The sequence below is a fragment of the Barbus barbus genome (genome assembly GCF_936440315.1).
Source record: "Barbus barbus genome assembly, chromosome: 3".
Lineage (NCBI taxonomy): Eukaryota > Metazoa > Chordata > Actinopteri > Cypriniformes > Cyprinidae > Barbus > Barbus barbus.
In genome coordinates this window covers 28,192,661-28,336,839 of record NC_136731.1, presented here as the reverse complement: position 1 = coordinate 28,336,839, position 144,179 = coordinate 28,192,661, and the positions used below count along the sequence as shown (strand labels likewise).

Below are 144,179 nucleotides of genomic sequence, written 5' to 3'. Positions count from 1 at the left end.
AACGGATATATTCTAAGTTCTTATGATCCGTCCAGACCAAGAAGGGTTGCGCCGACCCCTCCAACCAGTGACGCCACTCACCCAAGGCCAACCTAACCGCCAGCAGCTCCCGGTTGCCAATGTCGTAATTACGCTCAACCGGGCTGAGACGATGGGAGAAATATGCACAGGGGTGCACCTTCCCATCACTAGGAGAACGCTGGGACAAGACTGCGCCTACCCCGACATCAGAGGCGTCCACCTCAACGATAAATTGCCGTTCGGGATCTGGAATGGAGAGAACAGGAGCAGAGATAAACCGGGACTTTAAATTATCAAAGGCCTCCTGAGCCTGAGCACTCCAGGTGAACGGTACCTTAATGGAGGTGAGTGCCGTTAAGGGTGCAGCTACCTGGCCAAAGTTCCTGATGAATCGCCGGTAGAAGTTGGCAAACCCCAAGAACCGCTGCAGAGCCTTCCTAGTGTCGGGAACAGGCCACTTGGCGACAGCCTCGACCTTGGCCGGATCCGGCTTTATCTCCCCAGCTGATACAATAAAGCCCAGGAAAGAAACTGACTTGGCATGGAACTCGCACTTCTCCGCCTTGACAAACAGCTGGTTCTCCAGCAACCGTTGGAGGACTTGGCGCACGTGCTGAGTGTGTACCTGAAGGGAAGGGGAAAAGATGAGAATATCATCGAGGTACACAAAGACAAACCGGTTAATCATGTCTCCCAGCACGCTATTGACCATGTCCTGGAAGACAGCAGGGGCATTAGTGAGCCCGAACGGAAGGACCAGGTATTCATAGTGTCCCGTGGGGGTATTGAAGGCTGTCTTCCACTCATCGCCCTCGCGAATGCGGACAAGATGATAGGCGTTGCGGAGGTCTAACTTAGTGAAGACCTTGGCTCCCTGCAAGAGTTCAAAGGCTGACGACATTAAAGGCAAGGGGTACCTGTTCTTTACGGTAATGTCATTCAGCCCCCGGTAATCAATGCAAGGACGCAGAGAGCCGTCCTTCTTCTTAACGAAGAAGAACCCAGCGCCCGCAGGGGAAGACGAGTGGCGAATGAGTCCGGCTTTTACAGATTCCTGAATGTATTTGTCCATAGCCTCTCGTTCAGGACCCGACAGGGAAAAGAGACGACCCCGGGGCGGAGAAGTGCCAGGAAGGAGATCGATGGCACAGTCGAATGGCCGGTGGGGAGGAAGCGAGGTGGCTCGGGACCTGCTGAAAACCAGCCGCAGATCAAGGTACTCCTCCGGAACCCCGGTGAGGTCAGCCGCTTCAACCTGCAACACAGGACACACAGACACAGGAGGAGAGGCAACACCTAGACAGCAAGCATGACAAGACTGACTCCAAGACAAAATCTGACTACGGGACCAATCCACCTGAGGGCTGTGCTGAACCAACCAAGGATGCCCCGGAACCAGACTAGCATTAGGGGACTCCATGAGGAACAGCACAACCGACTCGTGGTGATTGCCCGACACAACAAGACTTACACGGGGGGTGGTGTGGGTGATCGTGGCTACAGGCTGGCCAGAGAGGCCCCAGACAGTGACAGGTGAGGAAAGGGGAATGGCAGGAATGCCCCAGCTCTTAGCCGTGCTACAGTCCAGAAAGCTGGCTTCAGCGCCCGAATCAATAAGAGCCTTGCAGGAGTGGATGGAGTTCTGATAGGTGATGGTGGCAGAGAGCTGGGTGCGAGATTGAGGGAGGATTAGAGGAGAAACGCCCACCAGGACTCCCCGGTTAACTAGTGGGCCTTGGCTTTTAAAGGGCAAGATATAGCAAAGTGACCCGGCTTCCCGCAGTAGAGGCAAAGACCCTGAACCAGCCTTTGTTGTCTCTCTCGGGCAGACAGTCGAAGACCCCCCAACTGCATGGGCTCAGGATCAGGCTGGGGTGACTGAGGTGGTGGGTGGCCCTTGAAAGGCTGGGTCTCCTCCAGCCCCCAGGACAAGCGGGGAGCCAAGCGACGCTGTCGCAGGTGCAGATGACCTTCGACCCGAATGGCCAAATTGATAAAGCCCTCTAAGTCCTGTGGTTGCTCGTGGGTGGCTATTTCATGCTGGATCTCGTAGTTAAGCCCCTCCCGAAACGTAGCTCGCAGCGCCCCCTCATTCCAATCGCAGGAAGCAGCTAGCGTTTTAAATTGGATGGCATACTCAGTAACGGAACGGCCTCCTTGACGGAGCCGTACTAGTTTGGATGCAGCCTCATCTCCTCTTACAGAACGGTCAAAAAGCCTTGTCATCTCACCGCGAAAATCCTCAAAATCATTGCAGAAAAAAGCTCCTGCGTCCCATACGGAAGTCCCCCACTCGCGAGCCCTACCCGTCAACAGAGTAATGACGTAAGCAACTTTTAACCGTTCTGTAGCATATCGCCGGGGTTGCAGCGCAAAAACCAGTGAACATTGAGATAAAAACGCCCGACATGAATTCGGATCTCCGTCATATAAGGGCGGGTTGTTGGCGTGTGGCTCGGGCTCGCGGTGAGAAAGAGTTAAAGGGGCCGATGAAGCGGAGGACGACTGAACGTTTTGTTGGAGTTCACGGAGGCGGCCGCTTAATTCCGCCACCTGGACTGTGAGGGTTTCGACCTCCTGAGCTGTGGACGAGAGTTGGCTGGCTTGGTGGCCGAGGAGAGCTCCTTGATGAGCAATGGCTGATCGAACAAACTCCTCACCCGCTGGATCCATATTGGTCAGTCCGTACTGTCAGGAACGAGAACGGGATCCAACAGCAGGTGAATAAACTCAAATATTTATTTGCAAAAAAAGAAAACAGAAAGAGCTCAGTCCAAAAAGTCAGCCGGACGGCGTTCTCCGCCAGCAAACAGTCCGTTAGCACAACGTGAAGATCAATCCAGCTTCAGCCGAGGCAGCGGGGCAAAGTGGCGGCGAGACTGCAACAACCAGCCGCCGCTGAAATCCAGAGTAAGCGCCGGGCGCGAACCGAGATGAATCGGGAGGAATTACTGTGACGAGGCGGGCATTCGGGCAGAAAATATCCAAGGCAGAGAGCAAACCAGAGTCCTAGAGATTCAGGCGAGTACAAAAAGTGAAGGATGCAAAAAACAGGAGCGCCAGACCGACAGGACTAGAAAAATAAACAAAAACGATATAGGGTCAGCATACATAATCAGCAGCGAGAAAAGCATTCGTTCAGAATCACACATACGGACTGACACAGAACGACAGACACGAGGGCAAGATAAAGGGGAGATAATGAGGACAAGATAGAGTGCATGTGAGTAGAGAGAATTAGCAAACAGGATAACAAGAGGGGCGGAGTCGACACAACGTGACAGCGGAGCACATGGCAAGCTGTCAAAACAAAGACCACGTGCTCCAGGACAACAAAACAAGGCAGCCCCCACCGAGATCCTGACAGAACGGTGTAGTTTTTACCGAGCAAACAGCAAAAACAGCGAGAAAAACCATGGCACGTCTGGCACCTGCCACGAGAAATCTGGCAGCTGCCGGTGGCATTTGGCGATGCCACCGGAAGTGGCGCTACGACCTGCCACTGCCAGCATTTGCGCTTGCTCTCTCTCTTTGTCTGTCTGTCGGTCGTGTTTTTGATTGAATGTACAGAATGCGTTAGATCGACGCACAGACTAGGCTATATGCGTGATGGTTATTTATGTGTTTTGAACATATTTTCAAGCTCGGCATAAGCATGTTTCTCTTTGAGAACTTGTTGGTAATTTACACGGTGGGAACTTGCAGAAACGTTCTGTTTGACGGTATTCGATTTTAACAGTTTTCATAAGAGGAATGTATTGAAGCTGTTGTTTAACAAGTTTGAAATGTTGTAATGTTTCTGTTTAACTGTATTACATTCAGCATGCTGTAAATAAAGCTCGTAGTAGGTTATTATTTCGATTAATTCCGTGTTAACAAACAGTGCGTACTTCAGTGGTTCTTTGTGCGATTTCATAATAAAAGCGTCTTTGTTAACAGACTATTACCTTTTATATTAAAACTTATTAAAAACGTTAAGTAACGCGCAGTTGTGTAAGACACGTACCAAAACATCGCGTTAATATGTTATCCCACCTTTCACACGCATTTTGATTACAGCGAGATAACTTAATAGGTGCGTTCGACTTGAAGCACGTACGGCTACAGACGGTGGTCAATGAGAGTAGCCGCTTGCAGTCAGGGGCGGAGTTGAAAACGGAGTCGTCAAATCGGACACTTCGGGACTCTCGTAGTTTGCTGCATCTACCTCAGTCATGGCAGATCACGTGGCGTTTGCTTGCTTTATTGCAGACGAACTGGATGCTATAGAAATGCCGTTATTGTTGTATGAAATTGAGCACAATGAGCAACGAAAGTGAGTAAAGGTTCAATGTAATAAGTATTGTTTTTATATATCCATAGGGACATGGGACCATACCCAACACCAGTGTGACTCGTTATTTCTAATACTAACCAATCAATGCAATTACACTTAACAATTTTCATTAGAAGTGATTCTTTTTTTATTACTATGTTGGTTTATGTTTTAATAAACCTTTAAGATGTATGTAATATTTTGAAAGGGTGTCATCACGACAGAAACAAGTTTTAAGTAAATAAACAGAACATATTGAAAATTTGACTTGTGCAGTATGATTCATTATGTGTGTTTTTGCTACTGCAACTTAATAAAAATAATCTATGAAGATAATAATTGTATGTACTAAATGTCGTTTTCATTACAGATAAAAGAATTAGGATGTTACATATTTGTTTACTTATTTTACTATTTCTCCAGTTAGGTAAGCACATTTTAGTAAGACAAAACACCATGAACATTCATACGTGAACACCATGCACAGGCCTACGGATAAGCCCAATTTATTTGCCTTTCTATTATGATTTATACCAGCTTATGAAAGTGATCTGAATGTTGTATTAAGTTGACATCCAGCCAGAGTTGTTGGCAGTAATCACATGCAAGTGAAGATGGATGAACCCAGCAAATAGACAATTAGTATCAATCAGAATCCATGATGACCACATTATATTAAAAGTCTGTAAGATTGACATTTGATTTATTCCATAAAAAAATCTAAATAGGTTATGCAGCTTAATACTGTAAAGGGTCTGTATGAAAAAGGTCCAAAATAAACCTATGCACAAAACCTATATAAACGAATTAACAAAAAAGTGATTGCAGTAAAAATAATTGTAATCTTTTAATAAACATGATTTACGAGATGAAGATGACATGAAAAGTTAATTTATTTTTATTTTTATTTTTTTGAAAGTCCGTATATGAGCATTAGTGGGACTGAAGTTGTCAGAATAAACCCGAAATACACGTCGTCGTTGTTGTCATGTGGTGAATTTGGCCAATCGTGAAACAGCTGTGTCGTCATCAGCGCTCCCGCTGTAGTTCTGGAGAAATTGCGCCGGCTGAGTCAGCCGGCTGCTCTCGAAACGCTATCGCGGTACTTTGATGCCACACGTGACAGTGACGTGTGGTCGGCGCCGGTTCAAGTCGGACTAAATTTCTAACCGGCATGCACTGCTTCAAGTCAGCCGCCGATCGGTCTGCTAAGTGCTGCATGAAGTCGAACGCACCTATTGAGACAACGAATCGGTTCTTGAACCGAATCACTGAACCGAACTGTGGGAAAGAATCGTTTCGCAGAAATGAATCGGACTTCGCGTCACTAACAGAAACCGCAAAAAGGGTTTACATCGTCACAACACGGAAAGGTGCGTGTACTTCACAAAAAGTGTGGAAATGCGTGTCTTTTTATATAGGCCATCTCAGCGCCCGTATAATCAGAAGTCCTGCGGTTTAGAGCGCTGTCACGCACAAGCATTTTGGGATATGGATCCCCGACGGCCATGTTTGTAGTCTGAGGTGTATGCTGGGTATAGTAGTTCGCTGACCTGAAAGGCCGCAACGTTTGAAGGAGGCATTAGTTACACGCGTTCAATTTAACATCTTTGTAAAAACAAAAACAAAAAGAATTGTTAAAACGTATTTAGCCTAAACAAATATATATATATAAGAAGAATACAATATACTTAGGGTAAAACAGATTTGACATGTATATGTTGAAATGGAGCACCCATTGTTGCGTTATTTCGTGAAATAGTGTTAGGATTTGGTTGTGTTCTTATATTTTTCTAGTTTCATCATAAACTCTCTCAAGATGGCGCCGCTGTGTTCGGACGCCGTTCGGGTCGCTCCACTGAGATTTTGCTTCAACTTTCTTTTTTACTTAGTTTTACTTTCTCTTTTTACACATCTCACGTCGGCACTGATCACCTACAACATAGAAACACTTTTGGACATTGGAAACCGCTACACCAACCTGTTTCAGGACACTTTATCCACGAATTCTGCGTGGCCTCTGGAGATTCTTCGGAACGCGGAGATAAACAACACCCCCCCGAGGCGACGGATCAAGAAACACCGCGGGAAGCGCGCTGGAATTCGAGTCAGACTCAGGAAAAGGGCTCACAGTCCTCCTCTCCCAAGCATTCTCCTCGCTAATGTCCAATCCTTGGAGAATAAGATGGACGATCTTAGAGCCAGGATTAGTTTCCAACGGGACATAAGGGACTGTAACATCCTTTGTTTGTCAGAAACGTGGCTTTCGTCCTCGGTCCCGGACACTGCTGTAATGCCAAGTGATAACTTCTCTGTCTTTCGGACTGACAGACCAGCAGAGGCCGGTAAATCCAGGGGTGGAGGAGTATGTTTCATGATCAACAAGAAATGGTGTGATCCCAGGAATATCTCCATTCTGTCACGTTCCTGCTCGCCTCATCTGGAACATCTTTCCATTATTTGCCGCCCATTTTATCTGCCCCGGGAGTTTTCATCGATCATTGTTACTGCTGTTTACATTCCACCACAGGCGGACACCGGCTTGGCCTTGTCTAAGCTTCACGATGTGCTCAGCGGCTACATTAACAAACATCCTGACGCTGCCTTCATCATCGCGGGGGACTTTAACAAAGCCCACCTCAAGCAGGTCATGCCGAACTTTTATCAACATGTATCCTGTCCAACTAGAGGACCAAACACACTGGATCATTGCTACACTCAGTTCAAGGATGCCTACAAAGCCCGCTCACTACCGGCTTTTGGCAAATCGGACCATGCCGCCATTTGTCTAACACCGAGATACAAACAAAGGCTCGTTCAGGAACCTCCGGTGCAGAGAGTAGTGACGCGCTGGTCCTCCCACTCAGAGACTATGCTGCAGGCGGCGCTTGATGACGTCGACTGGGACATGTTCCGGGCGAGTTCTTCTGACGTCAGCGAGTTCACGGATGTAGCATTAAGCTTCGTAAACACGCTAACCGAGCAAGCTACAGAAACAATAACGATAAGGACATTCTCCAATCAGAAACCATGGGTGGACAGAACAATCCGTGCCGCGGTTAACACACGCACTGCCGCTTACAATGAGGCTCTTCTGTCTGGGAATACGAGCGAGTACAAAGCATCGTGCTATGCTCTCCGACGCGCAGTAAGAGCCGCCAAACACAGATACAGAGAGAGAATTGAGTCTCATTTCCAGCTCAACGACTCTCGACGGATGTGGCAGGGACTGAGGACCATCTGTGACTTCGGAAACAAATCCTCCGCGGAGGTGAGAGCAGATCCGTTGCTGGCCGATGAGTTAAACATCTTCTACGGCCGCTTCGATGGCAACGGCGGTGGCGCGTTTCTGCTGACCAGCGCGTCAGGAAGCAGCGGGCAGAGCAGCGATGATCCTGTAATCACCGTGTCGGAGGATGAGGTTCGGAGGGCGCTACAGAAAGTGAACGTCAGGAAAGCAGCCGGACCTGATGGGATAACCGGCCGTGTTCTGAGGTCCTGCACCGATCAGCTCGCTGGTTTGTTCACTTCCATCTTTAATGAGTCCCTTGCTACCTCCGTGGTTCCCACCTCATTCAAAAAATCCATCATTATCCCTGTGCCAAAGAACAATAAACCCTCTTGCCTGAATGACTATCGCCCAGTTGCCCTCACATCTATAGTCATGAAGGTTTTTGAGAGACTTGTAAAGAGCCACATTTGCTCCTCCATCCCTGATACTCTGGACCCTCTTCAGTTTGCCTATCGCCCAAACAGATCCACGGACGATGCCATTTCTCACGTTCTCCACTCTTCCCTCACACACTTGGATAGCAACAATGGAAATTATGTAAGGCTGCTATTCATTGACTATAGCTCAGCTTTCAACACTATAGCCCCCATCAAGCTGGCATCTAAACTCACAGACCTCGGCCTAAACTCCTCACTCTGTGACTGGATTCAAGACTTCCTCACCGGCAGACCTCAAGTGGTGAAAGTTGGCCAGTTCACCTCAAACTCCATCACTCTGAACATAGGAGCCCCACAGGGCTGTGTCCTGAGTCCCCTGCTCTACTCTCTCTACACGCATGACTGCGTGTCCTCTCACAGCTCCACATCTATTGTCAAATTCGCTGATGATACTGTGGTTCTGGGCCTCATCTCCAACAACGTTGAGACCGCATACTTGGATGAGGTAGAGAGTCTCACATCATGGTGCCAGGACAACTGTCTCTCTCTGAATGTGAGAAAAACTAAAGAGCTGATCATGGACTTTAGGAAGAGACAGCAGCAGCCCTACACTCCTCTTATGATCAATGGGACCCCTGTGGAGAGGGTGAGCAGCTTCAAGTACCTCGGTGTAAACATCTCCGAGAACCTGACTTGGACTACACATAGGGGTGTGCGATATGACGATTTTTGATCGTGGACGATAAAAATGTCTCCACGATCTGCTTTTTAAGAAATATGGTAGTATCGCGCTAACGCGCACATTATGTCAAATACAGTTCTGGCGCCGCCGTCTCTATATACTGTACAACACGACATACAGCAGTAGAGTTACTCTGACAGGACACTGCACTTATTCGCGATCGCAAAAGTACATTATTTGCATACAAGCCTTGCTGGTTAAATGTTTAATTCGCGCGCTGGTCTGACGTGCGCTTGTTCTGAGCGCATACACCTGAAGCACGCGCACTAAAACGCCTGTCTAACAGCGCCTGATTACTCAACTAAGTTATATTTTGCGCTAATACTGTCAAAACACACAAGGTTTACATACAGACTGAGTTGGTTATCTCTAAAATGAAAGTAAATAGTTAAGAGAGAAACGGATGCGTGCCTGTATATTAGATGCGTGCAGCTCTTAAAGGGACAGGACACTAAACATGCTGTCGACTGTCATTAAAGGGATAGTTCACCCTAAAATTTAATTTCTGTCATTATTTATTCAGTGGAAAACCAAACAGTTGCTGGTCCACATTGACTTTGATAGTAGGAAAGAAAAATCCTATGGAAGTCACTGAGGACCAGCAACTGATTGGTTTTCCACCTTCTTCAAAATAGCATTTATAAATGTTCAGCAGAAGAAAGAAACTCATTCCGGTTTAAAACAACTTTTGAGTAAATGATGATATAAAAATACAACATTATGACAGAATTGACAGACAGATGACAGAATATTAATTTGTGGGGGAACTATTCATTTAACGTTAACAAAACAACAAAACACAAAGAGAAAAATCCCTCACTATTCTTGACTGAAAAACTTTAATACAGTTGCTTTAGGAATCAGTCTATCTAGTGTTTTATTTTTATATTTGTTTATTCAATTTCATTGAATGCTCTGCTAAATACACCTATTGTACCTGGAAATAAAGCACTGTTTGTTTTATTTGTATATTATGTGTATTTGTAATGTGTATCTTTGTTCTTATTTTTTAATAAGAAAAATAAAATAATGACAAAGATTTTTTATCTTCGCCCACTTTGGCCTAAATATCTGCCATGCATCTTTGTCTTTCTAGTTTGGCTGTAATGCTCAGACAACTTGTAAAACCAAAATAGTAAAACTAACAAAGAATCGTGATAAAAATCGTGGATCGTGATATTTCTATAAAAAATCGTGATATGATATTTTTCCCATATCGCCCACCCCTAACTACACACATCCAAACACAGGTTAAGAAAGCCAGGCAAAGACTGTACCATCTGCGACAGCTGAGGAAATTCAGGGTCTCACCAGCAATCCTGAAAACTTTCTATTCAGGGACCATAGAAAGTGTATTGACTCAGTGCATCTCAGTGTGGTATGGTAACAGCTCAAATCAGGACTGCAAAGCACTACAGAGAGTTGTGCGCTTAGCTGAGCGCATCTCAGGGTCTGCTCTCCCCTCTATGCAGGACATCTACCTCAAACGCTGCAAAAATAGAGCTGTTAAAATCTTCAAGGACTCTAATCACCCTGGTAACCGTCTATTCACTTTGCTTCCATCTGGTAAGCGCTTCCGTAGCCTGATGGCAAAAACTGAGAGACTTAGGAGGAGCTTCTTCCCCCAGGCCATCAGGCTCCTAAACTCTAACTCTGTGTCATAACATCACTTGACTCCATGTAAATATCACCATATCTATAAGCTATTCATAATTTTTCTCTACCTCATATTGCTGCTATTTATATACCCTGTACAACTTTTTTGCACATTATTTTTGCACATTCCTCTTAGTACTATTTAAGTCAACAACATACTGACCTGCACATTTATATTTATATTTTTTATCTTATCTTATCTTTTATTTTATTTTTATTCTTTTATTTTATTTTTTCTACTTTTCTTCTCTTATTATTTGTATACTTTATAATTGCACTGTCCTTGGAGCGGACCTGACCTACATTTCACTGCTGGTTATACTCTGTATAATTGTGTATGTGACAAATAAAACTCTTGAATCTTGAATCTTGAATTGAATAAGCAAGGCCTTGTAATAATATGTTGAACATCTGATAAGTCGGTCGTTATCACATCCAGAGTTTACTGCAGTGCTATAATACGTTTTCTGCAGCGGTTGAACTTGTTGTTAGAATACTTCAAATCGGTTCCAGACTTGTTTTATGAGCGTACCCTTGTTTGTTAAACTAGTCGTAAGCGACATTGTTCACATTTTTAGAGTTAAACAGGTTAATGAGCTCTTTCAGCATCTATAGTTGCGATAATGCATAAAATAACTCCGTCATAGAGTGGGAGAACAATGATGTCACTCTGTAGGCGGATCGGCTGTTAGCATGAAACTGAATCCCTCGACAAAAACCCAATAGGATTTTCCCATAGGCTTTTGGATAATCGCAAAAAATAAGCTCTGTGTTCAATCATAGTTCATGAAACTTACACGTTTTGACCATCGAGATAATCTTTACAAAGTAATACAAATTTTATGAATTTTGAAGCCTAAATACAAGCGCCAGAACTAAAAAGCTAACATTAGGCTATAAACGAACTACAGCACCACGGTCGCTCTCCTTCAACGTCACCACCACCACCATGTTTCCGACCACTTTTAAACTTATTTTTAGAAACATTTTCCATGATAATTATTTACTCTGGATGAATTTTAATCCAAAAGAGCATGAGACTGTAAAAGCGGGTTAGAATGAGTTCCTGTTCGGCGTGGTGACGTTGAATGTCTCCAACAGCGCCTGTAGTCCCATTTAGCAACTTGTTAGCAACCGTCTTTTTAAAGAAACGTAACAGCTTTAAAAAATCACGAGTGGGGTGTAACTGGTGTGTTTTATGTCGTAGAATAAAACGTGAAATTATCTTGAGCCTGTGTGAACCACGGACCTTATTTAAGAGATTTAACCAAAATCCCATTCAAAAAACCCATTGACTCTGGGATGATGGAACCGGAAGTGCTAAAATGCAAACTCGCTTCTGGGTTTTCGCCTACAAAGTGACATCATAGTTCCACCACTCTATAGGGTTTTAGCTACAGCTGAATGATAAAACAAAGTTAAGAATTTGTTGCCGATTTGCAACTGTCCGGGAAAGCGCTGTGTGTGTGTGTGTGCGCGTAATAGAGTTTGAATAAAAAATGTTTTAGGTAAAGACGTGATTAACTACAAGCATCCTAACTTAGAAACACAACACTATACGGTTTTCCCCCAAAACCGGTTGTTCAACACATTTAAAAAAGTCGTAAGAAAGTTTAATGTGTTTTGAAGAGAAAGTAAAGTAAAGTAAAGTCGTGACGTATTGTCAAGTATGGTGACCCATACTCGAAATTGGTGCTCTGCGTTTAACCCATCCAAGTGCACACACACAGCAGTGAGTAGTGAACAAATGCATGCACACACACACACACACACCGTGAACACACACCCGGAGCAGTGGGCAGCCAGTGCTGCGGCGCCCGGGGAGCAGTTGGGGGTTCGGTGCCTTGCTCAAGGGCACCTCAGTCGTGGTATTGAGGGTGGAGAGAGCGCTGGACATTCACTCCCCCCACCTACAATTCCTGCCGGCCGGGGACTCGAACCCGCAACCTTTCAATTACGAGTCCAATTCTCTAACCATTAGGCCACGACTTCCCGCACAGTCAGATACGGTATATATATTAAATATTTTATTATTGATTAATATGATAGAATCACGCTGAATTTATGAGGTTATGTATTAATACTGCTTTGTGTACTCACCGGTTACTGTATACATGTACGAGAGAAATGCATACACACAATTGTTTTATAAAGTTTTTAGTCTGTCATTACAAATATCTTAAAGAGAAAAGCCTTTCACACATTCTGTTTTCATTTGTCTCAGGATACTGTTACACAAAAACCACTTGAGCGTGGACACAAATCCTACATGAACGCTAAAAAGGATGACTTTTTAAACTATTTTACAGACACTTAACACCTTAACACATCTGTATCAGGAAGATATTTATGTCATCGCAAACCATCAGACACGTCAGTTTCATTATAAACATTTTCTTGTCTTGCTATACTCTCTTTCTTAGTGATTTTGTCTCTTGAATGTACGAAAGGTTATGAATGAAATTTATCGATGCTCTTTACAAGAGTGCGGAAATTTTAACATGTTCAAACTTGAATGAATGTGCAGCTTTCAGTGCAATATTTTGATTTGTTTCAGATGTAATAGTTTTAAGGTTAAAACAGCAAGACTTAAAGAGCTGTCTTTCGCAAAGAGCTGTCTTCACCTAAAAACATACACAATCCAAAAAATGTACAAGTTTTGTGTTCTAGGTGAGAAATTTACACCAATAAAGGTTCCCATGAACATTAGAAAACAACACGTATCCCCTGGCTGTTAAACGCCTCGGGTAAATAATTTGAAACGTAGGTCTGTCAAATGAGTAAAAGTTCAGTCATACGTTTCGAAAACTTTTCTGAAGTAAAAAATGATGCATTTGTCACAAAGACATCCAAAGAGTTATCTACTCATGTGAGAAAACCACTTGGGACACATTATCATCAAGCTATTTTAAAGAAATTGAAGAATAAAACTAAAGTTTAATTTAAAGACAATTGACATCATGACTTGCTTTAGTGACACACAAAGTGTTTAAATCATGTTTAAAACTGTCTGTGTAATTATTTTACTGAAGTTTTAAGTGAAATGTATATTTGTTCTTTTAGTAGCCTACACATACTATCTACAGTCTAGATTAAAATGAAAACATTTCTTAAACAACAACAAAAAGTAAAAACAACATATATGATTTTGCTCGTATTTAAAAAAAAATATTTGTGTGTGTGTGTTTCCTTTATCTACCTAATTCCTACCTTCTTTATCTATCTAATTTAGGTCCAATTCCTAAAGAAAAATCTCTGTAAGTGTCTTGCGTTACTCAGAGGATCGTTTGACTGCTTCTAATCCTTGCTCTAGTCTAAAGGATCATGATTTTAGGTTTGAAAGATCTAAAAACTTATTTGTTAAAACAGAAGTTATATAATTGTTTAATCATGCTACTTTTCATCACCTTGTAAAGATACTCAGTGTGATTCTAAAAGTTTTTTAAAAAAAGGTTTGTATGAGACATCATAAAAGTCTAAATATTTAACTGTATGGTTGTTTATGTGGATGTTTATGTGTAGATGTGTTTGTGTGTGTGTGTGTGTGTGTGTGTGTGTGTGTGTGTGTGTGTTTGTGTTGAGGGTTGAAAAATATATGAGTGAAAAAAAGAAATAACAAAACTAGGTAAAATGAAGTAAATTAAACAAGATTTTCCAACAGCGCAGACCATCTTATTAAAACAATCACCTCTATTAATTTAAGTTTGTGGTTATCGACTTCTTTGTCCATCTCATCACATCCTGAACATCAGTTTAAAGCCACATTCAAATAGATTATATTATAAATACTCAATTCTCAACTTTACCTAACTTCACCAGATATGTGTCATAAAAAGGTTCAATAGGGCACACATCCTTTGACCGGTCAGCGAACTTTTGCCTAAACCTTCGACAGAGTTCACACGCGCAGGTGCACGTCATAAATGGTTAACACGGATGTCCTTTGATCGCTGAACATCTTAGAAAGATGATCTGTTTTGATCAATGAACCACGTTCTAACAAAGTTTAGGACGCCAGAGCCCCTCAAAAACTCATTAGATTGCAAATGAGTCGAACCCCAGAAACTTTAGATATTTTACAAGAGTCTGTCGATCAGATAAGAATGTTTCAGTGGCCATGCGGCCAGACGCGCAGCACACTTTCTCATTTGGTCGCTCTGCGTGAGACAAATATTTACATTTCGTAAGATGTTGTAGAAACTTTAGTCGACTAATTATGTTAATCCAAAACATTTGCTTTCATTTCAGTTTGTTCTCGCACATGTCTATTTTAACTGACATAGCACGCTAGAAGTTTTAAGATGGACAAAATCAATGGGTAAATAAAATAAGACAAAACAAATAATGTTTTCCTGCGGGTTAGAGTTGAATGTTTAGAAGAAAACTTGTGTAACCTAATTTTTAAAACGAAAAAAGTCTGGGTTATATAGTACGACAGAAGTCTTAAGCTTGACAAAAATAAAAGGATAAATAAAGGACTTATGGCACTTAAATAAAATAAGACAAAACAAACAACATTTTTTCTGCAGCGTTTGTTTAGTGAAGTGAACAAAGTGAAGTGACATTCAGCCAAGTATGGTGACCCATACTCGGAATTCATGCTCTGCATTTAACCCATCCATAGTGCACACACACAGCAGTGAACACACACACACCGTGAACACACACCCGGAGCAGTGGGCAGCCATTTATGCTGCGGCGCCCAGGGAGCAGTTGGGGGTTCGGTGCCTTGCTCAAGGGCACCTCAGTCGTGGTATTGAGGGTGGAGAGAGCGCTGGACATTCACTCCCCCCACCTACAATTCCTGCCGGCCGGAGACTCGAACCCGCAACCTTTGGATCACCAACTCTCTAACCATTAGGCCACGACTGCCCCAAAGTTTTAGAAGAAAACTTGTGTAACCTTTAAAGTGAAAAGCTTTAAGATGAATACTGAATGGTTTCATTCATTAAGAAATGTAAAATATTTATTAAAAATTACTTAAAAACGTTACTTAACGTTGTTTAATTCTTTTAACTTTTTAAATCTTCAGGCCGATCTCTCCTCCGGCGTTAGAGGGCGGTTAGTGGGTGTGGTCTGACCGCAGCGGTCGTAAACTCATTCTGAGTCTGACACAGAAGCCAGAGGTTATCTGACGGACGCTGCGTAAAATAGTCTGTTCTTTTAATTTTCTAAGTTGGGACAAAAGTTAGCTTTTAAATTGTAATGTCAGAAGATTTTTACAAGTATCTTGTACTATTGTTTAACGGTCTGATATTTTTTATTTCACACCACGGTAAGATAAAACAATTCTATATTATTTAACTTCTGTTATAAACTCAAAAAAAATTTAAAAGTGCAACCGATTTTGACATGTATCTTATTGTTTTAACTAACATCTCAATGGTTTTTTGTTTTAGTTTCTACGTTTTTCCTGTTTTAACAACACTAGCACGTCTCGACTTGTAGGGAAATAAACAGTCTTTGTACGTTTTACGTACATGTGTGATGTTTTTTCTTGATATATATGTGAAAACACTTTAATAAAAAATATCCCTTTACACCATTTAACACAAATTCATCATTTAAAGTTTAAAGCACATAACATTGGCCCCACACACACACAAAAACACATCGTCATAAATTCCTTAAGTTCACTGGGGTGAATAACCAGATGGTCACTTAGATGGGGGCGGGGGTGTCCAAACAGGTGTCCAGTTATGGGAGGGGGGTGGAATTTTTATGAGGGTAATAAATCAACCATTTTGACACAACGTACACTAGCATCTCTCTCACTGGGATTAGTCAAAGAGAAGAAAAACAATGATGAAGAGAAGAACTGATGGTTGATAAGGAAGAAACAGTTATATACATTTTATAAAGCAGTTATACCAACCTGTGGCAGGCATGCTGTAAGGCAACATGGGCAAAGATCAAATAATTTTTAAAGTTGAATTTACAAACATTTTTATTGATCAGTGATACAACAGATGTAGATGCATGCAACATACAAGTTTCATAAATAATTTACATTTATATTGCACAACAGAGATATTTAAGAATGATTAGATTAGATTCAACTTTATTGTCATTTATGCAGAGTACAAGTACAGAGCTAATGAAATGCAGTTAGCATCTAACCAGAAGTGCAAGAATATAGTGTTTTATATACATATAAGTGCAGAGTAAATGAAGATATGATTTACAGAATGTACAGTGGAATTGCTATATACAGTATTGAGCAGAGTATATACAGAATATAAATAGGAATGCAATGTAGGGATTGTATGTACATTATGAACAGAGCAATGTGGGATTATATAGATTACAGATTATATATACACATTATGAACAGCAGAAACGTGAGAACAGTGGTAATAAATAAATACAGCTGGATGAGTGTGCAAAATATTGAAAGAACAATGTATTCTATGCAAAATAGCAGTAGTGCAATATTTTATAGAAATAGTTTACTGCTTTGTATAGTAACAACTTTATACAGTTTATAGTGTAATAACTTGTGCAGTCTGTGCAAAATATGAGTAGTGCAAATGCATGTGTGTAAAGTACTGTGACCAGTGCAGTAATAAGCAGGTGCAGGTTAGATTGGTGGTGTGGCGTTCAGAAGTGTCACAGCTTCGGGGAAGAAGCTCTTCCTGAGCCTACTAGTGCGAGAGCGTAGGCACCTGTAACGCCTGCCGGATGGAAGGAGGGTGAAAAGTCCATGGTTAGGGTGAGAGGCATCCTTGATGATGTTTCTTGCCCTGCCCAGACAGCGCTTATGATAAATGTTCTCAATGGAAGTTAACTGGGTGCCGGTGATCCGTTGAGCAGTTTTCACCACCCGCTGGAGTGCTTTGCGGTCAGATGCGGAGCAATTGCTGTACCATACTGAGATGCAGTTCGTGAGTATGCTCTCAATGGTACAGCGGTAGAATTCCACAAGGATCCTGGGATTCAGGTGAACTTTCTTAAGGCTCCTTAAGAAGTAAAGGCGCTGCTGTGCCTTTTTGACCAGAGTGGAGGTGTTATGGGACCAGGTGAGGTCATCAGAGATGTGGATGCCAAGGAACTTGAAACTCGACACACGCTCCACTACAGCTCCGTTGATGTAGATGGGTGTGTGTGCATGACTCCTAGTCCGCCTGAAGTCCACAATGATCTCCTTTGTCTTCTGGGTGTTTAGTTCTAGATTGTTGGTGGCACACCACACAGCCAGGTGCTGCACCTCATCCCTGTAGGCTGATTCATCATCATCCTTGATCAGACCTACCACCGTGGTGTCATCTGCAAATTTAATTATGGTGTTGGAGCCATAAACAGGAACACAGTCATGGGTGAAGAGGGAGTACAGGAGAGGGCTCAGCTATCAGATGTCCAACACAGATGAGAAACTTGTGCCCCAAACTCCATGAAATGGCAGAACATATATGCAGAGGCCATAGAAATATGTCTCTTCCAGAGTTGTCTTTACAACAGAGTTTATTTATATGTTGCACTTCAGATCGTAAGAATGACTTCTTCCTTGTGCATGCTCTGTCATCTCCAATTTTTTGAGTGTCTTGCTGTTGGAAATAAACTATTAGCCGACTTGTAGTTGAACAGACACTATATTTTTAAAGGATACTCATCTGTAAAAACATGAAAACTTGTATTATAATCAGAAAAAAATGGAAAGCACTATATACCCATATGACATTTTATGAGTGTTTTATAATAATTTTTATTGTGTAATTCATCATTAGCCATTGGCTGAGTGATACTGTGTACTGTAATATTAGTCTGAAATGAAAGGGGTCTTTGAAAACAAGAACTATATGTGCAGCTTAAATTTTGTAATGTGATATCAGATAGTCTTGACTTTGGGTGAGTGACATAGACTAAAATTTCACTGAGGGAGTCTTCTATCAATCTGAACTGAATGTGGTCTGACCCTGGGGCAGTGGATTATTAATCTGAATTCAAACTGTTCTGTGGAAACAGGGAGTTTCCTTTTTAGAACTATCCAAAATCAAAGACACAATTGGTCATATGTGAATTTTTGGAGGGCTTTTATTTTGTAATTCAACATCAGATCGTCTTGAAACTGGTTGAGTGACACCCTGGGGTGGTGGACTATTAATTTGAATGGAAACTGGTCTCTGGAAACAGGGAGTTTCCTTTTTAGAGCTATGCAAAATCACAGGCAGAACAGGTAGAATATGATATTTGGAGTGTGGAAACAAGGAGTTTTTTTTGTGGAGACAGGGTTTTTTTATTTTTATAACTATGTTTATTTACAGATAAAAAATGGTTAAATGCAAGTTGTAAACGGCTTTTATTTTGTTATTTCTCATCAGACTGTTTTTTCATATTAATTGGTCTATTTATTTATTTATTCATTCATTCATTCATTCATTGACAGAGAAACTGGCTGAATGAATGCCAGAGATCGTTTTTCCTTTGATCTGAGTTTTTACTCGCTATTACAGGAACGCCTAGTATATGCGCGCACCACAAAATAACGTGGCGGCTAGAATGACCGTGTTTTTCGAAGTGGAGGCTGGCCTGACCGCGGTGTTTTACTTGTAGCTTCAGTGAAGCACCTACTGTGAAAAGTGTTACAAACTTCCCCATCGGCTCAAACATGTTATTCTAAAACTGACACAAACAGAAGGAAAAATACAAATTTCATAAAATGTAATTTTGTCATAATTATAGGGATAGTTCACCAAAAAATACTTTGTACTAAATATTTTTACTCACCCTAAAGTCATCCAAGATGTCTCAGCCAAGATATTTAGAATGACATCAGTTCCTTACCAGTGGATCCTCTTCAGTGAATGGGTCCCACCAGAATGAGTCCAAACAGCTGATAAAAACATACAATAATCAATGGAGAAAGCAAAATTATAGAAAAATGGCTTGTATTTAGTTTGAAGCAACAGTTTAAAGTAAAAAAAAATGGCTTGATGTATTTGTCTGCATGTGGGCCTGTTTGTATGTGTTTCTTACAAACACGCAGCTTTTCACTTCACAAGATGGACTTGTGGTGTAGTGCTTAATGCACTTATTATGTAATTACATATTGACTCCACTAGAGGGCCACCTGGGGTTATGGTGTGGGGTTTTTGGTGGGACTAACATGCTTGAGTGAGTTAGCAGCAGGAGCTGCTCGGTTCTGTTCTGTATTAATAAACATGCAGTTTTGATATATTATTCTCCGTGTATGTAGTTTATCGCATACACTGCACGAGAAGAAACACTACATGGTGTCAGAAGACTCGAGCCTGCGTTTGACAGCACCGAGACACGACGAAGCGAGTGAGCGCATCCTGACTGAAGTGAGTCTGCCATAGTGAGAAAAATAAACATGGATCAGTTCAGATTACCAACACCATTAGTCCTGTCGGGGAATACAGGTGAAAATTGGAGAAGATGGATACAGCGCTTCAACATTTATATGACTGCTTCAGGATCAGAATCGAAAAGTGAAAAGGTAAAAATCGCCATTCTCCTTCATGCTTTAGGAGAGGAGGCCTTAGAAGTATACAATTCACTGTCTATTGAGCCAGAAGGGGAGAATGAAACAATGCAAGATATAGTAACTGCATTGGAGAAGTACTGCTTACCGAGAAAGAATGTTGTTTTCGAAAGGCACCAGTTCTGGGCCTACCCCATGACTGATTCAATTACCATCGATAAGTATGTCACAGAACTAAAGCAAAAGGCCAAGGACTGTGAATTTGGCCCAACAGAATCTGACATGATAAGAGATAAGATTGTGTTCAGTATCAGTGATCAGCGTTTAAAGGAGAGGCTCTTAAGAGAAATGAACCTGACCCTTGAAAAAACTGTGGACATTTGTAGAGCGGCAGAGGCAGCAAAAACACAGATCCAAGCAATGGGAGAGCAGAGTAAAACTGTTCACGCCATTAAAACAAAGTCAAACGATGCAAAACAGACCAAGAGATATGAAAAGACATCATCTCAACAGCACAAATCAGATTTCTTCATCTGTGAAAAAGTGTGGAAAATCTCACCTTCCAAGACAGTGTCCAGCCTTTGGTGCAACATGTCATGCCTGTGGAAAACGTAATCACTTTGCCTCAGTGTGCATGTCAGGACAAAAAGACACAAAGCCTAAACAGGATAGAAAAGTCACTGTTGATTCATTATTCATCGGATCAGTCGAACTGAAACAGGCCTGCAGCTCTGTACAGAAAGCATGGTACACCGATGTAGACATTGGAAATATGACAGTGAAGTTCAAACTGGACTCTGGGGCTGAAGCCAATGTAAGGCTCCACCCATCCGGCCCAAGGAAGGTATCCAAATGGTGGATGAAGGTTTCCTGCGTGTTCGGTCTTTCCAGTGTGCAAAGTTCTTCAATTTAAATTAAACTCTAATCTGACTCCATTTTATCATTTAATCTGACTCCATTTTAGCTTGACCTCGTATTTAACTTGAAATACAAATTGATTGCTTGTCCATTTCTAATTTATTATTATATTTGATATTTGATTATTCTAGTTAACTCTTGACTTTATATTTACTCGTTCATTCGGTTGCTCATGTCTTTAACAAGGATGCAACGTAATCTACTAGAGTCAATAATTACAGAGTAAAACAGAATAAGGTCAAATGTAACAATTTATTATCAGTCAGGTAAATACTGTATGTATTATGTCAATTCCACAGCAATTCAAAGAGATCAAATCATAACAATATGCATACCTGACTTTCTAGAAATAGCTACATAGTGTGAAGCATTGAGACACACCACACTACGGGCTTCCTGTTACAGAATCGCCCTGATCCTTTTGCCAAATTTCCTTAAGTACTTCAGACCAGAATAAACATCCCCCAAACTGGAGACAGGAACTAACAATTTGAATTTGCTTTGATCAAGCCAAGTTAGCACCTTTTTGGAACAGAAGGTAATTTGCATGAAAACCACTAGGTGCTGATCCGCCCTCTACAGTATGCAAAATATCTCTGAACTCTTAGGATTTGTATTACCTTTTAGTATACTTCTTATAAGAATGAGACCATTGTACCAGTCGCCCTGAGACAATTCAAATGATACCAAACATGACTGTAAATAACACTTGCATTAATGCAGAACATTACATTTCTGCTATCGACCATTCTGAGTGAGCTGAGTGAGTGAAGGATGGGGGAAGGAAGGGGATGAAAAGGAACTGATGCATATGTGAGAGAGGAATTTTCTTGTATTCTCTCTCAGTGGGATGTGGAGACAGATGTCTGTATGTTAATGCACTGTGTGAGTGTGTTGTCCATCTCAGGAGTTCAAAAGTGTCTTGAGTTTCTGTAATTCTTACACCAATATTATACCTCTCAACATTTATCAATCTCTGGAAAACACAGCGTTGTTACAACCGACTTCGACTATGCTGGTGGCGTATGGTGGAACTAAATTGAAGCCAGAAGGTATGGCCAATCTTCAGTGTGTCACACCTAAAGTACAAGTTTGCTTACCCTTTTACATCACCAGACACTCGTCCATTCCAATACTGGGTAAGGAAGCATGTGAACGAATGCAACTGCTGAAAAGAGTTGAGACTGTTGTAATCAGGCATTCTGCCTCCAAAGAGGAGCTGATAGCACAACATCCAACAGTTTTTGAAGGGCTCAGCCAGCTTCCAGGTGAACATCATATACATAACGATCCGAAAGCAATCCCGGTCATACATGGCTGCAGAAAAATTCCCTTAGCAGTGCTGGGCAAACTGAAAGACACACTGGAGCAGCTGTTGCAAGCAGACGTTATAGCGCCAGTCACCCAGCCCACTCCTTGGGTCAACAGCCTTGTTGTCACTGAAAAAAAGAATGGGTCATTACGAGTGTGTCTGGATCCTCGGGACCTAAATAAAGCTGTCCTTCGTCAACACTTCTCTATTCCGACAACTGAAGATGTCCTGTGTAAGCTTGCTGGAAAGAAAATTTTCTCCATCTTTGATGAAAAGGGTGCCTACTGGCAAGTCAAACTTGACACGGAATCCTCCCTGCTATGCACGTTCAACACGCCATGGGGTAGATACAGATTCAAACGTCTGCCGTTTGGTGTCAAGTCTGCTAGTGAAGTTTTCCAGCAGTACAATAATGTAGTGTTCGGAGACATAGAGGGTGTACACATTGTAGCGGATGACATGATTGTCGCAGCTGCCACAGAACGGGAACATGACGTCATTGTTGCTACAATTATGGAGAGAGCAAAAAAATACAATGTGAAATTCAACCCAGACAAGATCCAGTTTAAGGTGACCAATGTACATTTCATGGGCCACGTGATAACTCCACAGGGTGTGATGGCAGATGACGGCAAGATACAGGCAGTAGTGAGCATGCCAGCACCCATGGACAAACAAGCACTGCAGCGCCTCTTGGGTATGATAAGATACCTTGTGCCATTTATTCCAGGTGAGGCATCACTCACAGCTCCTCTCAGACAGCTGCTGAGAAAGGACATTGCATTCCAGTGGCAACCTGAACATGACAAAGCACTGTCAGCACTCAGAACAGCACTGACCAACTCACCTGTTCTTAGGTACTATGACCCCAACACAGCACTCACCATACAAACAGATGCATCCAAGGATGGCTTAGGATCATGTCTGCTGCAGGAGGGGCAACCAATAGCGTATGCGTCAGGGCTTTATCGGATACAGAAAAGAACTATGCCCAGATTGAAAAGGAGCTACTGGCGATTGTCTTTTCAGCCAAAACGTTCCATCAGTATGTGTACGGACGCAGTGTGAATGTCCAATCGGACCATAAGCCATTGGAGGCTATCTTCAAGAAGCCACTGAGCAAAGCACCAGCGAGACAGCGTTACTTAAAAAAAAAAACTTATAGGCTATTTAACGAACAAAAATGCTCCAAACGTTTTTCTAAATTAACTTAAAAAACAAAACCAAATATAATAATTTTGACATTACACACACAACTGAACTATTTTAATAGCCGAAACAGTAGTATAAACTGTTTTAGGAGAAGGGGTGAAAAAAAGACGGGCTCGGGTCGGACACGGGCCGGTAATTCTGATAAGCTGTCGGACGTGGGACGGGCTAGGGCCTGAGCTTCTCTGGCCAGGGCCAACATTTTAGGCCCGTGCAGGGCTCTAGTTCATTGTTAAAGCTACTACCATCTTTCCCTGAGCTTGTATATTCTGCAGTAATAATAAATACAACATAAGAGCGACAGGCGCACAAACATCTCAAAGCATCAATAAATCCACAACCCTACCTGTATGTTTTCCTCCATGTTTGTAATTTCTGTGTCAATCAGCTGCTCAAAGATCTTACCTTTGGAGAGGATTGTTGATTTTACTCGAAAAATGTAAGTATTACTACTTAGAAATTAAGATTCCTTCAGAATGCATTGGTTGCCCAACACTTATGAACAATAATAATGATAAATGCTGACCAATAATTAATTATATTTTTTAGTGAAACAAGCAAAATGTAATTTGCTTTTTCATATTCCATAGCTATGCATGACTGTACACTAGACAAATCCAGCCAAGGTGAATACATCTCAATTTTCATGAATTAATGCATATGTTAATGAAACAATTATATTTTATTTACTGACAACAGGAAACATGAACAAATGAGTAAAATGTAAATAAAAGTAACCATGACAATAAATAAACAAGTCAACAACACATGAAAAAGCTTTATTCAAACATATTGTTCTAACAATCATGTATTTGCAGGCAGTGAACCACATCTACTGCATCTCAACACAGCTGAGCCAGTTCTGCAGCTTTATTCTGATGAAGACCACCGTGTCCACCTTCACCTGTCTCTGCTGTCCATCACGTCCCTCACTGCAGCAGTCAGACTTTATATTTGTGTTATCCTTTTTTTCCCACAAATACCGCGGTCACCTGCTCCTGCTCACAAAAGATCTGCATCAAATGCACAGAAATCAAGAATCAGAAAAGCGCTGTAACAGCTTCGTTTGAAATTACAATAATTAAAATAAACTAAACCTTAAGATTTAAAATAATGTGTTATTCATTTCAGTAACTGAAAGGTTTTCAGCTCACTGTGAGCCTTTGAATATTCTTGTAGAATATGTTCCTGTCTCTTATTAAATAGACATTTAATGGTCTTTAAGATGTATAAGGTTTATGTAAATGCGCTTTGGAGACGTGCGTGTTTACTGGAGCTCTACAAATATACTGTAACGTCACTGTCTAGCATCTACACCTTCAGCAAATCAACAGTTTACTATACAGTAGCTCAAGAAATGCGATTTTAACAGATGTAACCGTGTTTTTGATTGATAATACTCACATTTGTAAGCACCCGCGTCGCTGACCTCCGTCAGGTTCGATGATGACGTATCCTCTCGCGGGGGCTTCTGGGATCAGGGTTGCCAGGTCCCAGAAATATTTCCAGCCCAATGACAACTCAAAATCCGCCCAAATGGAATGAAAACTAGCCCAATTTTTCTGTGTCCAATCAGATTAGACAACGGCTGGATTCCCACAAAGGGCCTTAAAATAAATTTTTTATAAAAAGTTTAAGTTTAAAGTATTGGCCTTTTGTCTTACCCAAATTCTTAATATCACACACTGTGTTTTTTTTAATACACAATCTCATACAATAAAGGTCAAATAAGAACATGTCCTCTCTGATATTTTCTGACCCTAGTCAGAAGTACTAACTTGTACTTACTTTTTCTCTTCTCAGCACTTCTCTCTGATGCTTTTCTCTCCAGATCTGCGGCTGTTCTGTTTACACACAAGCATCAATATTAAAATTAACACACTGTTAAACTAAATTAACATACACTGGCTTTTATCAATATTATTACAAATATGCTTACTGGGTGAACTTGAACACTTTTCCCTTTGTTTTTGTTGTTGTTTGTCTTCTCTTTTTTCAGAACTTTTCACAACATTTTCTTCTTAGATGGTCTAACTGCGCAGCCTCATTTTGATTACAGATTTGAACAGAACTATATACAATCTCAGGGCTGTTTTATTTTAGACATTGGTGCTCTCTTCCCCACCCTTCTCAGGTGGTGCTGAATAGATTTCAGCAGTAAAGAGAGAAAGCATCCGTGGTGATGGTTTAAATTCATGGCAGCATATGTTTCTTCTTTGCATGTAAGCTCGAATCCTCATTATATTTAGCAAAGAATTCTGCTCTAGCCTGTTTCGTAGCTTGTTCTTTATCAGTAACATTTGGGAAAATGAACGCTCAACTGCTGCATTGCTGAATGGTAGAGCAAGAAGACTCCAAGATCTTCAAAGTTTCTATCACCTGCAGTATCTGTGTATGCAGAAACTTCTACCCAGAAGTCCTCTGTTTTGCCATCTTCTGCATTGTTCCATTCCAGAGTGTGAATTACTCTCCACTGTTGCTCTGCTTTTCCTACATCTCCCTTGAAGAGGTGGAAAAAGGGAAGATCATCAATCCTTGGCTTACTTGACGACAGAGTATGACTCGGTGACAGGAATTTGAGAGCCTCTAACTGTTTAATGTTATCTGGAAGTCTCTTCCTAATTTCCTTAGATAACTCTAGCATGTAGTCCCTGCACCTGCGTTTCATGTCCTGCTCAGCTAGGTCACTTATTCCATTGGCTTCAAACAAAGCAAGACGGAACTGCACCCCAAAGTCTACGGCATCAAGTGGCAAAAGATTCTCATCAGAAAGGTTAAACTCCATGATGTCTTGCCAGCTCTGGAATGTCTTCGGCAAACCTATGCGCTCAAGCAGGGACTGGTAAAATGTTAGAAGTTCCGTAAGAAGTTTTGCAGGATCAGGTTTGTCAAGTTGAAAGATTTTACTAAGTCTGTTTAACTCTGACACAATTGGTTGGAGGAATTTCAGGTATATCAGGTTAATATTGTCACTATACATTTGGTACAGCAGTTCCGCAACATAGCTCCTCTCACTGTCTTTTGTCAAATGAAAATGCAACTTAAGCTCCACATACTGTGAAAGGATCCGGTTGATGCACTCACTAATAGCGAGCCACCTAGTGTCAGACAGTTGCAGAATCTTCAGCGGGCTTTCACCTACATTTATGGTTTTGTACAGTTCAGAATATTTTTGGAGACGCTGGGTGGCATTTGAAAACCAACTGTAGGTCTGAGAAACCATGTACTCAACATTTCTGGGGAGGACACTGACGGCTTTTGATGCACAGAGTTGAAGAGAATGGCACACACACTTTATGTAGACAATATGAGGATTGCGGTCACGGAATTTCTGTAGCACTGAATTATGTTGCCCACACATTGTGTTACAGCCATCAGTTGCAAGACCGATGCAATTCAGTATGGACAATTTGTTTTCATCCAGAAATTTGAATAAAGCATTTGCTATGGTAAGTGAATCACCACCTACTATATTAATCATTCCTGCAAAAGTGCTAATGATTCGTGAGAGCTTTTTGCTGTAATATCTGATGACTATACACAGTTGTTTTTTGGTCGTGACATCAGTGCTCTCATCAACAATGAGAGTGTATGGTCCATTTCCTACATCCTCCAAAAGGTCTTCATGTACTACTGGTCCTATCACTGAATTAATTAGTGCTGTGCATTTCGTTCGATGTAAACTAATGCCTTTTTTCGAAATTTCTTCCACAACACTTCCTGGTCAACAGTGTAAGTGCTTGAGTGACAAGCAACATGGGCAGCCAGCTTCAACTCTGCCTCTTTCACAGGTGCATTATTTCTTTGAAAGGAACTGCCTGTGTCAAATAATGTTCTGGCATTTGAGAAAGGAGCCGCATTTTTTTTAATGTTTTTCAGTCACAGCATGAGCTACCAGATCACCGTGGTGAGCTCTTACTTCACATTTGCAATATTTGCAGAACGCTTTTCTATCATCATTTGGAACACTTCGAATCCACTCCTTTAATCCTTTCTCTGTCTCCCATTCTTTGCGATACTTCTTTCCATACTTTCCCCATTTACCTGACATTTTAGAATGCTGCTTGTTCCTCCACAGACAACCGAACCGACGCTTCTGACTACAACGCTCTCATGGAGTGACGTGATGATGACGCTTGATTTGTGATGTCAAAAGCACATGTGGCGCGCGCGCCTACTCGCGTCTCGCGAGCAGCAGCGTTTGTTGCCAAGTATTCATTCCCGGGGATAAACACCCACTAATAAAAGGTTCCCTTTTATCTTTGTCCACAATTATTTTATTTTATTTATTTTTTTGCGGCCGCGGTACATTATAAATGTAGCCCAAAAAACCGCAACCCGCAACTCCGTATTTTTTCCCGCAACTCCTTTTCTAAAATAGCCCAATTGTGCGGGAAAACCGCTACCCTGGCAACCATGTCTGGGATAGAAAAGTGTCCATCGGATGAACACTTCAGAATCTGGGCAGAAGCAGTAGGACATCCGGGAACTTCTCGACTACTCTTCTATGAATACTGAGGTTTCGGACATACTTATTTGCTCACCTTCTGCTTTCCCCTACTATATAGTAGAGAAGTAGGCATATTCGGACGCACTTTAAGTCAATAGGGTCTAGCTGCAGTCCGAATCTCGCGAGAATTAGTACGTCACCCAGGTACTTCCTGCCTACTCTTTTATGAATCCGAAGGATTCGGACATACTTATTCGCTCGCCTACTGCATTTCCCCTACTATATAGTAGAGAAGTACGCGGTTTCGGATGCAGCCATTGCCTTGAAGATTTATGAATACGAGCTTTCAAATCTTCAGACATCCGCTAGGGGACAATCTGACTCCCGCTGTTAGGCGACAGTGAGAATCGTGTAAAATGATTTACGGTTAGTCATGTCAGAAATCCAACAATTGGCATGTTGTTATCTCAGAAACAGGCTTAGCCATCACACTGAATCAGGTAAGCTGGTTATATGTTTATGTTACTTAATGCTACGCACTGGAAACGCAGCAAACAATATGTAAATGATGTTAGCACACTTTTTTTTGGGGGGTGAAATTAGACAAACTTGGGGGGGCGCATGTCCTAAAAGGTTGAAAACCCCTGCTGTACTGTGAAACTCGTCGTGCGACTTTATATGTTATGACATTTATCTCTTAGTAGGTTCTTAGCAATCAATAAAGCCATCCACAGTGTTTCAGGCGAAATGGAAGTTGGAAGTTACCCTTTTTTTTTCCAGCAACGGCTCACACACACATGTAACTTACGCGTGTGTGGCTCATTCTGTTTTAAAATAAACATCTTGTCTGTCTGCCATACTGAAAATGGGCTTGAGAAATGTACAAATAAATAATATACAATTTTAATTGCCTATATTTTCAGTTTCAAATGGAGGTAGGCTGGCTAATAATGTTTAAATAAATAAAGGAATTGAAACTGCATAAAAAGTCTCTCTGAAACGCAGTCTCACTTTGCGCTTCCTTTTATGGTCCTTGCATAATAACTTCCTTTGGGCTTGGCTGTCTCATACATGAACTTATCGTGCTTGGTGGTCGCTGACGTGAGGTCTGATGTGTTTCCGTGGAATTCTGCTGTGTTCGAGCGCGAGCGCTTCAGTCTGGCGTGAGTCAGTGGAACTGCAGAACTGCTGCGTGTTCCAGGAAAGTTAGATACGCCCTTAAGGGCGACTTCCATGTTGAGAATAGGGAAGCATTTGTTAGATTTAACCTAAGTTACCTCTTATTTTTTGTGACTGAAAGCGTATTTAACCATTTTTAATGTGCCTACTAAGTGGTTAGTAAACTCGGTTTCTTTTATTTTTACTTTGTGGAAGAGGCAACGGACTGTCAAATACAGTCAAAAGGTATGGAAACGTAACATTTAGGCTATATTGTGCTAGGAAGCTATTTATATATGTATATATGTGTGTTAGGTGTTATGATATTTGTGTTTTCATAGGACGTACAGGATGTTTTCCACATTTGTTAAGTGTCAGATCATCCTCGCACTCATCTGCCATGCATTGTGTTACGGTAAGCGTTTGTTTCGCTAACAATGTTGATTTTTCCTCTATGTAGATATAAAATATCCATATTTATATGCTGATGTCACTCTCACAGTTGTGTCAAATGTAGCTCTGTACACTGTTCTTCTTTGTACCTTCAGTAGAAGCACCTACTGTGAAAAGTGGTACAAACTTCCCCATCGGCTCAAACATATTATTTCTAGTTTTATTAATTTATTTGTTTAAACCATGTTGATGAAAAGCTGATGTGTGTGTTTTATAACAAATTAAACAAGAAAGTGCTGACTGGAAGACACCAGTTCTGTCAAATGTTTACTTTTCATACCTCATAATTTAGTCATGTCCAAACTCCTTTTTACACCATGTACTGAACTACTTTTATTTTTACAAAACAACTGTTTACTTTGGTCGTGTGATATTATTTTCACTTTTTATTTGAAATCTTTTAAATCACTGTAGAGCCCACAGAGGAGGACTTGAAGTGTTTCAATGACTATGAGACGGAAATGAAATGCAGTCTCTCCACTGACCGTCTCAAAAGCTGCTCTGGATACAAACTCAACATCACACATACAATATTCAATTTGTGAGTGTTTGTGGAGGCCTGTAGTTCCTTTATAACTAAATGTATTGCTGTTCATTTAGCAATCAGTTGACATGAATATCTCTAAAATTGCAGGTTTCAAAACACATATGCATGTATCTTTGAGAGAAGTCATCACAGTGATAACTGTGAGTGCAAAATTGAAGTGAAAGGGTTTGTTATAACAGAGATCTTCACTACTACACTTCTGGAAGGAACAAAAGTCTTATTAAGAAAAAAATTCATGACTGAAGACTTCAGTGAGTATAAATGTTGTCTATAAATTCTTGTTAATCTATTAGATTTGTAGAATTCACATGATTTTTAGTTCTAAAATTATGATTTTAAGAAGTTAAAATGTTTAATATGACATTATCTCACATTTACATATGTTTTCCATTTTCTGTAGTCAAGCCGAAAACTCCAGTCTTATCAGTGCAAACTACTGCAAATGGAAACTTTAATGTAACTTGGGATGACCAGTATGAAAAAAGTGATTTGGTAGGAAGAAATTTTTTGGAAGGCTTGAGAATAAATCTGACCTATGGCATCAAAGGAGGACTTGAAAATGTAAGGAAGATAATATATGATAAATAGATCACATATAGATTTATGATGAAGAACTAAAAAAAAAAAAAAACATTGTTCGTTTGTTCGTGCAGACATTCAGAACCATGCCGAACACTGTGGAATCCTTTGAAATTGTGGGCAAAAATCTCCAGCCAAATACCAACTACATGCTGACAGCAACAATGAGCACAGACTATAATAATCATATTATATCTAGTGACCAGAGCGCACCAGTTGAGTTCACCACCTGTAAGTATATCTATATTTGTCTCAAAGTCATTATTGCTTCTGTGTTAATAGTCTTATAAACCTGATCAAACTACTGTATATATATTGCTTCTGTTGTCTTCATTGGTAAATTGCTTTGGATAAAGCGTCAGCTAAATGACTAAATGTAAATGTATATGTGATTTACAGCCTCATCCCCAAATGAAATAGGCAAAATGGTGATTCCACCTCTTTGTTTTGGTTTAATCATCATCATTTGTGTTATCTACTTCTGTATTTTGAGGTGAGTTCTGTTTTGTGTTTTTTCATCATTCAATAACAAAACTCTTTATATTTTTAATATTCCTTCACACATCCTTGACAAATTCAGTTCTGACACACTTTACTTCTTCATTACAGAATGAAGACGAATTGGTGGGACAAAATCACCAAGCCAAAAATAGATGCCAATCTTGGAGAGGAGAAGGTGGGAGAAAAATCCTGCAAAAAAACCCCCAAAAAACAATAATGAATAATTAATCATAATGATGATCAATATACATCCCTTGTTTTTTTTCTCTCATGTTTAACAGGGTCATATTTTGCCTCCATCTGTTATGAAGATCTCTCCAATCCATGTAGAGATTCCAACACTAGACCTTCAGGAGGATAAGAAATCGTATGTTCTTTTGTTTCTTTGTTTGTTTGTTTGTTATTTTTCCCCCAAAACTTCAGAAACACATGACAAACTAGTGTGATTCTAATTCTGATTAATAATGCTTCAACATGTTTGTCTCTACAGGATCTCAGGATTATCAGATACAAACAATGAGAAAAGTTCCCACAGTGTTGAGTCAGCACCAGTGGATTATGGCCAGGCTGCCTCTGGTAGCCCTGAAGAGAACATCAGCACCATTAACATCACATCACATGTCCAGGATGCCTTGCATGAGGTGTTCAAATTGCATCCAATCACAAACAACCCATCACAGTTATTCTCCAACAATCAGGTTACTACGAGCAGTTCACACAAGAGTTTTAACGGTATCAGTTCCTCAAGCGAACGCAACCGTGCAAACCGAGATTCGGGCAATTGCTCTAGCTCATCGGTTTTCAGTAATATGTCATATTTGGAATCAGCCATGAGTGATTCTTTATTCCTGGAGCAAATGAGCTGTGATCATTACTTTCAGTCTGGCAAGAAGGAAGTTACAGACTCAGATACAAGAGATAGCCAGTTTAACTCTCCCACTTATGATACTCTGGAAGACGGATATCAGTGCTTCAGCAGTGTTTTGGAGAAGAGAAATGATGCAGATGTTTGTGTGAACCTTTCAGATGATGTTAGTGCTGATGAGAAGTGTATCATGAAAAATCTCATCACCAGCACAAATCCAATCTATCCTTCTCTGATTCTGCATGATGGCAGCGTCAACCCAAGTGATGAAGGATATCAGGCTTTTCAAGGCTTAACAAAGAGCACAGAAGGACAGTGGAGCACGAGCGTCAGTACTGAACAAGCACTTAATGCATATGAAGCTTTGAAATTCCCCCAGAGCACCGGCCAATATCCCACATCTGTGCAGCAAAGTTTTTGGGCCACTTCTTTGCATGTCTCACCTGTTATTGAAATAGACAGTTCATATCAGTGTGTTTAACTGTGCTCTAAAAACAAATGATAAGCACATGCCTGAAACATTGAATTCATTTTTGCATGTAATGTCAACAGTTTCAATGAATCATTTGTTTGAAAGTATGACCAGTAATAAGAACCATGCAAACTTTGTCCATTGTTTGTTCAGACGCAGAGCCAAGGCCTTGAATTTAGGTTGTGCCAGCTAGTTCTACAGTAAGATGTTGAAAAGTGCCTTAAGAGGATACACCACCCTTTGAAATTAGCTCATGCCATCCCAGATGACTTTATTTCCTCTGCGAAACACAAATAAAGCTTTTTAAAGGAATAATCCATCTCAGTGAGTATATAATGCAAGTTTATCTTAGTAAATGATGAGAGAATATTCATTTTTTGGTGGAGAATCACTTTACAAGTCTGTAGGGATCGTGTACAGTAACTATTCTTATTCATACTTCTTTATTACTCTTACTATGTAACAAAATGTCAAATGTTAAACTGAGTCAAATTTGCAAATGCTGATTTTAAAGGCATGAAAACAAGACAGTTCTTATTCTGTTTAAGTATGTTGTAAAAACAAATAATGGCTATGTTTGCATATTTAACTACTGATCTTCTACAGTTGCGATGAATAATTTCTTTGAAAATATTACCAGTAATAAGAAACTGGAGGATTCACTCAACAATAAGGGATTATACAGCGACTAAAATACTCTTGGAAGTCATGTATTATTTTTCTTGGCATTTGCTAATGGTATTATTACATGGTCTATGGCTTCATTACAGTGCCTGTAACTGCTGTCTCAGTCTGTAATTTGAACTTGTATTTTTCAATATGATACAATGTTTCATCAATGATATGATGTTTCAACAAAAAAAAAGATATTTGTATATAGGATGCATTTAAATGTAGATGACACTATGATATTTTGTTGTTGTTGTTTTGTTTTGCCATCATCAACAGGACATTGGCTTGCTCTTTAAAAAGTCCTCACATCTCAGTAAGTTCACAGACAGTTATTGTCAGCCTGTGTACAGTAACTGTTGTCAAACAGATGATTGGTATGTGTATGAAACATTTCACTATTTTTGTATGCAATCTCGAGTTGCACCTACACTATGGCATTCTAACAAAAACTAAAGCACTTCTCAATAAGAGCAATGTAAACACACGCCTTTGTTTCTGCACTTCTAAAATAAAACCTCAGAATGTTGAACTAGATCGAGTCTGCTGCATTTCAGGGGAATTTCAAACAGGTTTTCACAGGGCTTTTGTTTTGTGCTACCTACTATGAACTAGGAAGTAAAATAGTTTTTCCATGGAAGGCACATCATAAACTGAAGAGCATGTTGAGACTTTAAACTTAATTACGCTTTACGCAAGTATCTGAACAAGGGACACCTTTGATCCCTAGAAATTGGAACTAATCCATTGCGATATAGTATATAAACACAGGCTATGAAAGCTAAAGTATGTAATTATTGAAAAGTGTCTTGAGATAAAATATGCTCGTACACATTTGACATAAGTTCTTGTCATGCGACAGAAAAATGTTAGAATAGTTAGTTGAACAGTTATATAGGCCTTGGTGGCATTGATGTGCAGTTCAAAACGACCTAATCTTTTAGGATACATTTAGGTGTTTATGGCACTTTTACTTCTGTATTAGTATTAAATACCAGTCATTTGGATGATTGCAGCGCCATCTTCGGGGTTTTACGTGAAGTTAAAAAACAGGATCTTTCATGGCGTCATGACAATTGAAATGACACATATTTCTACTGGTTTTTAACAATATCACAATTATACACATGCATGATATAATTTTTTCCCTCTCACATCCCACAGACAAGTAGACATGTAACCTGTTAGACTATAAGGAGGTCATTTACATTCAAAAAAAGGTCAAAATGTCTGTTACCCCTTATAGCTAAACTAAACGTGGACGGAAGCACCAAAAAAGGCGTCAGTTCTGCTGAAGAATTGCGACAGTAACATTACTGGATTTCAGTCCTGACATGTGGCCAAATTCGATGATGCATTGCGCTTAAGCAAGTCTATTGTAGACTGTGCTGAGGTTTAAACCGAGCATTAACTGCGCATTTTGTGTTTGTGAGTCAAATCGTATGTTTCATTTGAAAATCTTTCAATTTTAAACTGTTTACTTTGTAACGGAGCAACAAAGTAGGGCTGGGTATTGTGACCAATTCTGCGATTCGATTCTTATTTTTATGGTTTCGATTCGATTCGATTTCGATTCGATATCGATTAGCTATCAATATTTCATTTAAAATGTTAGTTTTGCAGACATGGGATCCATATTTTGATATAAATGCTGGTAACTGAAACTCTCCTACTTAAGTTTATTACTGAAATACACATCTACATTAATAATAGGGTGCACACAGTTGTTTTTTTTACGCAGTCCCCCACTACCATAAATTATGCAGTCGAGATTCCCACATTATGTGGCCCAACCGGAGTGCAATGGCCAAGCCTCGCTCTGGGTGAACCGCCTTCTTGATCATGGTGTCTCCCCTGCCAGGTAAGTATATCTATAGATGGTGACACCTTCAGGACGAGAGGTGAATATTCATATCCTCTTACGTGAAGCACGCGCATTAAGAATCGATTCGGGGATTTCCCGAATCGATATCGTTGCGTTAAACTGAAGATCGATTAAAATCGGAGAATCGAAATTTTTTAGCCAGCCCTACAACAAAGTGTCCGATAGGCGTACAGAGAGTATGACAGCGTATATTTCTTCAAAATAAATTTTATTTTATTTATATATTTTTATTGTTTGTGTGTGTGTTACAGCTCGGTCACAATGTTTTCCACTGTTGTTCTGAGTCAGATCACACTCTTCTGCCAGGCATTTTGTTTTGGTAAGCTTCATACTTGTGTGTGGAACAAATACAAAGGCTAAAACAGTCTCTAAACTCTGAAAACATAGCGTGTGTATGTATGTATGTATGTTACAATTGTGTCAAAACTTTATACACTGTTATTTTATGTGTAGACTCATGTTTGTGGCACCCACTAGTGAAAATGTTGTGAAATATTATATATTTAAATTAAACGAGAAAACCAGATGACTGAGATACAACTAATTATTTAAAATCCATTATACTACGGGGCCGTTGAATGCTTGAATCTGATTGGCTGACGAACGTTCTGAGGTGTGCAATTATTTTCAGGGAAACGCACGGCGAACGTAGTTCCAGGCAGCTTTCTTGACCGCATTACAGTTCCATATCACTTCGCATCGTTGTCAGCGCTGCCCTGACGATTTTATCAGTTAGCCTAGTGTAGCAACTTAAAGGCTACACATGACATTTCTCACTAGCGAGGTAATAACAGCGCTGCATCTTAAAGCAGACTTACAGTTTAGAGATGGTGCTTCAGAACACTGTTGAGGGACACACAGAGGTAGCCTAATTCATACTGTAAGCTCTCTCTCTCTCTCTCTCTCTCTGTTTCTCTCTCTCTGTTTCTCTTTCTCTGTGTCTCTGTCTCTCTCGCTCTCTTTCTAATAACTTCATTATTAACTGCATTAGTCTGCTATCAACGGCTCAAGCCTCCATTGCCAGCTTTAAAATTACGTTTTGGAACTAGCAAAAGAGTCGTTGGATGAGATGCGGAAGAAATAATCCTACTCACAATAGCGATTTAAGTAGAAAAACCGGACGAATCCCTTGAAATATATAATCTGATCGATGTCTTGAGGTGTGGCAACCGTAGTATAAGCAGAATAATTGACTCCGGACCGTTGAATTATTAGAAAAATAATGCACACCCGAGGTGTAACGGCCACGACGCGGTGTGCATTATTTTTCTAATAATTCAACGGCCCGTCGTCAATTATTCCTTACTTAATGTGATCACAAATTATTATTTAGACGCAAATTGTTACTTTCCTTCAAATTAATTTTGGCACATGAATCCTTTATAATTTTTACACGGTGTTTTACTGTTAAACCATTTTTACTTTTGCAAAGCACCTTCTGCTGTGGTCATTTGTGATTGATCTCACCCAGTCTTTTATTTTCCAATCACTGTAGAGCCCACAGAGGAGGACTTGAAGTGTTTCAATGACTATGAGACGGAAATGAAATGCAGTCTCTCCACTGACCGTCTCAAAAGCTGCTCTGGATACAAACTCAACATCACACATACAATATTCAATTTGTGAGTGTTTGTGGAGGCCTGTAGTTCCTTTATAACTAAATGTATTGCTGTTCATTTAGCAATCAGTTGACATGAATTATCTCTAAAATTGCAGGTTAAAAAACTATACATGCATCTTTAATAGAAGTCATCACAGTGATAACTGTGAGTGCAAAATTAAAGTGCAAGATTTTGTTTAAAAAAAAACTTCACTACTACACTTCTGGAAGGAACAAAAGTCTTATTCAGCAAAACATTCAAGACTGAAGACTTCAGTGAGTATAAATGTTGTCTACAAGTTATTGTTAATCATTTTCAATGGCATTTGTAGAATTTACATGCTTTTTAGTTCTAAAATTATAATTTTAATGTGACCAGGGGAAAAAAAGTGTTTGTGATAACACCTCCCTGCCACTTGGGATGCCCTTGCGTGCTTTGTGCAGTGTCGTAGGGAGAGGAGAAAAAGCGGTGTTTTTGTCCTGAGAGTGCGGCCTTGCTGATCCGTGAACGAAAGGCATTGTGGTTTGCCCGTTAGAAAAAAAAGGGAATCCCCGGTGCAGTTTCAGAGCGCCGCTGTTCAACTGTTTGGATTGGTTAGTGATTGGTGGGGGGCGGAATGTCTAGTGTTATACCTGTTTTTTAGGGCCCAAGCCAGTAAGGCGCAGGGCCCTATTGTTCCCCTAAGGATTATTAGGGCCCAAGCCAAGAAGGCGCAGGGCCCTATTGTTCCCCTAAGGATTATTATTTCATTTTTTTTTTTTTAGACTATCCGGGTACTTTTGGGGGCCTTAACGTGCCCAAAAACTCTTGAAAATTGGCACGCACGTTGGAACCTGCGGCCATTAGGACGCCGCTGAGGCTGGGACCCGGGTGTGGCACAGAGGCTCTACGGCGCCCCCTGGAAATTGTCAGAAAGCTTGATGTATAGCTCACATGCTTGCACGTATTCATATGAAACGCGGTACACATATAGAACTCATTGAGCCGAACAACTTCCGTGCAGCATGTCATAGGCTCCGCCCAACAGGAAGTCGGCTATTCAGGGCTGTTTAAAAAGCACATGCTCTGGAATTTGATATACTCCTCTGAGGATTTCCATACGATTGCCACCAAACTCGGTGAACATGATCTCAAGACATTGGGGACGCTAAATTGCAAAGATATTTTTGATATGTCGAACGGTTTGCCCGTGGCGAGGCGATGAAGTTATGGCGAAAAATGAGACACAGGAAATGCCTAATAACGTACACATACATTGTATGATGTTGATCAAGCTTCACTGGTTTCTTCGTTGTATGATGCCGATCGGATAGATGTGACTATTATGACTGAAAGTTATAGCGCCACCAACTGGCTGCAGGAAGTGTGTCGTTTTCAAAATGCTTTGAATTCAGCATCTTATTTGTACTCGATTTGCTTCAAACTTCACCAGAATAATGCCAAAACACGGCCGATGTAAAACTGTGAAGGGAATATTGATATCTAAAATCATGTTGCCATGGCAACGTGTCAAAGTTGAAAATTCGTTTCTGGTGATTTTGAGGCAGATAACATGTTTAGAATGTCATGAAACTCAACACACATATCAGTATTAATGATAGTTAGACACTGGAAAAAGCTCATAAACGGGCGTGGAAGAGGCACTCTATAGCGCCACCTTTTGTCAAAAATGGGGGGGGTTAGTTTTAGCTACAGACACCAAACTTGGTACATAAATTGTTCTTATTAATCCGGACAACTTTCTAATTTACAGTCATTAGCTACGACCAACAGGAAGTCAGCTATATTTTTTTTTAATGTGGGTTTTTTTTAAAGGGGCTGTAAACAAATTCATACTCCTCCAAGCAGAAACCAAAAATTCACACCAAACATTTTTTCTTATGATGCCAAGATACTGAAGATGCTAAATTGCGGACGGATTTAGGATATCTTGAACGGTGTTTTAATAGCAATTTATTAAAGTTACAGTAAAAAAGAGAAAACTTTTTTTTTTTTTATCTTTTAAGAGCAGCTTCCAAACACTTCATAAAAAATTACATACACAGAACAAGACAGTCTGAGGATATGTGATTAATTTCATGAATTTACAATACACTATGCTTAGGAGAAAATTTAAAAACTATCAGAGAGTTGTTACACTGCTTCTGAGTGAGAGCTCCTGTCAGCCTGCTTCTGAGTGTGGGGTGGGGGTGGGGTGGGCTGTGAGTGACTGTGAGTTGAGTGTGGATTGAGGAGCTGGGTGAGAGAGAGAAAGAGAGAGAGGGTCTGTTTTTTTAAATCTTTAAAAAATGCTTATAAAGCATTAAAGGTTTTGATAACACTTTATAATAAGGTCTCATTTCTTAACATTAGGAAATGCATTACCTAACGTGAACTAACAATGAAAAATATATTTTTTACAGGATGTTAATTAGGGCCCAAGCCAGTAAGGCGCAGGGCCCTATTGTTCCCCTAAGGATTATTATTAGGGCCCAAGCCAGTAAGGCGCAGGGCCCTATTGTTCCCCTAAGGATTATTATTATTATTTTTTTATTTAATTTTTTTTTATTTCGACTATCCGGGCACTTTTGAGGGCCTTAACGTGCTCGAAAACTCTTGAAAATTGGCACGCATATTGGAACCTGCGGCCATTAGGACGCCGCTGAGGCTGGGACCCGGGCGTGGCACAGGGGCTCTACGACGCCCCCTGGAAAATTGTCAAAAAGCTTGATGTATAGCTCACACATACTTGCACGTATTCTTATGAAACTCAGTACACATATAGAACTCATTGAGCTGAACAACTTCCGCGCAGCATGTCATAGGCTCCGCTTAGTACACAATGTAACTACAGAAGAGTCAAGTTTTAAATAGGAAAATGATCAAAACCTCTTTGGTCATTTTTGAGCGAGATACTAATGGTCTAATCCGATTCAATGATCTATGCTAAACTAAGATAAAAGTGCTACCACCAGACCCGGAGATCGGCTGAATGGATTCAAAAACAGTAAAACTCAACTGTTTACTCTTGGGGAGTTGAATTTTCAAAAATAGTGGAGTGTTCCTTTAAGAGAGTGCTAGTCACAACTCCTTAACTGTATAAAAGACACCTGGGAGCCAGAAATCTTCCTGATCGATAGGGGATCAAATACTTATTTCACTCATTAAAATCAATGCAAATCAATTTATAACTTTTTTTTATTTGTTGTTACTCTGTCTCTCACTGTTCAAATAAACCTACCATTAAAATTATAGACTGATCATTTCTTTGTCAGTGGGCAAACGTACAAAATCAGCAGGTGATTTAAATTAGTGCTGTCAAATGATTAATCGCATCCAAAATAAAGGTTTTTGTTCGCATAATATATGTGTGTTCTGTGTATATTTATTATGTATATATAAGTATATTTATTATGTATATATAAATACACACACAGTATACATTTAGAAAATATTTACATGTCTATATTTATATTCATATAATTTATATTATAAATATATTTAATATCTAACAAAAACATTACTTCTCTTTTAAAATATAAATCAGATTTTATTTATATAAACCTAAGACATAAACTAATCTAACACATGAACACAAGCATTCACACATTCACACGTTGCAGAAAGAGAGAAAGTGAGGAAAGGATGAGTTTAAGAGAATGAAAATGTGAAATCCCAAGTTCACAGCAATATGTGCTATTGCGTAGACCTGAACAACCATCAATCACTTATTTAACCCTCGCTTTGAGTTTCTCAATGAGGCTAAAATTTATATTAAATACACCAATTAGAACCTGTTAGAATCTGGAGGTGTGTTGCTTGTTTTGCCTGTGTAACGGGGTTTCGTTGCAGACAGGGGGGGTTCCCCGAAGTGTCTGATTGGCTGGAAGTTCAGTAGTCTTTGAAGTGACGTCTTTTGGGCGTTGGCTGAGGATGCGGAGTTCTTTCTGGTTGAAGTTTGAAGAAGTGCAGTCGAAGCTGGACTTTTGTATCAAACTTACATTAACACACGAAACTCCACGGAAAGAAAAGAAACTAACGTAAAATAATAAAATAAAATGATGTAACGAGACTAAGTTGTTTTCCTTCTCATTATGGCACATGAGGCCAGAGCATGCTCAAAGGGCAGCACGCGGTGAGAGGGACGAGAGATAGAGAGCGTAAAAGGTAAGAGAGAGTGTATTTTACGATGTCCTGAGGTTTTAAACTCAGCTTCTGGACCGTCCCATCTGGACGGTCCTGACCAATTAGAAACTGTCCTTGCTTAGCTAGGGTGTGTTCTTCACATCATAAATCAGCTTGTTATCAGTCACATGGTCCAAACTCTACAGGCCTTGGCAAAGCATACCTTTCTGAACATGATTTCATAATAAGACTATGATGCACTTGACAAAGAACTGATTGGAAGAAACATTCACATCATGGATTTTCAAGCTCATACATACTAAATATGCAATACTTATCTTTAAGGCTCGAGCTATTCAATACTTATTAAAAAGACATACATATTATTTGATTAAAACATGATATGTGGGTACAACATAAAAATGTCCTATTAGGATGATTTTATGTGCATATGGAGAAGAAAGTTTTTGTATAGTTCTAAGGAGAACGAATGCATGTTCTTTAGAGAAGGAATGTTGGTTTGGACGGTCTTTTATGTGTGGAGACACGCCCGAAAGAGTCTGTAGCTAATGATTTTCTATCACAGGTTTACGTGTGAACATCAGTCTTGATTACTTGCAACAAATTTGACAGTCTCCTTCTTGAATTGGAATTATCAATAAGTGTTTCTTTTTTCCTCAGTGTTGCAAGTTGTTTGGTGAAAGAGAGCTTGCTAGTTGGGATTGCTTGCTTCAACCTAGATTTATGACGTCCTGTTCCTTAAGGCCTCTCTGCATTCCAGCTCCTCGGGTTTCAGTGTTCTAATGCATCTTAAAAATGGTCTGATTCAGTCTCTGATATCCTACAACAGTATATATTAAACATTTTTGTGGATGACTCTGTGTTATATATTTTTTGTTAGACATGCCTCCAGTCTCACTTAATAGCGATGACTGAAATTTTTATGATAGCTGCAGTGGCCCTGATAAACAATAGTAAATTCAGAGACATCAAAATGTAAGTCAATGAAAGAAAAAAGTACGGGAAATCCCATGATTTTATTGATATTCTGATGATTTTCTTTCCTCATGAAGGGCTTCCTTTTCACACTAAGCCAAGCACTAAAACTAGAATGTGGACAAATAATAATCAAAAGACTTGAACATGTTTAATTTATACAAAGACATGTACACATTGTATAATAATAATAATAATTCTTTATTGAAATGCATTAAAACATCAAATCAAACCCAAAATGTTAGAACATTCCATACAGATTGTCAATTACAAATGCAAAAATCTAATTGTCACAAATCTTTTTTTTGTTAAATCTAAACACAAATATTTACAATATGACACAAATTATTAGATAGCTGCAATCTAATGAAATGTAGCTAGTGTGTAGGTGTATAGTAAAAATGAATTAAGACATGATGCCATTGAAATTACACATTAAAACATGCAAAATGCAGACTGAACTACATCATGTATTATGCATAACAAGGTGTTTGTGTAAAATATCTTATGCAATGTAAAATGTCATGTAAAACTTGCTTCAATTATTATTTTGCTTCCTTATTATAGGCAATTGAATCATAAAAAAAAGTCAGATTTACTAAACTGGTTCCAGAACAATTAATCTCATGTACCTTAATGCCTAGAGAACTGTTGCTTCAGATACACATTGGGTTACAACAAACAGCACTTTTGTTGTAATGTATGAACACGTGTTATATAGCCAAGAAGACCTGTGTCTTCAAGACATTTGTCATGAAGATGACATTTGTGTAAACATTATTTAAACCGGTCTTGTGAGTCCTCATGACATCACTGTCTGGCTATCTAGGAGTCATATTTTCAGTATCTGAACCATCTTAACTGGTATGGTTTTAACAACTTTAAAATGGTTCACAATAAAGAACACAGAATGTATATAAAGTATCCTTTTAGAAAATAAATCTGAAAGTGAATTGGCATGTCATTAGCCTTTGAGAGTTAAAGAGCTACTGAAATGATACAGCTCCACTGTGTGTAGAAAATTCAGGGGGGTTTTCTATATACTGTATATGATTTCTTTCAAAAATATAAAACATCTTAATCTGATTCCGAACTTTTGAGTATAAATTGTATGGTGTATAGTGGTGTACATATATTTCATTTTACATCAGATCATCTGATTGTCACAACATCATTTTACACAAGGTGCACTCAGTATTTGTTTCCTCATTATGTATTTGTTTAGCACATAATACACATAAACAGATGGAAATACTTCATAAAATCTCACATGAGATAAAGGCTCCAGTCATATCAGTAGCATAATAAAAGCTGTTATATTTTACATGGAGCAGGTCCAATCATGGCGGCAGACATGAAATCACATGACCAGCTAAATACTAGTTTTATCTTGCTAACCCAGCTGTTATCTGACACTTACGCTCATGGAATAAATAAATCAAGGGAAATTCCGCATTCATTTATGCATGGTGCTGTAACTATGCCATTAGGTATCAGTATAAGACAACTTCCATGTCAGTCAACACAACATAAGCATAACCAAACCAAGTGCACCTTTAATGTAATATCATTTGATATATCAAATTTAGCGTAATACAATTCCATTAAAGATGGAAAAGTGTAATGCAGCTCCAACTGACAATTTTCTATCATAGCATGTAAATAAAAAAATAGTCATTGTAATCCCATCTGTATATTAAGTTCCCAAAGTCCAACAAAAACAAAGGCACTTTCACACAAGTCACGTGTAGTGTTTTATACGAACAACTTCATCTTACATCAAATAGTGCAAGTAGTACACTTACTGAAATGTGTCCTAATACTCCTGTGTGTCAGCTGACATATTCTGCATCCTCTCCACCATGAAAAAACCCAGTGTTCCCGTGAATCCCATGATGACCATCACGAGGAGCTGCCAGGTCAGCAGAATATAACCACTGTAGAAGAACGCCACAGCTGCAAAAATAGACTGAGAGAGGGAGTGTTTTATTGACACTGAATCAAAATCATATCGAATACACTTCACCTTATTTATTGGCCACTGAAACTTTAAATGCATTTTCTTCATTAAGAAGGTCATGGATATTGATTTTTTTTTTTTTTTTCCAATCTTTTCAAACTTTACTAATCAGATATTCTACTGACGTAAGCCAGCAGCTCTCAAATTCTCAAATTACCATCATCCATGCAAGTAGCCTAAGCTGTACAAATGTCAGCTATGCATTAGTCTACTGATTAGATCCACAAAGATACACACTCAAGTTGTTTTTTTAATGATTTGTTTATTTATATATTTCACTTATTTATTATATAACACTTAAACACACACTTTTCTTATAAGAAGTTTCTTATGCCCACCAAGGCAGCATTGGGTTGATCAAAAACACATAATAACATTATGAAAATAAGTGTTTTCTATTGCAATAGATTTTAAAATGTAATTTATTCCTTGGATGTCAAAGCTGAACTTTTAGCATCATTACTTCAGTCTTCAGTGTCACATGATCCTTCAGAAATCATTCTAATATGATTTGCTGCTCAATTTCTTATTATTATCAATGTTGAAAACAGTTGTGGTGTTTAAAAGTTGTATGAAAACTGATACATTTTTTCAGGGGTTTTTTGAATAGCTTTGATGAATAGAAAGTTTAAAAGAACTTGGTTGGTGATGGTGCAGTGGATAAGACACATGCCTTTGGTGTGAGAGACCCGGGTTCGAATCCACTGTGAGACACCAATGTGTCCCTGAGCAAGACACTTAACCCCTAGTTGCTCCAGAGGCGTGCGACCTCTGACATATATAGCAATTGTAAGTCGCTTTGGATAAAAGCGTCAGCTAAATGAATAAATGTAAATGTAGAACAGCATTTATTTAAAATAAATCTTTTATAACATTAAAGTGTCTTTGCTGTCATTTTTGATCAAGACCTTGATCAAATAAAAATATTAAGTGAAAGTGAAGTGACGTGGCCAAATATGGTGTCCCATACTCGGAATTTGTGCTCTGCTGCATTTAACGCCCGCATTGGCGCCCGGGGAGCAGTTGGGGGTTCGGTGCCTTGCTCAAGGGTCTCACATCAGTCGTGGTATTGAGGGTGGAGAGAGCGCTGGACATTCACTCCCTCATCTACAATTCCTGCTGGACCTGAGACTCGAACCCACAACCTTTGGGTTACAAGTCCGACTCTCTATCCATTAGGCCACAACTGCCCATTATTTTATTTTACAGGCTTGCTGATCTCAAGTAAAATTCAATTTAAGTAAATGTAGACTGTGGTTACCTGAATGAATTTGAATATAGCAAAGGCTGGTGCGCTCTGCCCAGCAAACGCCCGGCCCAGAATGCTGTAGAGTTGCGTGTTGAAACAGCTATCCCCAAGACCCAGCAGGAAGCTGCACAGCAGGGCAATGGACATGCTACACGAGTGAATAAATGAACATAGCAAAGATCAACAGATTATCCAAAACAGATTATACTGGATTCAGTGTATCCATTTTTATCAGGTAATGCATTCCCTGCCAGTTTTTGTGTTTTGTTTTAAATTATTTATTACCTTGGTACCAGATATGGCTTATGTTGTGAGCTTGTTTGGAAAACCACAGGTGCATCATCTGGTATGTTGAGGAATATCAAGTAGAAGGCCACAAAGTGCACAACCATCCCTAAAAAGACAACTGAAGTGCGCCTGAAACCGTTATTCTTCAATACAAGGCCAAACAATCCTCCCCCTGTAAACAAGAGACAACATCTAATCAAAATCCAATCCTATTAAAGTATCTGCCCAGCTTGTCATTAGATGTCCATAATACCAAGAGTAATCAAGGTAGATGCTTCTGCATACTGAAAGCGCACTGACCAACTATTTCTCCGATCCCCACCACAATGCCTGAGATGCCGATTAAGCCTTTTGCTGCATCACCAAAGTGTGTCGTGGCTCCAATGCAGGTTCCATAAACGCCACTGTAAAATGACAGCTCCAAACCTTCAATGAGACATCAGCAATCAAAACATACTCATCATGATCAAATGCTCATGGAATTAATGGCTGTTTCCTTTAGTGATGTCCTTACCACTGTATGCCATGCAGAAACTTAATAACAATATGGTTTTTGTTTTGAAGAATTCCAACATCGTCTCTAAAGGGGGGGGGGGGGGGGGGGGGGGGGGGGGTATAAATAGAAAATAACTCATGAAGCATTAGAATGGATGTCCAATTTGACAATTTGTTAAATAATTATTTTATTAAAAAATTTTCTAAAAAAAGTAGCAATCATGTTACAAATGTGAAAATTAAGCCAAGTGAACTTACTAAACTCTGCTTTAGCTTCCGTCACAGCAGACGTTGCTCTTTGTTTATATCTAAAATAGCATTACACAACAATTTATATCAGCTATCAATGAGAAATCAAACAATAAGGAATCAGTAAGTAGCAATCACCATCGTTTTCCAACAAAAGTTTATGAATTTATAGTTGGGGTTCTCATGGTTATCATTTCCAGTAATTATTGGACATTAAAAACCAATTAAAATTATTTGTTGTATTTTTATTTATTTATGTATGTTTGTTTGTTTGTCTGTTAAAATGAAGAACATAAAATCACACATTAATTTTTTTTCTGTGCTGGTACATTAAAAATATCAGCGGGACAAGTATTAATCTGAATTTCTGGTCAGATTGGGAAGCAGGACAAAACCTTATCTGTGAAAGGAAATGTAAAACTTTTTTGTTTTTGTTGCAAAGTGGAAACTCCCATTCACCATCATGATTCACTAAATGAATGAGTGAATTTACTTCAATCTTGTTGATAAAAGAGAATGACCCTCCTCTTCAGAGAGAACCTCTTCCTGCTGACAGACCTTCCTCAGTGCAAGAAAACTCAGTGTCCCGAGTGCTGAGATAACCAGCAGAGCAATAAACATAATCTTTCTGTCTCTATCTGTGGAGAGAAAAAAAAAGACCGAACAAAAAAATCAATTTATGCTTAAATTTGGAAATATTTGTGTAATTTGAGAGTTAGTATATATTGTGGTTAGCAGAGATTAAATAAGTGCAGATTAATTTAAGTTAAATAAAAGAGTGAACGCAATCAAGCTTTTATCAAAACACAATTTTCAAACCATCATGTTACCTGAAATTTCAGTTTTTCCTTTCCAATCAAAATAAACGTACAGATTTCCAAACAACATACTGGAAAGAAAACACAAATAGAACTTTTCATACAGGAATCATGGACAGTTTTAGGTGCTTAAAACATAGCTCTTGATGGTTTTACTGATTTGGTTAGTAAGTTTGCATAACTCCTCCCATTTAACTTATTTTCTTCAGTAAAACACAAAAGGAGGGCTTAGGTAGAATCTCCAAGCTGCCATTTTCAATACAATGAAGTAACATAAATAATATAAACATTATATTAAACTAAAACCACTTTTTTAAAAAAAACTACATTAAAAAAATATATATTATTTTAAAAACTTAAACTAGCTGCCAAGCCAACATATCTTTGTCATGAAGATTTATATGATGTGCTAAAATAACTAAAACTGAAATAAAATTAATAAAAACTATAGACATATTAAAGCAGTGGTTGATTGCAATTTCACTTTTTTAACATTAGCTAGTGTGTAATGTTGCTGTTTGAGCATAAACAATATCTGGTAAAACGGCTGGTAGGGACTACAACGAGCTACTTCCCGGGTTTGTGAAGTCACAAACCCAGATAAACCCCGCCCCTGGGAACATGCAGCAAAGGGGGCGGGGCCATGCTGCACTGCTTTAGAGAAGAGGAAGAGAAAACTAGGGGTGCACGTGAAAAACTATTCATATACGAATCGCGATTCTGTCTTCACAAGTTTCAAAATCAATGATCAACCACGCTGTACTGTATTAAAGCTTTAATCAGCTTTAATCTAACACAAGCAGTAGCATTTACAAATAACAGCGTATCTAAAAGTATGAGACAATAACAAGCAAACATACCATTAAGAGCCGTGCTTGCACAGGTTCTGCGTGATCCTTTTCACTAATATCCTCGGAGTCTCAATCAGGCTCATATTGATAAGCAATATAGACGACACCATTGTTTACAATGCAACCGGAGCACATGCCACTGAGGTGAGGGGCGTGATGTTTAGACTAGAGGCGCACTAGAGGTGGTTTAGCCAATCACAGCACACTGGACCAGCTAACGCTAACCAATCTGAGCCCATTGCATATTTCTGAGGGAGGGGCTTCATAAAAGCAAGAAATGATCAGTGCGTTTAGAGGAGAAGGGACAGAGCAGAGCGGTGTGGAATAAAGGTAAATTATGTGAAAAATAATGTTGTTTTTTTTTAACTAAGCATTAACACATAAACAACACATACTAACAATTAACAGATAGACTGCACCCCATAAACACAATCAAGCCTAGAAAAAAACAGTTAACCACCCCTTTAAAAAACGATAACAAAAACACACAACAAAACTAAAACTAACTAAAATGAAATGTACAGTACATTGAAATAGAGTAATATGGACAGTATTTATGATGTTCTTGTTTTATTTTTAGAGCTTGGCAGTTTAAATTTATTTTCAATTTATATAGACGAGACTAAATTAGACATTCTAATATCTCATTTTTGTGTTCTTTCACAGAAGAAAGAACATAACATGAGTTTGGAACAACATCTAATATGTTTGGCTGAACTACAGCTTTAAGAGACAAAGTCTGGATGCTGCTGATAAATATCTATTTATTTGACTCCTAACATTCCATATCAGTTTCCTGTTGATGATCACAAATGATTAAGGGTAATATATTAAAGTGAATCTCAGATCATAATTTTGGGTTAATTGTGCATCAAGCTGATTCTCTGCAAGTATTTGCTGCTGTCTCTTCCTGACCTGCACTGCAGTAAAGCCCAAAACAATCCTGTGTTCCTGTTGATGGTGGAAGCATCAGAGTTCTCCACTAGAAAGTGACCTTGAGCTGTCCAAAGCACTGTGGATAGAAAAAAAAACACGTTGCACCAATTAGAATGATGATTAAAAATTAATTTAGAGCTAATATGAGCAATGTTGCACTACTGAATTATAAATATCTCTTAATAACCTTTAACTGTCGTTTAAATTATTGCCTGCAATTCATATTGACTGACTATAATGGATTCAACAGTGTAGCAAAATGCAATTATACTACCTTTTTCTGAGCGGCAACCTCTGAGCGGCAACTACCTGCCTCTACCATATCAAGAAATGTAAGAATGTGAAACACGTACTTCTGGAGAAGTGTGTTCTGTACACAAATGACTAACCACACTGACTGAGAAAATGTTGCAGCACTGCATACAAGCTTTGTACTTAATGAGAAAAACATTTAATTAATTATGTAAACGATCTGATGAACAACTCTTTGATGGCCTGAGGGTGATAACTGACTGAATAGTTTTGGGTGGAATATAAAGTCAATTATTAGCTTGCAGATGATGAAATATATGATGAACTTAAACACACTATGAATCTGACTGTGTGTTTTAAGTATCTACTTACTGGCTGCTCCAATGCCAATTACCACCGATGTGAAATAAAAGGACCATGTGGATGGAATGATGAATACAGCTATATAACCACTGAAAAACACACAGAAGTGAACAACACAGACAATGGTGGCATGATGACTAGAAGATGAACAGTCACAAAGAAATCGGAGATACTTGCCTATAAAGAACTCCACTCAAGAACATAGTAAACTGTGGTCCAATTATTGCAACGATAGTGGGAGCTAACACATTACAGAATGAAAAAACTCCATATATTATTCCAAGGCTGCAAAGAAAAAGGGAAAATTATTGGATATCCGATTTCATCATACACACCTTCAATTTCTGACATTAGAAAATGTGTTATCACTTTTTAGCCTCTACTTCTCTTATTATTCATATTGCAATGTTAAATAATGCACCATTAAACTGCTGCATATGGTCTCTTTTGCATTTATCACAATTACAAACTCACCAGTGTTCAACTGACATTAGTTTAATTGCTAATCAAACTAGTGCCAACTTACTGTGATGAGTTTGATACACTTTTTCAACCACTTTAATTACTAATTACAGTAATCTAATTACCGATGAAGAAAACCAAGTTAAAGCTACGAAGTCTCAATAAATCAAGTAAAATAAACCTACTGATATGTTGAATTAGATTGAAACAAATATGTTGTAACACAATGGCGCAAGCATTTTTTTTTTTACAGTGCAGCATATTATATTTGCATAGCCATCATAAATCTCTAAATTATGAATATGGGATGTAGAAAAGGTGAGGGACTGAGAGCTTACCTGTGATACCCACTCCCAGTGAAGTTAGTGCTATTCAAGCTTTTCACCACTGTTTGCTAAATGGAAATAAATATATAAGCAAACTTTTTGCTGTTGACCTAAATAGCCCTGAAGCATGACAAATAAAGTTTAAAAAATTAAATAAATACTTTAAGTAGTGAATATGAACTCATAAAAAAACTACATGTATTTTTTAAAAAAAGTAAAGAATTATTTAAAAAATGCCATTTCAAAATATTTGAAGTACATGATGCATGCAAAACACTGCTTGATATGTGAACTACTATTATGCCATTGTGAATATATTAAAGATGGTTAATTCTGCACTGAATCTTTCAACACATAAATGAACCTTATTAAATATTTGTTCAGTCTTATCAGATTATTGAGTTTGTGGGTTTTTCTGTGTGGGGTGACTGTGAGGTTAACATGAGTCCACCGTGACTTTCTCCCATTAGTCATGCAGGATAATTCATTGACTGATGGGGAAAATCAAAAACACGAGATGCGCCTGACCCAGATTTACCTCAACAATAGACTGTTTTCAGATAGTCCAACTGATAAACTTTACTGAATGTCATTTTTCACAAAAGAAAAAACACTTCAGCTGAAAAAAGCACTTATTTATCATGGCATATTGGTATTGTTACTGCAATAAAACTGTGTGAATAAAATCACAATAAACAGCCGAAGTTTAGTTTTTGCTGTATTTTTGCAGAAACCATTGCTAATAAAAACTTAAAACTGCTTCAAAATTTAAAGGCTTGCAATTCTTAAGTTTTGGCATAAGCACTGCTAAAATTTCAGTGCAACAAAAATAAACATTTCAGACATATTTTGAAACAGTAGCATAATGAAGCATGCCATCCTATCATACCTCTCAGTCTTATAGCTTATAGCATGCAATAAGAATGAAACACAACTTACTTCGATATTACCGCAGGTGGTGAAGGCTGTAAAAATTAGCAAAAATCCTATTCCCAAAATAACAACATTATACGTCCTAATATCCGCCATCCTCAGCTCATTTAAATCCTCACGTAAGATGCCAGAGTTTCAGCGAGTGTGTCTTTGTCCATGTAAATAAATCAGCATCCAGGAAAGCAAACTGTTTGGAAAACAAGCCAAACAGTTGAGTAATTAGTGATCTAGACTAGAGCATGTATATTACACTATTATTGCATTATATCCATAGCAGTAGCGAATACAAGTTGACGGTCACAGACGTGCACGCGCTTCGTGACCATCAAGAATGAGATCAAAGTTACTGGAATTTAAAATCCATGTGATGTTTTCCGTGGCGGCTCCTTCTTAAGAAGCATGGCGCAAAATTGAATAAATACCAAAATATAAAAAGTATAGATAGATAGATAGATGTAGTTGTATCCTTGAGGTTAGCCACAGGATTGTGCTAGTTAGTTACACATGCTGTCAATAACACTGTATCACTGCAAGAACTTACCCGATTCACAAAGCCTGACTTTAACACGCCGTCGCTGTGGCTGCTGCATCGGTCACGCGCGATCTTTAAAATCAGCAGCGATTAACTTTATGACTTATGAACAATATAATGTGCGCGAAATCATCTGCACTTGTTTACATATTGCTCTCAAAGGTTCTCGATTGTGTAAGCGCTGAAAGATCACCAACCCCTCAAGGTAAGGCAGGGTAAGTTTACGCGTAGATCATCTGTAGATCTATAAGCAATAGCCACAGAGCGCGAGTCAATCGCTATTATGTGGAAATCATGTAAACGTTGAGAGGCTGCGTCACATCTGGGATCCTCTTTATGTTATTTTCTTTTTGAATTTGCAACAAAGAATACAATTTAGAAGCAAAACGACAATAAACAAAACATTCTAGGGTCACAATACATGAAATTCTGAAATTATAGTATTACACCGTATAAGAGTCTATAAATAATAATTTTTTTAAAGAATCAGCATATTTATTGAAATTTACATTTATGAATGTAAAATATTGCAAGGAATAACAATAAAAAAAAACCTAAACTTAAGAAAAATTGTCTATTTTCAAAGAGTCGCTAAAATTTTTTTGCTAATACGGTTATTTGGGGATAAGTTCATTTTTGCAAAATTATAAAAATCAATGTTTTGCAACTTGCAACAAACAATTCTACAACAAATGGGCATTTGTGATGACAAAGGACCAATAGGGTAAAATACTATTATAAACTTTATAGATTATTGTAGTTTATGATGAACTTTACGAATATTTTTTAAAGGAACTTCAACTTTTTTTTTGTCAAATAAGTCAGAATTTTGTCCATTCCATATCACTGAATGTATGGTTCCAAAAAAAGTCCTTGTTACGTTTCATTAACCAGATTTTAAAATCGCATAGTCACTACGGGAAGCCGCGGAGCTCATTCACTGACAGCACACTCTTTCCCAGAAGCCTTTCCTCATATTGTACACAATCATCATGGCGGCGCAGGATGGTAGGTAGCGTGAAAACGTACTTAAATGCCAATTGCACAGTATTTGCGCTTTTATTTTGCGGCATATTACATCGGTTCCAGTTATTTGACACTCGTATTACACTGAATGCACGCTCTTTTAACTTGTCAGGGTGAAATAATAGCTAGATATTCTGTGATTAGCCATGTCGAAAACTTCGGCTGTGTTACAAAATCTAGAGAGCAGTCTACCTAGACAGCATTTTGAGGGATGCTGAAACGTTTGACCATTTCTGGAACTTTCGATTAACGCTTATGGGCATCGCGGAAGGGTTTGGAACGTTTAAACGAAGGTTCCAATCGAACCCACAGTACCCAAAGACGCTGTCTAACGTTACATAGACGGCTCACTGAATTTTGAGGCACAGCCAGCCCGCTGTGCTAATATTCGCACGCTCATATCAAGATTAAGTTACCGATGAGTAAGTTGTGTCCGATTACAACACAGGCTCTGTCGAGTCGCTCATGCTTACAGTTACTGGTCTTAGTTCAACATTTGGGTTCAAATGACGATAAGGGAATTTACTAGATGTTTCTGAGCCTTTGGACAGCAGCTAGTCGGTTAGCTTTTCAAATCTGTAGGGACGGTCTAGTTAGGACTATTTGAGAAGTAAAATGTACAAGTAATGGGTGAGACTGTAGAATAAACACACATTTGGCTTTTATCTGTAAGGTTTAGATAGTTACCTAGTTTTCGCTGAAGTGTTAGCTGTGTATCTTTTTTGTTTATAAAGTATTGTCCTATGAAGATTAGTTTTTTTATTCTAATATAGCAGTTTGACATTGTCATATCAGTGCTCTGAAACAGGTCAATATTTGCACCTTGAAAACTAAATTTCCTTAACATTATGGTTCCTCGTCTGATAATTGTTCCCACAGGAAGTGAGGTAGTAGAAATGGAGGTCACGCAGAAGGTACCAGAAGTGTTGTGCGAAGCTGCTGGAGAAGAAGATGCAGCAGGGACTGAACAAGCATCTCTTACCGATGGTGAAAGCACATCAGCTCAGCCCGCTGCTGTCAGCAATGGAGAGGAAAGTGACGAGGGGAAAGAGATGGTGGAAGTGAAAATCATTTGGAACAAAAACAAATATGACCTTAAAATTCCTTTAGATGGCACTGGTTCTAAACTGAAAGAGAAGATTCACACACTCACTGGTAATCATCATGTCATTCAAACCTGTATGACTTTGTGTTTCACTGAGGTCATTCAAGGAGAGACCATGGAGAACGTTCCTGTTTGTCCTCTTCTGAGGATAATATGAAATTGGTTCCCCAATTATGAAACAAATTCAATTCCAGCTGTAAAGCAGGTTTACAGTTGACAATAGCGTCAATATTTAAATTAATTTTCCAAGTAAAAAACAATCCCATGTAAAGATATATGATCAGATTTTTTAAATCAGTTTCAGAAGAGTTCATAAGCATCCCAGAATGCACATCCTCCAGCAATTACTATCATTTTAAAATGTAGTAAATCGAAATAGTTGGTGTGTCCAAACCTCACTATCAAATTGCTCTTTTTGTACTGTATATTGTTATTTGAGCACAAAACTACCTTGATCTGTCTCAAGTCACTACTAAAACATCAATAAAATGCTTTTCATGGTGAGACTTCCTAATGTAATATGAAACCACCATATTATATCAGGATTGAAATGACTGAATACAAATGCTTTTTGTGTGGTTATCAGGTCTTCCACCTGCTATGCAGAAAGTGATGTACAAAGGACTGCTACCAGAGGACAAGACGCTTCGAGAAATCAAAGTTACAAATGGTGCAAAGATTATGGTGGTTGGATCTACAATAAATGATGTTCTAGCTGTAAATACACCAAAAGAAGTTATTCAGCAAGAGGTTAAAGCTGAGGAGAACAAAAAGGAGCCATTGTGCAAGCAAAAGGTGGGTGGGAGACCTATTTACATAAAAGCAAGTTATGATGGAAAGAATGCCTATAAATATATCTATGTACTTGTATTTTATGCATGTACTTGTGGATGCATTTTTTCTCAGCAACATAGAAAAGTTTTGGACAAAGGAAAACCAGATGATGTTATGCCATCTATAAAAGGAGCTAAGGTATGCAAAACCTGTGAGGCATAGGATATGATTAGACTGTGCCAGTTCATTGCACACATGCCATACCAAATTAATTTTATGCATATTAGGGCTGTTCATTTAATTAATTAGTTATGAAAAAATAACGTGATTAAATTATTTTAACGCAGTTAATGCACTGGCCCCGCTCTAGACCTGTTGACAAACATGATGAAGTGCAGCAACTCACTGCGTAATGTAGTCCATAAATGCAGTTATGGGCCCCTAAAATTCAAGACATTGAAATGTCCCTTTGAGTTTTTGTCCCGAATAGCACAAGTTTAAATCTGATTTCAAACAACATTTTATTTTAAACACAATATTGTTTGTTATTGCTCAATTTTGCCAAGAAAATATGACCTATAAAGACATAGCAGAACTGTTTTGCGTCTCTGTGCATTTTTAATTTTTATTTAGAGTATCCATAAACATTAAAGGAATAGTTTACCCAAAAATAACATCATTCTGTCATCATTTACTCACGCTCATGTCATTTTTAACCTATATGACTTGCTTTCCTTTGCCGAACATAAAAGATATTTTGAACAACGTTGGTAACCAAGCTGCTATGGTTACTAACACAGATGTTTTTATCTTCTATCTCAAATTATCTTATTTTATGTTCCATGGCTTATATTAGGCTCTTGTAACCTAAACATTTGTGTAATACATTTTCATGAATCAAAAGATTTCTTTCTAAAGGTACTTTTTGTTATGTCTATTTAATACATATCACATTTAACACAATAATGGCTTTAAATTCTTAAATTATATATCTTAAATTAAATTATTATATTGCATAAATGGTACAAAAGACTAATAGACCATATGCCTAACAATAAATATTCAATAATTTTGTGTCCACCAAAGAGTTTTTAGCCAGCTGAAAAAAAATGTCAGACGCGCTTTTTAAAACGACCAGCTTGAAAACGTTTTGGTGGCACAGCGTTTTTCCAGCGGAGACGCTTTAGTTGCTATGATTTGGAATATCCACGGCAGCAACGTATTACTAGTATCTCATTTTATAAAAAATTACTGAATATAAGAAGCAGCAACCAGTAATATTGACTTCTCCATAGGGTGACCAGACGTCCCATTTTTCCCGCTCTATTTTTAGTGTCCCAACTTATTTTGAAAAATCATGTTTTGTCACGTATTTCAAATTTTCTTTATGACTGGGGGATCAGAGAGAGTAGTAGAAGTGTTCTGTAACACAAAAACAGCCTAATCAAAGGTAACCAAGCTTGTCATAGAACAAAATTGCCATTCAATCACAATTCGTTATCGATTAACTTGAACCCGCGCGATCCCAGTTCCCCCGTAGACGTCTATTTGGCATTTGTATTTACATCTGCAAGACATATTTTTTGGAGTGTTTGCTCATCTGCAATACGTCTATAAGACGTTTCCTTTTAGATGTCTGATAGACATCTATTAGATGTTTTTAAGATGTTTGTGATTTAGAATGCATGTAAAACTGACATCTGAAAGATGTCTGTTAGATGTTTCTTGACAGCAGATGCTTTCCAGATCAAGAGATCTTTAACAGACATCTTGCAGACATACATGTGCGATCAGTTCTCCTTGCGCCTTAATTGTCAGATACACACAGCTGTCAAAATGTCCATCGTGTGGAGTATCTCACGTAAATAGTCGGTTATGGCTTAAGTGAACGTAAACAGGAGGGTGAAAACCGGATATGTGTCAATATATTACATTAATTCGGTCTTAAAGGGACAGCACCCTTATTCAAAACCTGTCTGTCTCATTAATGTTAATCAAATAAAAAAAGATGTTAAATAAAAGTATACGTTTTAAACCTACTGTATTAGAAAAACAAGTTTATTTAATAATTGTTTTGTATCTATTGTAGACTATTTGTCTTAGGGTTTGTAATTTGCTTCTTTATTTTTATATAAAAAATAACTTTTAGTTAAAAACAAACATTTTCATGAATTCAAAAGTTTACATCAGCGCGGCTTTACGAAGGATTTACATAAAAATGAATTCTGCTCGTGTTTCATGAATGCGGCCCAATGTGTTTGTGTGTGTTTTACTGTACAGCATCATGTGCATGGTGGTTTAGAGATCATGTCCTTCGTCTCCCCAGCTGTATGGTTCTTTTAAGGATGCAGAATAAGTTCCTTGTGCACACTAATGACATCTGAGTGATCTCGTTTTTTTTGTTAAACAGGAGCGTCTGCCAACAGTGCCTTTATCAGGAATGTACAACAAATCTGGTGGAAAAGTACGACTCACTTTTAAATTAGAACAGGATCAGTTGTGGGTTGGAACAAAAGGTGATTTCATCATTTCTTTAAACATTTATCCACAATACTCGGTTTATGCTTATGTTGCTTTTGTTCTGGCCTGCAGAAAGAACAGAAAAAATCCCTATGGGTTCCATCAAAAATGTTGTGACTGAGCCAATAGAGGGTCACGAGGACTATCATATGATGGTATGTGTTTATCGCAACATCTCTAACTATGCACTATGTCTAGTTTCCTCAAACAGATTTTTATAATTTTTTTGGTGCTTCCGTAAGACAAAAATACTTTCTGTCAAATAACGTGTCTGTCAAATATATTTGTCTATATAAATGTTTTGTTTGTCACCCTAGGCATTTCAGCTGGGTCCGACAGAAGCCTCACAATATTGGGTCTACTGGGTGCCTGCACAGTTTGTTGATGCAATCAAAGACACAGTTCTCGGAAAATGGCAGTATTTTTAACGTGCCTCTATAGACACTGAAGAATTGGGATTCAGATCAAAAGATTGAAAACATTAACTGGAGCCAACAAAATAATCTGAAGAACCGGAGGATTGCTGTTGGACAAAATATTTTGGGGGTTTTAAGTGCACTAAGTCTCAGCATCCCGTTTTTCAAACTGTTCCACCACTCGTTTTTTTTCAAGCAATCCCAAGCATAAACAGAAAATTGTACAGAACTCGCATATACATTTCTCGTAGTTATTCTGAAAGAAATAAAAATTATTTAAGGAAAATGATCGAAGCAGTAGAAAGATTTTATCTAGTTTATTCCTCGGCTTACCATACAACTCAAGCAATCTTGCCAAAGTCGATAGTTCACTCAGTTGTTAATTTTATAATCAGCTTTTATCATTGCACAGATTATAGTTTACATGAAAAACAGCAATGATGTAACACAAATATGATATTAATCCAGGTGAAAAGAGCATTGTTGCATTGTATGTTTCAAAAAATTCAGCATTTTCTTCAAGACTTTTAATAGCACAGGAAGAGCTCATCTCATTTTGCCTTAACAGCAGTAGCCTTGATGCAGAATTACAACCCAAAATCCAAGAGTACAGTTGCTCAGCCTCTGTACTTTCATCCACATGATAATTTGACAAAGGCAATATCTTCTTAATATTTCATGGTTAAATGAAGCAACATCTCTAAGTCCCTCTCAAATCAGATGTGATATTACGGAAAACAGTGTTGATGTGCCCTTAATACTCAGTCATTTAACTAAATTGCTGCTGATTGACTATTCTGATCATGCATGTTGTTTTTTCAAACATGGTGCTAACCAATGACAAGCATTTTTAATTCAATAAAGCCCAAAGGAAGGAAGAATTTCAGTGACCTTTCTGTAACTAATTTGCCTGTATTCTTACATTTTTATTTTTCAAACTCTTATGTCAGCTCACAATTTAAATTATTCCTAAACCATATATTTCAGTATATATGTATCTAGTTCAATAGTAAGAGGAATAGCTCACCCTAAAATGAATATCACCTTCAGGCCATCCAAGATGTTGATTTAGCATTACATCACTTGCTCACCAGTGGATCCTCTACAGTGAATGGGTGCCGTCAGAATGAGAATCCAAACAGCTGATAAAAACATCACAATCCACAAGTAATGATCATGTGAAGCGAAAATTTGTATGCTTGTAAGAAACAAATCCATCATTATGATATTTTTTAACTTTAAACCTTTGTTTCGTGCTAAAATTTGAGTCCTCTATCCATAATATTGATTTATCCAGTGAAAATGTCACTTCGTCTGAATCAGGAAAGAAATATGCACAGATCAAGTGAAAAAACACTTGTAAACCAATATGTTAGTGTATTTTGATGCAAGAGGACAACAGGAGATGTACTCATATTTTAGACAGAATAGATGGTTTAAAGTTAAAATGCTTAATTACAAATGAATTTACAAATGATGGATTTGTTTAATACAAATATTATTTATTATTTTATTTATTTTATTAAATATGCAGTTTTTTGTTCACAAGACACTTGTCGATGGACAGGCCACGGTAGATTATTTGTGGATTATTGTGATGTTTTTATCAGCTGTTTGGATTCTGATGGCACCCATTCACTGCAGAGGATCCATTGGTGAGCAAGTGATGTAAATTTATCCAAATCTGTTCTGATGAAGAAACAAACTCATCTACATCTTGGATGGCCTGAGAGTGAGTAAATTGTCAGCAAATTTTCATTTTTGAGTGAATTAGTCCTTAACGTATTATTTATTATGAGAAAGTTAGATGCATCACCCCCTTAATGTAGTAAGATACATAACTGTTATTTAGAATTGTTTCATTGGAAAGATTATACAGCTGTCTGTGGTTGAGCATTAGCATTTCTTTCTTTATTTTTCAAAATACTCTCTGATAGGTAAAGTGTTTCAGTATCAACTAGTGATAGTGCCTCTGAATGAAGATAATTATATTACATGATGTGAAAAAACACTACATTCAAATATTCTGAATATTAAACCGTTACACAGCTGGTTCATGACTATATGCAGCAAAATAATACAGAAGTACTTTTTTCTATTTTGTGTAAATGTTTTTATTTACATGCAAATCAATCGCATGTTCTCGTTTTGTTTAACCCCAAATAGCTAAAAAGCTTCCATTTGATCTAATTTACTGAGCGATCCCAATTAAACATATCTCAGATGTATTATTTCAATTGCAATTAAACAGTATACTTAATATGGTTTTTTCTACTTGAGTAGTTGCTTTCCAAAAATCTGCTGTTGTTATGGATCACAGGTGCACAGGTCAGGTTAAGAAGGAAAAAAGTGACAGGTTTTGATCACTATCGCTGACATGAGGAATGGAAAATATGCCTTCAGGTGTGTAGTGGGTGCCGGAACAACACCACTGGATTATTTTTTTAACCTTGTTAACCGATATGATCTCATCAATAAAGAAGGTAACAGACTCTTTATCCAAAGTGATTTGAGAAAATCTCAATTGAATTGAGAAAAGTAGAGCAGATCATTACCATTTTTCAAAAGGTACACACTTTTTTTGTAAAGGTATATACACTATTTCTGTTACACAGGTTGCCTGGTATATGATTGTTCATAATTAACTTTTTTCTTCTTTTTTTTTTTTTTCCTAAACAAGTGTTTTGCGCCAGCTCTTACTATGGCAGGGTCTTATCTGAAACACTGCATTTACCAATCAGAGCACCATAATATTTCATAAAATGTTTAAGCAGAATAATCCGTTTTGTTTTAATTGTTTACATTAAATTTACATTTATTCATTTAGCAGCCACATTTATCCAATATGACTTACAAAGGAGGAATATTACAAGCAATTTATAATATTTTTATACTTCTCATACACATATATATATATATATGTATATATATGTGTATGGAATTATTTTTGTGTCTTTATTCAAACAAAATTCTGTATTTGAGAGCAAAACTAATTTTGTAATTAAAAAAATTTAAGTTTGCAAAAAAAGTCTTCTTAAGGTTCAAAATTAAAGTAATTGAAAACAAAATCATTTGCAGTGCGTGTAAAAATGTAAAAAATATATATTTTTCTTTGTGCACTTCAAAAACTTTTCATCTCTAATACACAAATGTTGCTCTCTTTCCTGCCTTCTTTTTTTGCGGGTCTAAAACTTTTGTTTGCCAGTTGAAAAGTGTTGCTTGCGAGTGAAGCTGTGTGTCAGTGGGCGGTCTCTACGCACCAGGATGAAAGGCCCTTTTCTATTGGCCACTCTCGATTGAAGTGACAGGTTGACCACGCCCACTACAAAGTGCAAGTGCACAAAGTAAAATATATATTTTTTTAAAGATTTACACGCACTGCTAATTATTTTGTTTTCAATTACTTTAATTTTGAACCTTAAGAAGACTTTTTTTGCAAACTTTTATTTTTTAATTACAAAATAATTAGTTTTGCTCTCAAATACAGAATTTTTGTTTGAATAATAAAGACACAAAAATAATTCCATATATGAGAAGCATTAGCCTTTGACTGAAAAAATGAATCGCCTGCGTTAATGCGCTAATTTTGACAGCACTCATATTATTATTATTATTATATATACTCGTATATTCAAGTGAGTCAAATGAGCGCGGAAACTGTACTGTGCTCGCAGCGCGTGCTCTTTGATACACGCACAAAGGCGCCGGCGTGCGCATAGCTGTGTCGTGATTAGTTAAGTCATGAAGTTACTAAAAAGGCGATTAAAGCTACCATAAAACTGCATGCATTGTAATATGCTATATATGAGTTAGCCTACATTAAGAACATGTCTCTGAAATGGTTTTCAAAACTGTCCTGGAGCATCCTAGCACTGTCTCCCTCATCTAACACACCCGATTCAACTCGTCAGCTCATTAGAAGAGACTGAAATGAATTAGAAAAGGTAGAGTTGAGAGAAAATATGCGCGTCAGATCCGCATCATGTTCGGTAGCGGCAGCTCTTATAAATTGAAGCCAAAGCAGTCTAATAACCAGCTGCTGTTGTGATGTCTGTTCATCAATCACTTTTATAATTTTAAGGATTCAGCTGTATTTAGTTTAAAATTTAGTGTTTGATAATTGCATTCAATTTCTATATATTTTTGCTGAGGGGAACAGGTAGCCTAGATAAATATGACATTTATTATAATGGGTTTATTTGAAGATTGTTTTAAGTTCACTTAAATTAGAAGTTATTTTTAAAGTCTAATAAATGTTAAAATTGATAGCTCTTAATTATAATGTAAAGTTGAATGGCTATAGTCAAACATGTTTTTAGGGAAATCAGTATTAATTGGTATCAGTGATACTGACCTTCAGTCATAAAAATAAAGATGTCATTAAACCAGACATGTTCACAAGTCTCTGAGGTCCAAGTCAAGTCTTTGAGGTGGAGTCCAAGTCAAGTCTCAAGTCTTTGAGGTGGAGTCCAAGTCAAGTCTCAAGTCTTTGAGGTGGAGTCCAAGTCAAGTCTCAAGTCTTTGAGGTGGAGTCCAAGTCAAGTCTCAAGTCTTTGAGGTGGAGTCCAAGTCAAGTCTCAAGTCTTTGAGGTGGAGTCCAAGTCAAGTCTCAAGTCTTTGAGGTGGGGTCCAAGTCAAGTCTCAAGTCTTAGAGGTGGAGTCCAAGTCAAGTCTCAAGTCTTTGAGGTGGAGTCCAAGTCAAGTCTCAAGTATTTGATGTGGAGTCCAAGTCAAGTCTTAAGTCTTAGAGGTGGAGTCCAAGTCAAGTCTCAAGTCTTTGAGGTGGTGTCCAAGTCAAGTCTCAAGTCTTAGAGGTGGAGTCCAAGTCAAGTCTCAAGTCTTTGAGGTGGTGTCCAAGTCAAGTCTCAAGTCTTTGAGGTGGAGTCCAAGTCAAGTCTCAAGTCTTTGAGGTGGGGTCCAAGTCAAGTCTCAAGTCTTTGAGGTGGAGTCCAAGTCAAGTCTCAAGTCTTTGAGGTGGAGTCCAAGTCAAGTCTCAAGTCTTTGAGGTGGGGTCCAAGTCAAGTCTCAAGTCTTTGTTCTATTTATTGACAACAGTTCTTTCAGCTAGTTATTGAGGCTGTTTTGAAATACTAATTTCACCATATGATTTTCTCAACAACAACAAAAAAAAAAACTAACAAAATTTAAGACACATTCGAAATTAAAAGGTGTCCATTTATTAATTGTAAGATAAAATGCTGCACATTTCTTTGTAAAATTGAAATATGTCAAGCAACAAAACTAAATTTTAAAACAAACCTCAATGAATCAAATGAATTACACAAATGAAATAAATCTCATATAAACAAACTAAGGCTTTGTCTGTGCTCTTTTTCAATTTAAAATGAGGCAACCACTGTATTTTAAACACAACACAATGCAAACAAAGAGGCTGCATACATCCAGCATGAGAAGTTTTTCATCTAAATTGGATCGTATAATTTTAAAATTTGAAGCAAAAACAAAAAGGTCTGACTTTAGTTTTGTGAAACTATTCTACATAAAACATCTGTACGAAACAAAACAGCACACAGGCTGATACTTTAATATGCATTTTACGGAGGCAAGATGAAAAGAAAATACTAAAAGTTCAAACTAAATCTAAACTTTTTTAAGACAGCCAGTTTCCCTCAGAGATACATTCATATAAACTCCTATACCAAATGACTTGTGTTTTTTACGAGTCTCACGAGTCCAAGTCAGGTCCCAAGTCTTTATATATGCGACTTAAGTGCGGCTGAAGTCCAAGTCGCAGACTCGAGTTTCCATCTCTGCATTAAACAAATATTAAAAATATACTGCCTTTGTGTTGTTTGTACATTAATTCGAAGATTGAATGTGAAATTAATAAAAAAGTTTATTTAAAAACTTTAATGGTAGGTGGGATTAATTGCGATTAATTTCAGAAAAATGTGTGATTAGTTGTTTTTAATCGATTGACAGCACTAATATATATATATATATATAACTGTCAGATCCTAATTCATCAGTCATCTGCAATACTCTGCTTGAGTTGTCATCCTAACTACAACCCTTTTTTATTGTTACAGTATTCGTAAGCAGAGCAGTTTGGTGAAAACACGGTTGCTGTGTGATGGTGAGGAATGTTTGATCTGTTTGTGATGGTACAAATTTATCTCTATTGAATTATCCAAATGATCTATGACCACGCGTCATCCCGAGTCCTTAAATACCTAAGATGCATAACAAGATACACCTGTTTCTTACACTACAGGACAGCTGTGTCAGTCCTATGTTGTGTGTGTCTTGTGTTTCCACGTGTGCCCTGTGTTTCTATGCCCATATGTGGTTTATTTCCTGTCCTTGTTATGTGATTAGTAGTTTATTCTGTTCCAGGTGTGTGTGTTTGAGTTAATTATCCCTGGTATTTAAGTCCTGTCTGTGCAGTGTTATTTCGTCTGGTCTACTCGTTACCCCCGGTGTTTGATGTCTGTGAGTTTGCCTTGTCCTGCCCTGTCTTCATTAAAGTCTATTGTTGATTGAGTTACATCCTCGTCTCCGTGTTCCTTGTTCCTCCCTGCTGTGTGCACCGTGACAGCTGACTGTATAAAAAGCGGGTAGTCTGTGTTTTTAATGTTCTGAAGAATAGATTGTTGGTGTTCTTCCTGAAAACATCTTGTGACAGTAACTGGGCTCAGCCATGATTATAGAGATGTTTTTGTCATGTCATTTAATAGACACCGTTACCAGCATTTACATCATGTTTTTTACCAACACATAATAAGTGGTTTGTATGAGGTGTGCATGTCTAAAAGTGTGCTTTTTAAGAGAATTCATTACATAGTGGAATAATACTTTTGGTTCTGTCTAGAGCCACTTATTACAAATCAGAAAAGGTGATTGTTTGGTTTTATATTGTACTTTTGATAATTCCAGAACAAATTATAATTTCAATTAAGTTACCTTTGTCTATTTATCAAAGAATCCTGAAAAAAGTATCTCAGTTTCCACAAAAATATTAATCAGCACAACTGCTTTCAACACTGATAATAATAAGAAATGTTTCTTGAGCAGCAAATCAGCATATTAGAATGATTTCTGAAGGATCATGTGACACTGAAGAATGGAGTAATGATGCTGAAAATTCAGCTTTACATCACAGGCATTAATTACATTTTAAATATATTCAAACAGAAAACAGTTTTTAATATTTCACTTTTTTACTAAGCTTTTTTTTATTTTTTTTAATCAAAACTAATCCTGGTTGCCATAACCAATTCATTACTATATAGGGAACATGAATAGAAATATCTGGTTGAGTAGTGTTAGTGAAAAAAAACAAATGAAACGCATGTGAATGAAATTAAATTATATTCCAGTTTTAAATGTGCTTCTTATTACAGATAGCCTGGGATTACAAAAGATTTGTATTTTAAAGAAAACTAGTTTGAAGGGAGCATAGTTTGCTTTTTGGGTTAAAATTATTTCTTAATATGAAATTCGAATGGTATGACAATTAGATCAGACCGTACAGAAATTGAAATCCACATGCTAATACACACTATACTCAGTCACACAATGCTGATGTTGTTAACATTAATAATTTGAGAATAAAGTATAACAGTAATAATAATTTGCACGGTTAGATGTGATATGAGCTAACCAATCGTTAGATTTAATCACCATTGGTTGCGTGATTTATTGTAATGTTTTTTCCTCAGTTGGTCAGAACAAATGTGGCAGACTTTTTACTTACTTGTTCAAATGGCAATATACCCTGAAAATTCTTATTTGGGTCATTCTTCCAAGACATAGGCTAGAATCTGTGATTCCTAAGCACAGTATCCACACCAGTGCGGTGACTGACTACCATACATACACTCTTCAAAACATTAGATTCATCCGGGCTGCTGCTGTGCCGGATCACAACCCCACGCACAGAACATAATTCCACACAGAACTGCAATTCCAGGTTTTCAAACAGAGATGGCGACAAAGAGGCAAAACTTACGGACTGCAGCTTTAAGATTGAACTGATTGTAATCTTTTCAGACACTTCTGCTTTTTGGGCAGGGGGGCATAAGTACATCTTTATATGTAATTTTATCAATTTTATTGCCTTTGAAATTTAAATTGATGAATGACGAATGTACTGACAAGCATTCATGGTAAACTAAAATATACTTTAATGCCATTTCCCTTCAAACATGCATGTAATGTTTTAAATATATTTGTAATTACACGCAAATTGTAATGAAGTGGGTATATATAATAAATTAATTCTTTGTTTACAATAACGAAGTTATCATTTAGTACATCTAAACATCTATGTGTTTCTTCAAAGCACAACAAAAGCCTATTAAAACAATAATTTTCAATTTACGATCTCCTAAAGTCATAAATCATGCAAACTTGTCAGATGAAAGTGAAACCATGGTTTTCACAGACCTGGATAAATTCATTTAGTTTTATTGATATCAGTGTGACTCACTACATTAATATCATAAACAGGTACATTGAAATACATTAGCATCTAAAAAGTGAATTCTTCATTGATGATTATTATATAGACACTGGTTGTCATAGTTTAACTGAGAAACTGGTCTGTAAATTAAAAGTAGTTATTATTATTATTATTTAGCCTCCTGAGACCCGAGAAAATTGACAAAATATTTTTTCATGTCTTCACATTGTTTAGAGCATTAAAAAAAAAATGTAAAATTATTGATTTTTTAAATCGCCAGTGCAATTTTAGTTTTCAAGATTTTTTTTTTTTTTTTTTTTTTTTACCAAACTTTGTATAAAGATGATTATACCATATACATATATATATATATATATATATATATATATACCATTTTTCTTTCTTCAAAATGTGTGTAAAATGGCCATAAACGGGTTTTCTCATTATATACAATGTATCTATCAACTAAATCTAATTCACATATTAATGTGTTTGTGGGGCAACATGTAATGAAAAAAAGAAGTGTAATAATGGGAGTAATAATTGACAAGATTTTCATAATAATATATATTATTTCATAGAATATTGAAATATAATTTCTTTCCCTAATCATTTGTTGTGTCTCCCTGTTACGCCTGGTCTAGGGGCAAAGGACACAGCATGAAATGAGAGAGTGGAAGCGGGGAATCTTTTGAGGGTTTTAATGAAACCAAACAAAAATACAATAGTCAAATAAATAAATAAATAGGGAACTTTTCTTCAGGAGTTGCCCTGGCCAAAATAACAAACATGCGTAAAGCGTAATAAACATGCTTTTAGTCCCTGTGTACTCATACAAGGGATACAACATCCTGTTTCGTAACAGAAAGTCAAATTTTGGTTTGAAACCTCATAACATTTTCCTAAAATGTTGATTTATGACACACAATTTAAAAATTAGATTTAAATGATCATTACAAAATATCATATTTCCGTAAGAGTGTCACTAAATTAATTTCAGACGTTTTTGAAGACCAAGGAGAGGGAGTGGTCATAATGAAACATCCAAACATTTAGTATCTCTGAAAATCCCCGAATGTGCTCTGTACAGGAAATCCAGACTTAAAACTGTGGCATGTATAGTCTCAGAGAAATTCACTAAAATATAATGTCCTCATATGAGGATGCAGGTTCTTAGGAGGTTAGTGTACTGCAATGATCTTTTGTTCGTTCTGGGCCACTTGCACTCAATGCAGAAGAGATTCCATAGAATTAGAACATAGATTCCATTGTAAGATGAATGTGGTTTGACAATCTATGATTTTGTCTGACGCCATCTGAAAAAAGTCTTTCTGCACAAGTGCACGTGTATTGCTTAAAAAATCCAAAATGTCTGTGCTTATCACCAGATTACATTTTGATTAGAATTCAGTTTCTCTTCTTAACAGATTCCATCACAGATTAAGAAAATGAGTTTCTGGCTATGACGTATTTTTCCGGTAGTTCTCAGTTTCCTCCTTATTGCATGACTGTTGTTTTGTAGCTTTGTTTTCTGTTTATCTTGCGCAGGATGATGTTGTAGAAACAGCTGTTCCAGACCTTTCATTTAACATATCAGCTCATAATTTCTCCTCCACTGGGTTCTAAAGGAATAAAACACTTCCAGTACTGTATATGTTTAGTTGGGTTGCGTCTGAAAGCGGGTTTGACATTCTAAACAGGTTAAGTCTGTTTAATCAATGGTTGTTGTACAGTAAGTGGTGCCTGCCTTATTCAATTTGAACAACATCCAGATGCCATTGTTTGAAGTTAAGGCTCAATTAAGCTGCTGACAAAACAATAGAGCACTTAGTATAATTATACACGGTTTATAAATGACGTATTGATGCGACTAAACAGTGTTTAGTTTTTTTTTTAGTTTTTTTATTAGATACTGTAAATGTGTGTGATTGGCCTGTATGTTAAATTCACGTGTAATCACAAAAGACATTACATTCACCCTAAAATGAAAGCTGTCATCATTTACTAATCTCATGTTGTCCCAAACCTGTTTAAGTTTCTTTCTTCTGCTGAACTTCTGGATCTTTCGTCTAAAAATATTTTGAATAAAGTTGGTAAAATAGTTTCTTACTTCCACAGTATATATATATATATATATATATATATATATATATATATATTTTTTTTTTTTTCAATCAAATCAATGGCTACCAGCAAGTGTTTGGTTACCAGCATTCATTAAATTACCTTCTTTTGTGTTTAGTAGAAAAAAAGACATTCACATAAGTTTGGAACATCGTGAAGGTGAGTAAATTATGATAGAATTTTCATTTTTGGGTGAACTATCCCTTTAAATGTTTTGAAATAGATTATTAATGTTTCAAATAGAAAGGTCTAGTGAAACATGGCAACAGCCAAATTAGAATCTTACAATATTTGGAATTCACTTAAAAGATATTGGTTATTAATAATAGTAGCTAAACTTTACTGCTGAATATTCTAACAAGCACTTGGTAAAGTAAATTATACTTTAATGTCATCTCTATTGAAACTTGCATGTCATGTAGTTACATATATTTGTAATTAACTTTTTTATTTATTTATCAACTTTGTTTAAAATTCTAATCAAGTACTTTACATGTGAAGTATAGAAAAGACTATAGAAACATGATTTAAAACATACTTTAAATATTTGTCATTTGATATTATTGCAAATTTTAAAAGCTGCGCCTTTTATCAGTATGAACTTCCGACAATTCATAAGATTGATCTAAAAAGAAAAAGAAAAAGAAAACATGGCTCTTTTGGGGAAAAAATTAATAAATCAAAAATCATTGGTGTATCTCAGTTAGTTGAAAAGGGACTTGCCTAATTTAGCAGATACATTTTGGTAGCTATATGACATTTCGGAATGTCATATAGCACATTCCCGCCTGCTTGTTTTGTCCCTTTCCTTTTACTGACGTTTGCATTAGTTGGCCCACACCCTTTTGACACCCCAGTTAATAGTGCACCTGCTGAGCTTTCTGACTGGCACACACAGATACTCCTGCCAGAGGTAAATGCTTGCACTGTCCTTGCACACCTTTTATGTTTGAGTAGATACATAGAAATATAACAGTTAGAATAATATTTATTATAACTAGTATAGTATAATATCATATTTAAAATTATATGTCATAATTTTTCATGCAATAATAAAGCTGTGTGTCTTGTTGGGATCAGTAGTATCAGTGTGAAAATGGTGCAGTTTCAGCTTTCTACGCTGTTTGTTTTAGGTAAGTAAACTGTTTTTTTACTGTTATAAATAACTTTTTTTAAATTTATGTTATAGATTTTAAAAAAGACACGCGCTTACTCTCTTCTCTTTTATAGGCTTCATCACACTCATAAATGGCCAGGTATTTAACATTTTCTGCACAAAATTATTTGTGGATGCTGCTTGTTAAATTAATTCAGTCAAGTCAAGTTGACCTTTATTCAATAATTTTCCTAGTTTTTCTAAATCTAAATAATATTTTTGTTATTATTATTATTATTTAAAGAGTGTGCTCACATGCCAACTAGTTTTCATGGGTCGACAGAAATAAGTGATGAAACATTTACTATTAACAATGAAAAGTTTGATGGATTTGATTTATTTATTCTCTGTTTCTTTAAAGTGTCTGGTGGAGTTTCAAAATGGTGCGTTTCTGAATACTTTTGTCACAAAGTTTAATATTTCAGTCTAATTGCTCATATATGCCATTTGTTCATATTATTATTATTATTATTATTTTTTATTTTTTTTTACAGGCATAGTTTCCAATAAAGGTTCCACATGCTCCCCGGTAAGTGTTTATTAGGTGTAATATGATATGGGCAATATTATTTTTCACTTTTATTTGTGGAACATTGATAATATAATTTGCTTTCTTTTTCCTCATTCCTATTTCAGTTCTCACTGTCGACATTCAACAACACTCTCACCTGCCCCAGGATACAGCTTTCAGACTTATCACAGGGAAATCTCAATAATCTCAAAGCTTTTACAGACGCTGCCTTTGATTTGTACACATTGCTGGTACAGAGCATCAGCATATTTCAAACACATAAAAACTACTCATTTTTTAAAAGGAGGTCATCTACTCAGTGCCTTTTTAATCCTCCAAACAGAGATCTAGACTTAATGTCAGTCATGTCGTGAAGTACATCAATCAAGTCAGGACGAATGGCCCAATAGTGGGTTCACTGAAAGATGTGGATTTTGCAAAGCTCTGGTTCCAAGTGAAGCTCAGTCCACACCTGTCATCGCTGTCCAGAGACACGCTCTCCTGTCTGAGTCAAAGCAACCTCACCTGCATGAGCTTCCAAGAAATGTGTGTATTATCATGCATAAATCATCCTGTTATTCTTTCTAGTTATTTGTTGTCAGAGAAGATCAACTTAATTTACATGCTTTTTACAGAGTGAAGGATCTAAGCTTGCAGATTGATCCTGCAAGGCAAAGGATGGTGTATCAGAACTTCATAAAACCTTTTCTGGAAAGAAATACAACTGACGGTAACTGGTTTTGTCCATTAATATTTCAGATGTTAAAACGACGAGGAGTTTGCTTCTTGATTAGCTAATGTTGAGTTTTTGTTTTAAAGCTGGCTGTGTCAACAGTACAAGCATCATGGAATGGCTTCTGCTGAACTTCCAGTCGTTTTCTGCTAGTGCAACACTAAGAGATTTCATAGCTCTGAATCCAAAGTTTGATGGGGTAAGTGAATTAAACCGGGCAGTTTTATGGTAGAAATGAATCATAGCATTACTGTTGAGATGATTTATTTGAATCTTTGTGCTTCTTTTCAGCTGCTTGTCCTAGATAAGCTCTCCCCAGAGCAGAAAGCTGAGCTGATCTTTCAGCTGGAACAATCTTCTAAGCTAAACCTCAGTGCCATCACTCAGATCTTCCAGAGTTTCCTGCAGCCGCTCACTAACATAACATTTAACGTGACCAGTGTCAGTTCAAATGGCTTAGCTCAGGTTAGATATGAGTGTTGTGTACTTGATGACAATGATGATGATGATGTAGCTGGACTGGTGTTTATTAATCAGGCCAGTGATTAATCATGAATAAAGAAAATTATTCTAATTCTTTTCACATTTCTGTGCAGAATCGCAGCGATTTCCTGGTTTCTTTGAGACCATTGGGAAGATTCATCAGAGGATTCGTGAACATTGCTCAGACGGTATGTTTTCTTTTTTCCATAAACATAAAATCGGTTATAAACAATTTTTAATATGCCTGTTTAGGAATGTTGTTTTCTTCTTCTTTTTTTTTTTTTTTTTTTTACAAATTAATAACTTTAAATGCCAACCAATTAATCTAAATATTTGCATATATCAATATTTGCTTATATAAAGACTCCCAAATTAAAAATTCAAAGACATTATAGTATTGTGGCACATGAAAACATTGAATAGGCATTACAAAATATATGGCTTTAGAAGTCAAAATATCAGTGCACATAATGCCTCTCTTTGTTTTTCAGCATCTTGTACCATGAGCGTCATTACTTAACCTTTTTAATCGAGAGCCATAATATGTATAAATATGCATAATATTCTTCTTTTTCAGATAAATGTCAGAAATGAAACGACACAGCTTCTGGTGAACTGGGCCATGGGCTTTGACGACCAAATCTCAATAAGTACTTTCAACATCAGCAGCTTCAGTGATTGGTTAACTTTTGTGGTTCGTCCTGTGATGAAGAAATCTCTGCAAACAAACCAGACTTTACCAGATTTCCCAACATTCAACTCTGTTTTGTGAGTAGAGTTTCTACCTGCATTATAAACCAAATTAGAGCTCGAAGAACATACAAAAGTTAGAAAAAAAAGAAAACAAAATTGCAAATTCTGGAGAATTTGGATCTCTTTGAAAGGCTACACAGGCTTAGTCTCAAAAGTTCTATTTAACAGTGTTGTCCTGTTTTCTAATAATAATTTTTTTTTAAAAACTGCTATATATAAAGACAAAAGTTTTCAGAGAATTTGAAATGAAAGCTAAATTTGGCCCTGTAGTTGGTTAAAAAATAAAAATAAAACGACGTGTCTTGCGGAAGAACATTGTTTTGGTTCAATTCATTGTCCTCCTATTTATTTGGGTAAGAAAAATCAGTGACATTATACTTAAAATTTTCCCCCATTTTTCCCAAGTAAATGTATTTTACTGTGACTATTATTATTACGTTTGAAAAAACAACAACAAGACGATCATTTACTAATAAACAAGACAAAATGACTGATTAAGTTGTTTGCAGTGTATGTTAAGGACTGCCATTGAGATAACGGGACATGTGGACTACAATTAGAAACATATGTACCTCATATGTGTTTTAACTAATGCTATGCTCTTTATACTTTGTTCAGTCCTGCAGAAACTGAAATCACAGAACCCATCGGCAATTGTAAAGTCCCCAGCAATAACAGTTCCTGTCAAGTGAGTCTGTCTTTCACACACTTCAATCTTTCAATCTCACACGTAATTAACCACACCATGATCAAGTCCAACAAGCCTTCTGGCACATCATACATCTAAAGAATGTGAAAAATAAAACTGCTATACAATGTGCTTTTGTTCTTTTGTGCAAAAACTGAGTCGCCTAGTACAAGATGTAAATGTCTCAAACTGATTTACAGCCTAGATAGCAATTTCCAAACCTAATAGTACTATCTTCTGGTGCAGACATCACAGATTGAAGAGAATCTGGCAAAAACAATTAATTGTGTCAGCCAATCAAATCTGAGCTTCACTGAGGAAAACCTGAAACTTCTGATTACTGAACTCTCCATATCACTGCAGACACTGATGGAGCAGTCTAGAGGGGTAATAATAAAAAAAGGAAATATATATATATTTGTGCTACATTCAAAGGACTGGCTTTTTTGACTACGGCATTTTTTTGGGTTTCAGGTAACAAACTCATCTCAAAGCAACATCAGAGCCTTGTTTACAGAACTGCCAGCAGAAAGCTTCACATCTGGAAATCTCAATGATGCTGAGTTCATGAGATTCTGGTTCCAAATCAAGATGAAGCCCCTGCTACCTCAAATCCCACGTGAATTCCTGTCCTGCATCAACACACGTGCATTCAGCTGTCAGGCCTACAGGGCACTGTACGTTCATCATGTTCCCTTCAACTCATATATGATAGCTGTTCATTATCTGATTATCACAAACCTGTTGGTTTGCACCTGATAAGTTAACACCCAAATCCTGGTTGAGATTGATTTCCTGGTTGTGTGTAGCGAAAAGAATAACAATTAACAAACAAACAATAAATGAATACTACTACTACTACTACTAATAATAATAATAATAGAAATTATAATTATTAAAGGAAAATAGTTCACTCCAAAATTAAAATTTGCTGAAATTTATTCACCCTCAATCCATCCAAGATGTAGATCTGTTTGTTTCTTCATCAGAACAGATTTTGCATTACATGACTTGCTCACCAATGGATTCTCTGCAGTGAATGGGTGCCGTCAGAATGAGAGTCCAAACAGCTGATAAAAACATCCACACAACTCTAGTCCATCAACTCACATCTTGTAAGCAAAAAAGATCTGTGTTTGTAATAAACAAATCCGTCATTAAGACATGTTTAAATGAAGTCCTGTAACCCATTCACTGCAGAGGATCCATTGGTAAGCAAATGATGTAATGCTACAATTCTCCAAATCTGTTCTGTTTAAAAAACAAACTCATCTACATCATGGAGGGTGAGTGAATTGTAAGCACATTTGTTTTTTTAAAGCAACTGTATGTAGTTTTGAGTATTTTGACACTTTGGCGCCCTCTACAGTCAAGTGAGTTGACGTTCATTATTGGAAGTCGGGGTATCATCAGAATTATTTTGAAATGTATGTTTCAGGGTAAAAAAAAAACAAAAGAAAGAAAATGTACATACTGCTGCTTTCAATCAACCTATTACAAACAATGTAGTAATTCAATGTTTTATTGCTACAGCTATGTGGAGTTAAATAATAATTCTGGACTGATGGACAATGAGACACGGGGATTTGTCCTCAATGACTTCATTCGTCCATTCCTGTCACAACGTCAAAATACAGGTAGTTGTTACTGATCATTTGCTACAACAGACTTATGCAAAATGAATAAAATAAATTAGTTTATGCTGTTTAAATGCTTAACCAATGTTTCTTGAACTTTATTTGACACATAACACTTTACATGACTCTATTAAAATGACCTCCTCTGATGATCAGTAATGAACACAGTATTTCATTATTTTAATTCAGGTGTTGACTGCACCTTGCCATTTAGCAACAGTGTGAACTTCATCCTGCAAAACTTTGGCAGTTTCTCTCCGTTTGCACAGCTTCAAGATTTCTCCAATATCAGCCGCAGATTTTCAGCTGTAAGTCAGTTACTGAATATTAAAGACTGACTGGAGAGACATGTAAAAGCTTTGTGAATGCATGTGAATGAAGTTTCATGTCATTTGCAGGTGAATGCTATTTCTGTTCTCACAGCGAGGCAACTGGCTGAACTGGTGTTCAGTCCTCCTGATAAACCGGAGGAAAGAGGAAACCTCCTCGAAAAAGTCTTTAACTTCCTTCTTCAAGCCTCCAACAGAGACAAACTAAACAACTTCCTCCCCTTTCTTCAGACACAGGCCAGACAGGTGTTTAATACAGCTTTATACATGATCTGTGTAGAAATGCATTTTACAGCAACAGCATCCAGTATTATTTCTATTAGTTTTACTATTACTATCATCATCATCATTATTAATGTTTTAAAGGAATATTGTGCAAATAATTTAAAATAAATTACAAAATTATTATTGTTTGGTCATCAACTTTATTATCAATCTTGATTTTGTACAACAATATCATGATCTCTCTTTTATCCTGCAGGCAAACTTCAATTGTGACAACTACAAAGTCATGTAAGTCATTTTTAAAAAGCAAAACAAACATTGATCTGCATGTGTTAGTGTAGAATAAGATCACATCGGTTGTGTTTTTTTCTTGGAAACAGTTTTGACCTGATGGATCAGACATTATCATCAGTCGCTCCTAACCAGGCTGAAGACCTGCTGACGATCAGAGACACGGTGATGATGATTCCTCCTGATGGTGAGACACAGCTGAGCAATAACACTTTGCTCCTGAATACATGATCGCATCAAAATAATTGAATGCAAAAATTGAATTTAAATGTGAACTGTGTTTTATTTCCCTCTAGAGTGCATCGAGAGAACGAGCCAAGTAAGTAATGATGAACAAGACCATGTTCATATTTAATGTCTGATTTTATGGTTCATCAAACAAAGAAAATGTAATCTAATGTTTGTTCTCACTCCTGCAGTGCACAACAACTCCTGTAAACGGTGAGTGACTGATCATGCTTGACTTGATTTGAGATGTCATTGATGTTGCTAAAACTCTTTGTTTTGTCCTTTTCAGAGCCTGTCCTCTGTGAAAATGTCAACAGGTGAGCTGTTCTGTCTGCACTCAAACCAGTTTAATACTGAGCTCACGATGGTTTGTAATAAATGCTTCATGTTGTTCTGGTTTGCAGCTCTGCTGTGGGTCAGTTCTTGAACGGAATGGCTCCAAACACAATAGGACTTTGTAGCTTCACTGTGTTGCAGTTCGCCTGTCTCCCAACGGTAATGTTACACAGAAGAAGAAAGTGTTGCTCTTTTAGTCTCTGCCTCATTATTATTTCTTAATGTGCATCATTGTTTCAGTTTTGATAAAAGCTCTTTTGTGTCATCAGCTGTCACAGTTAAACTCTCAACAAGTGGCTGACCTGTTAGCTTGCAAACTGTCCAGCAATGTGACAAAAGACACCTGGATGCTTTTCTTCACCAAAACCAGCACAATCCTTGATGATGCACTGCTGAAATTTTCCAACAAGGTATGAAGCTTGATTTATTTTATTTATTTGTTTGTTTTATTTTACACATTTTTAAGTGATATATACTGTAAAATATGCTTTATTTCAGACTCCCAGTGTCAGCAGTGTGTCTTTGTCCGATGTACTGGATGCGATTGCTGACGTCCGGATCAATCGCTTTAGTCCCCAGAGACTGAGAGATCCTGTCTTCATTCAGTCATGGTTTCAGGGGCGACTAAAACCCTTCTTACCATCAGTATCTCAAAGTCTCCTGTCCTGCCTCAGCACCAAAAACTTCAACTGTGCAAGTTACCGCACTATGTAAGTTAGTCTGACTTACTGGAAGTGACAATGTAATTTAGCAGGCACTAAAATAAAAAAGTAAATATGGTTTGCTATCTTTCAGCACTACGACTTTTGTGAACACACCTCTACGAGATGGACAAGACATTTGCAATCCACTGCAACACAATGGCACTCCAACACAGGCTGATCTGATCTACACAGACTTCATGAAAGCCTTCCTCTCTCGCAATGACATTGATGGTTGGTTTTGAATATTTTTTATTCTCTTTACTGCTTTAAATTCGACATAAAAGTATGAAAGTGCTTACAGTATGAAGTAATCTTCACAAATATTGGGTTTTGCCCTATTTAAAGATCAAGTACTTATTTTGTCTCCTTTTATGGATGAGGAAAAACACCTGGAAAGTTCACATTGAACTAACATAATGAATCACAATGGAAATGTTCTTGTTGCTCTTCCAGATCCTAGGTGCCTTAAAGACACACCCAGCAGTTTGCAGTGGGTCAACAGAAACTTTGGGCCATTCGTTCAGTCAGCTTCCCTACAGGACCTTGTGACACTGAACAGAAACTTCACAGCAGTGAGTGCTAATGCAATTTATGCAGAAATCCTTAAGTTAAAAAACATTATGACAGTCCTTTTGTTTGTCGTTTTAGGTGGATGTTCTACATCTTCTGGGTCTAAGACAACTATTTGAGTTTTCTGTAACTCCTGGTGCACTAACTGATCCTGACAGCGTCATCAATGTCACGAAGCATGTTAAGGATTGCCAGCTTCCTGCTTTCTTTGACCTCTTTTCCCCAAAAGTTCAGGTGCTAACCGAACATTTATGCTAAAATAACTTTACCTAAAAGATCCAGAAAACAGTGCTAATTATCCAATATCATTTTCTCCTCTTCAGGGCATCCAGCTCACACAAGATGTAAGAGCAGCACTGATTAAACAGATATTTGACAGAGCCAACCTGTCTAATCTAAGCATCACTAATCAGGAAGTTCTTGTCTGGATCCAGAGTAGACTAAAACCTCTGTTAGCCAACCTTTCAGAAAGCCTTGTGTCTCCATTTTTCACCATCCTCAACACAAGGGACTGCAATATCACTCAAACTGCGTAAGATCGATAGACTTTAAGAGCAATAAATCTACATTTGCAATGCATGATTCATATTTTTCTGCGTGTAGACATTATATATTGTTTAATTTCAATTTACAGTCTGGGGCTTTTAGAAGTTGTTCGACCTTCATTACCCATAAACACCAAAAATGCAATCTACAGTAGCATTCTTCAATCCATCAAAGGTATTTCTTGATGTCACTGACATAAACATCAGATATTTTATTTTTATTTTTTATAATCCACTGCCCCTGTGTGGTGGCTGTATAATAAAACAAATAACTTGTAAATACCTTGTTTTATCCATATGACATGAACCAAGACACAACGTTTGCTATAGTAAGACCTTTTTTGTTCTTGCAGGGCCACAGCCTCTGAGGTGCTACAGAAATAACAGCTTTATCACATTCCTAAACGAAAGCCTGTACGGCTTTGGGCCACTTCCAAATGTGAACACCTTCCTTTCTCTGATACCACCAACTCGGAAATCTGAGGTACACTGCATATCATCTCTTCAGTTCTGATGATCAGTGCTCAATGTACATGTAAACTGATTTTTGACTCATGTATTTCAGATTGTAAACTCTATAGCTCCTTCTGAGCTAGGAAGCTACTTGAGACAGCCGGAAGTGGTGAACAACGATTCACAAATCTGTGCCATCTTTAACAGCTTTGCTAAAACCCCTGAGTTCTTGGAAACCGTGAGTTTTAAAATAAATAGTAAAATGTTAAAAGGATGTTTATGTAAACTTAAAATAATATTTAAATTCAATTTAAATTTTTCTTCTTTTACAGGAAGAGGTTCCAGATAATGTTAAAAGCGCCATCCTTCCCTGTGTCTGGCGTCTGGCGTTGACAAGTGACAATGAGACAGAGGTTGATTTGTGGTTTAACCGTAGACTGAAGCTCTACTTGAAGTTCCTGAACAAAGATCTAATAGGGTCAAAAGATACACTGAGTGCATCTTGCCAATCATACAAGAAAATGTAAGTGTAAATGGCTGTGGTGAAATTTGTTGGTTCGGAGGTATGAATGCAAAGTCTTTTGTAACTTTTCAAATGCTTTCTCTTTTCTTCTAGGGTCGGTGTTTTAGGAAGCAATTTCACCTTTACTGGTTCTCAGATTTCCCATCAGGATGTGTACAACACCATCAAGACATATCTGAAAACAGGTGAAATAGTCTTCTTTTTTCTTCATAAGCATACTTATTCTTTGCTTAAGAATGCAATGAATGACTTGAATTCAAGTAATTGATTGTAAATATGTTTGTACAATATTCTAATGCAACATCTAGTTCTGTTGTAGATAGATAGATAGATAGATAGATAGATAGATAGATAGATAGATAGATAGATAGATAGATAGATAGATAGATAGATAGATAGATAGATAGATAGATGAAAAACAGAACATTTTAATATGATTTCTTTACAATTTAGGCACTGAAGCAAAATGCTACAACATCTCTGACGCAAGATTGAATTCAACTATGTGGTTTGTCAACAACATTGGCGTATTTATAACTTTCTTGACTCTGGATGATCTCTACTCTTTCGGCCCTGAGAACACGGTATGAATTATATCCACTTGTTCATATAGACTGTCAATACTTGCATTATCATACCATGTTTTGTGTGATGTTATATTGGTGAAAGCAAATGAATGCATATTGTTAATTCCTGTCAGATTTTTTTTGTTTGCAGATGAAAATCTTCGCTGTGAACCCTGAAAACATAAAGCTGTTCAACCAAAAGGCACTTCCGAAGAAAGTCATCAGCCGCTACACTGAACTCGTCTTTCTAGAAAACGCCAACTTTAATCTTTTTGAGTAAGTTAGAACAGAAACCAGACCAAAATCTCAACGCGTTCTCTGAGTTCAGCTTGTTTACTATGTTCTCTGTGCTCCTCTAGCTTGCCTTCGATTTTGCAGTGCGATGCCCCAGCATTGACCTTCACTAAACTAAATGAGAGTGAAACTAATACTATTCTTGGAAACTTCAAGACATCTTGCTCCGATGTGGATCCTGCTGTAAATATTCCATTAAAACCTAAAGTCAAGTTATTTCTTTGTGTAATGGTGATGTTACTGACTGATATCCCTTATGCTCGTCTTCAGATATCTGCTGCCCTCATGGGAAACATCAAGACCATAGATGCTAATAATATTACCAACTTGGGAAACCAAATTGTTGGCATAACAATTACACAATTAAACTTAGTACCTTCATTGGTTCTTGTCAATAGTCTCTCAACACTGGGCAGTGTGTCTGGATGGTCCCTCGGACAAGCCAAGGCAATTGTAGGATTGGTTCTCAGTGGAAATTTTAAGGTAAAATTTAAGTTGCCAATGGAGGACATTTGCTTTAAAACATGTTAAAATTAGTGTATGTTAAAATTATTTTTTTTTATTTAAAGATGCTTTTAAGTACATTGTTTTTCAAAATAATCTCTTCAGTAGACCATTAAATTCTACAAAAGGAATGACTTTTTTTATTTTTACTTTCTGATAGTTCGACACTCCCAGCAAGTTGCTGAGTTTTGGATCGCTGGTTGGCGGGATCCCCTCATCAGTACTGACAAACATTGAACCGATACAAATTCTTATAACAGCTCAAAACACAGAATTTGTAAAAAGCATACTGGCTGCCCCAGAGATTGTTCAGAAGACCTTTGTGAGCCAGGTAGGTGAACAACATTTATGCACATTAAGAGATATTTCAAATGCAAATGATATAAGTTGGGCATTTAAATGTCTTTTTTTTATCTCTAGATAATCAAAACGGTATCGACACCATCTGCCTTAATGGCAAGCATTCCCAGTGACTTGGCTGTTCAAATTCCAAGAAAGTTCCTGGAGATCACCACCACTATACAAACAACAGTTCTGCTAGAGTTTAACAAAAAAAAGTGGAAACCTGAACAGGTACTATAGCAAACTACAAATATAAAACAGTTTTTGCAGTGATATCATAGAAGATCCATTTTTGGTTTTCTGATGATCCTTTCATTGAACAGTTCTTAAATTTGAATAACCTTAAGAACATTTTTCCTATATAAAAATAACCATTATTTTTAAGAGTATAGTTTTTCTGCTTATGGCATTTTTTAATCTAAAATTCTCTATAGGCAGTCCTTTTCTTTGATTCTGTGGCAAGTGCTTTTGATCAGCCTGATGAGTAAGTATTTTTGCTTTTTTTAACTGTTAGCCTATGTATACAAATACCTTATGAATATGCACTGAAAGCAAAATTTTTACATTTTTGATTTTGTTTTTGTCTTCAGCCTGTCGGTGGACGTTTTGCAAGGATTTACATGCTCACGAGTGCAGAAATTCACCCAAACCAAAATCAAAGGCCTGATCAAAGCCTGCCGAAGGAGATCAAACAGACCTAAGGTGGTACTGAGCGAGACTCAGGTGAGTGCTGACAAGAACGATATTCAAACATGCGATCAGTTAAGCCTAAAGTCAGAACATGATCAATGAATATGCATTGTTTCTAATTGTTTTCCTAGCTGACTTGCATGTACAACCTTATTAGAAAGGAATCACCTTTTGATTTTGAAAACTATCATTCAGATATGTTGCTGTACTTCAAGTAAGTGCTTACTATCTTTTTTTTTAACCATGCTTAGAAATTTGTCAGTGATCTATTCCTTTAAAAAAAAAATATTGTTTGCAGAAGTTGTAAAATACTTTGTCTATTGTCCTCTTCAGTTATGAAACAATCAACAAAACCCTCTGCAAAGCATATTTTACGCAAGTCGGAGCAGCAGATCTCTCGGTCTTTTCAAGCACACTGAGCGGAAGAAGGGACATTTTGTTGAGGAATGCTATAGATTGCTTAGTAAGTATCACCCGATGATATAGTTCATTTAAAGCCCTGACACACAAACTGATATCAAAGAACTAGTAGTGACGAAAGGCCATAAAGTTGTATTTGGACACACCGCAAAGACAGCCAACTAGCACTTATGTTCTGCATCTGCGTGAGGGGAAATAACTCTCCATACTAGCAGGTGGCACTAGTTTGTGTGTATTATTCAAAAAGGAAAATTGTAAGAGCTGTGGATTGCTTGGTTTCATTACATGTTTTTCTTCTTGTGCACTGGTTCACTAAGCTCACTAAGGGATCTCTCTCACCGACGGGCTCTGCTGCCAATTCAACAAGGTCACTCAGCCAAAAAAGCAGACAAGTGGTCCGATTGCAAAAACTGGGTTGACAGGTGCTCAGGGACAGCAGGCATTAGCTGATGATGGCGAATCGCCAGCTTGGTGTGCCACAGCCTATAGGTATTTTATTTAAACTGTGCATATTTTTGTTTTTCACTTCAGGGCATTAATGGAACAAGCATCAAGAAACAGGATCTGACAGTGCTGGGCAACTTGACATGTGCTGTGAGCGGTGACGTCATCAGAAACTCAGACCCAGAAATCCTCGAGTACTTGAAGAACTGCAAAGATCTCTCCGATTCGCAAATATCAGCCATGCAAGAACTTCTTATGAATGGAACTTCAAAATATGGGCAAGTTATCTTGATATGAAATAATACTGAGTCAATTTATTATCCAGAGATTGTTGTTTTCGGTCTTGATTCTGTGCAATTGTTTAAAAAATGCACTGGTTATGATCGTCTGGTAATGGAAGAATATGATTGTGCTGTTTAGACCAAAAGAAAAGTGGAATCAGAAAACACTTGATGATCTGGGAATTCTGCCTTTGTACTTCTCAAGAGGCTTTTGGGGAAGATTCATAGAGGTACATTGTGTGTGAACAATACACAGTTGAGCTACACTGTAAAACATATTATTCTTTTTTGGAGTGGGTCTTAATAAGAAAATACTAATTCAGTCTTACTAGTTTAAATGTTCATGTTTGATTCAGTGTGCTATTTGCATTTCTTTGTCATTTTTGTTGTGGAATTTACTAGCAGTTTTTGAGTGAATATTGTTTTGAATTAAATCCTACACCATTTTTTTTCAGTGTCACAATGTCTTTAACTAACCCTGTGTTATTTTAAACATGCGTCTTGTTTTAAACAGAGAGATTTAGCCAAGTTCTTGAAAGGCTTCTTAAAACATGTGCGTGGACTAAACACACCGAAGCCACAACTGAAAAAGTTGTTTAAAGCAATAATTTTCGCTCCAAATGTTGTCAAGAGGGCAGGTATGCTATCTTCATGTGTTTTTTTTTTTTTTTTTCTCATTTAATTAAATCTTAAAATGAATGAGATTTCCTTTTCCAAAAAGGAAAATTCTGCTGAACACAAAATAAGATATTTTGAAGACTGTTGGTAAACAAACAGTTTATGGTCCCCATTGACTTCCAATAAATAAAAATACTATTAAAGTTAATGAGGACCAGAAACTATTTGTTACCCAGCTTTCTTCAGAATATCTCATTTTGTGTTCAGCAGAAGAAAGATATTCGTACCATTGGCCACAACTTCTTTCATGTTAAAATTGAGGTGAATAGAGTAACTTACAGCTGCAAAATTTCCTAAATCATTTATTCAACTGTGTTCCAAGCGAGTTCCTGTACCAAGGGCAACATCACTAGTCTTACCATCAGTAATGATGATTTCCCCTTTGGATATACTGAGATGGAGTTCGGCCACTGTCTGAGTTCAGCTGTAGTGAGGGACAACCTTGCTAGCCTGTGTGAAAAAATTGAGGATAGCGCCTTTCAGAGAATCATTTTGGACAAACTCAAAGAGGTGATATGACGTTTTAAAATCTGATTATATCATCCTGGACATTCAGGACAGTTTTAATGTCTAGGTCTTGCTCTTGTCCATCAGATACTGTCAAATGGGCTTTCAGATGATCAGGTCCAGGCGCTGAGGTCCGTGTCCCGGAGCGCAACAGTGGATGAAATAAGTAAATGGAACATCACTAAATCGGACACACTGGCGGCACTCATGAACGCCAATGATGGCGAATGGTCCTCTGCACAGGTGCAGATTTTGACATGATAAATCTTTCTTATTTTACAGATGCAAAACTTTCGGTTTTGTGTTAATACATTTATTTATCTTTCAGAGCGAACTAATCATTGTGAAATACCTAAGCGCCAGCAACGGTCTGACTGCCAATGAGCTCAATCTAGTGAAAGGACCAAATCTCTGTTCTGTGAATGCCAGCGTTTTGTCAACAATATTGCCTGACAGTATGCGGTAAAGAAAAGTTGCCATTACTCCAGACTTCAGTGTCACATGATCCAACAGAAAACACTCTAATCTGCTGATTTCCTGCTCAACAAACATTTCTTAATATTAATGTTAAAAAAACAGTAATATTTTGGTGGAAGATTCTTCGATTAATAGGAAGTTCAAAAGATTAGCATTTATTTGAGATAGAAATCTTTTGTAACATTATAAATGCCTTTGCTGTTACTTTCATCAGTTTAATGCCACCTTGATGAATAGAAGTATTAAAATTGTCACTGACCCCAAACTTTTGAAAATTAATGCATATATGAATTCTCATAGTACACAGTTTGACATATTTGCATGAATCACCAGATTTATCTCTATTATTTTCAATAACAGGGAGTCTGATGCTTTGGATGTGTCAAAATGTTCATCTGAGAAAAAGAAGGCAATCTTCACCATCGCTAACAAATTGTTCCCCATGTCCCCTGCAAGCGGTCAAAATGCCATCCTGTCAGCCTTCCAGCTCATTGAAACCTATCTGGGTAAGAACGGCCTTTAAATGTCAAGCCCATTGAATGCTGATCTCTGAACCTTGACACACACACATGCACATACATCTTTGGTTTGCACACGGATTGACAGATAATTAGTTCTCATCAAGTATTTGTATTTTTTGTTTGTTTGTAGGAGGTGCTGATCTAGGCTACGTTAGGAATCTGTCATCATACAATGTCAGCATGAGCCTGTCCACTTTTGTAAATCTGGATACAAACGTGATCTTGGTGTGCAAAGAAAAACTTTTCTTTTCATTTTATTAATTTATGTCTTCATCATAGATGCACTGTTTAATGTTCATATTTGACTTAATAACAAAACGTCCACTTGTTATATATTACAGAACCTCACCATATCAGATGTAGTGGGTCTTCTTGGTAACAATTTGCAGAATCTAAAAACATTTGAAAACCAAACCGTTGTGCGGAGCTGGATCTCGCTGCAGTTACAGTCAGAGCTGGATAAACTCAATCTCTCTCTGACTGGAGGAAAACCAACAGCAACTCCTGCCCCGGCTACTAACACGACTGTCACTGCAGGCGCTCAAGGTACATGTTTAAAAAAAAAAAAACTTGAACACTTCACAGATTATCTGATTCCGTTTTTAAACGCTGAAGTCTGTTAGAAAACAGTAACATTTTTGTTATTGTCATTTTTATTTTTCTAGGAATCGGAGCGAGTGGATGGACAGTTTCCTTCAGCATTCTTGTGCTCCTTTGTACCGTCATCAAAGTGGAGATTATATAGCAGAACTGACCCCAGATCAGCCACACTGTAATCTTACCAAGATGATAAATCTGTGAGACTCTGTGAGAGTTGAAGGAAAATAAATATATAGAATATTACAATATACTTAATCTGTTTTTAATCACATTTTCTTTGTCCATCCTATTCATATTTTTCCTACATACACATGACATATATTATAATTGATATATGGAAAAAGAAATGTTGCACTACTAGTTAAAGCACAGGATATGTAGCATTCGATACATATATTGTGCAACTGTCTCAAACTATAAAGCTTCTATATTTGTTTCAAATATTTAGAATCGTTATATGAATTCCTTGTGCTTTTTCTTGAATATGACACAAAGTAAAATGTTCTATGACTGGTACCTGTTTATTTATGACAATGATCATAACTAATAATGTAAAATGTAGTCATGCAGAAATGAATAAAAGGTACTCTATGATGAACAAAACAGATAGCCGGTTTGATTATTTCTTTGCAGGTCTTTACAGAAGTTGGTAAAATCAAAATGTAGGTGGTTGGTATACAGTAGATATCTTCCTCCCTACCTTAAAAACAAGATGAGGTGGAATAAAATATTCAATTTTTGTGTTAAAATATTTAATTTTGTCTTGTAAATAATAATCAGACAGGAAGGATCTGTTCAAGAAAATGTGTTGTATTTTATAGATGTTGTTGTACTGCTTTTTTGTGACTGATACTAACCAAAAAATAAATAAAAAATAGTGTATAAGGGTATAGTGGTTTAGAACATATGGGGGATATCAAAGTCAATGAAGGAAAAAGATGATAAAAATGGGACCATGTACACAAATATATGAATGCCTTTGAAATGAGACAGATTTTATATAATGGCCTCTTTGACAAGAGCTGATTGGAAAAATATGGTCCATGCAACATCTTTTCCCCTCACAAATAGAGTAAGATAAATATTTAAATAAATCCATAACATTTACCCTGTCAAACTATTTTTAAAGAACAAATTCAGATCTGATATTAGGCCTACCAAAGAAATGTTGCCTTTCTTACTTTGTCGTCTGTTTTCAGCTAGAGTTGTTAAATTTTCTCATTACTGTTATTATTTCTATTGCTGTAATTCGTAATAATTAATGTTCTATACTGTAAACGGAATGCTCAAATAAAGCTAAACATAACATGTTTATAAATTATTCACACACAGATATGAGGAGTTTGCAAAAACAGATAACTCCGTTTTTTGACATTTTCCAAAATCGTGTTTTTTATTATGGTATCATGTTTTTATTGTGTTAGTTAGCTGGGTTTTCTTATTTTTTACCTAATCAAAATAACCCAACTACAGTTTGATTGAGATTAATTGTAATACACAATAAAAAAACATGATTTTTGAAAACTGTAGAAAACGGAGTTATCTGTTTTTCCAAATAAACTCTTCGTATATATTTATACTGTTAAATATATATATATATATATATATATATATATATATATATATATATATATATATATATATATATATATATATATATATATAACGGTAGTATATTATTGATTTACACGAACAATATATATATATATATATAACGGTAGTATATTATTGATTTACACGAACAATATATATATATATATATAACGGTAGTATATTATTGATTTACACGAACAATATATATATATATATATATATATATATATATATATATATATATATATATATATATATATATATATATATAACGGTAGTATATTATTGATTTAAGCGAACAATATATATATATATATATATATATATATATATATATAACGGTAGTATATTATTGATTTAAACGAACAATATATATATATATATATAACGGTAGTATATTATTGATTTAAGCGAACAATATATATATATATATATATATATATATATATATATATATATAATATACAGTGTGCCTTTATTTTGAAACAAAGTCGTCACGTCCGGACCTTTATTTTGTTTAACGCGAGTGACCCAGCGCGTCGTGAAGGAGCAGCCCTGAAAATGATGGGAAGCAGTTCTCTGAGTGCAGACAGAGCTCGCAGTCCTCCGGTCAAAGTCTTGTCCAGCCAGCTGCGTGAGGGCCGAGAGTGTCAGACAGCAAGCGGGAGAGCAGAGTATGTTATCAGGCGCCTGGGCCCCGGTGACCGGCGCTGTTTACCGGTGTCTGTGGTGTGGATGCAGGGCACTGTGCTGGAGGTGCAGTCTGACCTCAACACCCTGCTCGCTCTGGACGAGACCGGCAACTTTGTCGTCAGCGGCATTAACAGCGTGCCCAAAGGAAAACCCTGCCTGAGTCCTGGTACAGTAGCTTTTTATTTAGGGCAGCTTGTATGTGACCCTGGAGCACAAAACCAGTCATAAGTAACTCGGGTATATTTGTGCAGGGGTTTGCAGGATTTTTAAGCTCAAATTTAAGACTTCTTAAGGCCTGCACACATAAAATGAATACCATATGAGCGGGGTAGGGCAATGTCTATAGCACCATATTAAACTGTAAAAAGCATCATTTACAATTCAGATACAAGTTCACAAAAACAAAGTTTTGTAGAATGATAAACTTTACATTTCAGCCTTTAACCCATTTTTAAGAAAATGGATACGTCAAAACTATTAATATTGATTTTAACAATTATTATCAATAAATGTATTTATTTAGTCATTTAGCAGACTTTTATCCAAAGCGACTTACAAATGAGGACATAAGAAGCAATCAAAACCAACAAAAGAGCAACAACGTGCAAGTGCTATTACAAGTCTCAGTTAGCCTAACGCAGTACACATAAATATTATTAAAAAATATATAAATATTATTATTATCAAAAGGCATTACGATATTAAGTAAAGATCTTGTTCCATGAAGATATTTTGTAAACTTCCTACCTTAAATTTATCAAAACTTATTTTTTGATTAGTAATATATGCATTGCTAAGGACTTCATTTGGACGGTTTTGTCAGTATTTATAGATTTTCAAATAGTTGTATCTCAGCCAAATATTGTCCTATCATAACAAACCATACATCAATGGAAAGCTTATTTATTCAGCTGATGTATGCATCTTCAAAGACTTGACCATTTTTACTGGTTTTGTGGTCCACTCCAGGGTAACATAATAGTTAGTTAGGTTTCCTGAGTACCACTTTTTTTTTCTTCTGATGTTCAAGCACATACTTTCACTGGGTCCTTGTTGACGAACGGAAAAATATAAAAAGTGAACAAAATATGCGGTTAGTTTTTCTGTTTGCATATTTAAATGTTCCATATAACAGATAGGTGTGTTCCATATGACAAAAAACACAACTCATATCTTTTATTTGACCCTCTAACTCTAGCACTCTCTGTTGTAATTCTATTTGATCTTTTTCTTTAAAACACTTTACCCTTTAAGACTTGCACCGTATTTGTTTTGTAACTGCTTGTTTTCTTAAAAAAAACTCTAACACTAGCATTCTCTATTGTTTTTATATTCTATCTGATTTTGACTGCTTCCATTGTCCTCATTTGTAAGTCGCTTTGGATAAAAGCATATGGATAAAAGCTAAATGACCAAATGTAAATGTATTAATTAGGTCATGTGAGTGAGGTATTTTTCTATTTTTAACTCTTGAATTTGCATTTGCTTGGAGTTCTCGGATTTACTTTTTAAAAATGTTTTCTTCCACAGGTAAATATGTCATGGTTATGGGTGTCATCCAGTCACACAGTCCAGAGCCGGTGCTGCGTGCTGTGAAGATGGCAGATCTTTCTGAAAATGCCTTGATTCACAGGAAAAACTGGATGTATGAAGTAGAAGATCTCCAGCAGATTTTGCCCTAAATCTTTGTTTGCTTCATGAGACTGATGCATTTGTTTTCTGGTGCAGCACTTATAATATTTTCCAAGGAAAAAGAGGGAACAAACAGAACTTGCATTACATATATATAACAGGGCTTGTAAGTGCGAAAGCATATACATATTTATTTATATAATATTTTTCTACATCAGTTTGATTACAGGAAGAACTGAGAGTAACTGCACTGTATTTATGCATACATTAAATGTTACAAAGATTTCTTCACAGTTGTGATATTAAATACAAGTATAAATGATTAAACTTTGTTTTTAGTCAAATCACAGTTTACAATGAAAAGATAAGAATGTTAGTGTGTTTGTGTGTGTGTGTGTGAGAGAGAGAGAGAGAGTGAGAGAATATACATGTCAGTCTGTTGGTGGCATAGATATTGAATTAACTCTTGCTAAAGAAAGAATTCACTATAACTTTTTCCCATTATAAATACAGAGTGGTACGTTACACAACTCATTCATATGTTCTCCAGCTGCTTCAGATTCTCTTGTGGACTCCTAAAACGCTGCTGCAGTTCGGACAGTGGTGTATCACGTCCTTCAGGCTGTCCACACAGAAGGGAATCAGGCAGCAGCCGTAGATACAACTAGAACATCGTGAACCGAACAATCAGGGCAATGTCTTTTGTGTGAAAGAAGAAAACCATAAGAGTGTATGTTATGTAATGTTTCATCTTACCCAAAAATGGCCAGGCCTGCACAAGAGAGCCAAGCTAATGCTCCTGATGTATGCTCCAGGCGAGTTATCACGTTCTGTGAGCATACTGGGCAATGTGCCTGCACTGGGACACTTCCGAACATCAGACCAGGCTGAACGTACACGGTCTGCACAGATACTGAGGTACAAAAACAAGAATGCTTAGAAATACTGTGCTGCATAGGTTTCTTATACATGAACTCTTCAAATATCAGGGCCTTAACAAAAAGAATGCTGGAATCGGTGTGTGTGTAGATTTTAGTTGATGGAAATGTACTTTTTTGGTTAACCAAAAAAAAAAAAAAAACATTAACATGGTAAATAACTGTAAGGCTAAGGGAATCATTGTTATTGAACGTAACTCTTTTTTAAAAATATGTGATGAAATCTATCAGACAAATTAAAATATTTATAGTTTAAATATAATTTATTATAAAAAAACTGTTTAGATTGTGAACACAATTATTTTAAAAAATGAACAATATAATACATATATATATTAAAAGTAATTATTTTTGTAAAAGAAAATTAAATGACATTACATTGAAATAAATTATAAATAAAAATGTTCTATTTAAATGTCTTAATTTTATTAAATATTTCTTATAAAAAATTCATTATTTTCTAGTTTAAGTAAGTTATATATAAAACAAATACGTATTAAAAAATAAGAGAGGGGCCAACAGAACTAATGTAAATCTGAAACTAGCTACTTACTGAGTCTGGGAAACAAAACCTAATCATGCCAGTGTTCAACTGGAAGAACCAGATTCAACCAGCTTCTGTTTTTTAGCTCGTCCATGTTGGTTAATGTTGGTTAGTCAGTGGGGCGGAAGTCACCCAGGTTAGTCTTTAGGGAAATCTCTATATTATTTCTTATCTTTTGAGTGATGTAGGCCTATACAACCTTGTTTTTTGCAAATGTGTGTGATCAGAAAAAGCCATGGTGGAGTAAGAGTAAGGGCCATTACCAACAGGACTGGTAACAGGTTGGCCTTGTTGAGCTGCTGGTGGTGGATAAATCGGATTGTAGGCTTGTGCTGGATACGGAGGCACAGATGTCTTCATATCTGGAGCTGGAGCATAGGGCATTGGTTGGTACTGAGGGTTTGATCCCAGTGCCTCCTCGTACGATGGAGGAGGCGGGTGTCCCACAAGTGTGGATGACTCCAATGGGGGTGCGCTTGCCATCGCCTTGATGGATGCTTCAAAAACAACAACAAAAAACACAGCTTCTTAGTAAATATAAGGTTATTATATTGTAACGATATTCACAGTCTTGCCCAATTCGTGATGGATCCGAACTTCACTTTTCTGAGGCAATCGGAGGCGCGTTTGAAACACGTGCAAATTACAAATACCACTTTCAACACGAGAAACAAAAGTTCTCAGAGTTGTAACCTAAAACGATAAAGCGACGCTCGTTCAAGACAGAAGCCTGAAAGAATAATACTTACAGTTTTTGTCGTTTTCTTGAGAACACACTCAGGAACGACCCGACAAAAAAAAACGTTTCCTGGTTTTATCTTTGTCACCGCGGTCAAGCCAACCGCACTTTTTGTTTCGTTTGCGCGTCTAATGGCGTATTTACGGCATGGGTGCTGGGAGTGGATATGGGAAGTTTAAAAATATTACTGCATAAAATGTCATTTAAAGAAATGGTCTAAAGCTAAGCCAAACTGTGAACATTTTATTAAATAAATTAAACTATATGGTACTAATTAGCACAATATTAGAAACAGAAAAGCTAAAAAGACCTATGAAGCATTATGTCAGTTTAATTTGGTTAATTCATATATGTAGGCCTATATCGTTTTTTTTTCCTGGCAAAGATATAGATATATATATTTTTCTCTCTTTCTCTGTATACCCTTTCTCATTTGTTTTTGTTATTTTCTTTTCTACTACTGTTGTGAGATGTATATGTTTGTATTAATATGTACATAATTGCATAATAAAAATAAAAAATGTCATTTAACCCTAAAAATACCATAAAGCGACATCAGAATAAATAAATACAAATCAGCATAAATAATACAATTTCATGTTTTTTTTTTCAACATGACTAGATTTTATGACATGAACATTGAATTTACTGTTTGTGAATACAATATTTTTTGTACATTAACCTTTGTATTGTGCATTTATTAATTCAGCAAAATTACTTGAAAGTTGATTGATGTATACAGTAGGAATGGATTGAAAGAACGTGCAAACCTATGAAGAAAAGATTTTAATGAGTGTTTGAAAATGGGGCATGATGTTAAGTGTTAGAATGCACTTGGATGCTTGAGTGATTTTGCTATTAATTTTCTCTAACACTGTGCAGTAAAATAACTTGAAAATGTATACAATAATAGTCAGTGTCACTCTGAACAAGTATCAGTTGAAAGGTTTGAGCAAACCTACAAATGAAACTTTTTATAAATGTTTGAAATATATATATATACATACATACATACATACATAGACACACACACACACATATATATATATGTGTGTGTGTGTGCGCGCGCGTTTTTGTGACAAATGAGGACATAAATTTGTATAATAACATGGGTATGACAGAGGTATTACAAGGTGAAGGTGACTTATGAGGACATTGACCCATGTCCCCACTTTTCAAAACGCTTATAAATCATACAGAGAGAGTTTTTTTGGGGGGAAAGTATAAATGCACAGTCTCCTGTGAGGGCTAAGTGTAGTGTAGGGCAATAACACATACAGTTTGTACAGTATAAAAACCATTACGCCTGTGGGATATCCCGACTTTTCACAAATACAAACGTGTGTGTATATGTATATATATATATATATATATATATACACACACACACACACACACACACAGAGAGAGAGAGTTAAAAATATTATATTCATATGAAATATATTCATATGAAAAATTATAATAAATAATAATAACGTTAATACCTAGATAATAGGCTACACATATAGCCTACATAATAATTAAAATTATTACTAACATTAATAAACAGTAATAAATTATGTATATTAATAAATGCACAATACAAATGTTAATGTAGTCTACAAAAAATTATGTATTCACAAACATTAAAATCAATATTCATGTTATAAAGTCATGTTAAAAACAACAACAACAAAAACACATGAAATTGTATTATTTATGCCCTGGTGGAAATTAGCAATAAATTAATATTCTGATTACGCTTTGTGGTCTTTTTAAGGTTAAATTATATTTTATGCAGTAATGTTCTTAAACGCTGTTGAAAGCGTCTTCCCATATCCATTTTGACGACACAGGGGTAGCTGCATCCTGGAGCAATGGGCGTGCCGAAAGGTCTTTATGAAAGAAAGAAAGAAAGAAAGAAAGAAAGAAAGAAAGAAAGAAAGAAAGAAAGAAAGAAAGAAAGAAAGAAAGAAAGAAAGAAAGAAAGAAAGAAAGAAAGAAAGAAATTTACTGTTTCACACAGGCGGACCGTGATTTTAAAAGCTATTGATTGTTTTAATCTGTTAAAGTAATAAATCCAACAAAATTATATAAATCCAAATCCCATTCTTCCACTGTAAAATATACTTTTGAATTATAATAAAATTAAAAATATTACTTTCGAAGGAATTTCATCCTGAATGGCCGTGGGTTATGGACGTCATCACCTCCAGCGCGTGAAGGCAGCGCATCATAATCAAAATAATTCACCAACAACTAATTACATTTATTATTTTTAAGGATATAGAGTCTCACAAGCTGTTCAGAATTTCTAAATATCTTTTATTGTTCCAATGTGGATCATTCAGGTGGATGCTGCACACTCTGTATTTTTTCCTCACATCTGGACCGACAGACTTCCAGTCAAACTCGTTGTTTATATAATCAAGGTGAGATTTTCTTCAGAAAGCCTGATGCTGACAATGTGGTAAAACTTTCTGCACACTAGTGACAGTGTGAGAACAGCTCCATCTCCTTCATACACAACATCTACAAGAATCTAGCAGTCTTAGCAGTTCTGACAGTAGCTAAATTGAAGAAAATATATATAAAATGATAAATTACAAAACTATTTTAAATGCAAAATTACAAAACAAAACTAGGTTAGTGAAATACATCACAATATTCAATCATTCATCAGCAATGCTTTCTGCTGGGTTCATGGCTGAGGAAAAAGAAACCTTGTAAATGACAATTAATCATTTAGATCTATAAAATTACAATTACATAAACGGTTTCAGATATGCATTTAAAAAAAGTAGTGAAAATATATGCATATTTGTTTAAAAAAAACATTGTGTTTTGTAAAAAACATTGCATTTCTATGCAAAGTTACAATTTCCAGCCACTTCTTTACCAAGTAACTATCAATTATTTATGGGTTAGTTGTTGCAGCCCTAGATGCATGTTTTTTTTTTTTAATTACTATTAATTTCCAGTGGCAATGTTTATAATAGATTTTTTTTTTTTAAATGATACTGAGTTTTATATTTCAAATTGTTTGTTAACCTACTATATTTGCCTTTAACTGAGGCAAGTCTTTAACTGTTCTGTGCCTTTTTTGTTCTGAAAGAGACCTTTAAAGAGAGAGAGATTTATAAAGTGCTAAATGTCATGACTAAGTTTAGAAAAGACTTTTTTATCCTGAGCCTTCAAGAGTGTACACCTGACATATTAGCCTGTTTCAAAAAAGCAAGCAATACTATGATGTTAAAAATTCTGTTTTTATACTGGCTTGCAAAAAGTGTTCAGCAAAGATGAAAAGTCTCACCTCTGAAAAGTCAAACTCCACCCCCAGAGCATTGTACCAGGCATAGCCTACTGAAACTCAAACACTAATTGTTTAGACATTTTATTAAAAAAATATAACTGATGTAATTTTCAAAGTAAACTGTCATATAAACATCATATAAACTCAACTGGTACTTCTGATCATGAACTACTGAACTTGTATGTAAAAGACACTTGACTGTATCTGCCACTTAGAAAACTCTTGCATAGCGAATCAAGAGATTTTTTTTTTTTAAGCTTTGGATGCTAAATCAAAAATATTGTTGAAAACACAAAATACTGACATCTATTATCTGACATTCATTAATACTGACATTCTTACACAAACCATCCAGTGTGACTCGACCATGATGGAAACAGAATGGACTTTTTCGCAGAAGAATCAACCTGTCACAAAAATATAATGCAAACTATAGTATTAAACTGAGTAGTATTAATTACAAATTTATTTTATTACTATTTTTTTTTTAGATATTCTTCTCTCATATATTGAAAAGCTGTGGAATATGTTTGCATTACACATTCTATTCTATTCTATATATTTCTCTTTAGTTTTGGTAACCTATATTTCTTTTTGCTGTAGTTATTATTCTTGTTGCTGTTTTGTTTTTCTCTATTTTCTTCTCTGTCATATTTTTAGCTATCAAATAGTAAAATAAACTAAAGCAACCTTTTGACTTACATACCATGTTTACATTTTAAGCGTAACATCGGCGTTGACGTTATTATTTATCACCTTAAATTATCTCAACGTGGATATACGTTACTTGGGTTCATGAAGAACTGCCCAAATCTGTGGCTTTGCAAATGACCGAGTATCCTGCGTCTTTCATGTGGTCTAAAAACATCGGTTATATACATGCAAATGCAGTCATTGTTTTGTCTCATAAAAAAGACACCGCATAGGTAATAATATATTATGACAAGGCTACATCTTAACAAGCTATCGTTATTATATTTTCGCATTACTACCGCCACGTTATTCCAGGAATTACGTGTAAGTATGGTTACCACTGATTGGCCAACGCAGGGGCTCTGGGCACGCCCAGAAGGGCTCTGGACACGCCCATTGCTCCAGGCTGCTGAAGGGATACGTATGGGGCTATTGGGCATGCGCACATCAATACAGCGTAATTTTTGTCACACTGTACAACAATAGTTACTATTTTTTCATTCCTGTAAGGGGTAGGTTTAGGGTTGGGGTAGGTGTAGACGTTAATAAAACACAATCTAATAGGTATACAATTAATTTCATTGTTCATTTCCGGTCGGAGCAGTATCCCTTCTAGCCACAACCAGGCTGCAGTTATCCCTACCAGATTTTGACAGCGCCCAGCACCTTAATTGCGCGATTAGACGCGCAAACCAAAAAAAATAAAAAAGTGTGGTTGGTTTGATCATGTTTTTTTTTTTTTTTTCATTCCGCGGCTAGCCTGACCGCTGTATTTCCGCAGCAGAGATGGGTGGGCTGAACTGTGAACTGTGAGAAAGACTTTTAGATGTTCACTCAAGTTCCGTATTTGGTCACATGAGTTCCAGGCAGAGACCTCACGAGATGATAGTTTAACTCAGCTGACAAACAGCTGCTTTGTTTATGTGCTTATCGTGTATGCCGTTTTTGGTTAATAATTTATATTAAACGCCTTTTATATGAATGATATTACTGTCGGCTTGGCTAGTGTGCACTTTCTTTTTTTAATAAAAAAAAATCTAAATAAAACTCGCAAGTGCATGAATATATTAATATATAAAGTATCAGCAGAAAGTAAAAAAGTAAAACATTTGGTATATTATTTGTATGATTTACTTTATGTAAATAATTTGTATTGAAATGGTGTGACTGTGTTTTGCCTTTTCTATTTTTATCATTCTCACCCAAGGGAGAGAAGAGTTCTGCAGAAGAGTAACTTATCAGTGCAAAACATATGCGTGTCTGTAGGTGGGAAGATATAGCAATATGTTTCATATTCACAAACAAATGCATAAATTAATCCTTTTTCAATTGGTCTGTGAATGCAGAACAAATGTCACGCAGAGGAAAACCTATGACCTACATCCTGTGTCTGAGCACCTCCTCTACTGGTTAAAACACCATTGCTTTTAGGCTATTTGATTGGATATGTACCTTTTTCAGGCGTGATCTCATTTCCTGTGACAAGCTATATTTATTTATTTATTTATCTGCTCGGGCTAGAAATGTAAGCGACTGGTTTCGGATGTTGCTGTATATCATAACAGCTGGGTCACTGGAGACTGACGGAGGGTTTATGCAGCTGTCAGCTCTCGCCAATGCACGAAACCTACATAAGCCTTATTCTTTGATTAAAAAGCGGCCTAGTTTTGGTAAGCTTCCCTTTAAATTATCCTTTTTATCAATAATTGTACAGAAAAAAAAAACTGTTCCATTCAGGGCTCGTGTAGATCGCATATAAATCGTACTGTTTAGGAGCAAATGAATGCTGTCTTTCCGTTTGGCAAAAAAAGAGAAAAAAAGACGATACTGCAACGATACTTGCTGCAGTCGTTTTCGTAGGTAGTTAGCTGTGTGTTGCATGAATCGTAACGCGTTTTAGCGGAAAGGCCTCGTGCCTCTCGGATCAATTCACGCACGAGCGCATTTAACACTCTGGCGCGTGGGCAAGATGGAAAGTCTTCGCCGAGATGCTTATAGTGTTGCATAACCTGTGGCTTCATGAAGAGAAGCATGACCTGAGCAGTGATAGCTGGTAAAGCTGTATGAAATGTTCCTCCCATTTCTTAAGAATGAGTGGGAACAAAAAAAGGGGAGAAACGAAGCAATTCGAAAATCAGTTATCCTACTTAGCAAAATGATTCACTGTTTCGAAACATCACACGAAAACTCAGGTCCACATGCTTAAAAAACACCCTTTACAAACCAGCTGGAAGTTTAATCTGTTAAATACTGTTAACAAATCATGTAATACCATTATAACTATGAATTGTCTGTATAAAATGTGACCCTGGAGCACATGAGGGTCAATTCTTTGAAATTGAGATTTATACATAGTCTGAAAGCTGAATTAAGGAGCTTTCCATCAATGTATGGTTTGTTAGGATAGGACAATATTGGCTCAACTATTTGAAAATCTGGAATCTGAGGGTGCCGAACAAAATCTTAAGTATTGAGAAAATCGCCTTTAAATTTGTCCAAATGAAGTTCATAGCAATGCATATTACTGATCAAAAATTAGGTTTTGATATATTTACTGTAGGAAATTGATACTTTTGTAGCACTATTGGCTATTGCTACAAATATACCTGTGACTGGTTTTGTGATCCAGGGTCACATGTGTTATTAGGAAATCATAAGGTTTGTTTTGTCTCTTTTATAGATTATAGAAATATCTGAACAGTTATGATGTAACAAATCTTAGATGGCTGAAATCAAATGACTTTGGTGCTTTGATAAGTGCTTGAATGTCTGCTTTGAAACAAATGATTTGCAAAGGTTTCGATGCTTAAAAGAAAATGTTCAGGAAGTTTCTCATAATATGTGCTATTGTGCTTAAATCATCTTGATTCTTATGTCTTTCAGATGTAGCCCAAACCTACAAGAACTCTGCAGAACTGCCTCTCTGGGACGTTTGAAGGCCTGTTGTTGAACTTCTCCTGACTGACAGGATGTCTATCACAGACCATAGCCCCACCACCGGGGTCGTCACAATTATTGTAATACTCATTGCCATTGCCGCACTGGGGGCTTTAATTCTCGGTTGTTGGTGCTACTTACGGCTGCAGCGCATCAGTCAGTCTGAAGACGAGGAAAGCATTGTCGGAGAAGGTGAAACCAAGGAGCCCTTCTTGCTGGTCCAGTATTCGGCCAAAGGCCCGCGGGTGGAGCACAAGACCAAGCTCACCCCTAACGGCACCGAGAGCCACACCTAAGTCCTCTTATCTCCCCTCGCAATGCTTACTGTGTCGTGGTCAGTCTTAAAGAATTTCAAACCTTACAGTGTCACTCAACACTGAAATGAAACCACAATCTGATGAACAGAGACCAACCTAGTGCATGCAGTTGTCCAGTTGCTTTGACTTGATTTTTTTTGCTCGTTTTGTGGTAGAGCCCTGTTATAATGTGAAATCGACTACTGTCAGCGTTTTGTGCAATGCTGTTTGTTTGTATAGCCGTAACGGAGTTCCAAAGCTAAATCAAGATGATTTTGATTTCTTTGGTGGTGTTTTACTTAATTTTTTCATCCAGAGCTGGCTCTGGGACTGATTTCACAACCATGTCAAAGTTTTAGATGGTTTTGATGCTTTTCATCCAGTTCCTTCCATTTACTTTTAAAAATAATGGTTCTTTATTGGCATCTATGGTTCCATCCATGGAATTTTTCCATTCCACAAAAGGTTCTTTTAAGAATTGTTCACTGATATGTTTTTTGGGAACCGAAAATGGCTCTTTTATGGCATTGCTGTGAAAACTCCTTTTGAACCTTGATTTTTAAGTGTTGAATTGCAATACAAAAGAAATGTTTTTCATTACAAATAAGCACTTCAGGATACCATAACTTGCCAAATTATGTACATTATATTTAGACATGTTTAGAATGAAGGTTTTATTAGCACTTTTTATCTTTGTGACATACAAGTGTTTTTGTAAACAGCGTTTGCTGGTTCTGGTTTAAACCTGCTAGGAAGCCACTATAAGAACGAAAGCCAATGACTGAGGTGATTATTGTGATCCCAGAGGCATTCGTTTTTGGTGGTTGAGCACATTTCTACATCGCGAGAAGTCATTTGAAAGTGTAAATATTATTTTTATAGATGGCTTAATGCGGAACTGGCTACTGAAAAGTCATTGTCTTGAGTTTTTAACCTGTTCCTTCACAGTATTATTTTTTGTTTCATTAATTCTGAATGTTTTTGTGATATCAGTGTTTGCTGTTTGTACGTGTAAGATGAAAGAGAGAAATTATTTATTTTTATACAGTATTCGTGCAAATGTCTATAGGGGCAAAATCAACAGTCAGGCATATAGGGAGGTAGATGAAGCCTGAAAATGCAGCTAAAGTGATTTCTTTGATGTTCCTGGTGTTTTGGGCTCTGTCTTACATTTGAAGTCGGCAGATTTTTTTTGTGTGTATTATGTGCTGTTCAATATACAGAAAGGACAGTGCATGCATGTTAATTTAATCTGCATATTTAAGAAGAACAACTTTTTATGAGTAAAGCGCTCAGTATATTGCTTATGTCACTCCAGCCAGTGTGTCTGTCCAGTGTTTGACTGTACTGAACAATAAAACCTGTTACTAGGAAAATGCCTGCTTGTTTTATGTGCATTTGCAACTTCTAAATGTAAGTCCTAACTCTTCTCTTAACTTTTTAAATATTATGCATAAGGGATAAGCATTTATGGACAGTTTTCTTAAAACATAAGTTAGCCAAGTCAACTTCCGTAGTTTCAAGGTATGGCATTTCTTAGTCATACTGGTTTTATGTTTGTGTTGGAAACACTTCCTGTTATTCACTTTAGACCTAATGCAAAGTTTTTTTTCTTCAGTTACTCACTTGTTGCTAGTTTATAACAAATGGCAAATGGGGACACTTTAGATGCATCTAACAAGCTCAGATGAAGGCAAACCGCAGTATGTGCAGAGCTGAACTGTGAAGAAAATGCCACGCATTTCTAAGTGTGTGCAGTGTAAACTCTATTCATCAGTATTGCTTGAAAGTTAATCAAACAGTTTTTGCAACTTGTGCATCAAAGTCTTTTATTTGGAACAAACGACAAAAAAAAAAAAACATTTGATCAAATTTTTACTTTAACTTGGTAAGATTTTGAAGACAAAAACAACCTCACTAAGACCTTATTTCATTGAGAGTGAAATCTTACAACATTTAAAAGTAACTTTTTATTTGAAGAGATTTTAAAATTAATTTTACTACTGTGATGCAAAGCTGATTTTCAGCATCATTACTTCAGTCTCCAGGGTCACATGTTCCTTCAGAAATCATGCTGATATGCAGATTTGCTGCTCAAGAGCAGCATTTATTTGAAATAGAAATCAATAGTAACATTGTGTCTTTACTGTCATTTTACTGCTTTAACTAAACATGCTTGCTGATTAACAAAAACATACTCGCATACACGTTTCATTAGATCAAACATGCATTTGAATAGAAATATTACAGGGAATGCACAGCAGATCCAGCCCATAATGCATTTATAAAGATACAGAAGTGCAGCTGGCAGGTTATCGCTTATTCTGTCTCCCTCTAGTGAATAAAACACGTCTTGACATAATTCGCCTACATCATGCCAGTTTGTGTTATCAATGTTCATTAATACACTGTTATGGTATTGCTTCCCTAGCCGTTTTGCTTTTTCAGGAACTACAGACACTGAAAAGAATACGACTTTATTATGTTTATGTCGGTCCATATAGAATACCAACAGGCATTAACACAGCAACCACACAACATAGTAAAGTAATTCAGTGCGGATGTAGAATAACAGAGATTCCAGACCCAACATTCCAAAACAAACCGCGGTTAAGAGAAAGAAAAAAAGGCAGGAATTTGACACGGGAATCTCAGATGCGCTATTTCTTGTATTCTGCGTTTGGTTTCAAGAGCAAAATCCAGTTCCTGAAAGGTGATCCGCTGTGTGCCATTTAATAAAAGAAACATAAAAGGCGATGGTGCGTTTATTTTTAACCGGTGATGATAAAAGCAACAAAGCCGAGATTACTTTGAACACAAGGCCAGCTCTGAGCTTTCCATGAAAACCCAGAAGGAAGATGTCCTCCTCCTCCGGAGAGCCACACAACGCTCGCCCGATTCAATACTGAACTCAAGACATCATAGTTCCAGAACACCCTGCATTAACAGATTCAGATTAATTAAAACATTACTTAATATCTTTAAGCAGAAAACTATATTTGCCAAAGTCATTATCATTAGGTGCTATCAAGTGATCTTTTCTGGCTTTGGCAAGTTTCATCAAAAGGAATTCTCTTCTGTCCTTCCATTCCTTCAGCTCCTCATCTCCGTGTGCCATCTTACAAAGCTCCTCCTCCGTGCAGGTGCCCTTGAGGAACCTGGAGCGAGTAGAAAACCAGTCTGTCAGCGACGGCTGTTAACGGTTAATGTTAAGAGTGGTGTTAGACTGACCGTTCGCAAACTTTGAAGGTTCCTGTGGGGAAGCGATACTGCCAGCAGTTCTGATCGTCCTCGGAGTTGAACACTCGTTCTTTGTGCTTCTCGGAGGTGATATGCTGCTGCCACTGTTTATCACTGTTGCAGTTCTTCCCACACAACCAGCAATGGTTGCCAGCCTGATGAAACAGCATTTAGAGACTGAGGAATGGATTTACTTTCAGAAAAGGAACGATCAGTCACTTAATAAAGAAAATGTGTAAAATATTATACATCTATCAATCCATCTACACACACACTTGATATACATATCAATATCACGCTACATGCATTTGACCTAGAACATGGTACAATAGCAATATTATGAAATATATTTTTAAATAACTGTTCTATATGAACGTTAAAATGTAATTTATTCCCGAGTTGCAAAGCTGAATTTTCAGATAGATAGATACTATTAGTCATTAACAAATATTATATAAATACTTGAAGGATTATTAGTTAAATGAACATTCAAATATTGATGAAAACAAATCATTTAAAATAGCTACGTACTGCATAATGTACCATATGTTTTTAAATATATTAATACAAATTATAAACCACAAATGAATCACCTCATGTTTTTTTAGAGTCTGTATGCTGTAATTTACTTGTAAAGTGAACTATTTCACTATTACCACTATTTGGGTGAAGGATTTGCTCATGAATATTAATGGAATTATTTGACATTTGGCCCAGAAGGCCAAACTCACTGCCTGAAATACAGATGTTGAGTATTTGCTAATCAGTTGGTGAACTATCATGATTCATGAATATTTATGAAGTTACGACACAATGCTACCAGTAAGGTTAAGCAATATCTGTATTTCGCAATTAATATTCACTCACTACACTCTACATGTAACATTTATGAGTGTTTAAACAGCTAGAGAGAGCACAATGCACTGGAACACACTGCAGAGATTGAGATGCATTTTTAAGTGGAAAAATTTTGACTTGAAACGCCAAACTGTAGTCCAAGACAGTGAAAAGAGAGAGACGCAGCAGAACAGAAAAAAGGCATGCAAACATGAGATAAAACAGCCCCAAGTGTGTGTGCTGTCCTTGACACTCAGCATTTTGTAATCTCCTTGCCTATGTGTACAGGACACTCTAAGACAGACTAAGGTTGTGTCAGAGTAAGAAGAGCGTGATAATGATGTGCGGAAATATGAATACTGCTCAAGTTTCCATACCACTTCCTCAGCGTAGTCCGTGGGCATGTGAATCTGTTTGCAGTTCTCTCGGGTTGCGCTGCTGCTGCTCTCCTCACTCCAGCCCGGTTTCTGAGACTGCAGCCACATTTCATACAGCTGCTCCATGTCTGCAACTACACACACAAACACAGACATAAGGGATACATGATAAATCAGTCACATCATCAGTAGCTGTCAGCACAGAGGGCTAGGTGTTCAAAAAGCTGGATCATAATAATCCATCTAAATTTTCTGCTGTTTTTTCAAAGCAAAATTGGATTGGATCACAGTAATCCAGATACACACCTTTTCAGATGACCAAATCTGGATTACTAGTGCTCTACAGGGCCCCTAATGGGACATAGTGATGAAAAAATATGAAATGGGGAGAAAAAAACAAATGCTTTTGCATTTTCTCCGAACAGTTTTGCATTGCATTGCTTTCTCACAAGAAACCGTTTTTGCTCCAGTTTATCACGGATGATAAAAACTGCCAATGTAGTTTACACACAGTGATTTAAAAGACATTTTAAATTAAATGTATTTTTGTTTGATATTGACAGCTATTTGGGGATTATTTTCTGTCTTTTTAATTTACTGTAGGCTACTGAAAGGTTTAAGATGTAGCTTGTTACAGATGTTGCATTTTTGAATCGGTTTAAAAGTTATTACATATTATTACAATATATATATATATATATATATATTTTTTTTTTCTTTTTTTTTTCCACAGAACAAAACAAAAAGAACATTATCTGAGACAAGTGATAAAATAACAAATACAAATATTCTGTATATATATATATATATATATATATATATATATATATATATATATATATATATATATCTATCTATCTATCTATATCTATCTATATATCTATCTATCTATAGATAGATATAGATAGATAGATATATATATATATATATATATATATCTATATCTATCTATATATCTATCTATATATCTATCTATATCTATCTATATATATATATATATATATATATATATATATATTAAATAACAAAAAAAAACAAAAAAAAACATTTATAGATTTAAATATTCTTTAACCATGCGCCTTCTCTGACTAAAAAGGTCAGTTTTCAATTGTAACGATGCAGTCATTTTTTCCATCATATACATCTGTTTTAGTCGCTGTTTCCATTCGGTTACAGTTGGTGATTTCACAGATTTCCAATTAGCCGTAATGATTTTTTGGCAATTAGTAGCAACACATGTAAAATATACCTTTGGTCAGCTTTGAAAACTTCAACCGATATGACACCCAATAAAAAAAAAAAACTTACATTTGAGGGAACTTCTCTTTTTACAATTATCTCTATTTCTTTTTTAATATTTTTCCAATACGCAAGGATTACTGGACAGTCCCAAAATATATGTGTATGGTCACCTGTTTTACCACATTGTCTCCAGCACAAAGCTGCAGAAGGGTCTTTTACAAAATTTGAAATAACCAGAGGAGTATGAAAATAACGTATTTTAATTTTCCAGTCGAATTCCTTCCACTGTTGACTATTAATTCCCTTATGGCACCTATAACAGAGTTTATCCCATAACTAATGCTCGATTACTGTATTAGCTTCTATTTCCCACTTTTCTTTAATATTATAAGTGTTTCCAACCATGTCTGTTAATCTTTTATAAAGATGAGAAACCTGTTTACCAACAGGGGGACGTTTTTCTGAAATTGTGATAAAATATTGTTTTAAGTTTAATTCTGGGTCTTTTGTGTTGCCATATAAATTGAGAAATTAATTTGTTTAGCATATTAAAAGTGGAAATTGGAACTCTTATGGGCAACGACTGGAATAAAAATAGGAAACGTGGGAGCAGGTTCATCTTTACGGTCTCAACTCTGCCAAACAAAGATAAAGGAAGAACCTCCCAACGAACTAGATCACTCTTTATTTGATTAATTAGCTTATTATAGTTTGCCTCAAAAAGTCTTGTAGTTTTAGGTGTGATAATAATCCCCAAGTACCTAAATCCTTGTTTAGACCAGTGGAATGACACCATCTCATTTAGTTGTTTAGGCCATATTCCTGATATCATCATTGCCTCTGATTTATTTTGATTTATTTTGTATCCAGAAATGTCTCCATAGTCTTTTAGGCATTGCATTAGTCGAGGTATTGAAGTAAGGGGATGTTTTATAAAGAGCAGAATATCATCAGCGAAAAGGGAAATTTTATGAACTCTCCCCCCACCGTCCTCAACCCCCTCAATCTGGACATCCTGTCTTATTGCCTCCGCTAGAGAATGGGTGAGAGGGAGTCACCCTGTCTTACGCCTCTCTCTATATCAAAAAAGTCAGAACAGTGTCCGTTAACTCTAATTTTTGATTTGGGATTCTTGTACAACACCCGGAACCAAAAGATAATTTTTTCACTGAAGCCCATCTCAATTAGTGTTTGTTCTAAAAATTCCCAATCAACCCGATCAAATGCTTTCTCAGCATCTAAACTGAGAAGCATTGACGTTTGAGTACCCTTTGCCATGAGTGACTGCAGGTTTAATGCTCTCCTTATATTATTTGTCCCTTGGCGGCCTGAAATGAACCCCGTCTGATCTGGTTTTACTAATTTCCTAATGTATTTTTGTACTCTAGTTGCTAAAATAGATGTTAATATTTTATAATCCACACACAGAAGGCTAATAGGACAATAACTAGAACATTGCAATGGATCTTTTCCTTCTTTATGCAGGACTGTAATGATAGCCTCCCTTGAGGGTTCCCTGAATTTAACACATAATTATATAACTTACATAATATTGGAGTGAGGTCTTCAACAAACACTTTATAATATTCTCCTGCAAATCCGTCTATTCCTGGCGTTTTGTTATTTTTTAAGTTAATAATTGTTTCTTTTACCTCTTTTTCTCTAATTGGCTCTACTAACGCAGAGGCTTCATCCGTCGTCAATTTGTCTAATTTAAGATTTTTAAAGAAATCATGTATTTTTTCTTCTTTCAAATCCTGATGTTGACCCTTATATAATTGTTTGTAATATTTGGCAAACGTATTTGCTACTGCTTTTGGACTAGTTTCAACATTGTTGGAATGAGGTTGTTTAATTTTAGGAATTGTTCGACTAGCTTGTGCTTTCTGTAGTTGAAATGATAATAACCTGTTAGCCTTGTTCCCCAATTCGTAGTATTTTCTATCGATAAACCTAAGGGCACCCTCTGCCTTATAGGTCAGAATCTCATCTAACTTGTCTCTATTCTCTTTAAGTTTATTAAATACCTCTTTTTTCCACTTTGTTTATGTTCATTTTCTAATCTCTTGATTAGATTCTAGTTTCTAGTTCTACTTGTTTTTTAAATCTGTCTTTCTTTAACTTTGATCCTATAGATATTATTTTCCCCCTTATTGTGGCTTTTCCTGCGTCCCATAAAACAGTAGGTGAGACCATTCCATTATCGTTCAAAGCTAAATATTCCATTAGGAATCAGTATATTTTTGACTTTTTGGATGAAAAGTATGTCAAAACTTTTTAACACAAACTGACGATTTGATCCAGACTGAGTACCAACTGACAACCAATTTTTAAATCCAATCAGATTACATTTGAACAACTGGTCCTGGGTGATTATATGAGTCAATCCATTGAAGTACAGCATAGAAACAAGAATAAGGATCTTATAAATAATTCTAAGGCTCTACATAATCTTATGGTGTCAGTATATACACTCTTTTCAGATCTTTGAGATCAGAAAAGCAACACCTTCTCTGTCTCACCAAAACAAAATAGAAATATAAGGGTGATAGAGCTTTCTCCAGAACCTGTCCAAAATTGTGGAACAAGCTCTCCCTCGCTATTAGATCTGCCAAATCACTGCATGTTCAAAGCCATGCTGAAATCACTTCTTTTAATAGTTTTTATGATAGGTCTTGACTCCTGCTTGGTGTATGGCAATGTGTGTGTGTTTTATTTTATACAGTTTTAGCTATTATTGTGTGTGTGTGTGTGTGTGTGTTGGTTAGTCTGTGATTGTAAAGCATTTTGGGCAACCTGTGTTGTATTGAAAGAAAGAAAGAAAGAAAAAGAGAAAGAAAGAGACAGAGAGAGCGAAAGAAAGAAAGAAAGAATTTAGTGGAATTTCTGTTTTTTCAATGAGAAAACTTGAACTGATGGATTAAACAATCTATACTACATAAAGCGCAGTATATAAAGATGACCAAGTCACAATAAAGACATTTACATTTATGAAAGATTTTTTTTTTTTTTTCAAATGCTGTTCTTTTTAACCCAATTCACAGTTTTCACAAAATTATTAAGCAGCACAAATGTTTTTAGGAGTGATAAAAACGTTTCTTGAACAGCAAATCAGCATATTAGAATGATTTCTGAAGGATCATGTGACACTAAAGACTGAAGTAATGATGCTGAAAATTCAGTTTTACATCACAGGAATACAGTTTAAAATTAAATTAAAACCGAGAATGGAAATTGTAACGAAGGGGTAGATTCTGGAATCCATTGCTGCTTCAATAAATCCTTCCGAGTGGTTTAGTAAGTTGGTGATTAATGTTATTCTTCAAAATATTAAATGATTAGCATATAGCTTGAATAGTGTCTCACACTGGAATGTGCTCTCTCCTTGGTTTGAGAAAAGAACCTAACACATTAAAACATACATTTATTCTTCTGATTTACTACGACAGCCTAGATCACCGAGGTCATTAGGGCCTCTCATCTACACGACCAATTTACAGTTAAAGAATGTAGCTTATTTTTTCCTCTTTAAACATTAGAAAATAATGAAGAATATTTTCTGAAACCTCTAGCTGAGAAAAAGTACTTCATATCAGGATGTTTGGGGTAAGTTCCTGATTAGATGGCTGTCTACTCTCAGTGTTTCCTGTGAAGTTTTTAGTGTCCTGATTGTCTTCGATGAAGTTTTACTGCAACCCTCTTATCACTTACGATCGCCAACCACTGATTGATATTTATCATTCATGCCCAAGCATCTAGAGACCCATGTGAACCACGCTGAACTTAGGAGATATTGCTTTTATTTACCACCGGAGTCTTCAAATCCTTCCAACTATCCACGCTGGCAGATCTACAATATCGCTGGCAGGCGACGACAGAGAAGGCGCGCAGGTGTTGCCATGAGGTTAAAGAAGGCTCTGGCTTTAGGCTGCTCTCTCCATGCCATGACGGCCCGGTATTCACTAGACGCAGACTGGTGTCATCGCAGCAATCACAAGAGATACATTTGGCGTATTAAACCGAATGCATCTCGAATGTATCTCGACGGATTTATCTGACTGGCCTCCACAAAGCATTCTTGCTGCGGATTCGGCGAAGGAAGGACGACAATTGCTTTCAGCGTTCACTTTTCAGACTTTCGCCAGCCCAGCAACTCCCCCAGCTCAGGATGGCCCTTGCCAATGCCCCCTCTCTAGTAAATAAAACCTTCATTTGCAATGATTTCATTAGCTCTAACGTGTTGGATATATAACAAGGTGACTTAACTCCTTTTTCTGGATTAATGCCTCTTGATTATGAATTTCTTAATACTTCCCATCTAACTGGTCGAGGAGGAGGACTGGTGACGATTTTTAGAAATATGCTGCAATGCAAATTGTTATCCACATCAAATTTTACTAGTTTTGAGGCACAGTTAACCCATTGGGACTCTTTTAGACCGGTTTTGATCATTTTAATTTATCGGCCACCAGGAACCAATAACAAATTTATCGATGAACTTGCTGATTTTTTGGGTGAAGTTCTGACTAAATATGATTATATTTTAATGCTGGGTGATTTTAACATTCACGTCTGCTGTGCTGTTAATGCCTTGGCTAAGGACTTTTTAAATCTTATGTCCTCTCTGAACTTTGTGCAATGGGTAAATGGCCCACTCACTGCCTCGTTCATACATTAGATCTGGTCTTGACCTATTGTCTGTCTATCGCTGACATTGAGACATGTAATCAAGCAAATTAATGCCACTGTGAGCTCCAGCTTCTACCATCTTCATGGATTACCGAAGGTTAAATCCTTCCTGAGCAGGAAGAGTTTTGCTGTAATACATGCTTACATATCTTTGCTACTTGATTATTGTAGCTCGCTTTACTGTGGCTTGCCAGTCTCATCTATTTATTGACTTCAGTTGGATCAAAATGGTACATATTACACCTCTTTTACGCTCGTTGCACTGGTTACCGCTGCAGTACTGTATCGAGTTTAAAAATGTTCTTACCATCCACAATCCTGTCAGATCACTGAGATCTCAGACTACACATATGTTGTGGGTTCCCAGAACAAGACTAAAATGCTGGTATCAAATTATAGAACACTCTGCCTCCATCTATCAGAACTGCTTCTACAGTGCCTGAATTTAAATGTCTTTTCTCCCATGCTTTTAATGATAGGTGATTGGGTTGTTTTAAGGTTATATGGATTTTATCATTGTATTTAAGCCGATGCAATATTAATTGCAGTAATTAGGTCTGTGTATTTTTTAAATGCTGTAATTTGGTTTATGCTTAATGTACAGCACTTTGGTCAACAAAAGTTGTTTAAATGTGCTTTATAAATAAATTGATTAAATTAGTATCTGTCTGTGCAGGACTGGTCTCCAGGAAGATTCGTAAACAGCACCCAGGATGGAATACGCATATGGGTGCCACATATACATCTTGGCAGCGACATGTTGCTTGTGAACTCTAATCGCTCATCACCTAAATAACCTTTGGATATATGCTTTGAACTTTATGTACATCTGTTAAGATTTTGCATGTTTTTCTATGATTTAACCAATCAGAAGTCTTTTTACCCAAGTCATAACTTAGCTAGGCACCTCTGTTAGAGTATAATTACTGTTGTATTGAGAGTGTATGCAGAGCGGCCTACAAACTCCTCGTGAGTATTGAATCTGACTTCTGCATATAAAACTGCAAACTATTTCTATTCAGTTGATTGAATCTCTGACCCCTGGTCTTCATTCACCTTACCAGGTCCTTGGGTTTAACTGTAAATTCCCCAACAGTAATGACATTCCACAATTTGTGACCCCGTCTGTGAAACCCCGGCTAAAGTCGCATAATCTAATTCTGAGATAAAGAGCATCAAAATTGTGATACCCACAAAAATGACGAAAATAGGTCACATGTTTATTGCTGTAAATGATCAATTATATCAGTGGGTTCGAGATACAGTTCTCTAATTTTAATTAATAAAATTAAATAACTTTGACACTACGATTTATTATTTTGTGAAAAAAAATACCGGAGGTTTGTTTCCTAAATACTGATTTCAATCATCTCGGAGTTTACTTTAGGTGCAGAAACACCTGCTGAATCTCGTATCATTCGATTCAGAAACTTCTTTTCTATCATTAGAAACTACAAACAGACCTTAACATCAATTCACGAGAACGAAAATCATGTCAGTGCTGGGAAAGGCAAGAAAACGGCGACTTTAGCCAGGTTCCGATTTCTGTGTGGATTACTTTGTGCGTCACCGAAATTTCAAGAACAGACTATTTGTTTTGTTACTCAACATTCTGCCAAGATAATCAGCTCAATTTAAGGACATTTTATGCCTGATAAGCGTCAAAATAATTAAGAGAAAATAATGACCAATAAAGCTAAACTAAACAAAACCTAAACACTGAACAACGATTCTGCAAATTGAGCAGAATGTATATATTGTCCCTAAATGGCTGTAATGCATTTAAATGCATAGTGAACTTACTATTGTTATCTTTCATGAAGGTCCACAGATCTCTCTCTTCTGTGCTGTGAGCAAAGGAGCAGTTTCCAATGTACTGACACCTTTTTCCAGCTGACACATGCATACAAATCTGCAAACATGCAGGAATAACAATTATTCAAGAGACAGTGACAGTATTTACAAACCATCAATTTCTGTTCATTTTGAAAACAAAGGCCAATGTTTTTAGCATGAAATAAAAATATATCACCTACTTCAAACTGTGCAGGAATAGGCTTTTTGGTTGGGAGAGGTCGAACTGTAGTCCACTTTTTCCGTTCAATAGAGCTAACCAGAACCACCCGTCTCTCTTTAGACCAGCTGGTCCACAGAAAGTAACACATGAGATGTCGAATATTGAACTTAAAATTGCAGTTTTGTGAATTAAAGAAAGTTCACCCAAAAAATCTGCCATAATTTACTCAAACTGTATGACTTTCAGGGGTTAAAGCAAAAAAAAAAAAAAAAAAAAAAAAAAATCCTGAGCCTGAACATTTTTCTGGGGGCAGGGATTGGGTATGGGGCAGCACACGCAAAGCATGCAATGACTGTGGCAACTTTAACATTTGAAAGGATGGCAAAGTTATTGATTTCCTTATTCAAACTGATTTTGTTTTTCATGAATATATGGTTCACCTGAAGAATGAAAGCTATCATACACTTGGAAAATTATGAGCTATATCACTGCTTATCGACACTAGGGGTGTGATAATACACTTAGCTCACGAGATGAGACAAAAAACAGATACTTGGTTCACTAGAAAGAGACAACATTTTAACACTATTTTTTAAAAATTTTAAATGACAAAATATTTGTCTTAATTACAAAAAGTACAACAATGCAGTTGTATTCAGAAATATTTTAACTAATCTAGGGCTGTAACTAATGATTAAAGGTGCCATAGAATGAAAAACTGTCTTTACCCTGGCATATTTAAATAATAACAGTTCTGTACATGGAAATGACATACAGTGAGCCTCAAACACCATAGTTTCCTCCTTCATATGTAAATCTCGTGATTAAAAAAGACCACTGAAAAACAGGCGAATCAGAACATAACACCGACTGTGACGCAACAGTCGGGATCACTACGCCCCCAACATTTGCATAAACCCTTGTTCTAAGCCGGCCGAACCATCAGAAGCTCTGCAGGTATTGTAAATAAACAAGTGCGGACAACAGCGAAAATAACAAAATAAATGTTATGTTCCAGGCCGTGCAGGGGGTGTGAAGTGCAGGGATGGGTTGGTGTCTGTATTCAGAAAGGCGCGATGAACAACACATGGCATATTTAGACATAGGCTGATGTATTCTCCTGTGTTGCCTATGGTTTATAAATGATTTATGTTATAAATCGAGTGAGATAATGAACACAGTTTTCCCAGATGAACATTAAGCAATTCAAATTCACAGCATATGCAGAAGAAGAGTTTAGCCCTTTCACACGTAAGTAGCAGTCTTTACTGGTAAATTACCGTTAAGTTACCATTACATACATGTGTACCATAAATAAGAGATCATGTGTGAACAGGACCTTTTCAAAAATCCCAGTAAATTTGTTCTGGGAATCATATCAATCTTATGGAGATGACATGATTACCTATGAGCTGTCTACAAAGCTCTGCTGCTTTTTAATGAGCTTTTCTATGTAAATATGTGCTACATTGATCTTTGACCATCGCGCCTCGTGGCTTTTTGTCACGCTTCTCCATTCATCAGGGTTGCGATTCTGCAATTGGATACTATTATGCGCGTCTCGTGTTTATAAGAGCAAAAAATTCTGATTGCCTAGTAATGTCAGTTTAGTTGAGAGTGAAAGCTGTGCTCCTCTCATAACATTGGTAGGCGAACTCATGGACTCGAAAGTGATATCAAGTTTTTTAATTTTTTTATGTAGGATTATTTTTTTTCCACAGCCAAACGCTGCATGCCAGATATCCGGCACGGTGCCGGAGAACTTTAAGCCCTGGACTTTGCTTCTTCCATGAAACAAAAGGAATATTTTTTGAAGAATGTACTGGCCATTTTTACCTATAAAATTTATGGGGATTCACGTTCTTCTATTCACTTTCATGATCATTTCTCCTTTAGTGTTCCACGAAGGAAAGTTGTTTGGGTTTGATACAAAATTAAACGTAAATGACAGAATTTCTATTTTTGGATAAAATAAGCTGGACTCACGGATGCCGGGCCTTTGCACTGCAGTACTTCTTGTTTTTGTCTGGCTCGCTGACTTGGCCGTTCCTCCAACACTGAGAACATACAAACTGCAACTTCAGGTTAGCTGGTCCAAATCTGCGCAGGGCCGGTGGGAGCTCCTATGGGATTGGCACAAGAACATCATAAGACATCTCTCGCAGGTATACTATCTATTAGCACACATGTATAAATTCTACCTGAGCACGAACAGCAGCATCCAGATTCCAATATTTCAGTGACTCCTGAACAATACCTTCATGTGTGATACCTGAATCAAACCAACACAACAGTTAGCGTCTCCGGTCAGCCTTCATGTCGGATAATTCATGAGTCTCGAGAGGCAGCTCACCTTGTTCACTCTGCATCATCCATACTTTGAGCTCGATGAGGCTGTGGGCATAAAAGCAGTAATCCTCTCTCTGGCAGCCATACCGCACCTCATGCCTACACAGATCCATCTGGCAATGAGGGAAGTATGGACGGATTTTGGAGTACCTGACAGTTTTGTCCCTTAAATAGTGTACAAGGCACCTGAGGGAGAAAAAAACAAAACAAAAAAGAAAAGAAAAAAAACCCCCCGAGTGTTAATGCTAAACTGCTTTAAAAAAAGGTCTAACCTAGGGCCAGGCAATACAGACTATTTAAAAAAACAAAAAAATAAATAAAAAAAACATCACTACCTGGCTCTCTAGAAGGCTTTATATAAAAATATTAGATTAAATAAAAATAAAGACAGCTAAACTACATATTTGACTATACGGTGTAGTGCATTTGCTCTGAAATTGCTTAAATGGGTGAGAAACCATCACTTACTTAAAAATAGTCACATTTTAAATGCTTAATAAAATTTAGTAATAGTAGATAATAATATTTTATAGTTGATTAATAATTGATCTTTTTCATACCATATTATTAATACTAATAGTAGATTTGTATGTGGTGATAATGTATAAATTCACTGACATAGTTTGCCGAAAATACAGTAGTCAACATTTGAAGTGGATCAAAGCCTTTCATCGAAGTTGTCAAATGCGTTCTTGTCTTAGGACAACTTTGATGAACTTTTTTAATCCAATTCAAATGTTGATTACTGTAATCATGTCATAAGACTCAAGTAACACTTTATTTTAAGGTGTCCTTGTTACACGTTACATGTACTTACTATAATAAAAACAATAAATTATGCATAATTACATGCAAATAACCCTAAGCCAAAACCTAACCCTAAAGCAAGTACATGTAGTTAATTAACATTACTCAGTACTTAAATGTAGAATTACACTGTAACAAGGACACCTTAAAATTAAGTGTAACCAACTCTCAAACAAGTCAGGACAAGCTGTGGGTGCGAAGTTGACCTACTGACACCGTTTAGGAAATTTAATGCTAAAAAAAAAAAAAAAGCACTGTATTGCCCAGCCCTGATCCAGTGAGATGAAGTCATTAATTCAGACCAACGGCATTCACTGCAAAGCATGAATCTGCACATTTAGTGTCTGGACATGTCTTCACAAGAAGAGATGCTTACTTCTTTTCCTCAAACGCATGCTTTGTCACTGGGTGAGAGCATAGATCGGGGTTGTCCTTATTGGTTTTGCTGATTATTCTGGGTTTGTGATCAAAACACACCTACAGACCAAGTCACACATGTTAGGTATTTGTACAGCTTCTTTAAACTTTAAACCAATGCTAATTTCAGCAATGACAAAAAACAAACAGAGAAACTAAAAATCCATTCATTTGAAAACCGGTCATTCCAGTTCAATGATGAAATGAGGTGCGTTAAAGACACAGTCAACAGCAAAAAAACAAATCTCCAACAGGAAAAAGGTGTATCATGGAATAGTTAGTCATAGCTACAATAAGCAAGCCATTCAAACAATGAATTTGTACCTCACAGAGGAACATAAATATCCCATGGTGCTCCTGTAAGATTTTAGGCACAGTCAAATTGATCTTAGGTTTAGATCCATAAGGATCACACAGATTTTCTCTGCAAATGAAGCCTTTGCGTTCTAGCGTCCACACGTCAATTTCCTCTTGGCAATAAGCAAAGGTACAATGGCCAAGATACCGGCATTCTTGTCCAATCGCCACATCTATAAAGCAGAATTTGAGTATTTTAGTAAATAATCTGTGAAACTGTAAAATAAAGCCTCAAAGGAGATCACTGCAATTACCTTTGCAAATATAATAAGGCCCCATGTACTGGTTTTTAGTGGGTCTCGGCCGAATAAGTTTCCACGTTGGAAGTTCAGAATGTTTTGTTCTTCCCAAAAGCAAATCTTTTTTGCATTTGTGGTCCTCTGGATGGTAAGTGTAATCCAGCACTCCAGGGCCTGTAAATACAATCAGGTGATGAACAACCTAATGCAAAACCTCAGTGTTTGCATCTTTATAAGGTCATACACTGGAAACGCTGCCTAGCAACTTTCCTGCATGACTGCTGCTTACCAGTTTTAATGTAGCATGAGGAACAGGCCTGTTTAAATTCATGGGTATCAGCAAGTGGGTTCTTGGCAAGGTCTAACTGTGGTGGATAATCCTGCACAAATGTCCCATCGGATGTGCAGAAACCCATGCCGATGGGTGGAATGGTTGGCACTGACATGTCGCTATTACTCAGCTGAAAGAGCAAATAACTGAGATTGACCAAAGCACACAGCTGCATGTTCAGTAAAATGTTTATCATATTGAAGTAAATGAACTCTTACCGGCATAAAATGATGCTGGCTAAAAGGTTTATCTGGTCCATAAGGAATTAAAAAAACAAAAGGGAAAACAGAAATGAACAAAGGAAACAGTGGTATCAGTGTCTGAAATTAACCTTTGTTCAGAGTTAAATGGGAGTAAATATTTGAGATGACTAAATTAAAAAAACAAAAACACTACATATACACAACACTACATGGGATCTACAATATAAAGTTTCAGTGCATGATACAATGGGTCTCATTCACTAAGCTTGCGTATGCACATTTGTGTGTGAAATGTGCGCATGAATGACTTTAAGAACAAATCACGATTAGCCAAAAATTTCATAATAAAATTTGTTCTAAATTTACGAAAAAAATATTGGAACAACTGAAACCATACGCACACAAAAGTTTTAGTTCATCCTAGCAACTATAATTATACTCAAGTATGTTGCATTAGTTGTATTCTACAATCCATATATAAAATCTATGATAATATAATTAATAAATAATACAATTTAATTTAATCTTAAATACATTCCATCATATACAAGTGGAAGAGTGAGAAAAGCTGCATCATATGTTCAACTGTGAGGTTTCTCTGAATAACGCAGATATACGTGTATGTCCAGCTGGCATGTATGAGTTGCTTATTGTGAGAACTGCTGAGAATGACACATTTGGCATTGCACGAGGATCGGGCGAGTGTGAAAGCTTGTTTACGCCACAGAATAAAACATTTCAAAAGAATTGCAAATTTTTCCTCTCACAATTCGCAATTCTGAGTTAAAGTCAATTGTGAGATAAAGTCGCAATTATTTTTTCAAAAGTTTTATTCTGTGATGGAAACAAGCTTCCATAGGCCGAGAGCACATCTGCAAACAGTGGCAAGTTTGACGAGAGTGACGAAAGGCTGTAAGGAAAGCGCGTGCGGAAATCCTTTATATGGAGATGGTTTGGCTATGTTTTATGTAAATGACTAACCTCCTGCACGCAACCGGTCATTTAGAATACATCAAATTCACTAACATCAGAACGATGTTAAAGGGGTCATGACCTGCCTTTGTTTTTTTATTTTGTGCTGTACTCGAAGGTCCACTTATTAACAAAGATTTCTACTTGAAAAAAATCATAATTTAGACATATTAGGCCATTTTCTGTCCTGTTTTAACCCCCCTCATCAGAACGCTCTGTTTGAATAGGCATGGCGGATTGTAGACTCGGAAGTAAACGCCCACTGCTATGATTAACTAACAGTTGCATGTGTTTGACAGTGTACATTCATTCCTCATAGATAACAAGCTGCTGTGTTTTAGGTCAAAAACGCATAAATACTCAGTACATATCAAAATGATCTGTAATAACAGACAAAGCAATAGTGCCTACGTAATGAAAACATTTACTCACTTGTGTGTTGCTACATTACTGTCGGATCCAATATAGTCGGCACAGCATTGTCTTTTAGTTTCCATCTTTATGAAATTGAGTTCTGAAATTTACAGGATGTTTTTATAGTACGACCTCTTATATGTCAAAAGATCAAGGGAATTTTGGTTTCTCAGTTCATGACCCCTTTAAAAACAAATGTACAAACTAAAATACGTACAAACATTTTTCATGATATTCTCCTGTGGGTACAAATACAGAATAATCCATGAATAATCCATACAGAATAATCCATGCAATTATTAGTGAATGAGAACCAATGACCCATGCATTTTTAGGTGAGGGAAATGAATGACTAATTTTGGATCCTAGATGCAAGTATGTTGAGATGACCAAAGCCCAAAGTATACTTCTGTGTTGATACGACCCACTTGTAGTGTATGCGTACAGCCTTTTTTAACATACGCCATTTGATAACATGTGGAGAGGCACTCGACAAATATACACTAAAAAGTTTCATCTTTGTCCAATGTCTGCACTTTTTCCTCTCTAGAAGTTATAAGCAACAAAAAAAAGTCTGTCGTATTTTATACGGTGTCTATTGTTGTTGCCTCTCCAGAAGTTTGTTATTGTTCTGCCTCCTTGTTATTATTTTTAAATTGCGAAACAGAAGACAGGGCCAGTGTTGCCACACTAATAGACAAAATTAGTGCAAAAGAATTGGGTGCATTTGTACTATGCAATTGCGTCACATGCACTGTATGCATAACCTCGTGTACGTATAAAAACCAACATATACTTTGGGATTAAGATCCTACTTACTAAGAAGCCATGATGAGCAACGCACCTGTCGGAGACTCTGAAATTGACAAACTATCCAATGAATCCAGAGGTGATGAAAATGAGTTCAAACCAAGAGAATACGATGAAATTGGCTTGTGATACGGTGCAGGCAAATTTACTGTGCACTGTGGAGCCATACTCAAAAACGGATGGCCCAGGTGGGAAGGCATGAGCAAAGAACTCTGTATTGAACTACTGACGGCAATACTGGTCGGTAAAGGAATAGGTCCATCCACTGTGGGAATATCCTGGGTGGGGAAAAAAAAAAAAAAGACAAAACATGAACATGTCTTGTACACACGCAAAACAGAAATGCGGGCCTCCTCAAGCTTACCAAAGACGACTCAGGAGGACTTGCTCTGTCCAACAGCTCATCCAGCTCATCCCCGATAATATCTGTATCATAGTCCAAGCGGGTGTCTGGTACTGTGTAAGAGTCATTGGGCCTGGTTCCGTTAGCCAGAGGCATATGTATGGGCATGGGAACAGGCTCTGGATTATGGGACTCAACCGGGACGACCGGAGGTGAGATGACACTAACAAGAGGCTTGGACTCTACTTCTTCCGTCTCACTTACTGCAGAACATAATGGCATGCTGACTTGTACCGGGCCGCTCATGCCCTGCATAGACTGGCCCACTTCTATGGATATAAGGAGGCATTGCTTTAAATGTATTAAACAGCCATTTCTCCAGACTTCAGTGTCAACCTTTAGAAATCAGTTGTGAAAACATTTGTGCCACTTACTATTTTTAACTATATTATAATCATTTCTCAAACTTTTTCTTAAATATTACTTTCAGAATATTTTTTTTGATATTTTTGAGAAATATAATAAAAGAGAAATAGAATTTTAAAGGTGCCATAGAATGCATTGATACAGTATTTTAAATTGTTCTCTGATATCTACACCAGAAGGTATGTGGCTTAGGTAAGGGCAAAAAATCTCCAGAAACGATTTTACATGTCCATTTACAACCCTAGGATTTCTCCCTAGAATGAAACGGTCTGTTATTGGCTTATTTGGCAGGGTCATGAATAATAATGAGCTCTGCTCTGATTAGCTGTTTCACAGTGCTGCTCAATGTTGAGCTCTGCTCTGATTGGCTGTTTCACAGTACGGCTCATCAGCAAGAAGGAAGCACAGGGAGGAAAATATATATTTAAATACTTTCTCTCGCAGTTATATCGTCGGGTAATTATACTGTATATAAAACGCGGGCATCAGGGAGCCGTTATTAATATGCGAGGCACTGAAACTGCTTTTGAACGATCCATCGATCGCGTTATAGTTTCACTTTCAAGAGACGCGATCACACAAACTATGTTTACATTATGGAGCAACAGTACTTACCACACATTTCACAAAATCAGATGCTTGTCAGTGGTGCTCAGGATCTGTAAGTCATTCGCCATCATCCTCATCTCTCCTTACTGAGAGTGAAATCTTATGTACTGTAACAGGCTACCGCTAGCAAGGAGCTAACCATGTCCCTTTAGTGGCTCGCGTTATTTGCTTTCTGTGCCTTTCTGAATACAGACACCAACCCATCCCTGCACTTCACACCCCCTGCACGGCCTGGAACATAACATTTATTGTGTTATTTTCGCTGTTGTCCGCGCTTGTTTATTTACAATACCTGCAGAGCTTCTGATGGTTCGGCCGGCTTAGAACAAGGGTTTATGCAAATGTTGGGGGCGTAGTGATCCCGACTGTTGCGTCACAGTCGGTGTTATGTTCTGATTCGCCTGTTTTTCAGTGGTCTTTTTTAATCACGAGATTTACATATGAAGGAGGAAACTATGGTGTTTGAGGCTCACTGTATGTCATTTCCATGTACAGAACTGTTATTATTTAAATATGCCAGGGTAAAGACAGTTTTTCATTCTATGGCACCTTTAAAAAAGAAAATAATTTTGTAACATTACAAATATTTTTACTGTCACTTTTGATCAATTTAGTGTATCCTTGCTGAATAAAAGTATTAACTTCCTAAAAACATCTTACTGACCCCAAACTTTTGACCAGTAGTAAACATTACTGATGGTAGGTATACACTGACTTACCCATTTCAATATCCTCCACAGAGGAAGAGCTGTGAGTATGCTGTTGGGAAATAAAGTAGCTCATTAGGGTTGCTGAAATTAATTTTAAACACACATACACACCATCTTACCTTATCATTAACTGCTCCTGATAGACTTAAACCAGGCAAAACATTTAAGGCAGGCTGATTTCAGAAAAAAAAAAAAAGAAAAAAAGTCTGATCAGAGAGAAATTAATATGGATTATGAGCTTTATTTTCCCTGGCATAATTCTAACTAAATACTTTTTCCCCAACTAGCTATAAAGTAGACACACCCCAGTTTTATTTTTATTTTATTTTTTTACCTTGCTTCTGACATAAGCTTTACGGATTTTCAATCCCAACATTTTGGCAAGCTCCTGGGTCATTTCAATCACACGAGTATCCTGCAAGGCAAATGAAACTTGAAGAACCACGTAATGTAAAAAGGCTTGATTAAAACCCAAGAGTAAAGTGCTCTGACCTGAGGCACTGCCATGGAGCATTTAGCAACCACCTCATAAGCCTCTTGATGTCTTCCCATTTCTTTTAGGCATTGAGCTTTCCGGTAAAGTGCTCTGTAGTTGCTTTCATTGAGTTGAAGAGCTTTTTCCGAGTCCTCTAGGGCTTGATCATGCAGTCCCTGCATCAATAACCACAAACACATTACAGTGAATTAAAAAACCAACTGGGACAATTAACTTTGCAGCATAAGCAGTCATCAAATCACTGCTTGGAAAATCACTGCTTGCTTGTACACTTCCATTCAACAGTTTTAGTTTTTCATATTTTTGAAATGAATTCTCTTATGCTCAGCAAGGCTGTATTTGATCAATAATGCAGAAAACACTGTGATAACTGCACTTTAAAATATCAGTATTGTATATTAAAGTGTAATTTATTCCTGTGATGCAAAGCTGAGTTTTCAGGATCATTACTCCAGTCTTCAGTGTCACATGATCCTTCAGAAATCATACTAATATGCTGCTCAAGAAACATTCCTTATTGTTATCAATAAGATGTGAAACTGGTTTTAGGACTCTTTAATAAATAGAAAGCTGAAAAGAACAACATTTGAAATAGAAATTTTGCAACATTAGAAATGCCTTTGCTGTCATTTTTGATCAAATTAACGCATCCTTGAATAAAAGTTGCATATCCGTATGAATGCATATTCTTACAACGTTCAAGTAGGATGCAGCACGGTTCGCATGAAGCTTCTCTCTCAGGTTTTGAGAGATGAAGATGTCCTCTGATTCTGCATACTCTGCTATGTTTAAGGCCTCTGTGTATAATTCAACAGATCGTGCCCATTCGCCTTCAAGAAACACATCATTTGCCTCGCCAAACAGATTCCTCACCAAACTCTGGATGAACACCTCGAGGAAAGAATCAGTGCATAATATAAACATCTAATGCACAACTGCGATCAGTGCTGGATTGATTGTGAGTGTAAACCACATACCTCATACTGCTCCTGACTGCCAGGATAAGGCAGGGTAGACCTACGATTAAATAGAAGAATCTGAAACCATTACAACACAGGCGCAAAGAGCATGTGCAATGACAGATTTGCAGAGAAACAACATGCCCTGAAAACGTGAGGTTGGGTGATAAAGCTGTGTGTAATTTGCTTTCCAGAAAGTGTTTGAACAACAACCAAATTCCTTTGATAGGGCAGAAATAAAACATCAGTGGATGAAGTCAGCCTGAAACTATTTCTCTTTTTCCCCTCTATAATAAAATCGTCTCTTCATGATCGAAATTTGCCGATGCTCACAGGTTTTCACACTGAACACTTACTGAATAAACTGCAAGCCCTTCTGAATGTCCTGCCACCGGCTGCTTCGGTCCTGCCCCGTGGCTGACATCTTCCCATACGTGTGCAGGACTTGACTGCAGTCAACACCTATAATTTACATAAATATATGCAGAAATCAGACAGATAGGCCTACATTGATTTAACACATTTTCCTAAGTATCACCTATTGACATGTCTTATAGTGAAATAGGAAAAGTACTTGTGTTCTGCTCTTTGTTCAAAAAAAGCAATGGTTTCTCAACAGTGAGGGGATGCCTCGACTATTATTTGCGCAAAATGATTCTTCAGAAGAGTTTGTTTCAAAGAATCAATTCGGCGACTGAACGATGACGTAAAACCGTGACATATTATATGCTCAAATACACATTTGTGACCCTGGAGCACAAAACCAGTCTTAAGTCTCTGGGGTATATTTGTAGTAATAGCCAACAATACATTATATGGGTCAAAATCATTGATTTTTATTTTATGCCAAAAATCATTAGGATATTAAGATTATGTTCCATGAAGATATTTTGTAAATTTCCTACCATAAATATCAAAACTTAATTTTTGATTAGTAAGATGCATTGCTAAGATCTTCATTTGTTCAAATTTAAAGGTGATTTTTTTTGCACCCTCAGATTCCAGATATTGTCCTATCATAACAAACCATACATCAATGGAAAGCTCCTCTATTCAGCTTTCAGATAATGTGTAAATCTCAATTTCCAAAAATTGACCCTTATGACCGGTTTTGTGGTCCAGGGTCACATATGATAATACATGTTACTGCTTATTTGATCAATTATTAGTTTCTTGCAACAGCTTAGAAAAACCTAAAAAAGTAACTTAACACTAAATAGAGTGTATTTACAATATAAAGGATGCTGAAATGTAATCACATATCTGGATTATTCTAGAAATGTTCTCATCCGTCGGTTCTCGACCTATCACAAGCCCAAAAGAGATCATTCTCGGTTCAATGATTTAGCGACAAATCGTTCTATTCGGGGTTTGCAAACGAATTAATTAAAAACATCCGACCCAAACGAGCGATTCATTCACATATGGGACACCTCATTTGTGACTACGCGGCAAAACCAGTAAGGAATGCAGTATAAGACATACTTCCTGAACCTCAGACGGTCCCCTTGGCGGCAAGCAAGGGAAATTTACCATTTGCTCATATGGGTTGATGTAGCCAGAGAAACTTCTCGCATAGTTCATAAAGAAAGCCGCATTTCAAGAAACACTAACGGACCCATAATGTTTGTTCAAGAGCGCATTCGATGTCTAAATGTACTGTCTACAGAGAAAGCTCGCTCCTTAATGAAACACAGCCAAATGCTTTCACAAACGCACAACTTCAGTGGGCATTTTTGCTGTAAGGCTGACACCGAGACTCTGACCTGTTTATCCGTGAAACCAGAAAGACTCGGATGTTGTGTGCTAGTCAACTCTTGTGTGAGCAGTCACTAGCATGATAGCATTTTTACTGCGCGCCTCTGCCCCCTCACCCAGCGGCCACCCGAGCATATGAACGCCACAAAATATAGAAGACACTAACCTAAAAAATACTCACCTTAAATAGAACAGTGTTCAGCGGGAAAGAGAGTGCCCCATACAACCAGTAATGTTTCATGTGCTCTTCGTCAATCCTGTCTTGTTCACTTTTTCATTTAGCGACTGAAGATGGTTACAGCGCCCTCTTCAGATACAAATGCCTCAAATGCCACGCTAACTAGCTAAATCAATAGAAAACATCAAATTGCATATATATATATATATATATATATATATATATATATATATATATATATATATATATATATATATACATATATATATATGGTATTTGAACATTTTTTAAATTTTCAATTAAGTTATACTATATGTAATTAAATAAGCATATTTTTTCCAAAGTTCTTAATTTGAGCAGTGTATTAAACATCAGTTAATTAATGTGTCTTATTTGATGTTAAATAGCATTACATAAAATTACTTTGTTATTGCTATGTACATTAAAGTAATGGAAAATTCAAAATACAGGTAAAACACTAACTAAAAATCCCTTCTTAATAATACAGTCAGTAGTCTATTTTTTTTTTACAGATTTTTAAGCTACTTAAACCTTGAACAGTGAAATGGACATTGAATCTGTCTTTGCACAATTTTAAATTACTTAGAGAGAGAGTGAGAGAGAGAGAGAAACACCTGCATAGTTGTGACTTTGGACTCACAAAACCAGTCATAGGGTCAATTTTTGGAAATCGAGGCGTATACATCATCTAAAAAGCTGAATAAATAAGCTTTCAATTGGTTTGGGTAGGACAATATTTGGCTGAGATACGACAAGCCTGTTTGAATGTCTTGAATCTGAGGCTGCAAAAACATAAATATATTGAGAAACTCACCTTAAAAGTTGTCCAAATTAAGTCCATACAAAAAAAAAAAAAATTAATTAATTAATTAATTTTGATATATTTACAGTAGGAAATTTACAAAATATTTTCATGGAACAAGATTTTTACTTAATATCCTAATGATTTTTGGCATAAAAGAAAATCTATAATTTTTACCCATACAATGTATTGCTGTAAATATACCCATGCTACTTATGACTGGTTTTGTGGTCCAGGGTCACAATTTATGTAGGAAATATGCCTTGATTGACCAATCAGAATCAAATATTCCAGAAAGAATCGTTATACTGATAATCATGTATACAAAGTGCAAAATACAACATACAGTGTAGATTTTCCGAATTATTCCAGTTGTCCAGACTGCGGCGTGGCCCTAAAGTTTAAATCAGTTTATGAATGGTTCATTTATAGATGCAGGAGAGAGCAAATAGCGGCGTGCTGGCGTGTTCGATCATGACCTCCTATGGCATCTGATCCAGCTCAAGCTGTTTGTATGGAAAAGCGAACCAGCCATCATAGGGCGGTCCCGACTCTAAGCTGAGCACCCAACCAGTCATCAGAGGGGGTACATTATCCAACATTCCCAGACCTTAACTTTCAATGCAATTTTAACCCTGAGGAAACAGCAGCCTCCAGGAGTGAGAGAGAGCGAGGATTACAGTAGGAGTGATGTGCTGAGATTACTCAGTATCTAAATAAAGCCCAGCACTGAGGAAGTCTGTTTATCTGAGACTGAGCAGAGACTGGACTATTACCTGTGAGCACAATGACTGCGCTGTATCACACATTCCTGCTATTTACAGGTGAGCCTGCTCACTTCTCATTTAACTATTCACTCTCACACTGATTTCTTATAGCACATCGACATTTTGTATTAAATTAAATAGGATTAGGGTGCTACTGGAAGTGTATTGTTTGTGTGAATAGTAGGCTGTAGTTAATTTATATAATTTATTTATTAAAAATAAAAATATTTGTTAAAAGCTACTTTGTGTAATGCATTTAGTATTTTTAAAAATGCATGCATTTACTCATAGTAGCTGGTAACAAATAATTCTAATGTTTTAAAATCTTTTTGACAGTACAGTCAAACTTACACGATTGTGAATATGTTTATTTTAAAGTTTAAACTAAGCTTGCTTTTTTCATTTATTATTATTATTCTATGAAAGACAGGCAGAGTTGACAAAAGTAGGCTGAAAATTTCACTTAGAAATTACTAGGAAATTTCACAAATAATTACAAAGAAATTACAAGTAATACAATAAATGATAATACAAGATATTTTGAAGTAGAAAGCCTGAAATAATATTTTCATGTAAAACGTACTCAAATAATCTTATTATTTTTTGATTAATCAATAATTATTTACAAAATTTTAGAAAATGAATTTTTACAGCATAGATAAATTATCAGAGTAATTCAAGCAAATCATAAAAAAATATATACTTATGACTAAGAGTGAAGCAGTCATCATTTAGACCCCACACAACTGGAATCTAACACTTCATCGGTGGAATCTGACACTGCATTGGTGAAAAATGGCCCTATTCTTTCCTTGGGAAAATCTGGACAATAGCTTTGAGGTTGTTCTGTGAGATTTACAGACAATAACTTACGTAAATGTAAGAGTTACAATAACTTACATAAATGCAAAATGGGATAATGTCTCATAACATAGCATTATAAGTGTCAAAATATTTTAAAAGTGAACAGTATAATATGTTAAATGTCTAGAAAACAAATACATATAAAGAAAATTGGTTATATGGTTATACATATACAATGAAAAGCCTTGACCAAATTCACCATTTGACTATTTTCAGTCAGTATGGCTTCCCTGCAGCCACAGAGGTCTTCACGGAGCAAAAGGGGTTTGCTGGAACTAGCTGGTGTGATCAAGTGCAGCACGGGACGATCGGCTTTAACTTATGCGATGTACGGCTGTTACTGTGGTCTCGGGGGTCAAGGGTGGCCCAGAGACAGAGCAGATTGGTAAGACATCACATCACCTAAAAATATCTGTGCAGTTCTGTGTAACAGAAGCAACAAATATATTTTTTTTCCATTTGCTTTTTGTTCTTAAATTTACTCCATGCATCTTGGTCAAAGTGTGTTCATTTCTGTGGCATTCCCTCAGACATCTGGAAAAGGCTTACTCCCAGCTCTCCCACACACAAAATTACAATTCCCCTTAACCTCAGTTTAGGATGCAGAGACCAATATCGCCGTTCCCAGTGAAAGAGCTCTTCGGAAGTAGACAACGGGATGAAAACGAATAAACAAACCTGCTGATATTATTACACCACATTCCACAGAAGGATTACTCAACCTAATCAAAGTTCATTCTCAGCGGCCCTCCATGTATGAGATCACATTGTATTTCTGCAAGTCTGCTTGAATTATATGTTACATAATGACAAAACAATTAAAAACCAGACAGAACTGGGCTAGGTCCTCTGTGCCATTTCATTACAGATCATTTCAAGGGCATTTGTTCTTCTTTAGGTGTTGCCACAAACATGACTGCTGTTATGGGGATGCAGAATTTGCAGGCTGTCAGACAAAAACGGACAGGTATCACTGGACGTGCAAAGAAGATCAGGTTGACTGTGGTATGATGTGTTTTTTAAATATTAAACTGGCATATTTAGTTTATTTTAGAATCACTTTATACATTATAATAGCCTGGGGTCAAAATAAGAATCAGAAAAAGTCTGTAAAGCTTAAAAGGGAAAGTGAATTTGTGGAAAAATATGACTGAACGTTTTGTTTGGTCTTTTCCTTCAGCTTCAGGAAGTAGTAGTAATACTGGGTGTGTATTATAACAGATGGGAGACTTCAGGCTAAAAAGAGGCAGTGTTTTAAGCAAGCCACAAGATATTTTAAGATCTTGTCCCTGCAGTAAACACCATAACGTGCTATAGGAAACACTCAGTATATTGTAAGAAGCATAAAGCATGGTTAAAGTATGGTTTCCTTCACTCTGTATGCAAACTACTCATTTTACACAGCCAACAATTTATGTTTATGTCTTCAATGCAGATACGCTTAATGACAGATGTGCGAAAATCCTCTGCCGATGTGACAGGGAAGCAGCCAGATGCCTCCGAAAGGCACCATACAACCATAAATATACTCTGTGGCCAGATTTCCTATGTGGATGTGTTCATCCTACTTGCAACATTTACTAATGCCAGTATAAAATTTGGTAAACAAATCTTTTTGATCTTGTATTGTATGTTTGATGCTTTTTATAGACTTTATATTGTTCAAATAATTTCCATTTTCTACATAAATGTGTATTTTATATTTACATAGTTGACTTTCAGAAGTGAATGGATTAAAATATGTGCAAAATAATCGCAGTATTCCTCATTTTTTAGATATGGCACAGTGTTTTGTGAATAGAACTCCACCGCTTCGGTCCGTAGGAGAGAGGGGCTACTTGAATTTCTCAAGATTTATTAAATTCAGTTTAGATAAATGTGTCACAAACAATAGGTACAGGCATGTAGGACCTCCACATGCAGACACAATACACAAAATAGCTGCAAGACGTAAAGGATAGGAACTTCCTGGGAATCTCTTTTGATGTTCGGATTGTATGGACCATTTTGTTCACACCTTTACAGACAAAGAAGCACTTAATTGCATCTGGGGCAGATTCAATGTAATTGAATCTTATATTCTCGCCATCTAAAAAAATGCAACAGACATAGTCTTTCAATAGAACATTTAATGGCTTTTTTCTTTTCATAATTCACTCAATAAACAGATTTTTTTTTTCCAAACTATTGTTTATGTCAAAAGAAATTAATACATTTATTGTAAAATCTCAAAATTTTTATCAAACATCAAATTAAAGCCCTGGTAAGATGGATAGATCAATGAATGATTGAACAAATGAATAAAGATCACGGATTTCATATTGATAGTGTACTTTACAGACAACACTTAACTTAACCAGGGGCCAGGGCCCAATAGGGGGCCTCACACTTCCATGGTGTGCTTAAAGCAACTGTATGTACATTTTTTAAAGCCTTAAAGCCTCGTTTCAAATTAATTCTGATGATACTTATAATAAGGCAAATGGCTTATGATTCTTTCCCCTGTTCTGCCCCAAACGTCTATTCAGAGTATAAGTTTGGTGAGTGGATACACAAAAAGGGCGAAATGATAGATTTGCGGAAGCAACAAATGCACATGTAAAGCAATCCACTCTAATTACCACAGTGATATTTACAACAGGGATTTCCACTCACTTAACTGTAGGGGGCTCCTTTGCTTTATGACATAAAATGACTTAAAACAAGTAAGAATATTTTTTTAAAAAAATCCTTATCCAGTAAAATCACAAACAACAGAAAAAGTCAGTGATCTTTTGAACGTTTATGTGAACAATGTGACAATGGTTGAGAACCGCTGAATTAACTTTTAAATATACCTACACTCTGAATACTTTCAAACTTCTTTTTTTCTTTAAGTCCCAAAGGAAAGATAGTAAGTATTAATACACAATTTATGCCTAGAAGAATTTGTATGTAACATTAAAGAGGAATTACACTGACTCAACATACACACAGAACATGATGAATGGATCATTCCAGAGCTTTGAATATGACCATAGCTGGACTGGTGTGCAATTTCCTTTACCTACAATGAATGTGCTAATATCCAGGGAACGATGGGAATTCTGAAGCTGGCAAAGATTTTATTGTCTTTTCTAGGCCAAAGAGGAAATCTAGCTCCCACCCACCTTGTGTCCTTAAAAGTCTCCTCATAAATGGTGTGCGTCCTTTCTCTAGGTCTAATGCTTGTCCTCGCTCTCATTCCCAGCATTACACAGAAATGACATCAGGTTCATTAATAGAGCTTGTTGTCTTTTCTGTGAATGCATGAGCTGAATGAAACTAGACATAGGCCTGCTGGTTGCATGAAATCTAACACTAGGTGGCATCTTACCATCAGTTTTTATTTACACACGAACCACAGACAACAATAGGATTTTGATCGTTTTCACTTTATTGTTTGAGAGTTAACAGAGTTATTTAAACATATGCAACATAATATAATCAACAGTTTAATTATAGATTTTATATAATGCAGTGCTTTTTAAACGAGATCCCAGCCCAGACGAGGTCTAGCCTAAAGTCGTTCATGCATAGCTTTAATGATAGGGAATACTGGTTTTGAAAGATACCCCTGACTATTTCCTATATGCGTTTTTGGTCTTAACCAGTGCTAGCTCTATTCAAAACCTTACAAAACGTGGTGTACCAAACCATTAATGAACAAAGAACACACAGTGCTTGCATACTGTCTGCACACATCTATAAAAGTAACTCAATTCTTGGCTCATGTGTAGATGAGGTAATTTAATGACACCATCATGGTAAATCATGCTAATCTGTCTTTTGTTTGCTGTGGTGCTTGTTAAGGGATTTAAATGGACATAACTGGCCTTTGTATAGTTCACTCCTTACACGGGACTCTCATGTGAAGCTCCTCATGGTCTGTTGTCAGGCAGGGCGAAGATATCTGAAACAGGAGAAGATCTGCCCAACAACCAGAGCCAAGGACTGAGATCTGAATATCTAGGGCAAGTTCCACAAACACTCACTCAATTGTGTCCTACCATCAGCGGTTAATGAGCGATGAAGTTATGGAAGTCATATGCCTCTCCAGTCACATGGAAGGGGGGAAAGAAGAGGGTTCTTAATTTCATGTCTGCTTGTTTACTTCCTCCAAGAGCATCTTGAAATTGTAGACAATGCTCTTACTTGTTTGACTTATTAACTCCGTGCGCATGGGGTTTTCTTTATCTATCGCCATGAAGTGCATCTGGTTACTGGAAGCTGAAAAACAAAACAACTGTAACTTCAGTCCTTCAGGGTTGTATACAGGTCTAGGGTAAACATAAAATAGTGACGAAAAGGAATATATCTTAACATGCTTAATCATAGAAACCATGATACCTTCACTTTTCTGCTTGGAAAATGGATATTTGTCAATCAATCGAAGAACTTTAGCAGTCCAAAACAATTTAAGACAGTATTTTTGGCCATTATAAGACACCTAAATATTTTTTATATCAGTTTATTAGAAGATGGGAATATCAAACAGTTTCATTTGCAAACGAATTATGCTTTTCTCTCAATTTTCAGCATCATTACCCCAGTCTTCTGTGTCACATGACTTCAGAAATCATTCTAATATGCCGATTTACTTACTATTATCAAATTTGAAAACAGTTGCAATGCTTAATATTTTTGTGGAAATTGTGATGTATTTTTTCAGGATTCTTTGAAAGTTCAAAAGAACATCATGTATTTAAAATATTTTGTAACATTATAAATGGCTTTACTCCAACTTTTGATAAATTAATGCATTCTTGCTCAATAAATGTAATCATTTCTTTAAAAAACAAAAGACAAAAATGACTCCAAGCGTTTGAACAGTAGCGAATGAAGTAATTTCTCCTCAAGTTCACACAAAATAACTACATTACAGACATAATGTTGCACTAATGTTTGACATTGAGAAAGTATCAAAATAGAAAAGGTAGTTTTCATTTAATGTGTTTAATGTGTTTGTGCCATCTTTAAAAAAGCCACTCAATTTGATGTTTTATGTAATGCAACAAAATTAATTTAAAATGACTTTCTACAGTGTCCTAATGTGTTTTTGAGGGCTTCTGTCCAAGTTCCCGGAACAAAACTCTAGGGAAAGGCAGCATGTTAACATGATCATGAATTCTGAGTACAATTGTGCAATTGTCCCGAACACCTGGACTCAACTGACTGTTAAGTGGAAAACTAGGAAGAAATATCACAATCAACACCTTTAACAAGTAGCTGCTGGGAAAAGGGAACAGGAAGGTCTCCAGTGGCTTCTTCTGAACATTTAAAGGAATCTAGTGATTACAATAAACAAAGGTTTTGTTAGTATAATGTCATCAGACAGAAAATAAATAGAGCTTAGAAAGTTTAGAAACATCAATGCAGTACATGAGTGGTAACCAACTGCTTTGTCTTTAAGATGGTTAATAAAATGTTGTAACATTACTAACATGTCACCAGGGGTGTAATTGCTTCTCTTCAGAAAGTAAAGTACTGTGTGATTTTGTTCCCGTGTGTAATCCAGCTTAGATGATCACCTTCATAATAGAAAGCCATATAATTACTCTCAAGGTTTAATGACCTGCACTTGAACAGCTCTACAAGTTGTATCAGCAGGTTTATTTGGAGCTTGGCATTAGCTACTAATCCAAAAAAAAAAAAACATTCCTCATGTCTTCCAGAAAAGGGCTTTAAACTCCCCTTTTGGCTGTGTAGAAAGCATTATAATCACACGACAAGGCTGACCATGGCTTAATTGGTGTAACACGATAGCATATTGCTATGGCTTTCACACCCTGAGAGATGGATCTAATTGAAGTCTCTGGAGATCACAGCTAGCATATGGAGCTCGTCTCACTGTCTGCTACCTGGAAACCGGCGCAAGAAAAGAACTGGCTTTTTTTCTTCCCGGAACCTTTGAATTCAAGTAACAGAGCTGTGAGTGTAGATGGTGTTGTATCAGCTGACCTGCAGTCTTATGACATTAGTTACCATTTCTGTTTTTTTGTGACTATTTGCCAGTAAAGTCTACATGTCAAGAATGATTGTAATTTTTTTTTTTCATAGGTTTTTCCATCCATTTTGCTCAAACTGCAAGACTGTTTGGATGGTCTGTATGAATGAATGTTTGTTTTGGTGCGCTAATGATCCAACATGCTACTGCCAGTTTAGAGATGCCAGTTCATTTACTAAATGAGCGTTTATTCAATTAACTACTGCCTCTTTGCCACAAATGACTTAGCTGTTGCCTTTGGAAACAAGTTCTTCACCAAAAACACTAGAAAGCTCGAGATGGCATTCAGAACTCCTTGATTTTACTGAAAAAACAAAACAAAACGGAATCTGTCAACAATAAATAATCATTATTGTTTTGTATTAATGAGATGTTGGTCACACTTTATTTAAGGTCCAGTTTTGTTATTAACAAACCATTAACTACAGCTTTTGGCTCAATCTCATTCGCTGATTTTTAATAGTTAGTAAGGTAGTTGTTAAATTGAGGGATTAGGGATGTAGAATATGATCATGCAGAATGTGTGCTTTATGAGTACTAATAAACAGCCAATAGGTTAATAATATGCTAATAATCAACTAGTTAATAGTGAGAATTGGTCCCTATACTAAAGTGTTACTGAGATTTTTAATGGACTAATACCGTTTGGTTATTTTGTATAAAAGCATTTTTGAATAATAATGTCCCTGTGTGCCTATTACAGTTTCTTTACACAATCACTTTGGCACTAATATCACAACCTTGATGTAATTTTTTTTTTTTTTTTCAAATATCTACATTCTACACTTTTTACAATTGAACTAAAATGACCTGTTGACAACTTAACATCCCAGTATTACCATTTCAAAATGCAATTTACACATCTAAGATGACTGTTTATTCATTTCATTGCAATGATCTAACTATCAATTGAAACAACTGCTCAAAATGCTAAGTAACCTCTGCATTATTCCTAATGCATAATTTTATGGAAACCAGCCAAGATTATTCCATGTTTAGATCATGAAAGTTTCTTGATAACAAAATTGATTACGTGGAACATGAACCAATTGGATTTAGATCATCTATGGAGATAATATTTCATCATATTTCACTGTTTATGGTCCCATGTACCTCTTTTCCAAACCATATTTTCAGATGTTTAGTTATCAATCCTTTATATTGCCTTTTACATTAAGCCAGTCAAAAAGTTGAAGAAACACTGTAGTTGAAGTTTCGCTGTAACGTAGTTTTTTATTTTTTGTAGCTATTTTCATGATTTGATTTGATTTCATCAATACTGTAAATACTGATTCCAGTAGTATTCAACAATCAATGTGTTCAATGAGACTGTCAGACAGCTAGATATCTATCTAGACAGACAGACAGATAGATAGATGGGTATGTGAAAATGACATGGATCTGTGATTGATACTTTCGTTTGATTTGACTGATGAGAGAAATGTCTAGACTTGTAGCATACAGTGAATCTTTTTTCTGAAACAACTGACTGTTTCTCTGGGAGCAGGGACTCAAGTCATAACCTGTCTCATCTGTTTCAGTCTAAAAATTCTTCCCTGGCCTTGTCATATAAACATGTAAATGAAAGATAGGGAAGCGCTGTCACTGATCCATAACTGCCCTCTGTCTTTACAGATGTTGCACATACTGTCATGTATTTTATGTGCATCTTGTCCTTCACTCTGGACCTATAAATCCATTCGGTGGGCAGAAACACTGAGTATGTGACTCAGAAATAAAAGCCATATGCACTGGCTTCCTTTCTCATTTCCCCTCGAAAAAGGCCCAAGACACAGCAGCCACAAGAGCACACAGGAAGTAAATCTTCAAGGACTACCACTAGGGAATCATCGCAGCGAGTTTCCCTCAAAACCCAAAGACTTACAACAGCTCCTCACCACGAACGCAGACAAGAAAAATGGCAGCGATGAGACAAATATGCTAGCAAATGAATATCAGATGACTTCCAGCCACCTTAATGTATGAAGCTGGGCTCAGCTTCTATTCAAAATAGACATTCATTCATTTGGATTGGCTGTGAGGGGGTGGCATGTGGTTTCAGTTAAGGGCTGAACTGCTAGGGAACTTCATCTAATGTCTCTGTGTGTGTGTGTGTGTGTGTGTGTCTCTCTCTCTTGCTTCTACCTGACCCCATGATGACTCATGGCAGCATGGCTACGCTCCTCTCCCACACAACAGGAGCATTACAGATATAAAGAATGCAGCCTAATGGTTTGCCACACGGTAATACCCCTGCAGGAAGAGGATGCATGGATCATAAAATTTAAGCTTTGCAAGGCATTCATCGACAATAGAGCCAGTCAGCATTTTCCTCACCCCCTCTATCTCTTTAATAGATCAAGAGAACAAAAACACCTCTCAATAGATAACTTGCACTGTAGTTGACATGTGCTTCTTTATGTAATATCGGGAGGTGAGGCGCTCGGTCCACCACTGCATTATGAAATGACTTTAAAAGAATAGCTCAAATTAAAGGAAAGACATCATTTACTCAGTCTCATGTCTTTCCATATCTATCTTCTGTAGAACATTAAAGATATTTTGAAGAATGTTGGGAACCAAACAGTTTTAGTGCCCATTGATCTCCACTGTAAGGGCAAAAATCAACAATGAGATATTTCTCAAAATGCCTTCTTTCATGTTCCACAGAGAAAAGTCAGTCATACAAATTTGGAACTAAATAAGGTTGAGTGAATGATAACAGAATGTTTGTTTTTAGGTGAATTATATTAAGTTCAATCTATATTTTTATTTTTCATCTTCAAAGTGTGTCAGTGTAACCTACATTTCTTTCTTTTGTAGCAAAAATGGTAATCAACATGTAGATTTCTGTAATAAAAGTTACCGTACACTCTTGAATATATATGTTCTTTATTGGTTCCATGAAGAACTTTTAACATCCAAGGAACCTTTCCATTGGACAAGTAGGTGTATCTCCCATATAGGTATATATTCCATTGGACGACATAGTAAAAACATGCTCTTTAGATTATTAAAAACACACTTCACACACTTTTAAAAACTGTTTACTAAAAGATTTGGAAATCCAAAAAATGGCTCTTCTATGCAATCGCTGCCAAAACCCCCTTTAGAACCTTTATTTTTAAGAGTGTTGAGAAATAAGATGCTTGCGACAGCAGTAAGAAGCCAATTTACTGTATCACAGGAGTATGTAGCCAGTGTGTGATGTGCACCACAAAGACAGAAAGCCGGAGAGCATGATCCATTACTGAGCCCATTGGCAAATCAAAACAACAAAACCAGCATTGTCAGGTGTGTAATCTCTTTTTAATGCGCACCAGATGGCAAGACATATTTGATAGCATATTTGGTGAGAGATAATTATTTTGTAAACCCAGGTCTTTAAAGTTTTGTACTGTTAATCGTCATGATATCTCTCTAATTCTGGGCTTTCTAGCAACAGTGGTCAACACAATAAAAACACAAAGATGTACCGTTATGCAGTAATGTCATTAACAATGGCAAAGCTATGTTTCCCAGAGAGATTGCAGTGTCACTATTTTCAAAGTCACATAGCTTTTCAGTAGCAAAGCTATTTTAAGTAGCATGTAAACCACTAATACCTTAACATTTTCTTGACAACATTTCAGCAATAAAGATGTGTGTATAAACATCAGTATTCACTGATGTGCTGTTTACGATCAGAACTAGTGAAATCTGATTCAGGAGCAATCAACCATTTGAAATCAATTCTTTTCAATAGCTCTGAATCACTTAAGTTATCAGTTTGAGTTGGAATTGATCAAAGTAGTTCAACTGTGCATACAACTGAATCATTTGGGTGGTTCACTCATCCTCACCCTGCACTGTTTAAAGGTCCGTTCACAACAAGGACGATAGCTATAACAATAACTATAAGGTTTTAATAATCATTATAATGCTGTAATAACAGCAAAGACCACACTACAACTACAATGATACAGAGGAGTGATATGATTGGAAACTCTTTTAAAACACACACCCCCCACCCCAGCTGATAAACAAAAACTTTCACAGCCAATCAGAATTTAAAGAGTTCAAGCATTTAAAGTAATAGTTCACCCAAAAATTATGTCTATGGAAGTCAATAGCCATAGTCAACTGTTGCCAACATTCTTAAAAATATATTTTTTGTGTTCAGCAGAAAAAAGAAACCCATACTGGTTTGGAATGACATGAGGGTGAGTAAGTGCTAACATTTTCATTTTGGGGTGAACTCTCTTCAAAGCAGCAGATGAGAAAAGTGCTGCTCACACTTATAATAAACAGACTGTTATCATTCATAAACGTGGTAGACTAGCATCTTTTACCGTGGTACCATCATCATTTTCACGCTTTTTAAAAAGAGATACCACATTCTTTTTCATTCATGAGTGCTGGAGCTCTGCAGTCAGATATTGTGCAGTTTTTAAAGGCAAAAATGTGTAATCGGCCCCTAATGGCTATCTCTAGGAAGTCAAAAATTGCTGTCAAATTGGACAGATACTAAAGCACTTCTCATCAGCCATGCAGATGAAGACAACGGCACAGTGTTTAAAGGTTATTTCTGACTGACATCACATAGTTTACCCATATTTTGGAGCTTAATGTTATTTTAAGGGTAAAACAGACAGACGTTTTACAGAAGTCAGTCTGACAATTTGAAGGTAATGTGTGAAAATGGCTTTCATCTCTCTGAAGTCTAATGTTACCTGTAAGAGTGAAAATAGGCAGAAATGGTCAAAACTAAAAAAACAGTGTACAAATTTTAGATTAAAGCAGACTCAGAGTGTCTACTGTCTTCCATTTTAGCACCTTAAGAAATGAACATTAGCCTATCTGTATAAATTGTGTATCTTGTTTAAGATGTGGACCATTTTGACTGTGTTGTAATGCACCACCGTTTCTCACACAAGATCAATATCTGTCTCTCTGCCTGTCTACTTTTGAAAAAAATATGTTTTAAACGATGTCCACTCATGAAGACTAGTCATATCAGCAGGCAAATAAAAGCAATTTTATTTTACACTGAGCAGACTGTCTCATGAGAGCATGATTGAGAACATATGACTCGCCGAATACTACATGATTAATCTTGGTAACCCCCATTACCAGACAGTGGACACATTAGCTCACAGAATAAATAAATCATGACTACAGCGAATTAATTCCACACACAATGGCATCAGTAAACAAAACTGCTTTCACATGATTCTGCATTCACAGTATTTGGAAAGAATTATATATACACTCACCTAAAGGATTATTAGGAACACCTGTTCAATTTCTCATTAATGCAATTATCTAATCAACCAATCACATGGCAGTTGCTTCAATGCATTTAGGGGTGTGGTCCTGGTCAAGACAATCTCCTGAACTCCAAACTGAATGTCAGAATGGGAAAGAAAGGTGATTTAAGCAATTTTGAGCGTGGCATGGTTGTTGGTGCCAGACTGGCCGGTCTGAGTATTTCACAATCTGCTCAGTTACTGGGATTTTCACGCACAACCATTTCTAGGGTTTACAAAGAATGGTGTGAAAAGGGAAAAACATCCAGTATGCGGCAGTCCTGTGGGCGAAAATGCCTTGTTGATGCTAGAGGTCAGAGGAGAATGGGCCGACTGGTTCAAGCTGATAGAAGAGCAACTTTGACTGAAATAACCACTCGTTACAACCGAGGTATGCAGCAAAGCATTTGTGAAGCCACAACACGCACAACTTTGAGGCGGATGGGCTACAACAGCAGAAGACCCCACCGGGTACCACTCATCTCCACTACAAATAGGAAAAAGAGATCCATGATAAAAATAAAAAACTGGCAAAAAACGGTGAAACAAAACGGGGGAAAAACACGCCGCAAATTTGCTGTTTTGGTCGGTTATTCTGTTACGGATGCTGTGCGGATCAATGAGCGCACGACGAGGATATACAATAATACTTCTTTTAATCAGGATTCTTGGAGCAGATACAAACAAGGGAGTGCACACACATCAATAATAGAAACAATAACCGACCGTGAGACTAACAAACACAGGAACTTATAAAGGGGCAGATAATTGGGAAGGACAGGCGTACACAATGACTAATCAAACTGAACTAGGACACCGGGGAAAACAGAAAACCCCACATGGAACAGTCACAAAAACCCCAACATGTAACAGATATCAGAGAGTTAGCAATATTTGAAATAATTAGCAAAATTACATCAAAGTGAAGTTGAAAGGCTTAAGCTAATAAGCTGTGGATTGATCTGTGTCAGATATAGATATACTCTCATGGCAGAAGCAGCAAGGTGGGGTTTGATGCTCTCTCTGTCTGCAGTTCAAACTTTCTCTTGATTTCTAAATATAACTGTTGGTAAGCATAATCCTCTTGCATTGCGCAAGGGGGACTTGTCACATGTAATTTTCGTATATATCTTACCCTGCCGAGACCTGTGAGAATCATTGCATGGGATGGTGTTTCTAGCAGAAGAATTATTGCATGGTTACGTCTTTACGTTTAAGATATACCTATCGGCATTTACAAACACCCCAACAGTCATATTTAATGGTGTGATATTTCCTACCTTGCAAATGAAGTGTTTCTTCTTGTTTATGAAAGGACTTTTTATGAAGAAAGCGGTGTGCATGAATTGCTTCGCTAATTATGGCTGCTGATTGAGGGCCTATGCAATGCACTGTATGAACTGTATACAAATGCGTTTTACTAGCCTATTGTGAGCCATACTGATGATTTGGTTGTTTACAATAGTTTTTAAACTGTAATAATTGAATTCTTGCCTTTATTTCCCAATGGATTCAGTTCTGTTTGTCTAAACCTCACGATGTCTGATTAACAAACAAAACTGTACTGATTTAGACTGACAAACTATAATTCTTATGTCAATTAAAAAAAATATACATATATTCTTTCTATACAGTCTATCACATGCAATAGTTATCAATAGTTACTAGTTATTTGAAAGCACTGAAATTACAGGCACGTGATGTTTACAAAACATAAGTCTTTTTGTGGTATAAGCCTGCGGCTTTACCCCGAGGTAAGGGTGAAGATGTAGATTACAGAAGAGAGAAACACATTTTGCTGCCTGTTTCCATAGTAGACAGACAGATCAAACAAAAAAGTTACTATCGTCACATGCAAGATAAGCATAATAAAAAATCATGGAATGACACTCAGGAGGAACAAGCTGTGAGTTCTCACTTACACTATGCTCCAACCCATCAATTCTCAAGAGGTTTGCTTGTTTGAGCAAACGATAAGATCTTTTAATCAGATTTTGATCTTTTAAAATTAAACTAATCTAACAGCTTGGTTTATAATTAGATGTAATTGGCTTTTCTTATGTTATCAAATAATGTACACCGACAGTGATGACAGCTCTGCTGACTTTCCTGCTAACTTCTATTTGTGTACAATAAATAAAACATGACAAAAACATCGGAACAGATTTGAAGAAATTTAGCATTACATCACTTGTTCACCAGTAGATCCTCTGCAGTGAATGGGTGCCGTCTGATGATAAAAACATCACAATAATCCACACGACTCCAGTTCATTAATTCATGTATTGTGGCAATCTGTGTTTGTAAGAAAGTCAAATCCATCTTTAATACATAGTTAAGTTTAAACCGTCACTTTGGGCATCCTCTGTTGTTGTCTCATATCAAAATCCACTTTGTTTTAAACTGTTTAGGCTTGTAAACAGTGCTTAATCTCTGCATATTTCTCTCCTAATTCAGATGAAACTACTTTTTTACTGGAGAAAGCAATATTATGTATAGAAGACTCATATTTTACATGACTTCTGGATTATTGTGATATTTTAATCAGCTGTTTGGACTCGCATTCTAACGGCACCCATTCACTGTAGATGTTGAGCAAGTAATGTAATGCTACATTCAATTGAACTGAATCGCATCTTAAATTTGAATAAAGATACAAACTCATCTTAAATGGAGAGTGAAAACATTTTCCCCAAATTTTCATTTTTGGATGAACTATTCCTTTGAGGAACATGAGGACTCTTTTTGTCAGGGCAAGATTCTACATGGGGTTTTTGCCAACCCAAACCATTTCATGTAAAACTGTTAATGTGAACTGCCAACTCAGCACAAATGGCTCTCCAGTGCATTCTTTAAAACTGATTCAGAGGCATTAATGACGTCAAAAGGAACAATAAGCAAGAACTTTGTATTCATTGACTTTAAAGAGTCAACATATTTTAAGTAAGAACTCGTTTGGAGTTCTCTTACATTTAAAGAAGTTTTATTTTTATTTTTTTAGTGTCTTATTGCTCACACGGTTTCTTCAGTTTAAATCAATAAACATTAACATACACAATTGTGTGTCACTAAAATCTATTACAGTACATGCAGGCACCACGACTCTATCATGTGAAGTGAGTTCAGGGAGGAAGGATGAACTGCTGGCTATGTAGGGTGTCAATAATTACTTTCCCATCTGAAACTCTCCCTTTCTCCTATTACCATGAGTTGAGCCGTAACAGAGCCACAGAACAGAGAAAGCACCACAGCTCATTCCAGCAGGACTTGTGCCCAGTGCCCAGTGATTTTAAAGAGGTACAAGCCAGAATGCAAGCCAAAAGGCCTGTAAATGTAATGTTACTGTAGTGATTATGAACCATAGACCATTTAATTCTATTTAAGTTGACTAAAAATGGACACCGAGAATGTGAAATTTTACTACACAATAATCTCAAGTATTGGACTTTGGCAAGTCGTAACAAAACTATCCCCTACTAACATGTGGCATTAGGCTCTTCTCATTCTTGGAATCACATCCTGTTCCCTCAACTAGCAATAGACCCCTTGTTCTTATAATAACATGGCATGATATGTTTTAGAGTGCACTAAAAGATCACCAAAACACACCAACGAAAGTTTCTATTGCTTTTTTTCCCCTGCTGATCATTCCTTTGATTTTGTTGTATCAGAAAAATACCTGTAATGTTTACATAAAGCACATGGCAGCCTATATTACTCCAATTTTCATTCATTATTGTTAGCAATAGCTTTGAGTAGTGTCTTATAAATAAATCATGACCCCTGTAGAGTGTCAAACTCCTATAGAACAATTCATGACCAGCATTCTTTGTAACGACAGACAAATGATTTCCATAGAGCTGCAAATTTACTGTAGAAATTGCTTTGGTGCTTGTCTGTTCTGTCTGTTTGAGCGGCCCTCAGGGGACAGGCCCGTTCTATATGTTTCAGCAAGAAGATCAAACTGTGCATGGCATAAAATGGAGAATGAGAATGAAAGCGGATTATTGCCACCATCAGCTGGATGACAGAATGCTTGAGTAGATGCAGCAGATGCTTAATGCATTTAAGTGAGCTGCTTTCGGTGCAGCACAACATAATTGAGAACCAAACATAATGTGTGATATTCCTAAATGAATGGAACTGGTGGTATTAGCAAAGTCATTTTAATGTAAGTGTAGGCAGGCTGTGGCGGTCAGTCCTTGGAATACTCCTTTTCTATGCCAAAAGCAAAATTCATCTGCAATAAAAGCAGACTACGCATTCATAACATATGCATGTAAATATCTAAAATATAAATGGTGATCAGTGCAAGAGCAATAAGGATTTTTAGGGGCATTATGATGGTGAAACTGAAACACAAGTGCCCCCAAAAGCCCCTCATTCTCCCTGCGGCATTACATTTAGAAACTAGCAGTTTCAGATCATAATCTTTTGCAACAGAGTGTTGATTTTGAGACAACGCTCTAAAAAATATATTTTTAAATATATATATATATATATATATATATATATATTGGCATTCATGATTCCACAAAGAACCTTTTACATCCATGGAACCATTCCATTCTTTGCCCTAAGAAAATAACGGTTCTTTTAAGAATTGTTTACTGAAAGGTTCTTTAGGAACCAAATTTAGTTTATGCAATCGTTGCAATAACAGTGTATGATTGAACAAGTTTATGCACAACTTTTATGCAATAAAACCATTTGCCACACAATCATCTGCCACAAACATGTCAGCATGATGTAATCATATTAAATGAAGTATCTGTTACCGATACAGCTTATTGTGAAATAACTACTTTAAGTTTAACCATGTACTCTTGCCACGCTGTTAGAGTGAGTCCCAGAAGCGGGACTTTGTGGGCCAGTTGGATTGAGATCAATACTCATCTTGCCCCCAAAGTCCCGTCACTGAAATCACAGTATATTCAAACACTGACAGATAATAATAAGTTATCATGATTCTATAAATTTACCACAATTACGACTAAAGCCTTCATTTGCTCAGTTATTTGTTATACAACAGTCTCTGTCTGAGCACATGACCAATACTAACCAAAAGTATTTTGGTTTTTTTTTTTTACTAACCACATCTTATAGCTGTGTATTACTGCCATTAAGCATTACTTCCACACACTCAGCTCTGAATGATGACAGAATACTTCCTGATTATAACACTGTAATATGCCTTTTCTGTGAAACTGCTTTAAAACAATATGTATTGTTAAAAGTGCTATTTACAAATAGACTAAACTCGAACTGAATATGCCAAATACCATACATGTTCATTAATTTGATGTTTTTAGGCTTGTTTCTAATCACGGCAAGTGACCGTTAGCCATGGCTTCAAGGGAAAATGTTACACATATGCAATAACAGAACACAGTGAGCACACATGAACTTTTCAAGCGAATAATGTGAGCAAGACTTTATTAAAACGCTATCCGTTATATAGACAACTGGGCGTCATTGAGTCCCAGACAGTGTGTTCGACTCCCCAGAGAGTTCAGGTACTCTCTCAGACACAATCTGTCTGCCTCTGTCTGGAAGCAACATCCGCGAAAAGCAGCAATATGCACCTAAAATGTCATGCTGTTGCTTTAAAAGACGCATCCCGTTGGCGATCTCTATATGTCCGTGTTAAATTCAACCGCGAATTTCCATTGTATCGTTTAGCAGAATGTCTATTATGACATCATCATCATCATCAGTGGAATGAATAAGTATTTCGATTCCGATCACACCTGCCCCTGAAAGCACGCGCAAACGCACATCGATGCAATATCGCTGGAAACTTACCTCGAATGAATAAAGATGCTCTGCGGGGTTGAAAGAAACATGTGGCTGATGTGAATCAGATATTGTGTCTTTAAGTGCACGCTGTACGTGCTCCCGCTGGCGAGATGAGCAGCAGACTGACTCTGTGCATGTTAAGATCTCTCTGCTCGTGCATTGCTTCATGCTCACGCTGCTAGGTAAGCAGGGGCCGTGCAGGGGAAGATGCCATTTCCAGCAACACACGCCAATTGCGCGCTAAATTCCTCGCTGACATTCTCCAGTCTATTAATGATCATCAACGGGTGTCAGTCTGTAAAATCGCTCACGTGCTGCTGCCCGATGCTTTTCTTTTGCTTTAAAAGGGAGCGAAGTTAAACACGTGGAACTGGATATGGAGCTGGCAGTTTCTATTTTCCTAGGAGTCATTCCCAAATATAGAAGCTAGGAAGGGACGTTCTTAGAACCCCCGAGTCGTTATGGCCGAGTTTACTTCTTTTCGCCGTTCTAAGTAGCCTGTTCATCATAGCTTCCATCCATTTAGGTTTTTTGTTTTTTTTACTAGAATGTCATGTTGGTTGAACTGAAGACCTAAACTGCGTTAATGATGCAGCTGTAGAGTGCATGTAGCTCTTGTTCTGCGCTGAAGTGTGATAGACGCGAAGTCTTTAAATACATGCAGATATGTGATTTATTAATCTGCAATCGAACCTGTAGAATTGCTGCACTGATTTGTTGCTCTCTGTCGCCCTCTGTCGCTGAGATTGTGCCTTTTGCTAAAGAGGAAATTGCCGCACGCGCTTCCGGGTTTCTCAGACAAGATGCTGCGCTGACTCTGATGCACCCACATTAACGATTTATTACTCATACTTGCCGTTTTATAATATAGATTTATATTTTAATAAGAATTTTAATTTGGCAGACGTGTTACAGGTTGTTGAATAACACAACATTTCTAAGTCTAAGAAATAACGGCATAAAAGTACAAATAAATAAATAAAATTGAACGTGTTCAGACCTAGATTTTTTATTTGTTATTTTTTAATATTTCACCACATTATGAGTTGATGTTCTGTACATCTAATAACTGCTCTCGTTTCCTTTTTCTTTTAGTCAGATTATTATTAGTATTATTATTTAAATTCAGGTCAGTCATTCGGATCTTATTACAGCCGAGGCGATCATAATGACCTGACTTTGCTTATTAATTGTCCTAATTAATATCAGTTTGTACTGATCCACGGATAATGTTAGAAATAAAATAAAAAAAAACTCTTGAATTTAAATATCTCCTAAAAGCTCAAAAATATGAAATTAAAATAGAGTAAAATAAGAAATCGCATGTTTCAGCCTCACATATATTTCACTTTCAGCTCCATTTGAACGGAGCTCTATGCAAAACAATCCGGGAGTGGCGCCGCGGAGTGTTTTATTATTTATTTGTGCGCTGCAACTTTATCTGCAGCAAATCTTTTTCGAAGGAAATGCAAAGACGAATGTACTACACGCTGCATGATTATAGAGGTATTATAGCACACTTTATTAGGCTACCTTGTTATTTTATGTAGACTAACTTACCAATATAAGCAAATACACCTGATCAGCCATGCATGATATATGATGCAGTGATCTTCTGGTGGTCCAGCCTGCTCCACCACACCTGCCTGCTGGTATTTTAAAGTGATCAGCTGGATCAGGTGTGTTTGATGAGGGCTGGAGCAAGTAGGTCTCCTGCAGCAGAGCTGATGACCCCCCTGTAGAAGCAAATCTTATTATGCCCATTCCTGGGTGTATTTCGTTCCCAAGGTCTTTTGAGGTAAACCAACACGCAACATTGTGCTATACATGTTTTGTTCACCAAATCCATGCATTACGAGTCTAGGACCGTAATGGACTTTACCACTTGCGCTCTGTAGACAGTTTCCTTTGTTATTATTCCTCACCCAGTTTACAGTGGCGAGATGACCCTCGCACCACAAACAGCATTTAGACTTAACTAACACGGGAGTAACGCTACCCATGAATGTTGAGATTTCATGAGAACAATGGGTCTTTGATTTTAGGAGGACACCAGACATCTGATCACATCTGCTTTCCTCTGTACTGTATAGGAATGTCGAGTATGAGCATCCATAAGAGAAATGTATGTGAATGGTATGTTTTGAAGTGCTTTAACGCTGTCAGTGGATCAGGTAGTATCAAAGGTGTCGTATTTTACATAAAATTGTCATTTCCGATCACTTTAGCCCAGAAGAAATCATTCTTTTTAATGATTCA

General features: G+C 36.9%; 9 protein-coding genes across 15 annotated transcripts; 6 read left to right on the top strand and 3 right to left on the bottom strand.

Moving 5' to 3' along the window:
• Positions 1 to 27,730: 27,730 nt before the first annotated feature.
• On the top strand, positions 27,731 to 33,514 carry LOC306852070 (uncharacterized protein). Of its 4 annotated transcripts, XM_079388681.1 has the most exons (11): positions 27,757 to 28,234; positions 29,109 to 29,138; positions 29,234 to 29,307; positions 29,760 to 29,886; positions 29,980 to 30,143; positions 30,293 to 30,453; positions 30,546 to 30,702; positions 30,871 to 30,964; positions 31,081 to 31,147; positions 31,254 to 31,339; positions 31,463 to 33,514. In XM_079388681.1, the coding sequence occupies exons 3-11, from the start codon at positions 29,244 to 29,246 to the stop codon at positions 32,316 to 32,318; spliced, it is 1,776 nt and encodes a 591-aa protein (XP_079244807.1). In that variant the 5' UTR covers positions 27,757 to 28,234; positions 29,109 to 29,138; positions 29,234 to 29,243; the 3' UTR covers positions 32,319 to 33,514. The 4 variants fall into 4 exon arrangements, with proteins under 4 accessions (XP_079244806.1, XP_079244807.1, XP_079244808.1 ...); XM_079388680.1 differs by lacking the exon at positions 29,109 to 29,138 and having other exon boundaries at positions 27,731 to 28,234; XM_079388682.1 differs by lacking the exon at positions 27,757 to 28,234 and having other exon boundaries at positions 28,997 to 29,138.
• Positions 33,515 to 41,746: 8,232 nt separating this feature from the next.
• Positions 41,747 to 51,586, bottom strand: LOC306851279 (UNC93-like protein MFSD11). The gene is made up of 14 exons (XM_079387438.1): positions 51,348 to 51,586; positions 50,813 to 50,993; positions 49,886 to 49,941; positions 49,263 to 49,370; positions 49,095 to 49,174; positions 48,450 to 48,546; positions 46,696 to 46,754; positions 46,359 to 46,503; positions 45,875 to 45,924; positions 45,636 to 45,701; positions 45,422 to 45,547; positions 45,119 to 45,293; positions 44,846 to 44,981; positions 41,747 to 43,533 (listed from the first exon to the last, which is right to left on the bottom strand). The coding sequence occupies exons 2-14, from the start codon at positions 50,900 to 50,902 to the stop codon at positions 43,381 to 43,383; spliced, it is 1,341 nt and encodes a 446-aa protein (XP_079243564.1). The 5' UTR covers positions 50,903 to 50,993; positions 51,348 to 51,586; the 3' UTR covers positions 41,747 to 43,380.
• A 697-nt stretch (positions 51,587 to 52,283) lies between these two features.
• On the top strand, positions 52,284 to 58,229 carry LOC306845659 (ubiquitin domain-containing protein UBFD1-like). Its single transcript, XM_079378582.1, has 7 exons — positions 52,284 to 52,346; positions 53,244 to 53,519; positions 54,056 to 54,264; positions 54,376 to 54,441; positions 56,654 to 56,759; positions 56,836 to 56,918; positions 57,081 to 58,229. Exons 1-7 carry the CDS (start codon positions 52,331 to 52,333, stop codon positions 57,189 to 57,191), a joined length of 867 nt encoding a protein of 288 aa, XP_079234708.1. The 5' UTR covers positions 52,284 to 52,330; the 3' UTR covers positions 57,192 to 58,229.
• A 10,370-nt stretch (positions 58,230 to 68,599) lies between these two features.
• Positions 68,600 to 84,817, top strand: mslna (mesothelin a). Its single transcript, XM_079376345.1, has 55 exons — positions 68,600 to 68,641; positions 68,809 to 68,861; positions 68,959 to 68,984; positions 69,246 to 69,267; positions 69,379 to 69,413; positions 69,521 to 69,646; positions 69,739 to 69,941; positions 70,031 to 70,125; positions 70,215 to 70,327; positions 70,420 to 70,593; positions 70,725 to 70,799; positions 71,189 to 71,379; positions 71,983 to 72,052; positions 72,299 to 72,439; positions 72,527 to 72,729; positions 73,586 to 73,689; positions 73,879 to 73,997; positions 74,088 to 74,264; positions 74,500 to 74,531; positions 74,624 to 74,721; positions 74,831 to 74,853; positions 74,954 to 74,975; positions 75,052 to 75,079; positions 75,167 to 75,257; positions 75,368 to 75,508; positions 75,597 to 75,808; positions 75,894 to 76,033; positions 76,256 to 76,374; positions 76,451 to 76,606; positions 76,696 to 76,904; positions 77,007 to 77,092; positions 77,271 to 77,401; positions 77,483 to 77,608; positions 77,703 to 77,893; positions 77,987 to 78,078; positions 78,347 to 78,477; positions 78,611 to 78,735; positions 78,819 to 78,936; positions 79,024 to 79,236; positions 79,418 to 79,588; positions 79,678 to 79,830; positions 80,034 to 80,083; positions 80,190 to 80,322; positions 80,421 to 80,503; positions 80,623 to 80,752; positions 81,241 to 81,431; positions 81,574 to 81,664; positions 81,949 to 82,072; positions 82,435 to 82,622; positions 82,707 to 82,862; positions 82,948 to 83,081; positions 83,457 to 83,602; positions 83,748 to 83,842; positions 83,959 to 84,163; positions 84,283 to 84,817. Exons 2-55 carry the CDS (start codon positions 68,825 to 68,827, stop codon positions 84,360 to 84,362), a joined length of 6,525 nt encoding a protein of 2,174 aa, XP_079232471.1. The 5' UTR covers positions 68,600 to 68,641; positions 68,809 to 68,824; the 3' UTR covers positions 84,363 to 84,817.
• A 1,502-nt stretch (positions 84,818 to 86,319) lies between these two features.
• Positions 86,320 to 88,419, top strand: LOC306844779 (recQ-mediated genome instability protein 2-like). Its single transcript, XM_079377157.1, has 2 exons — positions 86,320 to 86,669; positions 88,034 to 88,419. Exons 1-2 carry the CDS (start codon positions 86,372 to 86,374, stop codon positions 88,183 to 88,185), a joined length of 450 nt encoding a protein of 149 aa, XP_079233283.1. The 5' UTR covers positions 86,320 to 86,371; the 3' UTR covers positions 88,186 to 88,419.
• On the bottom strand, positions 88,223 to 97,611 carry LOC306844762 (lipopolysaccharide-induced tumor necrosis factor-alpha factor homolog). Of its 2 annotated transcripts, none has more exons than XM_079377142.1 (4): positions 90,367 to 90,486; positions 89,881 to 90,114; positions 88,892 to 89,048; positions 88,223 to 88,799 (listed from the first exon to the last, which is right to left on the bottom strand). In XM_079377142.1, the coding sequence occupies exons 2-4, from the start codon at positions 90,098 to 90,100 to the stop codon at positions 88,691 to 88,693; spliced, it is 486 nt and encodes a 161-aa protein (XP_079233268.1). In that variant the 5' UTR covers positions 90,101 to 90,114; positions 90,367 to 90,486; the 3' UTR covers positions 88,223 to 88,690. The 2 variants fall into 2 exon arrangements, with proteins under 2 accessions (XP_079233268.1, XP_079233267.1); XM_079377141.1 differs by lacking the exon at positions 90,367 to 90,486 and adding an exon at positions 97,420 to 97,611 and having other exon boundaries at positions 88,277 to 88,799.
• LOC306844790 (stannin) lies at positions 95,871 to 97,574 on the top strand (the record flags this gene model as incomplete). Its single annotated transcript, XM_079377167.1, has 2 exons — positions 95,871 to 96,011; positions 97,225 to 97,574. The coding sequence occupies exon 2, from the start codon at positions 97,311 to 97,313 to the stop codon at positions 97,572 to 97,574; it is 264 nt and encodes an 87-aa protein (XP_079233293.1). The 5' UTR covers positions 95,871 to 96,011; positions 97,225 to 97,310.
• Positions 97,612 to 99,381: 1,770 nt separating the features above from the next.
• Positions 99,382 to 122,491, bottom strand: LOC306851846 (zinc finger CCCH domain-containing protein 7A-like). 3 transcript variants are annotated; one of them, XM_079388310.1, is made up of 23 exons: positions 122,358 to 122,468; positions 120,775 to 120,880; positions 120,437 to 120,476; positions 120,153 to 120,350; positions 119,456 to 119,614; positions 119,298 to 119,378; positions 119,083 to 119,136; positions 118,973 to 119,012; positions 117,240 to 117,547; positions 116,910 to 117,153; positions 114,695 to 114,726; positions 114,435 to 114,606; positions 114,161 to 114,319; positions 113,874 to 114,079; positions 113,509 to 113,609; positions 112,330 to 112,511; positions 112,178 to 112,248; positions 111,963 to 112,099; positions 109,996 to 110,101; positions 109,763 to 109,871; positions 102,029 to 102,162; positions 100,806 to 100,969; positions 99,382 to 100,732 (listed from the first exon to the last, which is right to left on the bottom strand). In XM_079388310.1, the coding sequence occupies exons 2-23, from the start codon at positions 120,840 to 120,842 to the stop codon at positions 100,543 to 100,545; spliced, it is 2,955 nt and encodes a 984-aa protein (XP_079244436.1). In that variant the 5' UTR covers positions 120,843 to 120,880; positions 122,358 to 122,468; the 3' UTR covers positions 99,382 to 100,542. The 3 variants fall into 3 exon arrangements, with proteins under 3 accessions (XP_079244436.1, XP_079244438.1, XP_079244437.1); XM_079388312.1 differs by having other exon boundaries at positions 120,437 to 120,496; positions 122,358 to 122,463; XM_079388311.1 differs by lacking the exon at positions 119,083 to 119,136 and having other exon boundaries at positions 122,358 to 122,491.
• A 1,473-nt stretch (positions 122,492 to 123,964) lies between these two features.
• On the top strand, positions 123,965 to 126,392 carry LOC306850520 (phospholipase A2-like; the record flags this gene model as incomplete). The annotated part of the gene is made up of 4 exons (XM_079386190.1): positions 123,965 to 124,001; positions 125,025 to 125,193; positions 125,707 to 125,813; positions 126,244 to 126,392. 4 exons carry the CDS (start codon positions 123,965 to 123,967, stop codon positions 126,390 to 126,392), a joined length of 462 nt encoding a protein of 153 aa, XP_079242316.1.
• Positions 126,393 to 144,179: the final 17,787 nt, after the last annotated feature.

Coding starts and splice junctions, on each gene's coding strand:
- LOC306852070 (XM_079388680.1), top strand. CDS start 29,244: ATGTTTTCCACATTTGTTAAGTGTCAGATCATCCTCGCACTCATCTGC. Junction 30,144..30,292: donor ATTCATGACTGAAGACTTCA/GTGAGTATAAAT, acceptor CATTTTCTGTAG/TCAAGCCGAAAACTCCAGTC. Junction 30,454..30,545: donor TCAAAGGAGGACTTGAAAAT/GTAAGGAAGATA, acceptor TTGTTCGTGCAG/ACATTCAGAACCATGCCGAA.
- LOC306851279 (XM_079387438.1), bottom strand. CDS start 50,902: ATGGCGGATATTAGGACGTATAATGTTGTTATTTTGGGAATAGGATTT. Junction 49,942..50,812: donor CCACCTGCGGTAATATCGAA/GTAAGTTGTGTT, acceptor ATTTCCATTTAG/CAAACAGTGGTGAAAAGCTT. Junction 44,982..45,118: donor AAGCCATATCTGGTACCAAG/GTAATAAATAAT, acceptor TCACTCGTGTAG/CATGTCCATTGCCCTGCTGT.
- LOC306845659 (XM_079378582.1), top strand. Junction 53,520..54,055: donor GAAGATTCACACACTCACTG/GTAATCATCATG, acceptor TGTGGTTATCAG/GTCTTCCACCTGCTATGCAG. Junction 54,442..56,653: donor CATCTATAAAAGGAGCTAAG/GTATGCAAAACC, acceptor TTTGTTAAACAG/GAGCGTCTGCCAACAGTGCC.
- mslna (XM_079376345.1), top strand. CDS start 68,825: ATGGTGCAGTTTCAGCTTTCTACGCTGTTTGTTTTAG. Junction 70,800..71,188: donor TCGTGAACATTGCTCAGACG/GTATGTTTTCTT, acceptor CTTCTTTTTCAG/ATAAATGTCAGAAATGAAAC. Junction 82,863..82,947: donor GCGAATGGTCCTCTGCACAG/GTGCAGATTTTG, acceptor TTTATCTTTCAG/AGCGAACTAATCATTGTGAA.
- LOC306844779 (XM_079377157.1), top strand. CDS start 86,372: ATGATGGGAAGCAGTTCTCTGAGTGCAGACAGAGCTCGCAGTCCTCCG. Junction 86,670..88,033: donor AAAACCCTGCCTGAGTCCTG/GTACAGTAGCTT, acceptor TTTCTTCCACAG/GTAAATATGTCATGGTTATG.
- LOC306844762 (XM_079377141.1), bottom strand. Junction 89,049..89,880: donor ACCTGTTACCAGTCCTGTTG/GTAATGGCCCTT, acceptor TTTGTACCTCAG/TATCTGTGCAGACCGTGTAC. Junction 88,800..88,891: donor GCAGGCCTGGCCATTTTTGG/GTAAGATGAAAC, acceptor ACGATGTTCTAG/TTGTATCTACGGCTGCTGCC.
- LOC306851846 (XM_079388310.1), bottom strand. CDS start 120,842: ATGTCAGCCACGGGGCAGGACCGAAGCAGCCGGTGGCAGGACATTCAG. Junction 114,080..114,160: donor GCCTTATTATATTTGCAAAG/GTAATTGCAGTG, acceptor TCTGCTTTATAG/ATGTGGCGATTGGACAAGAA. Junction 100,733..100,805: donor ACCTTCAAAGTTTGCGAACG/GTCAGTCTAACA, acceptor TACTCGCTCCAG/GTTCCTCAAGGGCACCTGCA.